General features: G+C 42.1%; 3 protein-coding genes, 1 long non-coding RNA gene and 1 other non-coding gene across 8 annotated transcripts; 1 reads left to right on the top strand and 4 right to left on the bottom strand.

The window, feature by feature from the left end:
- The first annotated feature begins 10,220 nt into the window (after positions 1 to 10,220).
- On the top strand, positions 10,221 to 103,462 carry LOC129050256 (putative GED domain-containing protein DNM1P46). The gene is made up of 3 exons (XM_054532056.1): positions 10,221 to 10,681; positions 102,275 to 102,479; positions 103,194 to 103,462. The coding sequence occupies exons 1-3, from the start codon at positions 10,592 to 10,594 to the stop codon at positions 103,292 to 103,294; spliced, it is 396 nt and encodes a 131-aa protein (XP_054388031.1). The 5' UTR covers positions 10,221 to 10,591; the 3' UTR covers positions 103,295 to 103,462.
- Positions 13,908 to 28,533, bottom strand: LOC129050254 (golgin subfamily A member 8M-like). Of its 2 annotated transcripts, none has more exons than XM_054532049.2 (19): positions 27,466 to 28,533; positions 25,702 to 25,821; positions 24,741 to 24,800; positions 24,477 to 24,557; positions 23,584 to 23,622; positions 23,271 to 23,318; positions 23,098 to 23,182; positions 22,893 to 23,002; positions 21,769 to 21,855; positions 21,555 to 21,662; positions 21,272 to 21,359; positions 20,619 to 20,884; positions 18,965 to 19,040; positions 18,442 to 18,533; positions 18,126 to 18,188; positions 17,775 to 17,875; positions 17,592 to 17,692; positions 17,336 to 17,491; positions 13,908 to 17,250 (listed from the first exon to the last, which is right to left on the bottom strand). In XM_054532049.2, exons 1-19 carry the CDS (start codon positions 27,511 to 27,513, stop codon positions 17,075 to 17,077), a joined length of 1,905 nt encoding a protein of 634 aa, XP_054388024.1. In that variant the 5' UTR covers positions 27,514 to 28,533; the 3' UTR covers positions 13,908 to 17,074. The 2 variants fall into 2 exon arrangements, with proteins under 2 accessions (XP_054388024.1, XP_054388027.1); XM_054532052.1 differs by lacking the exon at positions 18,126 to 18,188 and adding an exon at positions 20,295 to 20,363 and having other exon boundaries at positions 27,466 to 27,573.
- LOC129050610 (U8 small nucleolar RNA) lies at positions 92,247 to 92,378 on the bottom strand. Its single transcript, XR_008514289.1, has one exon. It is a non-coding gene; the product is annotated as a U8 small nucleolar RNA (small nucleolar RNA).
- A 5,603-nt stretch (positions 103,463 to 109,065) lies between the features above and the next one.
- On the bottom strand, positions 109,066 to 117,783 carry LOC129050255 (golgin subfamily A member 8B-like). 3 transcript variants are annotated; one of them, XM_054532054.1, is made up of 16 exons: positions 117,453 to 117,783; positions 115,649 to 115,768; positions 114,436 to 114,516; positions 113,552 to 113,590; positions 113,239 to 113,286; positions 113,070 to 113,154; positions 112,868 to 112,974; positions 111,780 to 111,866; positions 111,565 to 111,672; positions 111,272 to 111,359; positions 110,633 to 110,889; positions 110,182 to 110,376; positions 109,998 to 110,098; positions 109,815 to 109,915; positions 109,555 to 109,707; positions 109,066 to 109,465 (listed from the first exon to the last, which is right to left on the bottom strand). In XM_054532054.1, exons 1-16 carry the CDS (start codon positions 117,498 to 117,500, stop codon positions 109,263 to 109,265), a joined length of 1,821 nt encoding a protein of 606 aa, XP_054388029.1. In that variant the 5' UTR covers positions 117,501 to 117,783; the 3' UTR covers positions 109,066 to 109,262. The 3 variants fall into 3 exon arrangements, with proteins under 3 accessions (XP_054388029.1, XP_054388030.1, XP_054388028.1); XM_054532055.1 differs by having other exon boundaries at positions 110,182 to 110,373; positions 117,453 to 117,615; XM_054532053.2 differs by having other exon boundaries at positions 110,182 to 110,403; positions 117,453 to 117,615.
- A 9,443-nt stretch (positions 117,784 to 127,226) lies between these two features.
- On the bottom strand, positions 127,227 to 129,765 carry LOC134760240 (uncharacterized). Its single transcript, XR_010137304.1, has 3 exons — positions 129,682 to 129,765; positions 128,411 to 128,458; positions 127,227 to 127,692 (listed from the first exon to the last, which is right to left on the bottom strand). It is a non-coding gene; the product is annotated as an uncharacterized LOC134760240 (long non-coding RNA).
- Positions 129,766 to 144,179: the final 14,414 nt, after the last annotated feature.

Here is a 144,179-nt window from a genome sequence, read left to right on the forward strand (position 1 = left end):
CTAAAAATCCCCTGTGTGCTACCTAGTTATTCCTCCTTTCTTTCCTCCCCAGGAACCCCTGGAAATGACTGATCTTTTTACTGTCTCCACAGTTTTGCCTTTTTCAAAATGTCATATACTTGAAACCACATAGTGTGTAGGCTTTCATATTGGCTTCTTTCACTCAGTAATATGCATTTAAAGTTCTTCCATTCCTTTTTGTGGCTTGATAGCTCTTTTTTTTATATAGAACTGATTAATATTCCATTGTATGGCTACACCATAGAGTGTTAGTCTATTTGCCTATTGAAAGGTACTTTGGTTGTTTCTGTCTTGGTAATTATGAATAATACTGGTATAAACATTTGTGTGTATGTTTTGTGTGGGCATAAGTTTTCAACTCATTTGGCAAATACCAAGAAGCACAATTATGGAATCATAGGCTAAGAGTGTGCTTAGTGCCATAAAAAACTGCTAAACCATCTTCCAAAGTGGATGTACCATTTTGCATCCCAACTAGCAATGAATAAGAGTTATTTCTGCTCATTGTTCTTACCAGCACTCAGTAGTGTTACTATTTTGGATTTTGGCCATTATAAGAGCTATGTAGTAGCATCTCATTGTTTTGGTTTGCAATTTTCTAATGACATATGATACTGAGTATCTTTTCATTGCTTATTTACCATTAGTAATATGTTGCCATCAGTAACTTTCCTTTCCCTTTCCATTGCCAGTGAGATCCAGCATTTTTTTTTTTTTTTGAGACATAGTCTCACTCTGTCGCCCATGCTGGAGGGCAGTAGTGCAATCTTACTGCAACCTCCACCTCCCAGGTTCAAGGGATTCTCCCTGCCTCAGCCTCCCAGGCAGCTAGGATTACAGGCACCCACCACCACGCCTGGCTAATTTTTTTTTTTTTTTTTTTTTTTTTAGTAGAGGGGGTTTTCACCATGTTGATAGGGCTGGTCTTGAACTCCTGACCTCAGGTGATCTGCCCTCCTCAGCCTCCCAAAGTGCTGGGATTACAGGCATGAGCCACTGCGCCTGGCCAGATCCATTATTTCTTAATGAAAACGAAAAATTCACCAGTTACCGCATTTTTCCCCATATATTTGTAATACGTTCCCATGTCTGATAAGGCAAGTCCAACCCTCTGCATTTTTAAAAATTAATCATTATTTATTAAAAATTAATATTCTATGCACATTTTAAAATCAATGACCATATTAGATTTATTGAAAAAATAATGTAATTTAATATTAATTTATCACATCGATTGACATGATAATTCACCACTTATTTGGATTTCCTTTAAGATCAGTTCCTAAAATTTTCTATATAGATGGCTTTAGAATTTTTTTTTTGTAGCTTAACTACAAGATACTTTGTAGTGTCTCAATTTTTATTACAGTTTTACACCTTCAATTCAATTATTGCTGACATAGAAAAACTTTTCTTTCAACATCTATTTTAGATTTAGTGGGTACATATGCAGATTTTTTACATGGGATACTACTTGATACGCAGGTTTGGAGTACATATGTATCCATTAATCAGATGGTGAGCATAGTATGCAATAGTTACTTTTTCAACCCTTGTCCTTTTTCTTCCATCCCCCATATAATAGTCTGTTACTTTGTACTGTTTTCTATTATAAATTGGGGAGAAGCCATTATTATTATATATTAGCTTCAGAACAACTAGGTTCAAGTCATGGAAAACAATTTTGCACAAACAACTTTAGGAAACACTGCTTTGAAAACTGTAATCTGAATTATAGCCGAGGCCACAGAAACAAAATATTTACTGAAGGTTCTTTTAAGAAAAACAAGTTAGCCAGGAATGGTGGCTCATGCCTGTAATCCCAGCACTTTGGGAGGCCGAGGTGGGTGGATCACGAGGTCAGGAGATTGAGACCATCCTGGCAAACATGGTGAAACCCTGTTTCTACTAAAATAAGAAAAAATTAGCTGGGCATGGTGGCACATGCCTGTAGTCCCAGCTACTCAGGAGGGTGATACAGGGGAATCGCTTGAACCAGGGAGGCGGAGGTTGCAGTGAGCTGAGATTGTGCCACTGCACTCCAGCCTGGGACAGAGCAAGACTCTGTCTCAAAAAAAAAAAAAAAAGAAAGAAAAAAAAGAAAAGAAAAAAGAAAAAAGCAAGTTGTATTGAAAGAGGACATCATTAACAGTATATCTCTTCAATAATGGTTTATTTTACTATATTCTCATTCCTCTCTTACTGTGTCCCAAATCTCTTTACAGGCTAAAAGAAACTGTTCAGAATTAATCCTATTCATAAAGAACAGCACTTACTGAGTATTGCATTTTCTTCTTCAAATTCTTCAGCATACATTGGGACTACACCATACGGGACCATTTTTATGTTTTCAGTTTTGGGTTTTTTTTTTTTTTTTTTTTTGCTAAAGAAACTGCAACTAGATTTAGGACCTCATTCTATTAGGTCAGTATTTGTCTAATAAACTTCAGCTTAAGCAAAATAAAATATGTGTTGCTCTGAACTGAAACTCCTCAAAAACATATTTTTAAAATTACAGAAAAAATTAAATGAAATTATGTTTTTAAAAATCTTGTAGATGAAAAGATATGATATATAGTAGGTTTAAGTACCTATTTCAATGGTTCCCAAAGTGGGGCCCTCAGACATCCAGGTTCAAACTATTTTAACAGGAATACTAACATAGTGACATTTGCTGTAAAGGTGCAAATACAATAGTGGGTAAAAATGCTGGCACTTTAGCACAAATAAAGGCAGTAACACCAAACTACTAGTAGTCATGGTATTCTTCACTATGCACAGGAAAGGTTTGAAATGGAAGGGCAGGCCGGGCATGATGTCTCATGCCTGTAAGCCCAGCAATTTCAGAGGCCAAGGGGGGAGGATCACCAGAGGTCAGGAGTTTGAGACCAGCCTGGCCAACATGGTGAAACCCCATCTCCACAAAAAATACAAAATTTAGCTGGACATGGTGGTTGCATGCCTGTAGTCCCAGCTACTTGGAAGGCTGAGGCAGGAGGATTGAGCCCAGAAGGTTGAGGCTACAGTGAGCTGTGACCATGCTACTGCACTCCGGCCTGGGTGACAGAACAAGTCCCTGCCTCAAAAATAAAAAGAATGTCTGTGATGAAGCAGTGAAAATTTTACTATATCTTAATCCTTGAATATCTCTTTTTAATATTTCAAGTGATGAAGTTGGAAGCACACATAAGCATTCCTACAGACTGCCTGAGAAAAAACCCTTGTGTGACTAAGTCATGAAGTGAATTAACCACTTTAATGGAATATCATTTTTACTTGAAAAGAGTACTGACAAACAATGTTATTTCAACTGGGGTTTTTGGGAGACACTTTCTCAAAAAATGAGATTCTGTCATTTCAAGAAAAACAACAGACAGGCCATAATAAAATTCAATAATAAAACTGCTAATAATAAGATTCAAGCTTCTGAACAGAAAATTAGAATTTTAGAAAACTTATATCTACCATTGCTTTCCAAATGTATTCTAATGAGATTGTTGGTGATATTGATGAATGTATTTTGATACTGTATCATCAAACGTATCAACATGTAGAAGATCTCGGTGAACCATTATTTTCTAAATGACCAATGCATGATGTTATAATATCACGCAAGGGTAAAAGATCCAAAGTTCAAGAAAAACCAAGTTTTGATGGAGTATCAAAAAAGAAGCCTAGGCAACATGGCAAAACCCTGTCCCTACAAAAAAAAAAAATACAAAAAATTATCCAGGTGTGGTGATACACACCTGTAGTCCCAACTAATCTGGAGGCTGAGGTGGGAGGATCACCTAAGTCCCCAGAGACTGAGGCTGCAGTAAGCTGTGATCACACCACTGCATTCCAGTCTGGGTGACAGAGCAAGACCCCATCTCAAAAAAAAATTTATATATACATAAATATATAAATATATATATCCACAGTGATCTAAAATGGCTATCTGTATGAGATTGGACATTGTTCACATTTTTTCAAGCAAATATCACACAATAAATTAAATGCAGATGAAAATGACATGGCAGACATCAAGGAAATTTGCAAAAAATATAAGATTGTGCTACTTTGGGTTTAGAAATTTTTTCATAAGAACATTTATAACAATATGTGGTGAACTTTTAAAGAATAATTTTAATATTTCTGATTTAATTTCTAATGATAAATACCAATAGATATAACCTACATAAACCAAAGCTCCTTGGGCCCTCAATATATTTTTAAGAATGTAAAGGAGTCCTGATTCCAAAACTTTGAGAACTGCTGCCTTCCCCTCCACTTTCCTTCCTTCCCTAGAATTTCTTTCTTGGAAGAAACATCCCTTTGCCATTTTAACTTACAGAGTTCCATTCAGGCCAGTTTTGCTACTACCTCCCTCCCATCTTTCCACTTCCCTCTCTTGACACAAAATCTGACCAAAGGACTCTACCAGCCCACCCCATTTCCAGTGATTAGCTGTCAAGGTGGGCTAAGCCAAGAAAATCTGGGTTTTCTCTGAGACTAGACCTCTTTTTCTGGGAGATCTGCAATCACAGGGACAAGGTTGGCCACCTTGGCGTAGTCAGAATTCATCTTGCCTCAATGGGGAGAGGTTAGGCAAGTTTCTACAAAGCCAAACTGCTTCCTAGAAAGTCAAAGATAATTATACTTTGTGCCACAACTGTGAGAATGCCCATTTTATTGCACACTTTCTAACATTTTTACCAAACTGATAAATAAAAGCTGGTACCTAGAAGAAAAAAAGGCCAGGTGCGGTGGCTCATGCCTGTAATCCCAGCACTTTAGGAGGCCGAGGTGGGTGGATCACCTGAGGTCCGGAGTTTGAGATCAGCCTGGCCAACATGGTGAAATCCCGTCTCTACTAAAAATACAAAAATTAGCCAGGTGTGGTGGCAGGCACCTGTGATCCCAGCTACTTGGGAGGCTGAGGCAGGAGAATTGCTTGAACCCAGGAGGTGGAGGTTGCAGTGAGCCGAGATCATGCCATTGCACTCCAGCCTGAGCGACAAGAGCGAGACTTCATCTCAAAAAAAAAAAAAGTTTCCATAAAATATAATTTGTTCCATCTCTAGAAACCAATTCAGCAATGAGAACTGAAAGCCACCACTTGGAAGGTTTCAAGGATTTAGCTCTACCTAATGATGTCTAAAGCATTAGTTAAGGTAGAAAAAATACAACACACACACACACACACACACACACACCCCTACGTATTTAGTACCAGGAAACATGACTGACTAGATGGTATAGTCATCCAACAGAAAGCACACAATAACTGAAGCTACTGTAGAGGAATAAGTTATGACATGGATCTACAATATCGTTGAGTGAAAAAGCAGATTACAAAAAAAAAATCTGATTTTTCAAGGGAGAGGGAACATATACAAGCACAGGAGAAATAAGATGAGCAGATGACTGGAAAAATACAAAATTCTGATAATAGTACCTTCTGAGTGGGAGAATTCTCGGCAACATTTTCTAGTTTTGCCTAAAATTTTCTAAATGTCTTAAAATAAGAAGGTTTTGTTATCCATATTATAAAATATCCACCACCCCAGGAAACCTAACCTTCAGCACAAATGCTACAACATGTTCAAAGTTTGTTCAGTTTAAGAGACAATCAATTTTGAAAGACATCTAAAATGATGACCAATATGTAAACCTATGCATTAATGTTTTTCAATCATATGCTTTAAATTTTGTAATTTTGATAAGTTTAAGCTTTATATCCATCTTGAAAAAAGTTTTCTATTTGTCTTTAAAATATGACCTACAATATACCAGTTTTTAAACAACGAATGGTGCTCAAAAATTGCAATATAAATTCAGGCAGTCTTCCTTACATAGAATGTTTAAGTGCTTCTAACCCTGCTCTTTCTCACCGGTTATGAAAACACATTACAATTATCTAAGCATCTAATTATTCAGGTCCTTTGTTTCTCCTCTATTCTATTAATTTTATAGTAATTTTAAGGCCTGTGAGGATGAAGTTGTCTGGGACAGCTACCACAAAGGTTATTATAAGTGGACAAATTTCAAACAAGTTTATCACCACTACCATCCCCACCATAAAACTATCTTAATCAAGAGCAACACATTTCAAGGTTAACCAAGACAACCTCTTTACCTGTCACTGCTTAAGAAAAGGATTTTTTGGTCTTATTTAGAAATAACTTTCTCTATCTATTTTTCTCCATAAATCCACTGAGACCAATGTATGGCTCTATCTCAAGCACCAGTAAGCAAAACTGCCTGCCAGAATGTTCAGTTTTTGTATCTTTCCAAATGTAGGACACAGCTATCTTTTGACATCACAATTTTAAAAAAATTGATGCACAAACTTCTTCTTGAAAGTTCAGCCAGGCATGGTGGCTCACGCCTGTAATCCCAGCACTTTAGGAGGCTGAGGCAGGTGGATCACGAGGTCAGGAGTTCAAGACCAGCCTGGCCAAGATGGCTGTTTCTACTAAAACTGCAAAAATTAGCCGGGTGGGGTGGCAGGTGCCTGTAATCCCAGCTACTCAGGAAGCTGAGGCAGGAGAATCTCTTGAACCTGAGTGGCGGAGTTTGCAGTGTGATGAGATTGCATCACTGTACTCCAGCCTGGGTGACAGAGTGAGACTCCATCTCAAAAAACAAAAACAAAAGCAAAAACAAAACAAACAAAAAAAAAAGGAAAAGAAAATAAAGTTCAGACATACAGCAGTTGTAATTCTTCTGAAGGCTGGTTATGGGACACACTACTTTCATACTTTGCTGTTCAATAAATGTGGGCTGGAGAATAAAGTAAACTGACAGAATTACCATATAAAATAAAATTCTAAGTGTTCTGACAACAAAACAACCTTAAAATACACACACACACAAACACACACACACAGACACACACAGAGTTTTTCCTGCTGATCATTTTACAACTAAACAACCAAGTGACTAAAGCAGAGCCCACAAAATCAGCATAAAAATTCTAACACTTGGTAAAATAAAAACGCACATACACCCCTGTGATCTAAAAAAAAAATGCTTAAGTATTCAAAGACAGCAATTACAGGTACTGAGAACATCGCTGTAAGCAAACTGAGGCAGAGAAAACAAAGGTGCTGATGAGGATTTGAACCACCTAACATGCAGAAACCCACTGGGTGATTTCCTAGGTTCCAAGTTGGCATCATCTTTCAGAATGATCTTCTAGAAGAGGACACATAACACTGTTACAAAGGATCTGGAGAAACAGACCCTTGCTTTATCACTCCAGCTCTCCAGTCATGCTTCACATTTTCGCTTCTTCCACTCTTTCACATGAAGTCAATTTACATACTTCCATCAAGCCCTTAGAGACCTTTTTGTACTATCCCTGACAAGTTCTGGATGTTATCTCTGCACTTTTGACAACTTCTTAGCAGTTAACTTACAGGGCAGTTAAGATTTTGGTTCAAGCACAATATAGCTAGAATAGGGTCATATACTCAATAAAACAAATATTTACCAAGCATTTATTGAGTGGAAGATAAAAAGCACAAAGCATAATTACAAAATATTCTCCCCTGCCACCATAAAAGAATTTTTTTAAAGGCTTACAGAATATAGCATAACGTGACCAAAGCAAAAATTGGGGGGAGGAAGGGAAAATATCAGCATGAACTCAATACGACCCAGAAGAGCCTTGATGGTGAGACATGTAAAGACAAGTTGGGTAGGGTTAAGGGGTGGAGGTCAGGGGCACAGGTCACAGGCACATTCTACAAGGGAAAAACAGCTGATACAGAAGCCTGAAAGGAAAAGCGGGCAGAGCACCTGTACAGGACTCTTACCTGCGGCATCTACCATACAATGCGCCTTTCCAGAACACAGCAGTGCGCAGCCAGACCCGGGGGAGAGTGATCACTCAAACAGCACCAGAGGCTGCATTCCAACTTTTCTTCCATCAACGAGTCCGTTCTCATTGTTAGTTTCTCCTTCAACAGAAACTTAAAACCAATTGGCTGAACACGCGGGAGCAAGGAAAACCTGACTGAAGAATGAGGCCTTAAAACTTAAGGGCCTTGGGTCCTGGCACGGTGGCTCACGCCTGGAATCCCAGCACTTTGGGAGGCAGAGGTAGGTCATTTGAGGTCAGGAGTTTGACAGCAGCCTGGCCAACACGGGGAAACCCCGTCTCTACTAAAAACACGTTAGCCAGGCGTGGTGGCGGGCGCCTGTAATCCCAGCTACTAGGGAGGCTGAGGCAGCAGAATCGCTTTAACCAGTGGACTGTCAAGAGACATAGGCTGCAATGAGCCCAGATCGCGCCACTGCACTCCAGCCTGGGTGACAGAGTGAGACTCCCTCAAAAGAAAAAATAATTTTTTTTTTGAGAGAAGGTCTCCCTCTTATCCCCCAAGTTTGAGTGCAACGGCTGGATCTCGGCTCACTGCAACCTCCGCCTCTCGGGTTCAAACGATTCTCCTGCCTCTGCCTCTCAAGTAGCGGGGATTAAGTCGCCTGCCAACACGCCCGGATAATTTTTGTACATTTTAGTAGAGACGGGGTTTCACCATGTTGGCCAGGCTGGTCTCTTAACTCCTGACCTCAGGTGATCCGCGCGCCTCTGCCTCCCAAAGTGAGGGGATTACAGGCGTGAGCCACTGCGCCCAGCCAAAACACCGAAAATCTTAAAGGTCTTTCCCCTTCTCCGCCTGGGCTCAAAAAACGCCGGAGCCGCCCTGCACCGCCCTGTCGCGGTCTCCGGAGCAGGCAGGCCGACTGAGGGCGACCATGGGTCCCAAGAAGGCTCCGGCAGTCGCGGGCTCCCACCTCGGGGCGCGGCGACGGGGGCCTAGAGGGGCCAACAGCCCCCAAGCCTACCCCACACGAGGAGTCGGAGAGACGCGCCCTCCGTCTCCTCCCACCCAAGCCTCCCGCAGTCCCGGCCGGGGCCGGGCCAGTCGCGGAAGAAAGGGGCGGGGAAGTGGGGCCTCTCTGGGGACGGCTCCCCTTTGCCCTGGGACTCCCGGCGCCCCCTCTCTGCCCTCGCCCTGCCCCGCGAGGCCGCCGCCGGGCGCCTCACAGTCATGTTGCAGTGGAGCGTGAGCGGGGGCTGCGGCTCCTGGTTCTTGTGGAAGATAGACCCAGAAACTTCACTTTGGCCTTGAACCCTGACACGGACATCTTCCACTCATCTACGGCGGCAGGGGCGCGAAGGGGAGCCTGTCCGGAGCCGCTGTTACAGCGGCGAGTACCCTGCGGGGCCGCCCAGCCGAGCTTTCGCCACTCTGCCTCTGCCTGCCGCCTGGACCCTTGTGGGAGCGTGGCTGGAAAATGGCAAGGTGCCCGGAAGCCTTGGCGGGAGCTGTGTGGTGGCCTGCGGGGCTGCTCCTTTTGTAAGGGACTCCACCCACAGGAGGGGCGGCTCCTGTCAAGCCGAAGCTTCAAAGGGCAACATAACCACTGCCCCCACTACCGCCTGGGAAAGGGCTGCCCCTACCCCGCCCCCGTCACCCTCACCCCTCAGGCCTCAACCAGGCGGGCCCTGCGCGCACCAGTTTCGGCGGGTGCACGAGTCCAGAGCGTGCGCGCGCTCCCGGCTGCCGCCTCCTCCCTTGACCCAGCACCTTTCTGCCCGACCCATCTGGTCCCTTCCTCACACTCGCCAACTGGAGGCTCAGGGCGGCACAGCCACTCTGTGTGTGTGTGTGTGTGTGTGTGTGTGTGTGTGTGTGTGTGTGTGTGTGTGTGTGTGTGTGTGTGTCCCAAGGGAACAGAGCACTGCTGAGTTCAGGCAGATGATTAACTCGTGGACGGTCAGCAAAATACAGTCACAAGAAGGCTATGTGTTGATTTGTCTTTTGCAGTGACATCATGTTGCGCATGTTTTATGTTTTTCAGAGTGCATTAGTTTCTTTTTGTTCTCAGTTAATATCCAGCTTAATAGATTGTGTAAGTAGAATACCCCCAAACTGAAAGTCACCTACATAAAATATAGTGAAAAATATGTCACGCATTTAAACTATAGTTGAAAATGTGTACACTTTAGTTTTGCGTAGCCAACACTGGAGAGTGGGTAAGGACACAGGATCCCAGGGCTAGACTGCCTGGGTTCAAGTTCCAACTTAGGCACTTGCTGGCTGTGAAATACTTGACAACTTTAAGCCCCAGTTTCTTTTTTTGTTTTAACTTAATCCCAAATGTGATAGTAAGTCTCAGTTTCTTGATCTGAAAAAGAGAAATGATTCAATGAGAGTCTAGTGAAAACTTTAAAGTTGTAAAGCCACTACCTGGCTAAGGAAAGTCCTCAGCCTTAGCCGTTATTAGCTATGATTATTATTGTGTTGGCTACACGTGCATTAATGAGGCAGGAAAATGCTCAAGGATAACAACCACGTATCCAAATTATCTCATCAGACCGAGAGAGAGGCATATGTGTGCATGCTCATGTTTCAGCTCAGAGCCCTTTGTCTAGAAGGCTCTTGAACTCAGAGGTGCAAGCACTATCAACTTTGCAGTGGAGCCATCACTTTTGTTGATGAATGAAATTGACATAATGCTTTTTTTTTTTTAAGCACCAACCGTGTGCCTCAAGCTAACTGTCAAGAAAAGCATGCTTCAGTTGGCTGGAGTGAGCAATTCAACTTGTGGAGGAATGAGAAATGTTCGCGTTGAGACAAGAAACATAAAACCCCAGAGTAAGGTAGGAATCACTGAAAGTCAGGCAAAGGAACTGGCATCCAGTAATGAGTTAGGCTTTGCCGGGCTCTGGCCCTACAGATGGCTCTTTGGAGAGGAAAAAATTAAGCCAGGCCTGAGGGCACAGATCCTAAGCGAATGCTGGCAGCTCTAGGCTGTCTATGGGAGAGAAGCAGAGGGTGACGCCTGGTTGAAAGAGGGGGCTGGGGGACATAGCTTCAGCCCGTGTTTACAGATGGAGTCCCCTGATTCCTGCGACTGGGAAAAGAGATCATGCCCGGATCAGGGGACCTCAAATCAGAACTCTTCCCACCCACACCCCTTCTTTTCAGGGCGTCTGTCACTGCAACCAACAGGTAAACTAGTTGGAAAGCTCGGCAGATTCTCATGGTGGTGCCTAGCAGGCCAGGCCTAGCTGCCCTTTAACCTGTGACTGAGGATGATGCCACTGGCCTGTAAGCACACATTGGAAAATCTTTACATCCATGGACACGCCATGCCCCACAGAGACAGCTGTGCAGGGTTCTTTAGGTTCGGGGTGCTGTGCTGGCAGTTGCCTTATAAATACGTAGGATTAAAATGGGATGCCCTGGAGCTTAGCTAACCTTTATCCTCCCCCCACTCCCCACCCCAAAATGAAGGGGCTGCTAGTTTTGTTTGCTTTATGAAAGATGGATCTATGATTGTTTTTAGAATCTTTGGAGAAAGATTTCTTGGGAGGAAGCTATCCTGAACCCCCAGAGATTTTTGTCATTTACTGGCACAACAGCTTTAGAGTCCTAGGTCTTCATCTTGGCTCAGCCACCCTCCAACTGTGTGACCTTTGAGAAGTTGTTTGACTAAACTGAATCTCGTTGTCACCTATGAGAGGAGGTTGCTCCATTGTTACCATGTGGAGCACCTACACCCAGGCACTCTTATCGGGTGATGGTGAAGATTAAATGCAACAAAAAGGAAGAAGGAGGAGGCTGGCTTGAAGCCGGGAGTTCAAGACTAGCCTGGGCAACAAAGTCAAACCTCATTTATTTAAAATGTTTATTTAAAGATGTTTATTTAAAAATTAGCTGCACTTGGTGACTTATGCCTGTAGTCCCAGCTACTCGGGGGGCTGAGGTGAGACCAATTGAGCCCAGGAGTTTGAGGCTGCAGTGAGCCGTGATCACACCACTGCACTCCAGCCCAGGCAACAGAAAGGGACCCTATCTCAAATAAATGAATAAGTAAGTAAGTAAGTAAATAAATAAATAAATAAAATAATGCATGCAATTAGTACACTAGTACATGCTCAGGCACATGATAAATGCTGGATAAATGGTAGCCCAAATAAACTTTGTAATGTTTTGGGAGAGGATGTCCTTTGGACTCAGCCCAGTGACAAAAGCATTTGAAAAGACTGATGTATATGATGGCTATTCCCTACAGGTACAAGTCTGTACCTCCAGGGACCCAAGGCATTGGCTCCACCTGGTAACTTGTTCTGTTTATTCTTGTTTTGGGCGGCACCGATTGCCCTAGGGCTAAGCAGGACTGCCAACCCAGACTCGATTGCCAAGAGTATCCCCCTCCCCAAGCTAGCCATGGGAAAGCCACTTGCATCATAAGACTACAGGAAATCAAAGGGAAGAAAAAGCACAATTTAGTCAGCTACCCTCCAGTTGATGGGCAATAAATGTTTGCTATTTTGAACAGAGCTGCATGCCTTGTCCACATCCCCTGTTTTATATAGGCAAGAATTTGTCTTGGATGTAGAGTAGAGCTGCCGGGCTGGGAGGAGTGTGAATATTCAACCTTATGAGATGGAGCCAAACTGTTTTCTAAGCTGGTCATACCAGTGTATGCTCTCAGCAGCAGGAGGCAGCAGTTCCTTTTTTTTTTTTTTTGGACAGGGTCCGCCCAGGCTAGAGTGCAGTGGCACGATCTCGGCTCATTGCAGAAGAGGCCACCAGGTGCAGACTGGAGAGGGAGGCAAGGGGACAGAACGGAAGATGCCTGGGGTGGGTGGAAGTCAGTGCCCTTAGGTGCTGGTACCTGTCTTCCCGGCCACCGCTGCATCAGGCTTCTAGGCCTGTTGGCTGTCAGGGCTGGACTGCACCCCATAGGCTCCATGGCAGTCCCCATGGAATCCCCCAGGCGCCACCAGGCAGCATACAGGTAACACGCCTGGAAGGTCCCCAACAGCCTAGCTGGACATGTTCAAGACACTGGGGCTCCTTGTTTGGTGGCACAAACTCCAGGACCCAGTGAGGGAAACGGGAACACACCAGGCCGAGCAGTATGGCTAAATCCGTTTTGTCCAAAATAAAAAGCAAAATAAACAGGAGTCGCATGACCAGGGAGCCATGACCCCATCCCCGCCCCCTTCCTCTGTCCTATACTAGCAATAAATAAGTTTCCCAGCCACAAATAATTATTAGAACCTCCTCCCCATGTGCCAGCTCCAACCTCAGCTAGGTATGATACGGGGCGGCCCTACCCTCTGGAATATACAAAACCTTACACAGACACAATATGTACACTGGGGAAGGGGGGCCACCCCAGCAGCCCGTGCCCTCGCCTGGTCCACAGTTAGCCCCACTGTCCTGCCTCTCTGAATAAGAAGGGAGCCCCCCTGAGGGAAAAGTTGCTATGGTGAGAGTAAGGGGGCCATCAGGCCTCCTCCAAACAAACCAACTCCACCAGCCTCTGGCTCTTAAATAACAATCATCATCACCCAGAAATTTAGGGACTCAGCCTTGGTCAAGGTGGCAAAGGGTCTGTTTGTCTTTCCCCATTAGACAGAGGTCTTGTCCTGCTACCGTAATTGTAAAGGGGTGCCTGGGAAGGGATGGTAGGGACATGGTGGCGGGGGAGACTCCAGCCCCACTTCTCCAGGCTTTGCTAACAGGGGCCTGCTTATAATTTTTATTTTTTTTCCATGACGTTTAAAAAAAAATCCCATAACTTCTTTTTCATAACTTTTTTTGTAACTTTTCATAAAAATTTTTTCTACTTTTTTTCCACAACTTTTGTACATTTTTTATCCCATAACTTTTTAACCTCATAATTTTTTCTAATCCCATAACTTTTTTATTTTGTGTTCTTTCAATAAACACTTGCATAGTTATGTTACAATTTTGTGAAAAAATGAAACATATTATCTCATGTGAAGCATGCCCAGCAGTTGCACGTATCAATACCTTTAATACTATAGTTTTCAAGAAACGCAAAATAAAATTTTAAGGCAAAAACAATACTTTGAAACAATTTAATGATTTATTACATTACAGTAGCATCACACCAGCAGTCAATAATGCCTCTCTAGGGAAAAATCTTTCAGTATTTCCATGACACATTCTGTTCACAAGAATTCATAAATTGGTAAAATTCATTCTAAGAAAACTTGGCAAATAAAGCTTTGGACTGGAATTGCCATTTCATTCTCTGCTTTTCCTTCCCACCGTTTCTTTCTTTTACACTACAGTATTCATATTTTAAAATGTTTTAACTTATTTCAGAACATTAAGATAGCAGTTACATTTTTTAATAGTTATATTATTTTAAAATGACTCTTCAAGATAAAGTTTTACAGAAAATATATTATGGATAGGGCTGATTTACATTTTCAAATTTTCTAAAAATCAGCTTTGGTTTTAGAGCTGATATTTTTTCATTTCTGGAAAATCTATCAGGTTTAATCAAATACTTTTAAAATGATTATTATATACTGCAATCTTCAGGTGTTCTGGTTCTTCCTACAGAAACTCAAATGTATTCAGCGGGACTCACATTTTAAAATTCTATGTTTCTGATGAACTCTAACATTCCAATGTTGCCTTCTAAGCAAACTGAAAGCTGCCTTATACTGAATGAGGAAGAGCACAAATACTTGGCTGAATGGGGTATCGCAAAAGACGGCATGCACTTTGAAGAAAGACTTAAGTTATTGTCATACAGTTTCCATTCTTTTTAGCTTTTTCTTAAATATATGACAAATACCTACACAAAGAGTGGTATTTCAGTCAATATAGTAAATTTATTTTCCAGACTGACCTTCAGCTTAAATATGCCAGTGTGTGATTTAATCCATAGGCACCTGATGAACACATTATTGTCAGATTGGTTACAGATGCTAAACGCTATCTGAAGGTCATTCGTAGTCACTGATGTTTATCAGGGTAAAGTGAAGTGATTTCAATGATAAAAGTATCTTTGAAATAATTTATCAATGTATTAGATAAACCCAGTTTCAGAATGATAAAAGAAAAAATGTTAGACCAAATAATGTGGCTAATTAACAGTGGTCCGATTTCTAGCACGTGGGTTTAAAATGCTCTTAAAGAAACTGTCTTTAAACTGAACACAAAGAATGCAAAAGCAGCAAGTTCAGAAAATAAAAGGCAAGAACAGGACTTTAAGTGCATTTTAAACCCACGGGCTAGAAATCGTACCACTGTTAATTAGCCACATTATTTGGTCTAACATTTTTTCTTTATCATTCTGAAACTGGGTTTATCTAATACATTGATACATTCATAAAATTTGGAAGAGTCAGTTGAAGTCACAAGGACCGAATATTTGCCCTCTTTCAGTGAATGCTGGCAAATCTGTTATTCCATCGGTAAAATCGTATTGCTGCTCTCCTGTTAATGTCATAGAAGTATCATGAGGATGCCAAATGCTAAATATGGAGATGGTCTAGTAACTAGAAATCCCCACACCAGGGAGCACACATACATATCTCCCTACATCCTAATAATGTGATGTGTTCTGGAATACAGACATTAAAACTTCATGAAGTTTTCCCAAGCATCAAGTTATGATTTAGGCAATATATGACTGAAATGCATTCATTCATCATGCGTAGGCACAATCACATGAATATTGCACTAAATATGTCCCTGACTGAAACAGAGAGGTACAAAAACATATTTCACTCTTTGTAAAGAAGTCTGTGAGAAAATATAACTGTGTGACGGTATAGACACGTTTCCTGATAATACATTGACATTCACAAACAGTAGATTGCACTGCAGTTTGGAAACATTTTAAGTTTCATAAACTTCTCCTTGATTTTCAAACATAGTATAATACTGTGTACTAAAATTCCTTTTTGTTTCAACTAAGCACTCTCACATATATTAGTTTATAATAATGTTTCTATTATTTTTTAAAGTGTTTTCCATTCAAGGAAAAGAAGTAAATTCCTATGTCAGAGTAACCAAGGTGGTTGAAGAATAGGTATTAGCCAGAGATGTCTAGATGGTAAAATCAATCTTCAAGCCTCAAAGAAGCTCCATGAACAGAGAGGAATGCCAGGCACCACACAGCTTTCCTTCACTCTAATTCATTCTTGACTAGAGCCTGTATGCCTGTTCCAGGGACATTTGAACTCGTAAAGGATTTCTTATGATCTTTACTAAATACATTAAGAAGAATGCCCACCAGCACCCTTTTGTGAACTGGGACAGGAAGTCATGTGATTAAAACAGGTAACATGAACTCTGACTTTAAAATGTATTGTAGACACAAATGCTCTAAGCTAGGAAAGGTTTTCCACATCCACAGTCAACGATGGGAACCTTTCATTCCTCAGAAATAAGCCCTTTTTAGGTCATCAAAAAAGAGTACAACTGCTGCAGCTCCTGATGCAATATCTTCATGAGCCCAGAGCACATACAAATCCTAAGGGAACCACCATAATACAGCGCTAATTCTTGGCACTGGAACAGATGAAACACACTCTGTCCTGCACATACCTGCCAGAGGAGGCCACTTTCCTCTTCTGTGAGATTTAAAAAGCTCCCCCAAAAGGTTATTACTCCCATCACCAACACACAGAAAATGGAGGAAAGGCTGTTTCCAGTTCTCGGCCTTTAAACAACTCTAAATGTCAGTACTCATAGTGGCATATTACAAAGTAATAAACAGTGCACACTTGGGGGCAAACTACATATTGAGCTAATGAAGAGCTCACTGTGATTAAGATTAGATCAAACAACAGTAGAACATAGGCAAATTTTGTCTCAATTCTGTAGTGAATATACATGCTGCAATAACAGTAAAGAAGCATGGCAGCCTATTCCAAACCAACGAGAACAATTTTCTGCAAAGAGTGGGTCTTTGTGTGTTTGAACTCCCACCACATAAGGGCAAACTCGATATGCATGCTAATGACCTACAATTATGAAATTAAAAAAGAAAAATGCTAAAGGATGCCAGAGTGAACATCAGTGAGAGCCACAGAGACCCACTCTCTTTTAACTTTTTACAAATAAACTTAAACTATAAATTAGAAACACAAATAATCATGAGTGACTCTAACATTCAAATGAAGTAAATGAATTGTGTAGGAGATTAACCCCATAACTTGGTTTCTTATTTAAAAATTTCTTGAGCAGCTCTTTGATGACAGTGATGTTTATCTCCTTCTTCTCAGCAGCCAAGCCCAGCAAAAGAATGGCACACAGCAGTTGCTGCCCAAGCCTGGGTGCTCCTGGTGGTCCTGCACGATTGGCTGTGTGGTAGGGTTGTCATAGAGAGGACCCTCCCTGGCCTCTCCTTGAGCAGAGGAGGTGAGGCTCACTTCACAAAGATCTTTGGACAGAGGGAGGCGGAGATCTGAGCACAGTGGGAGAACCCCTCTTCCTGCCTGCCCACCCCGCCTGAGGGCTCTACTCACCACCCTGCTTGTCTGCAGCCCCAAGTTCCTGGGGGGCTGGGGCTCCTGGACCGGGCTCATCAGCAGGGTTCTGGGCAGCAGCCAGGAATTTTCTGTGACCATTGTTGTAGTTGCTATAAGCCGCAATACCATCTGCTGCAGCTCCAGCAGCTTCACCTGGAGGGAGGGGTGCTCAGCTGTCATGCCGCTGCCTGCACCCACCCTCACACCCACCCCACCCCCACCCCCACCCCCACAGAGATGTTGCACACCCTACCTTCATCTCCTCCCTGTCCTGGGCCAGCCTGATGATGTCCTCCTCCCAGTGCCGCATCTTTGGCACTGCCCCCTGGCTCTGTTAAAACGTGATGGATTTTCCTGCAAGAAGACAGGGCTCAGATGCTGGGGTCCCTCTGACGGCCCTGCAGCTCCCCCTGTGGTGCCCTGGCCTCCCACTCACTGATGGCATCTCTCTCGCCAGTAGTGGATGAAGCGAAGTTCTTGTTTGTTCACCAGCTCACTCAGGTCTGCCTTCTCCTCCAGGTGGTCCATAAAGCCGCTCTGGAGCCAAAATATTGCGGTCACATCTCGGCAGCGACCTGCCCTCAGGTGGCATTTTCAAGTCATGGAGAAGGTGGAGGTGAGTCCTGGCATGGGCCAGCTTCTCCATGACTTCCTGCAGGGCCCAGTGGGTCTCCCCACTCACAGACTTGCCCCCAGTCCCTGGGGCTGGGACCACTGCCTCTGGCTCCTTCAGGGCAGGGGCCACCGCGTGAGCCAGGCACTGGCAGCACACCCTCTGCTTTTTCACCTGCTCTTGTAACCCTGCTTGCTCCTCCTGGACACTGGCTCCAGCGGACTTGAAAATCGCCACCTGAGGGCAAGACATGAGCATTCTTGTAGGGGCATACACACAGCAAATGGGGCAGAGAGGTGGAGTGCAGCCCCTTCCCTTGGGGCCTCAGAGAGTACACATTTGTTACGGGTGAAATGGTGTCTGACCACTGGCTCCCAGAAGGGGTGAGGGTCCAGAGAAACCAGAATGCAGGGAAACTAAGAGCATAAAGGGGTCTTGGAGGGACCACAGAGGAAGGTGGCAAAATGGGTGCAGGGGGAGTCAGGCTCACCATGGCCTCCCTGCCCTCCAGGTCCTCTGAGATGCTTGGCATGGGCCGAGGTGCCTCCTCCTCCTCACTGTCCAGATGTCCTCCTCCATCTCCTGTGGGGGGTGGCCAGAGGGGTCTTCAGACAACCCAACAAGGGAGGTACTGTGGGCCCACCTCTGCCTCCACCCTCACTGTGTAACCCTGAGCCAGCCCCTTCCCAGAGAGGAATGAGCTGCTCTTCTTTATTTGTACTTTTAAGAATCAAAATCTTGCTATTCCACCCAGGCACACTCCCACTACTGGTCGATGTGGGAGTTCTGACCTGCTCTCTTTCTGACCTGGGCCAGTTCAGCCATCCTTAGGCAACTTGGTGGCCCCCTGCTCACAGGAGGTCAACACACTGATGCCGAACTTAGTGCAGGCACCCGGTCGGCATAATGACCAGCTGTTCTAAAGGTCTCTTCCAACTCCTCAATCCTATGCTGCTAACAGTCCCCCCTTCCTCCTGGGGCTCTCTCCTCTTCCTCTGAGCGGTCTCCCATACCTTCCCCAGGGAGAGCCATGAGGCTCAGCTGGGTTGTTAGCTGCTGGTTCTGCTGGCTGGTAGCTTCCAGGTGCTCCTAAGGGGACAGGAAAGAGTGAGAAGGGATGGAGTTTGCCAGGTCATCCCCTTCACGGCCCTGTCCTCCACAGCTCCCTCCCCTGGGTCTCCTGCAACTTTTGGCAGGCCATCTCAGCCACCGCTTTGCCCCAAGCTTCCTGCTGCTGCAGCTGGTTCATGAGCTGGGTCTGCTGCAGTCACTGCCTGGGCAGTGCCTCCTTCTCAGAGGTCAGCTGCTGATAGGCGGCCACCTGCTGCTGATAGGTGGCCACGTACTGCTGCAGGTGACCCAGGTAATGGTCTGGCTGCTGCTGCAGACTCTGAGCCTCTTGGCTCTTCAGCTCCACCTGCAGGAAGATCCTGGGCGTGAGAGCACGTGGTGGCTGGTTTCCAGATTCTGGGCCCATTAGTGGGGTAGCGAGGGCACTGTGGGGCTCTGTCACCTGCCCAGGCCCCTGGCCCCTTGCTCCAGGCCTAAGTGACTGCCTCCCTTTCCTAGAACCCCATGCCTCCTTCCCCAGCCTCAAATCTCATACCCTCTTCTCATTTAATCCTCAGCACCTCTGTAAGGAAAATGCTAACTTCCCTTTGAAGTTAAAGAAACAGACTTTGAGATGAAAAGTACTTGAATGGTGAACCATTCCAGTGGAACCAGGCTGGAATCCAGTTTTAATCTAAGGAGTCTTTTTGTTTTGTTTTGAGACAAGAGTGTCACTCTGTGGCCCAGGCTGGAGTGCAGTGGTGCAATCTCAGCTCACTGCAACCTCCACCCCCTGAGCTCAAGCGATTCTCATGCCTCAGCCTCCTGAGTAGGTGGAATTACAGGCATGCGCCACAATGCCCTGCTAATATTTATTTTATTTTTTTGTAATTTTAGTAGACATGAGGTTTTACCATGTTGGCCAGGCTGATCTCAAACTCCCGACCTCAAGTGATTCTCCTGCCTCAGTCTCCCAAAGTGCTGGGATTATAGGCATGAGCCACTGCACCTGGCATAAGGAGCCTGTTATACCACCGTCTCTTCCCCTGTGATTGGGGGCTCCATGCCTCTAGCTGGGATGATGATGTCCAGACCTGAGAGGAGCCCAGGGCTACCCACCTCTAAAAGTCAGAGGGCAGGAAGCAAGAAACAGTCACAGTACTGCTCTGGAGAGTGCTGGGGTCACCTGCCCCCAGGCTGGAGCTGCCCCTGGCTTGGCACCTCCCCTCCCCAGAGGCTGCTGCCCGCCTCACAGCCCTTCTTGGATGGGGTGGAGGTTTCTTTCTCCTTCACCTCACCAAGCTTCTCCTGTAGCTCCTTTACTTGCTGCTTCAACTGCAGTGCGCTCTTGTGCTCATTGTTCTGGACATAGAGAAGCAATCAGCAGCCACCCACTGCAGCTGGAAACCCCAGAACTTGGTGTCTGCCTCCCATGGCACCAGGAAGGGTGGAGGCAGGTTAGAAAAATCATCCCCTCTTTCCCACAGCCACCTGGCTCACAGGTGCCCTTAGAAGTAACATTTCACATGAGGGCTACACTGCCCCATTTTAGAGGTGGGGAAACAAAGGCCCGGAGGGCTAGGGAGGAGGGCAGGCTCCCCCGGTGGGGCAACGCACCAGCTCCTCAAAGATGCTCTGTGGCTTGGCCAGCTGCTGAAGCCTCTCCTGCTGCTCCTCAAGCCTCTCCTCCTGCTTCCAAAGCCTCTCTTCCTGCACCTGAATCCTCTCTTCTTGTCCCCGGTTCAGGAGGCTTATGCGGTGATTGTTTTTGACTTGGGCCTGGAGCTCTCCTGCCACTCTCTCTAGTTCCTTCCTCAGGTGCTGCAGCTCCACCTTGGAGGACATTGCTGGGGGCTCTGGGGGCTCTGGGGGCAGGGGTTCAGCTGAGAAAGGAAGCAGATAATAAGGGCCTCTGGATTCTCAAAAAAACAAAACAAAACAAAAACCCTCCTCTTGGTGCACAGCTCCTCTCAGACTCCCCAAACTTGGCCTCACTGCTTATGATTCCACGCACCGGGATGGTAGCCAGTCTTCCAAACCAGTTTCAAAAAAAGAGCACTGTGGGTGACTGACAGTGGGCCCTCCTTGCTGATGGGGACACTGAGACACTGAGACTTATTGAGATGACAAGACTTGCCATCTCCTGGCACAGACCTCTTTCCCTCTGCCTCAAAGCCCTTGCATCCACCTACCTCCCTGGGGCATTCTAAGCCACCCTCACAGCCCTCTGATGCCAATCCTGCTCCCAGGTCATGCCAGCCCCATCTTACCCATCTGGTTTTTCAGTTTGGACAAGCTCCTCTCCAGCTTCTCTATCCGACGCATATCATTCTTCTTTTCATTCTTTAATGTGCAAACCTGCCGAAAGCACAAGGGGAAAGGGCCCTGGAGAGAGGGGCTGGTGGCTGGACAGGCTGCCATCTCCCTCTCTGCCCCCACCTCCACAAAGCCCAGACCCATGACCACCTCTGGCTGTACTATTGCCATTTTAAAGATGCCCAGAAAGATCCAGTGACCTATGTAAGGTGGGGGTGCTGAAGGGTCAGATCTCACCTCCTGCGACATTTTTCTCATCCTCTGCTGCCACCGGGCCCTCTCTCCTTTTAGATGTTGCACACACTCGTCTCTTTCTAATTGGGCTTGTTTAAATGACTCCTTCAACTGCAAGAATGGGCACAGAAGTTAGGAAGGGCTGTCACTGGTCCTCTCCTGCTCCTGGCCACCTGGGGTCATCTTCCTTCCACATCCATCCCTCAGAAAACCTCACCTGTGTCACCTGCGCTTTCAGCAGTGCCTGCTCCTGGATGGAGTGCTCTAACTTCCACTCCATACGTGCTTTACTGTGGCTGGAAAACTGGATGGTGAAGAGTGACCAGTTTCAATCTGGTGAGCCCGGGCCATTCCACACAGTGCCCCTTAAAAGGGCTAGGGCTAGGCCCAATATACAACTTGCTCAGTAAAGATCAAGGCATTTCCAAGCCCGTGGTCTGGTTTTTAAAAGAACTCAGTAAAGTTGGAAGGGACAGGGAATGAGATTGAATTTATAGCTGGCTAACAGAGGCCCAGAGAGATCAGATAATATTGCTATTGTTATTACTGTTATTATTACCACTGTTTGAACCTTTGTGGAATGCTTCACCAGGTACAATGCTAACAATCCCGTTTAATCCTCACAACCACCATAGGAGACAGTTACTATGATTACCTCTTTTGTATAGATGAAAAAACATGGAGTATTTGAGGTTAAGTGCTTGCCTGAGTTCACTTAGGCAGAGCTGGGATATAAACACCCAGGTCTATCCAATTCTCTAAGCCCATTTTTCTTGCTGGGGATGGGGGCACAGATAGGAAGGGGAAAATTAATCTTTTGTTCACTTTTTGAAAGGATGATACATTCGCATAGTCCAAAACTCAGAAGGTACAGAAGGGAAGTATCTCCCAGCCAACTTGTTGCTCTCTCCTGAATTTTTTATGAATGCTTGCAGACATGTTTTATGTATATTATCATAGTATGTACACAAACACACACATGCACACATTTCCTCTTTCTATAGAAATGGTAAAATACTAGAAGTACTCTTCTGTACCTTCACAGTACAAGTACCCAATACCCCACCTAGGACTTGCCCAAGACCACAGCCAGGTAAGGGCGGGGCAGGCACTTGGCCTCCAAGCTCTGCGTCCAGTGCTCACTCCACACAGTGCCCCTCAACTCACACACAGCAGCTGACTCAGCCCCAAGCTGCCACTAAAAACCTTTTAAAAAAGCAGCAAGAAATGGCCATGCTGCCTTCTGGGCAGGACACTCCATCCTGCAGAAGGGACCTTTAGGCTCACTCCTCCATCTGTGAAGCCAGGCTCCCAGGGGATGGGGCAGGTGGTTGGACTCACCTGGTTTGCCTTCTTCTTCTGTTTGGTGGTGACAGCAGAGAGAGCCTGCTCTAACTCTCTTTTACGCTGCAATGAATGTTGCAGGTGGATAGCCAGATCCTTTGACTCTTCTGTAATGAGAGAGTTGAGATGGGTCCCAAAGGACTCCCCCTGAAGACCTGTCAAAGTGCCAGGTTGAAGGATGACAGGGTGCCCAGATTCTCACCTTCAAAGTATCTGAGAGAACGTTTCATGTGGTACAGGTGTGTATTTAGCTTCCCTTTCTGTATGTTCAATGTCTGGATTTGAACCTTTGGGAGAAAAGCCAAGCAAGTGCTGAAAGAGAAGGAAAGAAACATTCTCCGGAGGACAGGAGGAAACTTCACACCCTCCACTCACCTCTAGCTCCCTTTCGGCTTTCTGTTTCTTGTTGTTTGCTTTCTTTTCCTGTAGGAAGAGGAAGACAGAGCTCTCACCAGGGAGAGGCAGAGATGGCACAGCAAGAGACATGCACCCAGAATGCCACCAATGCCCCAGGACAGGCCCACCCATGGGACCAGGTTATCAGGGGCCCTGTGGGGATGGGGTGGAATCTGAGGAGTGAGCCTTCTTCCCCAGGCTGGGAGTAGGTGAGACGAGACTGGGGCCTCTATGTCTGAGTGCCCCCCAAACCCTGCAGTCATCTCGTGAGCAAACAAAGAAATCACGTTACTTCTTCCAGCTGATGTTCCACTTGTTTCTTCTGTTGTTTCTGTGGGGAAAGTCAAATTAAGGTGATGGAGGGTGGCCCCCTCAACTCTATTCCCCAGACCAGGAAGCGGTAGGCAGGGGCCAGGAATGGATTTTCAAGGCAAAGTTCTCAGACATAATGGGAACACGAACTGGTAAACTCTCCTCAAGCTCCCAAGGACAGAGGATTTGGGTCTTTGTTGGCTTTTGCCCACAGCCACAGAACTCAAAGTCTGAATCTGGAATCTCTTGAGAGGACAGCAACATAAACCTCTAGAGACGGAGTTTCAGAAAGGCCCCTCCTTCTGGCAGCTTGTGATTTAGAAAAGTGGGTTCATTCAATAAACATGTACTGAGCACGTACAGGCCAGGTATGGTTCTTCACAGCAGATATAGGATGGAAAAGGACAGACAGGAGCCCTTGGCCCTGAGGTTTCCTTTCTAGTGGGCCTTTAAATCTCAGACTCAAGAGCTAACAGAGACCTTTGATACTCACTACCTCCTCTGGAAACACGAGCCTAAAAAGGAGAGGTGGCTTGTTGAGAATCAAAGAGCAAATTAGGGACTGAGTCATGGCAGAAATACAGGGCCCCTGATAACCAGTCAGGCTACCAATTCCCCGAGAGGCAACAACCCCAGGGCTTGTGTAGCAAGGACTCGAGCACGGGTGTCTGGAGAGGAGAGAGTTGGCAAAGAGGGCAGCAAAAGAAGAGCCATGCTGCATGCTCTGGGGTCCCTCCAGGTGAGGCCTGGGCACCCCAGCTCCCTATTTGTCCTGGGCACCAGGGGCCCCCAGCCCCTTTCTTCAGGGCCCCAAGGGGAAACTGGAGCCCAGGATTGGCAGTGTGGAATCAGGGGACCCCAGTGGACTCTTACCAAAGCTTTGATGGTGTTCTTCAGTTGACTGATTTTTACGGACCTTGAATCCAGGACTACTGCTAGTTCTTGGCATGGGCTCTGAGGCACATGCAGAGAGGAAGAGGTGGAGGAGGAGTTGGGGGAGAGGTAGAGAGAATAATCATTAGGGCTGGGGTGTGTGTGGGCTGTCTCAGCTGGCAGAGGGGCACCCAGTCCCACCTGGAGGAGGAGGTTGGAGGGTTGACCTGAAGGGTCACAGCACCTGTGCCCAGAGCCTCTTACCTCCAGATCCTTCAGGGTAGCAGATGATGTAGGGCCTTCCCTGTGGAAATCTCTTGCTGACTACAAGAGATGAGAGCGCATATGGAGATGTTCTGTCCCCCACAGTGTCTGAGTCCTCTGACTTCCTTTCTTCCCCATCAACTGGCAACATTTTCTTTTCTGCCTGTCTTGGATCCTTTGTCCCATAACTCCTTTATGCTAACTTCTCTCATGGTTCTTATCTCCCCACCATCCCATCCTGGGGCCCTTTCAGTGATTCCTGATGGCAAGTGACTGTTCTCATTGTCCTGGCTTCCCCTTGAGACTGGGGATGAGGAAACTCAAACAGCAATGACCATATCCTGGGTGTCCTGAGTGTTTACAGCAGGCCATGTACTAGGGATTAACATAAAAACAACAATAACAAATCTCATTTAAACTTCACAAGTGGAAGTCAAACAGTATCACCTCTGTTATACAGATGTGAAAAGAGAGGCCCAATTAGGTCAAGCATCTTGCCCTAAATCATAGCCCTAGCAGAGCAGATGGAGAGGCAGGATTCAAACCCAGAATTCCTTTTTTTCTTTTTTTTGAGACAGAGTCTTGCTCTGTCACCAGGCTGGAGTGCAGTGGCACAATCTTGGCTACTGGAAGCTCCACCTCCCAGGTTCACACCATTCTCTTGCCTCAGCCTTCTGAGTAGCTGGGACTACAGGCACATGCCACCATGCTTGGCTAATTTTTTTGTATTTTTAGTAGAGACAGGGTTTCACCGTGTTAACCAGGATGGTCTGGATCTCCTGACCTCATGATCTGCCTGCCTTGGCCTCCCAAATTTCTAGGATTACAGGCATGGGCCACCACACCCAGCTAAAGCCAGAATTCTTAACCAGTACCCAGCAGTCCATCTACAATCTTAAAAATTACCCTCTATTGCCCCTTGGCCCCCCTGTCCCCAGAAGCCTGGCCAGCCAAGACTCACATCCCCAGGTGACTGGCAACCACCAGAAGTGGCTGTCTCAGGGATACTGCCATTTGTTTTCCTGTTCCTGTTCACTCCTGCTGGAACTCTAGGGCTGTTTTTCTGCCAATATTCTTTTAACTGTTGGAAAGAAGAGCAGTAATACTCATGAGAACTGTCAGCCCCTACAGCCACATCCTCCTTTACAGTTTTTACAAAATACACTTACACACCATCTGATTTAATGATGCCAACAACAGTACAAGGTGTTGTCACACTCACTTAGTGACTGAGAGGGATTGATATCATGGCTAGAAAAAAAAAAGAAAAAGGCAATACTGGAACTTTGAAACTCAGTCTTCTGACTCCAAGCTCTGAGGTTTTGCCAAGAATCAGCAGCTGGCAGGGACCAAACCCAGAGGCAGAGGTAGAAAAGTAAACATTAAGTAGGCAGGAACTGTATGCCATGTGGTTTAGAGTCATACATCCTCACACATCTGTTAGTGTGAAGAAGTGCACCAGTACCCCTCAAACTTTTATATCAATGTGTCCTCATGGCAGAAGGCAGCCTTTCTCTTAAATCAGAATTTATCAGAAAGAGGACAACCCAAGCCTCATTTCAGAGAGAAGTCTGGTATGCTCTTAGAAACCTAAGTGACTGTCATCCCTAAGTACATTCATGTTATTTCTCTTGATCTCAAGAGAATCAAGGGAAACTGATGCTTCAGAAAGATGTCCCACATTTATCCTGTGGCACTCAAAGTGCCCAAGGTTGAGATAATATGAGGAAGATTCAAGGTGTCAAGTTCAGTTTCCCAAGATCTATTCCACAGAAGATGAGCGAATCTCACTTCAGAGACCACTGACTGAAGGGCAGTCTGGTCCCAGAACCATGGAGAATGAGAATATGAGGTGGAGAACTCAGAAAAAAATGTTAAAATCTCTCTGGAAAGTAGAAGCCTGGGAGAAAACCAAACCAAACCCATTCTCTCATTGCCACCCAGAGATACTGTCAACGTTTTGAGTTCACGGGGGAAGTGTAGGATTTTCCCACCATCAACATCTGTAAGGGAGTGAGGCAGCCTGAAACCGCTTGCTCCTAGGTCCCAGTCTCCATTCCCCTTCCAGCTGGAAATTTGTGCTGTGACCAGAGGAACCAGAAATGGGGTGAGAATGCTTAGGGGACTGGGTCATAAGATCAAAGGCCAGTCTTGCAGTAATGACAGTTACAGGTGGACTGTGACATCACTACATTCCACTCCTCCTGGTGGGGGGAGGGACCATGTCAGCACCATGTCCAAGTCGCTGCTCCATGATGGGGGAGGGAAGTACAGGGTTGGGACTCAGCTCCTTGGAGATGCCAGCACAAAGAACCCAGGGAGGTCGACCTTGAGGCAACAGGAGGGGAGGGCAGAGTCTGCAGCAGGGAGTCCCAGCAGTCACCAGACCAAAGGGGGTGGGGCCTGGATCCTTGGAGATGAGAGTCCAAAGAGCCCAGGGAGATCAAGCTTGGGGCAGCAGGAGATGAAGGCCCAGTAATGGAGTGGGAAGCCCCAAGAGTCACCCACCCAATTCACCCTGGGGTGATTGGTGAGGGCAAGGACTGGGCTGTTTGCTGAAGGGGTGGGGCTGACTGACAAAACTTTGGTGGGGGTAGCCCAGAGGCACCGGGGTTGGGGGGCCCAGTCCAGTGTGCTTCAGGAGTTGTATGGACTCTGGCAGGGGTCTTGTCATCAGAGGGGATCTGTGGCTGGTTTGAGGGGCTATGACCTAGTGCGTTTTTACCTTTTTCTTGGCTGCCGCCAATTTGTTCTGTTGAGTTTCTTCTGCCATCGCAGGGTGGGTAGGGAGGCAGGGTTGGGGCCACGTCAGCGAAATCCCAGTGAGCACTAATCAACACCTCCAGTCACCTACCAGGCAGCTGTGTGACTGAGCCAGAGGAGGCGTAACCAGGGCCCCAGTAGAATGTGGAATAGGGGTGTGGCCTTAATGCTCCAAGCCCATTGGTCAATGAGAAAGATGAAAGGGAAAGGGGGTGTGGCCAGACAGCAGTGTGTCCAGAGGGAACTGTGGCTCACAAGGAAAGCTGCCCATGCAACCGCTGTCCCCACCCACTCTAAGAGAGGGGAGAGGCCTCCCACTCTGGAAGAGAAGAGGGGCCGGCTTTTGCTTTAAAAGCTTTCAAACTTTAAAAAATATATGTGTGTATACTTTATATATATGTGTGTCCGTGTGTGTGTATCTATGTTTTTCTCCATAGCTGTCTTCATTATCCAGCTTCTATGCAAGGTCTATGATTTTGGCCTACAGTTTTCATCTTTGATTACAGTACAAAAATTACCAGTATTACCTTAACTGAGATACAGATCCTATAAAAATGGAAAACCCATAGCATGCTTGATGATTAATGAGGCAGACTATATTATCCAACATTCTAATAAGATAAAATAATCACAATGATTTCTCTTTTTTGGAAAAATGTTTCTCTTATTCTCCTACGTTTTTGTTAAGATTTTTTTTCTTAAACATGTCTAATATCTGTAAAAACACAAAGCTTTTGGGCTGGGCGCAGTGGCTCATGCCTGTAATTCTGGGACTTTGAGAGCCCAAGGTGGGTGGATCATGAGGTCAGGAGATCGAGACCATCCTGGCTAACGCAGTGAAACCCCATCTGTACTAAAAATACAAAAATGTCCGGACATGGTGGCAGACACCTGTAGTCTCAGCTACTTGGGAGGCTAAGGCAGGAGAATGACATGAACCCCCGAGGTGGAGCTTGCAGTGAGCCAAGATCATGCCACTGCACTCCAGCCTGGGCTACAGAGCAAGACTCTATCTCAATAAATAAATAAATAAATTCATTAATTAATTAAAATAAAAAATTAATAGTAAGAGCAATGTGAACAAAAGATGCAATGAAATAATTTAGAAAGTACAAGCTATTAAAAAGTAGATTTTAAAACTTGTGCAATGAAGTCAAACAGCACCCAACGAAAACGTATACCCTTACATGTCTGTTTAAAAAGCAATTTAAATTACATTGATCCACTAAACTAGGAAAAGCAAAACAAACAAAAAGGGGGAAATAATTAAGACATAAGGAAAAAGTAAAAAAGAAAAACCACTAGATTTAAAAAATAAAACTAAAGGAGAATTCTTTCAAAAGACTGAGATTAAAACAGTCAAGCCTCTGATAAGTAATCAAGATAAAGAAAACTTTGAAGAGAAAAAGGCATATAGCCACATGTGAATATGATGCAAAAAGTGAAAACTTTGCACATCTTTACAACACCTTAGAAGTATGGATGACATGTTCATTTTTTTTTTTTTCTCAGACAGAGTCTCGCTCTGTCACCCACGCTGGAGTGCAGTGGCACGACAAACTCCACCTCCCGGGTTCACGCCATTCTCCTGCCTCAACCTCCCGAGTAGCTGGGGCTACAGGTGCCCGCCACCACGCCTGGCTAATTTTTTGTATTTTGGCTTAGTAGAGATGGGGCATCACCATGTTAGCCAGGATGGTCTCGATCTCCTGCCCTCGTGATCCACCAGCCTCGGCCTCCCAAAGTGCTGGGATTACAGGCATGAGCCATCGCACCCGGCCAAAGTGTTCATTTTTTTTTTTTTAAGAATCTACAGTTATGAAAACTAACTGAAGTAGTGGAAAATCTGGGGACCAATACGCAGAAGAAGGAAAAAGACAAAGACTCATCCTCCATATTGGATACTTATTTAAACCAGAATTTGTCAGCCTCAGCAATATTGATATATTGGGCCAGATAATTCTTTGTGGAGGGTTCTCCTGGTGTGTTGTCGGACATTTAGTAACATTCCCTCTACCCACAGAATGCCAATAAGACCTCCCGACCATGACCAGTTGTGACCACAAAAATGTCTCCAGATATTTCCAAACGTCCCATAGGAGGCAAAATACTCTTGCCATTGAAAATTACTGTGTAAACCAGATCTACATCCTAGATCTTAGAAAAAAGATGTAAAGCTTCCCAACTCAGCCCTGCATACCCTTGATACTGAAATGAAATAACAGCCTTAAAGGAAGCAAACAAAACTATAATCTTATTTAATACAGAAGTAAAAATGCAAAAATAAAATATTACCATAGCCATTCTAACAGTGTTTACTATAGGAATGCAAAGATAATTCAAAATTAGGAAAACTTCATCAGGCAATTCACAAATTATATTTCTACATATAATTGAAGGCACAATCATGACAAACAAAGTAGCTCTATATGCATTAGGTCCATGATCTATTCGGTGAAAAACACAAGTTGCAGATGTCTTACAGAAGGAAAACTTAACACTGAACACATATTTTCACCATTTACTCTTTGTCCTGAGGCTCCAATAGTAATACAGTGAAGAATAAACATTGTATGAGCACACAATTACAAAAAAGGAATGGGGTTACCAACAGAAGAGAATTCATCTTCATTAGACAATGACAGTAAATGGAAAATGGTTAATTAATGGAGCAAAGCAAATAAAGGTGGAGGTCAGGAGGATACTGAGAACAATGAGGCTAATTTGTCCCACAGCAACCTGGAAATGATCTAGACTCAGACACGAGGTACCCCCGAGAGTGGGACTGATAGGCAAGACTGAAAACAGAGATTAACCAAAAGCCCAGACAGAGAACACGTTTTCCAGGCCCTGAAACACACTGCTGGCCCCATCTCCTTAAACAGAACCCAAGCAAACATATCTACCTCAGGCAAGAGAATGTAGATTTTACATCCAGAGGAATGGAGTAGTTCCAGCCATCATTTATGATTGCACCAGGAGATAAGATAGAGGGATGAAGGATAACAATTAGGAATCAGCATACATTCCTCCTAAAAGCTATCAGTTGACAAGTCTTTGCCACAAAGAACTCCCAATCAATTTTTATTTATTTTTACTTTTATTTTTATTTATTTATTTTTTTGAGACAGGGTCTTGCTCTTTCACCCAGGCTGGAATGCAGGAATGCAGTGGCATGATCACAGCTCACTGCAGCCTCAATCTCCTGGGCTCAAGCAATCCTCCTGCCTCAGCCTCCCAAGTAGCTGAGACTGCAGATGGGTGTCACCACACTTAGCTATTTTTTTTTTTGGTAAAGATGGGGTCTCACTATGTTGCCCAAACTAGTATTGAGCTCCTGGGCTCAAGAGATCCTCCCACTTCGGTCTCCCAAAGCACTGAGATTATAGGTGTGAGTCACCACACCCCACCTCCCAGGCTTTTAGTACCTCTCTCAAATATGAATGAACAAATAAAGAATGAAAAAAAGACTACAGGTCAGGCACGGTGGCTCATGTCTGTAATCCCAGCACTTTGGGAGGCTGAGGTGGGTGGATCACCTGAGGTTGGGAGTTCCAGACCAGACTGACCAACATGGAGAAATCCCATCTCTACTAAAAATACACAAATTAGCTGGGCATGGTAGCACATGCCTGTAATCTCAGCTACTTGGGAGGCTGAGGCAGGAGAACTGCTTGAACCTGGGAGGCAGAGGTTGTGGTGAGCCGAGATCACATCATTGTACTCCAGCCTAGGCAACAAGAACAAAACTGGGTCTCAAAAAAAAAAAAAAAAGACTACAAATGATAAGCAACATAGAATAGATATTTAAGGAAAGGCTTTAAAAAGAAAAATAAGACCAGAATAAACTAAGAAAAAAATTATTAAAGAACAAAGAGATGCCAGGGAGAAGACAGAGTATCAAAATCACTTCATAAGGACACTTGTGAATATATTACATGTATAAAACAAAACAGAATATGAATAAGAAATAATCAGAGAAGAAAAAGTTCTTAGAACTCATGCTTCATCTTGGGAGTTGGTCGCCAATGAGCCATACCTCCTGTCATCATGTCCTTAGACAGGCCCATCCATAGTCAATCTGGGTTGGCCCCAACACTCACTTTAACCTATAGCATGTCGTAGAAATGACACTGGAGCTGTTCCAGGTCTAAGCCTTAAGAACCTCTGGCAGCTTCATTTCTGTGCTTCTGGAAGCCAAACATAAGAATTGACTACCCTCTTGGAGAAAGAAAAGCCACATGAAGAGACCCGAGACGATGAGATGTTATGCAGAGAGAAAGGCCACATCAAGAAACACCAAGGCAGCAGACCTGTGGGTGAAGAAGCCATCTCAGACATTCGACTACAGCTGAGCATCCAGATGACCAGTCCCTGACACTGTCTAACTGCACAGTGAGAGCTGCCAAATGAGACCAGAAGAAAAACTGTCCAGCTAGCCCCAGTTAATCCATACAGTAGTGACAGATAGACAGATGTGTAGTTTTATGCCATTAAGTTTTGAGAAAATTGGTTAAGCAACAATAAATAACCAAAACAAAACTTAAAGTTATTACAGTCCAAATAAAATTTCCTGAAAGTCAAAAGATAAGAAAATATTCCAGAACTTTAAATTTAAAAAAAAATTAGAAATAACTTGAAATACAAGACTCAAGACATGAGGTCCAAAATCCAATTAATAGACACTTCAAAATGAACAAATAAAATGGAAAAGAGAAAGTTAACACCAAAAATATGACAAGATTCAAGACTCCAACTTTGAAAGAGCCTATCCATAGGCCTGTTCATTTGGTGTACCCAGCACAATGAATGAAAAAAGACCCACACTAAGTACATTGTTGTGCTATTTCAGCTCACCAAGGAAAGGACAAATTCCTAAAAGCTTCCAGGGAGAAAGTCATGCATAAACAAGTGAAACTCAGGATGGCATGAGGTTTCACCACCACGACTGGTTAGAAGACAAAAGCACAGACTTTGAAATTCTAAGGTAAAATTATCCTCAACCTAGAAATACATAATCAAGCAAACTATCAATCAAGTGTGAGGATAGAATATGAGAGACGTGAATACTGATGGGGATGTGGTATGCAGCAGGCACTGTTCTAAATGGTTTACATGTACCAACCCAATTAAGAAACTTAAAGTACACACACCACACACACACACACACACACACACACACACACACACTGTTCTAAATGGTTTACATGTACCAACCCAATTAGGAAACTTAAAGTACACACACCACACACACACGCACACACACACACACACACACAGTTCTTCCTGCTAATCACTTTACAATGAAACAACCAAGTAGCTAACCCAGAGCCCACAAAGGCAGAGTAAAAATTCTAACACTTGGTAAAATAAAAATGCACATATACCCTGTGACCTAAAAAAAAAATGCTTAAGTATTCAAAGACAGACAGCAATTACAGCTACTGAGAACATCATTGTAAGCAAACTGAGGCAGAGAAAACAAAGGTGCTAATGAGGGTTTGAACCACCTAACCTGCGGAAACCAACTGGATGCTTTCCTAGGTTCCGAGCTGGCATTGTCTTTCAGAATGATCTAGAAGAGGTCACATGACACTGTTACAAAGGATCTGGAGAAAGGGACCCTTGCTTTATCACTCCGGTGCTCCAGTCATGCTTCATATTTTCACTTCTTACACTCTTTCACATGAAGTCAATTTGCAGACTTCCATCAAGCACTTAGATAGCTTTTTGTAATGTTCATGACAAGTTCTGGATGTTATCTCTGCACTTTTGACAAATTCTTAGCAGTTAACTTACAAGGCAGTTAACATTTTTGTTCAAACACAGTATAGCTAGAACAGGGTCATATACTCAATAAAACAAATATTTACCAAGCATTCATTGAGTGGAAGATAAAATGCACAAAGCATAATTATAAAATATTCTCCCCTGCCATGATACAACAAAATTTTTAAAGGCTTACGGAATATAGCATAACATGACCAAAGCAAAAACAGTAAGGACTAAAGAAGGGAGGAAGGGAAAATATCAGCATGAACTGAATATGACCCAGAAGAGGCTTGATGGTCAGACATGTAAAGATGTTTTGGGTAGGGTTAAGGGGTGGAAGTCAGGGGCACAGGTCAGAGGCACATTCTACAAGGGAAAAACAGCTGATACAGAAGCCTGAAAGGTAAAGTGGGCAGAGCACCTGTACAGGACTCTTACCTGCCGCAGAAAGGTTACAATGCACCTTACCAGAACACAGCAGCACACAGCCAGGCCTGGGGCAGAGGGATCACTCAAACAGCACCAGAGGCTGCATTCCTACTTTTCTTCTGTCAACAAGTCCATTTTCATTGTTAGTTTCTCCTTCAACACAAACATAAAAACAATTGGCTGAACACACGGGAACAAGGAAAATCTGACTGAAGAATGAGACATTAAAACTTAAGGGCCTTGGGTCCTGGTGCGGTGGCTCATGCCTGGAATCCCAGCACTTTGGGAGGCAGAGGTGGGTCATTTGAGGTCAGGAGTTCAAGACTAGTCTGGCCAACACGGTGAAACCCCGTCTCTACTAAAAACACAAAAGTTAGCCAGGTGTGGTGGTGGGCACCTGTAATTTCAGCTACTTGGGAGGCTGAGGCAGGAGAATTGCTTTAACCAGTGGACTGTCAAGAGAGGTAGGCTGCAGTGAACTGAGATCGCACCACTGCACTCCAGCCTGGGTTACACAGTGAGACTCTGTCTCAAAAAAAAAAAAAAAGTCATGGTCATGGTAAAAAACCTATGGCTTTGGAAGGCTTTCTCGGTAATGTCCTAGAATTAAGGTTAAGCCTACGTTTCATGGTAACTGAACAGGAAACCAGCCTGACCAACATCCTTCTGCCAAGTGGCTTGCTCTCAGCTCCTCTTGGTTGGGCCTTGGGCAGCCAGACTGTCTGGTTTTAATCCTTGCTCTGCCACCTGTGACCTTGGACAAGTTACCTACCTTCAGTTACCTCATCTACAAGATGCAGATATTAATAATACCCTCTTTTTAATTTACTCAGAGGATTAAAAGAGTTAATAAAAAGTAAAAAATAAAAAGACTTGGTAAGCATAGGCACAGAGGAAAAAAAAAGTAAAAATAAATAATTAAATAAAAAGACCAGTGCCTAGCACATAAAAGTTCATCAGGAATTAATTCTATAATATGAACTCAATTTTGCAAAACTTCAAAGTACATATAACTTTTAACTTACTAGGGTATACATACCAATAATAAATTTACAATGGTAGACATGTTTGCCTACTGGAAATACAACAAAGACTAAACAAGCAGATACTAAATCATTAAGCAGTTATGAGTTAGTATCTTTAATTTTCTTATACTTCTATATTTTCTATAGATCATCTTTGTAACAAGAAGAAAACAAACCAAATGAAAATGAAATGAATTCTCTCAGAAAGAATTAAGTCAAGACACGAAGAAGGCTGACAAAGTAATATAAAATATATCTTATGGTTTATGTAAAATTCTTAATAAAATACCTTCTTTCCTCCAAGCTGCACTCTGGCTTTGCCTTTGAGTCAGGTGGCTTTTCTTTGCATGATGACTGGTTCTGTCGAGTAGGCACTGCTTCAGCCCTACAGGAAGAACAAAACATCTCTGGAACACAGCAGCATTCCTGATTCCCACTTGAGAAGGCCTAACAAAATGGCATATGCCTCAACAGCAGCACATCAGTGTTAAAAAGTCTGGAGTCAAGGGGAAAAAGTAAAATTGGACCATTTCCAGAATCGCACAAAAAGCAACAAACTGACGTTCTAAGTGCCCAACGTGAGCAAATTAGAACCTTAAATAAAGGTCACTCTTAATGCCTATCCCAGCATAGATTCAGTACCAAGAACAGCGTCATTTTACTGGTTTACCTTTTTCATTCTTGAAAGTAGGAGCTATGAAAAAAAAAACACTAAAATTTCTCCAAGAGAACCTTCTACTTTCTATCTAACTTACATAATCAAAACACTCTATGGAGGTTGAAAATTGAGTATTATAAGAAAATAATCACCTGTTCTGTGAGAAGTTCAATACATAATGCTCCTCCACCCAATACATACCTTAAAAAGAAAAAAGGAAACATACAAAATTATCTCGAGAATTATTCCTGCTTAAACAATTTCTATGTGCCATTACTAAGAAAGTAGACACACAGTAAAGATGAGAAGAGAACATGCAAACATGAACATACTTGTTAGGGATATAGGACTATGGGTAATTTAAAAATTTTCATGGTATTACTCTCATGTAATTGCTCTGAAATTCTAGTCAGTTGTTTGAAATGGCTCTTAGAACAGAATACTTTGACATTTTTATGATGTCAAAAACTAAGAACTTAGCTCTAAATATTCCAAAGAATAGGGGCAGAAGAACCCCTTTCCTTAAATGGCATTTGAGTATTCTTTACAACTCAAACTTTCTCTCCCATCCTGTGATGGCCAAGAGTTTTTCCTCTGACAATGGCATTGACCTTACCCTATCCAAAATATGAACATTTGTATGGTTTCCTGGTTCAAATTGTTTTTATCCATTCTGTCGTGAGCATCAAATGGTTCAGACCAGGCAGCACCTCTCTGGGACTCCTCAAGTCCTTTCTAGATCTGAAAGACTATTCTCTGAACCAAAAACAACTTCTGGGGGTGTACCAAATCTCCCATTAGAAAATTATTTAGATCCATATGTTTTAACTTTTTAACTCTTTCTCAAACAAAATAATTTCATTTCTCCTTTACTGTTATTTTAAATTTCAAAATACACAGATAGTATGTCTAAAATAAAATCAAGGGAATGACAGTTGTAGAACACAAACTGTGGTAATTTTGAAAACACAAAAGCTAAGACCACTAATTAGGTCTATGTGGACACCAAGTCCACCACAACCTGTTCTGTCCTCCGGGGCTCTGCCCACACCTTTCCCTTGCCTGAGATTCCTTCTGCTTCCTACCCTTCCAAATGCTGTATTTCCCCTGGAAGACTTACCAAGACCACTCTAGCCTGCACATCTTCCATTCCAGCTAACCAAAGGCATCCTCGGGTTGACTAAACCAAATTATTTTGCAGAGAAGGCATCTAAAAACTTCTACTGTAGACTATTCACCTTAATAACTGTTATTGTGACATTATTCAATAATAAAATGAGGGAAAGAAGTCCTCTTCAATCCCTTATCCTGGAGAATCGAAGCAAGTGTCTTTCTCACTTGCTTTGCCCAAACCCTGGGACCTTTCAAAGTAGAAGTTTAATGGAAGGGAAAGAAAATCTAAAAGAAAAACTCTCCAAAAAATTAAACTTGGGCAAAGAATCATGGGATTAAAAATGTTTATTCTTTGTGTATTTGATTTCTGAAACATAGAAATCTATCACCCACTCCTTAAATCTGCCACCGGGCTAAGAGAGTGTTGTATGGAATATGCACTCACTGACTTAACAGAATTAGAACATCCAGGCACTCGGTGAGATTTTGCTTCCACAACCGCTCAAAATCTAGTCATTAGTTAATGAGTTAACACCACACCTGATCTTCAAATTTTGGAAATGCTGACGGTAGACAGGGACTTGTTTTGGGAAAGGAAGTACACAGTAGACATTGTTACCCATGATCCAACCACCACCACCTTTCCTTTAAAGTACCCCACTCTTCCTTTAAGGTTGCAGAGTCTCAGAAAGTGGGAAGAAAGGAAGTTTTTGCATTTTTGGGTCAAAACAAAGTACATTTGTGCAACCACATAATGCCCATGCAAAGGTTTGTTGAAATCTAAACCCAAGACAGAAGTAGTTCTAGCACCTCCACAAAAAGTAAGGTAGGTAAACTTTTCCTTAATGTACACTTTCAGCAGCATCAACACCTAAAAGTGGTTGACTTTACTACTGTACTAAATTAAATTACATTCATTTTGTCAACATGTGTTCCAAATTCATACTGATCTTTGTCTCCAAGGGGTTCCTGCTGAATATTGAGACAGTTGAAGATTACTAGGGGAAAAAATTCTTAATAATTGAAGTTAGGGTCATCTAAGGATAATATGCCACATATACAGACACAGCCATATTTTCAACTTTAAAAAAGTTCAGTTGTCCAAGTTGTACATCAAACACTCTCCTAAGCTTAGCATCTTCAGGCATTTGATTTATAATCTCTGTAAAGAAAAACCAGTCACAGAATGCCACATTTGGTATGATTCTATTTATATGAAATGCCCAGGATAGGCAAACCTACAGAGATAGAAATTAGATTAGAGGTTGCCAGGATCAACAGTGGGGAAGATGGGTACAGGGAGTGACGGCTAGTGGGTACAGGGTTTCTTTTTGGGGAGATGAAAATGTTCTGAAATTAGGGAGTGATAATGTCTGCAGAACTCTGAATATACTAAAAACCACTGAACTGTACACTTGTAGGGTGAGGCTTATTATATAAAAACTGTATCACAATAAAGCTCTTAGTTTAAAAAATGTTTGTCTATGTCAAGAAACAAAGAAATAGGGTCATAGCTAGAACATATGGGATATAAAATATGGGAACAAAACTGCTTAATAATCTATCTAGAATTACACAATGCTTAGTCTTTACCCTGACTAAAATCACGAGCTTTGTGTTTTATCGATATTTCACATTTTTTACTTCTTCTAAGTCAGCCAGTAATTCCTCCTTCTCACTTAATAGTTGACTACAAAGACCAAGCCATTTTGATTCTGCCGCCAATGAGCTTTCACATTTCTTTCCTCCTTCCATCCCCATGACTACCAAACCAATGTAGGTTCTCCTCACTTCACTCTAAGACGACAGTGTGGCCCTCAAACACTGTCACACTCTTCAAGGCTCTGTGAGGACAATGTGACTCATATTCTCTTCTGCTGTCACCAGATTTATTCTAAGACAGTTTCTTTACTGTTCCTCCCATTTCTCCACCAGTTACACAGAAAGATGACTATCCAGACATGGTGTCATGTGCCTGTGGTCCCAGCTACTCAGGAGGCTGAGGTGGCAGGAGCACTTGAGAATGTGAGATTCAGACTGCAGTGAGACATGATCATGCCACCGCACTCCAGCCTGGGCAACACAGTGAGATTGTCTCAATAAATAAATAAATAAATAAATAAATAAATAAATAAATAAATGTGGTCTATCCATGCAACAGAATATTATAAAATTATCAGCCTTAAAAAAGAAAGAAGCCCTGTCACATGCTACAATATAGATGAACCTTGAAAACATCATACTAATAGAAATCAGCCAGTCACACAAAGACAAATAGTGTATGATTTCTCTTACCTTAGGTTCGATATTAGTCAAACTCATAGAAACAGAAAATAGAACGGTTGTTTCCAGAAGCCAGGGGATAGAGAAATGGGGAGTTGTTGTATAGTGGCTATAGTTTCAGTTCTCCAAGAGAAGCAAGTTCTAGAAACTTGTTACTCAACAACATGTATATACTTAACACTACTGCACCGTATACATACACATGGTTAATATGGTAAATTTTATGTTGTGTGTTATTATCATAATGTTTTTAAAAGAAGGGGCTTGTGTTTCCCTTCGTTGTGATCACTCATTTTTCACTTCAGCATTTTGAACTTCAGATTTCCTGTAGCTGTTTTACTGAGCCCTGGAATTACCAGCTCAGAATGTCTCCACCACCTTGTAACCTTGTAGGCAGACACTTTTCAGCATCTTATTGGGCTCCGTGTGCTTGACGCTTAAAGTGACATGGGGACATGCCACTTGCTGAGAGGCAAAGAAAGGCAAAAGGTGATTGCTTTCCTGGCATCGATGAAGGCAGAGAGAAGGGATCTTGGAGGCACAGATGTTAAGCCATAAGCAATAACAAGAGTTGCCAAAAAGAGAACTAACCACTCTCCTGGTAACATTTGCAGGTGTTTTTCACAGGGCCAGTGGATTTCACAATGTGAGTGCTGTCCAGCACCAAAGGGAATGGCCAACAGGCATGGAGGAGCAGCCTGCAGCATCCAGCACCCAGGAGGATGGCCAGCACACATGGAGCAGCTTGCAGTGTCCAGCACCCAGTAGGATGGCCAGGAGGCATGGAGCAGCCTGCCTGTCCCAGGAAAGCAGGAGTCACCGGACACAACTGGACCCCAGTAGGCATGTACATTAGTTTCCTGTGGCTATTAGAGCAAATTACCAAAAAGTTGGTGAATCAAAACAGCAGAAATTTATCTTCTCACAGTTTTGGATATCAGAAGTCCAAAGTCAGTATCACTGGGCTGAAGTCTAGGTATCAGCAGAGCCAGTGCTCTCAGAGGCTGAGGGGAAAATCCATTCTCTGACTTTCCCAGCTTCTGGTGGCTGCTGGCATTCATTGGCTTGCAGCTGCACCACTCCTGGCTCTGCCTCCTTGGTCACAGGGCCTCCTTCTCTTCTGTCTGAAGTTAAATCTCCTTTATCTCCCTCTTATAAGGATATATGTGCCAGGATTTAATGCCCACAGAGACAATCCAGGATAATCTCTCCTCAAGATCCTTAACTTAATCATACCTGAAAATATGCTTTTTCCAAATGAGGTAACATTTACAGGTTCTAGGAATTAGGACTTAATTATTAGCTCCCACTTATAAGTGAGAACATGCAGTATTTGGTTTTCTGTCTCTGTGTTAGTTTCCTGAGGATTATGGCCTCCAACTGCATCCATGTTGCTGAAAAGGACATGGTTTTGTTCGTTTTTATAGCTTCATAGTATTCCATGTTGTATATGTCCCACATTTTCTTAAAAAGAGATTTATTATGGAAGCTGAAACACTCAGGAAAATTGGTGATTTAATTCTGTCCAAGTCAGAAGGCCTGAGAACCAGGAGAGCTGATGGTGTACATCCCAGTCCCAGGGCAGAAGATGAGATGTCCCAGCACAAGCAAAGAGGCAGAAAGAAAGGGGGCAAATTTCCCCTTCCTCCCTTTGTTCTACTCAAGCCCTCACCAGGTTGGACGATGTCCATCTCCATGGGGCCATCTATGTTACTGAATTCACTGACTCAAAAGCTAATGTCATCTGGAAACACTCACAAACACACCCAGAAACAATGTTTAATCTGAGCACCCTGTGGCCCAGTCAAGTTGGCACATAAAATTAACCCTCACAGTGTAATCCCAGGAGCGAGGCAGATCGCTTGAGCCTGGGAGTTCCAGACCCACCTGGGCAACATGGTGAAACCTGTTTTTTTGTTATTGTTTGTTTGTTTTTCAGATGGAGTTTCGCTCTTGTTGCCCAGGCTGGAGTAAATGACGGCTCACTACAACCTCCACCTCCCAGTTTTAAGTGATCTTCCCACCTCAGCCTCCCAAGTGGCTGGGATTGCAGGAGTGAGCCACCATGCCTGGCTGATTTTTTTTTTTTTTTGGTGGAGACAGGTTTCTCCATATTGGTCAGGCTGGTCTCAAACTCCCAACCTCAGGTTATCCACCCACCTCAGCCTCCCGGGGGTGCTGGGATTGCAGGCATGAGCCACCATGCCTGGCCCAATTTATTAATCAGAAAGGCATAGATCAGCCTGGCGTGGTGGCTCACCCTTGTGATCCTAGGACTTTGGACGGCCGAGCGCAGCAGATCACTTGAACCTAGGAGTTCCAGACCGGCCTGGGCAACATGGTGAACACGGTCTTTTTTTTTTTTTTGAGTGGAGTTTCACTCTTGTTTTCCAGGCTGCAGTGCAGTGGCACGGTCTCGACTCACTGCGGCCTCCACCTCCCAGGTTTAGGTGGTTCTCCTGCCTCAGCCTCCTGAGTGGCTGGGATTGCAGGCATGAGCCACCATGCCAGCTAATTTTGGTTTTTTTTTTGGTACAGATGGGGTTTCTCCGTGTTGGTCGGGCTGATCTCGAGCTCCTGACCTCGGGTGATCCACCTGCCTCCACCTCCCTGGGTGCTGGGATTGCATGCGTGAGCCACCATGCCCGGCTTTTTTTTTTTTTGGTAGAGACAGGGTTTCTCACTGTTGGTCAGGCTGGTCTCAAACTCCGGACCTCAGGTGATCCACCCGCCTCGCCTACCGGGGTGCTGGGGTTGCAGGCATGAGCCACCACGCCTGGTCCAATTTACTAATCAGAAAGGAATAGATCAACCTGGCGTGGTAGCTCACGCTTGTGATCCCAGTAATTTGGATGGCCGAGCGCGGCAGATCGATTGAGCCTAGGACTTCCAGACCGGCCTGGGCAACGTGGTGAAACATGGTCTTTTCTTTTTTTTTTTTTTGAGTGGAGTTTCGCTCTTGTTTTCCAGGCTGGAGGGCAGTGGCTCGGTCTCAGCTCACCGTGGCCTTCGCCTCCCAGGTTTAGGTGGTTCTCCTGCCTCAGCCTCCTGAGTGGCTGGGATTGCAGGCATGAGCCACCATGCCAGCTAATTTTGGTTTTATTTTTTTTGGTACAGACGGGGTTTCTCCGTGTTGGTCGGGCTGATCTCGAGCTCCTGATCTTGGGTGATCCACCTGCCTCGACCTCCCTGGGTGCTGGGATTGCAGGCGTGAGCCACCATGCCCGGCTTTTTTTTTTTTTTCTTTGGTAGAGACTGAGTTTCTCTCTGTTAGTCAGGCTGGTCTCGAACTCCGGACCTCAGGTGATCCGCCCGCCTCGCCTCCTGGGGTGCTGGGATTGCAGGCGTGAGCCACCACACCCGGTCCAATTTATTAATCACAAAGGAATAGATTGGCCTGGTGTAGTGCCTGCCCCTTGTGATCCCAGGACTTTGGACGGCTGAGAGTGGCAGATCGCTCCAGCCTAGGAGTTCCAGATCGCCTGGGCAACATGGTGAAACTGGTCTGTGTTTTGAGATGGAGTTTCACTCTTGTTGTCCAGGCTGGAGTGCAATGGTGTGATCTCGCTCACCGCAACCTCCGCCTCCTGGGTTTAGGTGATTCTCCTGCCTAGGCCTCCCTAGTAGCTGGGATTACAGGCATGAGCCACCATGTCCAGCTAATTTTTTTTTTTTTTTTTCAGTAGAGATGGTGTTTCTTCAGGTTGGTCAGGCTGGTCTCCCACCTCGGGTGATCCGCCCGCCTCTGCCTTCCAAAGTGCTGGGATTGCAGGGGTGAGCCACTGCGCCCGGCGGAAACCCAGAAGGGAAAAACAAAACAAAGCCCACAAAGATTAGCCGGGGGTGGTGGGCCGTGCAGGTAGTCCCAGCTACTCTGAAGGCTGATATGGGAGGATTGCTTCAACCCAGGCGTCTAGGTGGCAGTGAGCTATGATGGCGCTGCTGCCCTCCAGACTGGGTGACAGAGAGGGACTCTGTGGAAGGAAAAGGGAAAGGAAAAAAAAAAGAAAAAGAATGTAAATAAAATTGCTAACTCAAGGGACAGCTTGACAGTGTATTATTGAGATAAATAGAGGCAAAGGTTAGCAGACACCAGTGTTCACTTAGTGGGAACTGCAGGTGTTCCCCCCATAGGAGGCTGCTACTTTCCCACAAGAAATCCATTACTGACTACCGATAAAAGAATACATTGTAGGTTTCTTACAATATACAAATAGCTAAACTTTATATAGCCACGACCATATTCTAGCACTGCTCTAAGCCATTTCCTCCTCTGAAATACCTACTATTGTTACCTCCATTGTTGAGAAAACAGATGCCCAGGTTGCTGTGGAAGGGCCAGGGAAACTGACTATGGAATTGACTTGTTGCAAGTTTTGGACTTAAAGGTTCTTCCTGCTCTGCTCCTTACATTGCCACATTTTAGTTAAGGTACCTCGTACAATACTGGCCCTTTCTGTATTTGGAGGGACTTCTCTTGCAAATTGAAGTTTTTTCTTGTGCTAAGCATTTGGTCATAAGATTATCTGTGTTTTACATCAGTTTAAGTACCTCTTTAGACATTGTTCAGTTAGGAATGTAAATAGGAGCTAACGTGTGTAAAAGGAAAGAACATCTGCTTACAACCATTTTTGTTTCATATTACAAATATAAATCAATATGTTATTGGAAATGCAGGCTGGGAGGGGAGGGAAAATATGCAGAGAGAAAATCCCCATCTCTGCTTGGAGTTCAGCACTGGGTCTCTTTTTCCTTTCCACCTTCCTTGTCAAGGCTGCCCCACAGTGACAGAAGCACACAGGGCTGCCTTTTAGTGACACCTGCTGGGACCGACCTGGCAGAACGAATTGCAGATTTGCATGTTTCATGGCTGCCTCTGCTAGCCTGAGCCAGCAGCCCACTCCAATTCATGCTGAGCTTGGACAGCTCAGGTTTGAAAAATTACCCCTTCCCTTGGAGCAACCGCTTGCCAGCCTCCTCATCATTCCTAAAGGAGAATGACCTACATGCCAGCATGACAGATATCCAGAAATTTATAGAAGCTTCAGTGTGAGCCTAAATCCTTAACACAGGCTCAAACTGCCAACACCGAATGAACAGAGAGGTTTTGCAGTAAAGCAGGAAGTCATTAAAATAATGAATTACCCGGCTAGCTTTTGAGCTTCTTTCCCACCAATTTAAGGGAAAGTTTTATTGTCTTTACAATGTACACTTTCATAAATTTTGCATAAATTTATTATTCACATCTTAATATAGGTAACTCCTTTGTGTTTTATCACTGAGCAAATTATATGTAGCAAAACAATCCTATATTTTGGTGAACTCATAGCTTAGAAAATACTAAAGACTCATTGTAAACTGAGGACAGCATTAAGCAAATTATATTTACCTTTGTGACTGCAAAACTTAACGATTCAATGCTTTTCCCATGAAATTTATCTTTCAATACTGATAGCTTTTTAAACAAAAAATATGAATTAAATATCGATTAAAACTTTATCATTGTTTTTAGAAACTGTGACTTCACTAGTTATGAACAGACTTGAGACATATAGTTTTTAAATTTGGAAATTCTTTATAGTTTCATTTACTTTTCCAGGAAGGGAGTGAGATATTTTTTGCCACTTTTGCCTGGTTTTTGTTTGTTTTTTGATGATAAACAAAACTTAATGGAGCCCCAAATCTCCTAACTCGGTCCTCCTTTGGCAATATGCCTTTTTCTGATTTCTAGATATTACTTGATATTTGTAAGACACTAATTTTATTATTTAAAAATTTATAAAAGTACTAAAATGTAAGAAGCAAATTAAATTTGAAACCTTAGTATTAATACCATCATCCAAAGTCATCAATAATATTTTGGCATATATTATTTTAAAATGCATTTTAGCATAGTTTAGTTATATTTGTTATATCTGTGTCAATAAACTGTTTTCCTATGTCATTACTTTTATGGATATAATTTTTAACGTGTGACTAATACTAAATCTTATGTACTTGCTATACGGTTGACCTTGTGAGACATTTAGATTTTCAACTGTTTAGTACTTTAATAACCAGTTTTTATTCTAATATCTTATTATTAGAATATTACTATAGTATTGTTTTTATTGTAGCAATAACTTGTTTTTAGAATAAATATCCTATTTCTCATTTAACTTGATTGGATCTGTGCATGGACAATTATGTTGGGAACATAGAATGTAACTGGCCCTGTTTCAACCCCTTAGACGTGGCCTTCAGTTCAGGGAAGGAAGGAGTTCTCTACTGGGCTGATAAAGCAGAACTCAGAAACATTGTTTTCTTCCTTACCTGGTGTTTTACAACACCAGAAGATGTAGGTGTGACTCGTAAAGGCAAGAGCATGTATATTATGCAAAAGCAGCCTGAAATATTTTATTCACAGATAGTCGATGCTTGACTCCCTGCTAATCTGAAATACTTTGTGGGGAGGGGCCAGGGAAATCAAAACAAAATTTCAGAAGTAGAATGAGCTATTTGGTGTATGTCTCCAAGGCCAATAAATAATAACAAGAAGGAAAAATAAATTTCTTTGCTAACAACAAGAAGGAGAAATAAATTTTTTTGCTCTAAAACATTTTCTGATTATCTCCATGACACTGGAGGGAAGGACTAACAAAAAAAAAAAAAGAAAAAGAAAAAGAAAAGAAAAGAAAAAAAAAAAGCTGGGGCACGGTGGCTCATGCCTGTAATCCCAGCACTTTGGGAGGCCGAGGCGGATGGATCATGAGGTCAGGAGATCGAGACCATCCTGGCTAACATGGTGAAACCCCAGCTCTACTAAAAATACAAAAAATTAGCCACAGGTGCCTGTAGTCCCAGCTACTTGGGAGGCTGAGGCAGGAGAATGGCATGAACCCGGGAGGCAGAGCTTGCAGTGAGCTGAGATGGCACCACTGCACTCCAGCCTGGGCCACAGAGCAAGACTCCATGTAAAAAAAAAAAAAAAAAAAAAAAAAAAAAAAATTAACCATCACAGAGGGGCAGAGAAAAACCTTCTGAAGGAAAGAAGTCATTGATTTATTTCCATCATGGCACAAGCTCCTTAATTCTGTAACTTGTCCAGAATGGTTCCCTGTCACTGTAGATTCTGCATCAGAACATCCTCTTATGCAAAGCTAAAAGACTCCAAACCACCTCTGTTAACTATGCAATGCTCCATGGTTTCACACAGTCCAGAGCTGCTTGTGTTTATCAAAAATGAAGCTGAAAACAAAATTCTTCCTTCACACAACAACTACATTCCATTGCACATTTACCAAAGACATTTACCACATTGGCATTATTTGTGCATCCATCAAGAAGTGCTGAAAAGCATTCCCCTCGCATGCTGCATGTGTCCTGTGAGTGGATCTTCCATTTCACTTACCAGCTCTGGAAAACTTTGAATTTGTGTGTCGATGGAAAATTAAAATTTACTGGCATCTTTGCCCCACATTCACCCAACTTTTCTAAGGAAGTATTTCAACGCTATTTTTCACTAGTGTCACTTTTCAGTCTTAGCCTCCTGGAGTACAACTTTATTAGAAGCCAGTAAAGCACTAGTGTTAAAATGAGAAATAGTAAACATCTGATTCTGTTGTCTTTTAACTCCAGGCTTTTCTCTAATGTTTCATTGTTTTGAATTTAATTCTTTGTGCTTCCCACATGAATGCAACTTACATTTTGAATGTCTTCTTTCTTCACTAGCCGATGCACCTGTGCCAGTAACACACTGTGATTCTATCCTTCCACCTTTAGTTATGCCTGTAAAACCAAATTCAAGACAGATGATCCTCAACTCACAAAGGAGTTATAGCTCATCATCAGTTGAAAATCTAAGCCAAAAATGCACTTAAGGCCGGGTGCAGTGGCTCAGCCTGTAATCCCAACTCTTTGGGAGGCTGAGGCAGGTGGATTACCTCAGGTCAGGAGTTTGATACCAGCCTGGCCAACATGGTGAAATCCTGTCTCTACTAAAAACACAAAAATTAGCCAGGCATGTTGGTACGCACCTGTAATCCCAGCTACTGGGGAGGCTGAGGCAAGAAAATCGCTTGGACCCAAGAGGCAGAGGTTGCAGTGAGCTGAGATCACACCATTGCACTCCAGCCTGGGTGACAAGAGCAAAACACTGTCTCAAAAAATTAAATTAAATTAAATTAAATTAAAATGCATTTAATACACCTAAGCTAACATCATAGCTTAGCCTAGCTTACCTTAAACATTCTCAGAAAATTTACATTCACCTTCCGTTGGGCAAAAATTATCTCCCACAAACCCATTTTAAAGTGCTGAATATCTTGTGTAGTTTATTGAATACAGAAGTATGGTTTCTGCTGAATGCATATCACTTTCACACCATCATAAAGTCAAAAAATTGTAAGTCAAACCATTGTATGTCAGGGATCATCTGTTCATTAGAAATAGTACTTCTGAGTAAAACCAGGACAAACTCTTTTGGTCTTCATTTCCTCAGAATCACTTTCATAATCATCTCTTGGTTTACAAGGTGCATCTTTTATTGGTTAAAAAAATTAATACAATTTGTTTCACTCTCAAATTAGGTTTAATAATAAATAATACAACTTTCTTTTGTTTTCACTAATAATGCTAACACTGGCTTGATTTAAAATTAAAATTATTGCAAAAATAAGACTTTATAGAGTAGATGTTCCCATTTTTCAGATGTGTGAGATTATACTATAGTTGACAAACTATCCTTAAAGAACGCAGCTTGCAATGTGGTCCCTGTGCATGTGACTCGTTTGCAGCTCACAGACTCTGCATGTTTCCATCGAGTCTGACAAAACCTGAGTTGGTCTGTAACTGCTCATTGAGACAAGTCCCCTGATGTCACATACAGATGCTGGGAGAATGACAAGTTTCTATAGAAATTTCTAAACCTTTACCCTGAATTTCTATGTTTCTATCATTACATAGAGATGACAGAGTGTTGACAGATTTTGAGTGGTCTTTAGTAATGAATTGTTGAAAGTCTGGTTTAGCTAAACTAGTTCATAAATAACTCAGCAGGTGCCTTTGCTGCCAGAATTCTCAGAGTCTCTATAAACTAATGAGCATTGGAAATCTGCAGGGGGGAAACAGAGTATGCAGTATCCCCCATCATGATTCAACCCCCGATTTTATTTTTCACTGAGCATCTCACACTTATCAGTGTGTCTTTTCTATGCATTGGGCACTGGGAGATGATGTGTAGTCATCTCAACACAGACCTGGCCTTCAGACTCCACCACTCACTGCTGCTCTGTCCAGGTGAGCATCAACTTGCACTGTTTCAGAAGCAAAAGGAAAATGAACCACAGCCATTGAAGTCCCTCAGAACTGAGGAAAAGTTACTGACTTTCCTGATTTGTGTTCAATCTGGCTGGCCATGGGTACAGACACAGCTGGTTTCCCCATTTGTGAGTTGGACAGATTTCATTCCTGGGTGTTTGAATGATATATTCCCTCATCAGTGAAACAAACAGAGTAAATCAACTTAATTTTCTCTTCCTATGGCCATTTATACCCATTCAATTACGCCTGTGTCAATTAAACCAAACATTCTTACTGTCTCTATTTCTAATAAAAAGTGGTAAATACTCGAAAAACCTTTTCATAAATAGGCATGTATAAAAGCAATGACCCTAATAAAAATGTTGGACTTAATAAAAGTATTTTAAAAAACAGTGGGAACCCTAATATAATAAAGGCCTTGGCCAGGCGTGGTGGCTCACACCTGTAATCCTAGCACTTTGGGAGGTGGAGGCGGGTGGATCACGAGGTCAGGGGATCGAGACCATCCTGGCTAACACGGTGAAACCCTGTCTCTACTAAAAACACAAAAAGTTAGCCGGGCGTGGTGGTGGGTGCCTGTGGTCCCAGCTACTTGGGAGGCTGAGGCAGAAGAATGGTGTGAACCCAGGAGGCAGGGTTTGCAATGAGCAGAGATTGTGCCACGGCACTCCAGCCTGGGCGACAAAGCGAGACTCCGTCTCAAAAAAAAAATATATATATATATATTATATAATATACATAATATATATATATTATATAATACGTATTATATAATATACATAATATATATATATTATATAATACGTATATATAATATACATAATATATATATATTATATAATACGTATTATATAATATACATAATATATATATATTATATAATACGTATTATATAATATACATAATATATATATATTATATAATACGTATTATATAATATACATAATATATATATTATATAATACATATTATATAATATACATAATATATATAATATAATAAAATATTATATATTATATATATTATATATTATATAATATATATTATACATTATATAATATATATTATACATTATATTATATATATATATTATATATATAAAGGCCTCATTTTGCAGGTGAGGACACTGAGGAGTATAGAAGTAAGATGGGCTTCGTGCAAAACCGCATTCCTTATTGTTGGTGGAACTGAGCCCACAACCTGGAACTCAAGTTTCTCTGCTTTTAGTAGACGCTCAAAGAATTATAATAATTTACAACAACGTCATAATCATTTGACATTTCTGAGCTGTTCATGTTTTATTTCATGTGTACTTCTCCCCTCAACAATTACTGTGCCCTTGGCAATTTAATAAAGCATGATAATATTCAACTCAGTGACCTACAGCTTGACAAGCATCTCCTACTCCCAGAAAACAGAAGGTGTTGTTGTCAAACTAATACTAAATAATAATTTTCTGTAGTCCTAGAACCTCTGGACTTCCCAATTACACAGCCAATAAACCCCCTCATTGTTGAAGCCAGTCTGAGCTGGGCAGCCTGACTGGAAGTCTAGAACATCCTAACTCGCACAAAGGCCCTTAAAATGACCCCAATCCACCTGTCTGGCTTTCTCTATTGTCACTTCCTTCTACATCCTCTCTTCAACAACCAAATTAGATTACTCACCATTCCCCACACTGCCTTGCGATTTTCTTTCTTTCTTTCTTTCTTTCTTTCTTTCTTTCTTTCTTTCTTTCTTTCTTTCTTTGAGATGGAGTTTTACTCTTGTTGCCCAGGCTAGAGTGCAGTGGTGTGATCTCGGCTCACTGCAATCTCTGCCTCCTGGGTTCAAGTGATTCTCTTGCCTCAGCCTCCCCAGTAGCTGGAATTACAGGTGCCTACCACCACGCCCAGCTAATTTTTGTATTTTTAGGAGAGACAGCATTTCACCATGTTGGCTAGGGTAGTCTCAAACTCTTGACCTCAGGCGATCCACCTGCCTTGGTCTCCCAAAGTGGATTTTCTTTTTTTACCCATACATTTGCCAAAGCAGACTTTCCAGCTAAAACCTTTCCCCTGACCTTGCATCCTCTATATCCATCTGTCCAAACTTCCCTCACTCTCCAAAGTCTCATTTCAAATGTCGCTTTTCCCTGAAGCTTCTCCCGGAATGACCCATCTCTCCCTCTTCATTCTGATCATTTCCTCTTTGAATTCCCATAGCGTTTGGTGTGCCCTCCTCTTCCAGCACTGAATCCAGCCTTGCCTCAAATTAGAGTCACTTGTACACCTGACCTTAATCCCCCGAGGGCAGGGATAGTTTGTGTTTATCCCAAAGACCTGAAACAACTAGTACAGAACCTGAGACACAGGAAGGCCCCAGAATTGCCTACTGAATAGAACAGTGATAGTGTTGAATTTGGTTCCTCCTTTAACCTGTGTGACCCCAGACGTTTGTTTTCTATGAAGCCTCAAAACATGGTTATGTTTCCTAATTTACAACTAACACGTGGAAACCCATGTTTTGAAAATGGGGGTGGGGAGGATGAACTGAAGGCAGCCTCTTCACCCAAGTTCCAAAGGCCAGGTGGCCCACTGTGAACCTTGTTTAACCACACAGAACACACAAATAGCTAGAACAAGGGATCTAACAGTTACCAGAATATTTTCAGAAAGGTGACTTCAGAAGTGCCACACTTCAGGAAGACCTGGACTGAGAAGGGATCAGACAACTTTAGGAAAGTAGGTGCCAAACAGCCCTTTTACAGTTTACACACAGGCCTTGGTGTCAGAAAAATACTGGTTTGAGTACTGGTTATGCATCAGAGATGTCACTCTGGACAAGATCCTTACGCTCTCTGGGACTCAGCTTTCTCATCTAAAAAATGGGGATAATAGTCGGGCACGGTGGCTCATGCCTGTAATCCCAGCACTTTGGAAGGTGGAGAGGGGTTGATCACCTGAGGTCAGGAGTTTGAGACCAGCCTGGCCAACATGGCAAAACCCGTCCCTGCTAAAAATACAAAAATTAGATGGATGTGATGGCTCACACCTGTACTTGCAGCTACTTGGGAAGCAGAGGCAGGAGAATTGCTTGAACCTGGGAGGCAGAGGTTGCAGTGAGCTGAGATCGCACCACTGCACTCCACCCTGGGCAACAGAGTGAGACTCTGTCTCAAAAAAAAAAAAAAAAAAAAAGGGAGGGGTGGATAATAATAGTGCCTACCTCAAGAGGTTGCTGTGAACACCAGAAGAAGCAATACACACCAAGTGCCTATAGATAGTATGCACTTGGTAAAAATGTAACTGCCATTAACAATAAATATGATGCTCACAGGGTCAGTGGAAAAAGGAGTGGAAAGTAGGAGTGGTGGGAACAGAATAGGAGGGAACAAAGCACCTCTGAGTAGACATTTCTGTATAGCTCCAACTCTTTTTATGTTTCACCCTAATAATTCATTAAAACTAGGATAGGAAGGCTGAGGGTGTTTTTGGAATAGAAACACTAATGAACCAAACTGCATTATAAATAATGGCCACACTGAAAGGGATGAAGAAGAAAATAACTGATTTTGGAAAACAGCATTTTGACTGGATACTATAAGGCAAGCTTGTCCAACCTGCAGCCCAGGATGGCTTTGAATGTGGCCCAAAACAAATTAGTAAACTTTCTTACAACATTATGAAACTTTTTTGTGATTTTTTTTTAGCTCCTCAGATATTGTTAGTGTTAGTGTATTTTATGTGTGGCCCAAGACAATTCTTCTTTTTCCAGTGTGACCCAGGGAAGCCAAAAGTTTGGCCACCCCTGCTGTGAGGCTTAGGGTGAAAATATCTGTCCACAAACAATGGACTCCAGTTAGTCAATCTGTCACAGGCATACGGAACTACTTTATGATACTAGGGTCAACCAAATAAGTGAATAAAGTGTACATAACAAGAGCCACACTTCCCACTGTTGAAAAGGCTAAAAAGAAGGAAGAGGGGGAGGCTAGGATGAAATCTGTGCTTGGATTAAAGCAGAAACATTCGTTATCAACTCATGTTTATTTTAATATGTATACAGACAGATACAGAAACAGATGTAGATGTGTGTGTATGTGTGGTTAGTATGCATGTTTTATTTCCTAATCCTATTCACTGGGAGGACCTACAAAAAATTGACAAATTGTTTATATGACACTCCAATAGAAATGAGCATGCCTAGCACCAGATCCTGGTTTCTAACAGCATTCTCCAGTAACGGAAGCAGGGCTCCTTGAAGTAATGGCTGATTGTGGGTCAGGGTAGGGAAAACACAAGATGAGCGTGTAATGTCTTGTATGCCAGAAAATAGACACACTCAAGAAAGGGTAGTGGCATGGCAAGAGGACACAGGGGGCGATTGGAAGATGCGGGGCAAAAAGTTCCAGGCAGAGGAAAAAAGTTCCAAGTTTGGCAGAGGGAAAAAATTTCCAGCCACATGAAAAATATTCAAACCCTTGACATATGTTCAGAGCTCTGAGATATTGCCATAATTAAAGGAACAGAAAAAACTGTTGGGAAAGGAAGTTCTACTGAAAAGCTACCAAGTTTGAATGTCACTTAACTCATGAATCATGTTGAGGAAGTCCATTATGAAGTACATCTGTATTGTGTAAAGAGAAAACTTGAAATTTTCTTTATTTTTGTTTGTTTGTTTGTTTGTTTCTGAGAAGAGCCTTGCTCTGTTGCCCATGCTGGAGTGCAGTGGAACGATTTTGGCTCACTGCAACCTCCACCTCCTGAGTTCTAGAGATTCTCCTGCCTCAGCCTCCTAAGTAACTGGGATTACAGGCACCCGCCACCACACCTGGGTAATTTTGTATTTTTTTTAGTACACACGGGGATTCATTATTTTGGCCAGGCTGGTCTCCAACTCCTAACCTCAGGTGATCTGCCTGCCTCAGCCTCCCAAAGTGCTCGGATTATAGGCATAAGCCATCTCGCCCAGCTGATTTATTTCTATTATAGGTTGAATTACATACATTTCTGATGCTATGCCACTGCACTCCATTGCACTCCATAACCTAAAAAAAATGGCAATTTCATATGCATTAGCCTAACACATTATCTAGGGTCTCCAGTGCCATGTTCAGTAGAGACATCGATAGAAGGTACCATTGTCTATTGCCTAACTTTGATGAAAAGCACTTCTAAAATTTTACTATTAAGTATGATAATTGCTTTACACTAAGGAAGATAGGGCTGGGTGTGGTGGCACGCACCTGTAACCTCAGCACTTTGGAAGGCTGTGGGGAGGATTGCTTGAGCTGGGGAGATGGAGGTTGCAGTGAGCCAAGATGTTGACACTGCACCCCAGCCTGAGTGGCAGTCAGAACTTGTCTTAAAACAAAAGGAAGCTAGCTTGCTAATAGTGCAGTATCTGATGTTGACTCTGCCCTTGCATTATTGTAATAAAACCTAATTCACCATGATGCATTATTTGTGTGTGTACATTGTTGTATTCAACTTGGTATTATTTTACTTAAAATTTTGGAATTCATGTTCCTAAAAGTTAATAATAGCTAACATCTATTTGGTTTTCTATGTTCTGGGTATTGTTAAGTGACTTTCCTTGAATTATTTCATTTCATCCTAGAAGGCTTATTGTAAAGGTTATTTCCCCCTTTATCGATGAGGAAGTGAAGGTGCAGTGAAGGCGAGTCATTTTCCCGAAGGTCACAGGGAAGATAAGTAGTGGCAGCAGGAATACAAATCCGGATTGCCTGGCTCCAGAGGCCGAGCACTAAGCACTGCCCTGTGCCCTCTCCTGTGACAAAGACTCGCCATTCAGACTGTTCCATCGTGAACTTTCCTTGGACATCCTTGTTCCAGTTTTGTACCAAGATTATATTATTCTCCATAGATAATTAGATAGCTCTTCTTTTTCTTTTATTAAAAAAACTTATCAAACTTTTATAAAAACCTATTTAATCCTATCACATTTGCTAGCCTGACGTTGACAGTTTTGTAGTGTCCTCCAGGTTTTATGGCATTTGCAAGCTCCTGTCCTGGGGACACTGGAGAGGTATACATCCCATAAAGCCAGGGATACAGACCACAGATCAGTTTTGTTTTTTTTTAAGGCTAGTCAAGTGAAGCAGTGGGAGTGGAGAAGAAACAAATCTGTAACTAGTTACAATCAGTTGTAAACACCACCACACTATGATTAGCCAAGTATTCCTTTTTATCTCTTCTACTCACTATTCAGTAATTACTCTCGTTTTTCAGTTTGTTTTTTTTTTCTGGATAGTCTTCCAATTATAATAGTATGCATAAATTATCAGAAGTAACCTTTAATCAACATTATACTATTTCACATACGTGTAAGTACATATACAATATTAGCTGTATTATGGGCTATACAGGGCATGGTGGCTGGTGCCTATAATCCCAGCACTTTGGGAGGCTAAGGCAGATGAATCACCTGAGAACAGGAGTTCAGGACCAGCCTGGCCAACATGATGAAACCCCAACTCTACTAAAAAATAAAATTAAAAATTAGCCAGGCATGGTAGCACACACCTGTAATCCCAGTTATTCGGGAGGTTGAGGCACAAGAATCACTTGAATCCAGGAGACAGAGGTGCAGTGAGCCAAGATCATGCCACTGCACTCCAGCCTGGGTAACTGAGTGAGACTCTCTCAAAAAATAACAGAAAAAAAAAAGAAAAAAAAACCTCACACATACAATATATACATAAAACAATATACACATAAAATATAGAGATATGATAAAATTCACATTAAACACGTCACATATGTTCCTCCAACCCTTTATACAATTGCTGTCATATATTTTACTTCTACTTATGTTATAAAACACACAATCCATTTTTCTGGCCTTAAACAATAGATTTAACAAGTTATGAAAAATTGTTTATTGTCCAACATATTTATCACTATAGCACTCTTCAATTATTCTTGTAAACCCAGGTTTATATTTGCTCATTTAACTTTAACATGAAAAATTCATTTTAACATCTCCAGTCAAATTCTCTCAGTTTGGAGACTAATTTACCCATTTTATTCTTTATTTCCTTTTTATTTTTGAGAATACTTTGGCAAAATATAGAATTCTGGGATAGCAATTTTTTTCTTTGAATACTTTAAAAATATTGTTCCACTGCCTAATGGCATCTATGGTTTCAAATGAGAAGTCAGCACACATTCATACAACTGTTTCCCAACATGGACTATATAGGATTTCTCTAATTGCTTTTAGGATTTTTCTCTGTAGTTTTGATTTTAAGCAGTTTGACTATGATAAGCCTAGATGTAGTCCTCTTTGGTTTAACTTGGTCAGGGTTCAATGTGATTCTTGGGAATGTGAGCTGACATTATCATCAATTTGGAAACATTTTCAACAATTATTCCTTCAAATATTCCTTCTATCTCATTCTTTCATCTCCTTCTGAGAATCAAATCATGTGACTGTTAGATAATTTTATATCATATTATTCCACAAAGTCTCAGACACTGTGTTCTGTTTTCTTCATTCTTTTTGCTTTGTGTGTCAGTTTGAGTCATTTCTATTAAACAGACCTATAATTCACTGATTCTTTCTTTTATTATGTTCTGTGATGTCCATCCAATAAGTGTTTTTGAACTTTTATTGTGAAATAATTATAAACTCACAGGGAATAGAAAAAGCAGTACAAAGAAGTCCCATATGCCCTTCCTCCAGTTTCCCATAATGGTAACATCTTACATAATTATAGAACAATATCAAAGCCAAAAGTCTGCCATTGGTACAATGTGCATATATAATTCTACATCACTTTACCACATGTGTAGATTCACACAACCACCTCTGCAATCAAAGTACAGAACCAATCAATCATGATGAAGATCTCCCTCATGTAATCCTTATGCACTCAAACTCTCCCTCTTCCCCCAATATACCTAACCCCTGGCAACAACTGTGATATAGTTTGGCTCTATGTCCCCACCCAAAGCTCACCCTGAATCATAATAATCCCCACATGTCAAGGTTGGGACCAGGTGGAGATAACTGAATCATGGGGGTGGTTTCCCTCATGCTGTTTTCACAATAGTTAAGTTCTTACAAGAGCTGATGGTTTTATAAGGGGCTTCCCCCTCCACTCGGCACTCATTCTCTCCTCCCGCCATGTGAAGAAGTGCCATCTGCCATGATTGTAAGTTTCCTGAGGCCTCCCCAGCCACGTGGAACTGTGAGTCAATTAAATCTCTTTTCCCTATAAATTACCCAGTCTTGGGTATTTCTTCATAGCAGCATAAGAATGGACTAATACACACTGATCTGTTTTCTCACACTGTCATTTCAAGAATGGTATATTAATATGACATTTCACTCATCTAATGCCCTTGAAAGCCATCCAAGTTGTTGGGTATCAATAGTTCATTTCACTTTACTAAGCAGTATTCCATTCCAAGGATGTAACACAGTTTGTTTAATCATTCACAAACTGAGTGACATTCTAGTGTTTCCAGTTTCAGTTTATTACAAATAAAGCTAGGATGAATAGTCATATATAGATATTGGCATGAACATAAGATTTCATACCTCTGAAAGAAAGCTCAAAGTGAATATGTAATATGTATATTCATATGGATATGTAATATGGAGTTAAAATATGGTAAGTAAATGTTTAGTTTACCAAATGGCCAAAATGTTTCCAGAGTAGTTGTACGATTTTACACTCCCATCAGCAATGTACAGAGCTAGTTTTTCAGTATCCTTGACAGCACTTGGTACTGCCACTATTATACTGTTTTAATAGGCATATAGTTGCAGAATTAGTTTGCTTTTCTTTAACAGGTAACAATGACAAATATATTCTCATGTACTCATCTGCTATTCATATAGCCTCTTTGGTAAAATATTTCTCATGTCTTCTGCCCATTTTCTAATTGAATGTTTTTTGCATTGAGGTTTGAGACATACTCCAGATATGAGTCCTTTGTCAGATATGTAGCTTTTAAAGATTTTATCCATGTGTCTATCTTGTCTTTTCATCATTTTAACAGGTTCTATGGTGGAGCAAATGTTTTTAATTTTGATGAAGACAAATTTATTAACTTTTTTCTTATATAGATGATGCTCTTGGTGTTAAGTCTAAAATCTCTTTATCTAAGTCACAGTCACCAAGAGTTTCTCCTCTGAACCTTCAGGATAATATATACTAAAGACTCTCGATAACCTTATTTTCCTCCACAGAGCACTGAGTTGTGTTCTGGCAAGTAGCGTCTGGCCAGTCACCTCAATCCTGTGAAGGCTTCTTTTCGCTTTTGTTAGTACTAGTCTTTTCTTGTTTTTCCTTTAGCCCTAGGATGTAACCCTTAGTCCCATTACATGATTCTTAGTCCTAAAGTGTGGCATGGCCCTTCTCACATTTCAATGGAAAATTCAAGGTGTTTACCAAGCCCCTCTTAACTTGGTGAGACTTCACCTCCAAACTCTATCTCCCTAGCTCGAGCAACTGCTGGAATTTCTGCTCAAATCTTTAACCTCCCAGCTGCTGCTTTCTGCTGGCTTCCACAGGGTGTCATTCAGCACATGCACAATGTCAAAGTTAGCCAATGACTGTAGAGGAACTTGTACACATATTTTGTGACTCTGCTCTCACTATGATTTTTCCCTACTCATTCTCCACCACTCTTTCCCAGCAGGGACAAATTCCAACCTCAGCTCCTTGCCCCAGGAAGAAGTCACTTCCTGCCTAAACTCTATTCCCTTGGTGTGAACTTAGCGCATCTGCAGGATAAACCAGTTAAATGTACAGCTCAGCCAGGTCACTTCCCTTCCTTCAAGTAGTGTGTTGCCTCCAGTTTCCATCTACTTTTGTTTTTATATTCCATGCAGATCTTTTATTATTATTATTATTATTATTATTAGCAAGAGGGTAAGCCCAATACAGCTCCTCGACCATTACCAGAACCAGAAGCCCAGGTGTGGTTGTTATGTTAATTTCCCAGTTTGGGAGAAGTATAATTTCATACCCCAAAACATGACGAAAATTGAAAACAAAAAACTGCAGTTGAAAATTTATATGGAAGACTTTTTTTCCCTCTTTCTAGAGTTGAAGATAAAAATCAACAAACTGGCTGGGTGCCATGGCTCATGTCTGTAATCCCAGCACTTTGGGAGGCCAAGGCGAGTGGATCACAAGGTCAGGAGTTTAAGACCAGCCTGGCCAAGATGGTGAAACCCAGTATCTACTAAAAATACAAAAACTAGACGGGTGTGGTGGTAGGTGCCTGTAATCCCAGCTACTCGGGAGGCCGAAGCAGAGAATTGCTTGAATCCAGGAGGCAGAGGTAGCAGTGAGCCAAGACTGCACCACTGCACTCCAGCCTGGGTGACAGGGTGAGACTCAGTCTTAAATAAATAAATAAACAAACAAACTTCTTTGTTATCTCTCTGTGTAGGTAATAAGTGAGTTGCTTTTTTTTTTTTTTTCAAATTCCCCATTTTATTAAAAGAATAGCCTTCAAGGCTCTCAGCTCCACCTAACTGTTTCAGGCAAACCTCAGACCTCATCTTCTATTCTTAAATTGCATCAAACCTCAAAACTATTATACAACAGCAATAACTACCATCTCATCTTGTCCCAGGCAGCCTTAAAGTGTTACCATTTCAGGATTTTAGTTGCCCCCATTTCTGACTTTTGAAAATTTCCCTCACTTTCTTGTTCATTCCCATGTGTATTCCAAAGTCTTTTTGTTACATTTTACCTTGCATTTTTAGGTTTGTTTGATTTGTGTTTTTTTGTGTTTGAGATGCAGTTTCACTCTGTCACCCAGGCTGGAGTGAAGTGTTGTGATCTCGGCTCACTGCAACCTCTGCCTCCCAGGTTCAAGCAATTCTCCTGTCTCAGCCTCCTGAGTAGCTGGGACTACAGGCACATGCCACCAGGCCCAGTTAATTTTTGTATTTTCAGTAGAGACAGGGTTTCACCATATTGGTCAGGCTGGTCTCAAACTCCCGACCTCAGTTGATCTACTTGCCTTGGCCTCCCAAAGTGCTGGGATTACAGGTGTGAGCCACTGAGCCCACCCTCTATGTTTGTTTTTGTGGTTTTTTTTCTTTTGACGTGGGAGGATCACACATAATTTGCAAGATTATTTCAATAGCTAAATTGCCATAATTAGAAGACCACATGTTATTTTTATAATTAGAATATTTACAAAATCATAATAAATGCTACATGGAAAAACTATAGGGAAAAATAAGTCTGTATATATGTATATATAATTCATACATCTCAGAAAGTGCAACAAGTGCTGTTTGTTCTTAAAAAAGATTATAAATTGAAAATGAGGACTATAGAAAATAAGGAGAATGACAGAACTGACACTGTGTAGTTGTTCTAGAAATGAAAAGCAACACTAGTCAAGCTAGGAGACAGAGAACAGGAAGTAGTGCCATTGTGCATCTTAACATGGAGCAAGAGCCCAAAGTGGAGCCCACAGTCTCACAGCCTTTGAAACGGATTCGTCATATGCTATGTGTAGAGTTTCCAAAAGCACACACTTTTCAGAAAGAACTAAGTTAAATAATGCTTCCAATCACCATATATCCACTTTTAACATAAAATTCAATTCTATAACTAACTCAGTAGAAAGATAAAGAACACAGTACCAATATACTTAAGTCACTAATTCTTATGATATTTCACTCTTTTAAAGAACTGAATCATAAAGTGTGACCATCCCACAAAAAAAAATGACGACATAGAATGTAAAATAAATTTTTCAAATTAAATTGGAGGCCAGCATTATTCTAAGGAAGTAACTCAGGAATAGAAATCCAAATATCTTATGTTCCCAATTATAAGTGGGGGCTAAGCTATGGGTATGCAAAGGCATACGGAGTGTTATAATGGACACTGGAGACTCACAAGTGAGGGAGGGGAGAGGGAATTAAAAAATTACATATTGAGCACAATCTACACTAGTCGGGTGACCAGTGCACTAAAAACTCAGACTTCACTGTTATACAGCTTATCCATGTAATCAGAAACCACTTGTACTCCAAAAGAAAATGAAATAAAAAATATACATTAAAATATATTAATTAATTAATTAATTAGAGGTCAGGTGCAATGGATCATGCCTGTAATCCCAGCACTTTGGAAGGCTGAGGCAGGTGGATTGCTTGTCACCAGAAGTTATTTCCCAGCCTGGGATATAATACAAGACACCATCTCTACTAAAAGTAAAAATTAAAAGATTAGCCACGCATGGTGGCAGGGACCTGTAGTCCCAGCTGCTAGGGAGGCTGAGGTGGGAGGGTCAGTTGAGCCCAGGAGTGTGAAGTTGCAGTGAGCCATGATCATGCTACTGCACTCTGGGCAACAGAGCAACACTCTGCCTCAAAAAACAAAAATTAAGTTAGATTAATTTCAAAAACAATCATAGTGATAGTGAATTAATAATCTGTTGAGGCCAGGTGTGATGGCTCATGCCTGTAATCCCAATACTTTGGGAGGCTCAGATGGATGGATCACTTGAACCTGGGAGTTTAAGACCAGCCTGGCACCTGGTACACAGTAAGCATTCAATAAAGCTTGGCTAAAATGATATTTTTAAAACTAAGAAGACCAGCCTGGGCAACATAGGAAGACTACATCTCTACAAAAAAAAAGAACAAACAAAAACAGCTGGGCATGGTGGCAAACACCTGTAGTACTAGCTACTTAGGAGGCTGAGGTGGGAAGATGGCTTAAGCCCAAGTAGTGAGCTGTGATTGTGCCATTGTAGTCCAGCCTGAACAACGCAATGAAACTCCAGCTCAAAAATAAAAATAGTAATAATCTGTTGAAAATAAAGAGAAAATGCAATGGTGATTAATGATAATATAATGATTAACATTTCCTGAACTAAAATTGTATGTTTTATATTAGAAAAATGTTAAAACAGCAGTTATAATCTACATGATTTTTAATATTATGTTCTTATTGCATACATCACATGAATGGTAAAGTGGCACTGCAAAGGAAAAGATGTACCTTTACAATGGAGCTCTCTGGCAGCACCACTTTAATCAAATGGTCAAAGTAGGCACAACTAATAAAACCTGACACTGCATGCTTCCTGATGAGTTGAAATATGAAGTACACAATATTACCTATGGTATGTTCTTATCAAAAAAAAAAAAAAGGTTTAACATGAATCTAATGAAGCTTCCAGACCTAACTTACACTTTATATGGAATGTGTGGACTAGAGGAATAAGTTGGCAATACCAAGAAAAAGCAAGCAGACAAATCTGGAATGTGGAACATTCTACAGGACAAACAGCCTGGACTCTCCAAGAGTCAATGTAATGTGGCAAGAAAAAATAGAGGAATCATTCTAGAAAAAAACATTAGGAAAGAGACTCCAAAAGTGAATTATAGAGAGCACCAAGTTGTTTCTTCTGAAGATGCAAAGGAGATTTATTTTTAAGAATTCCATTAATATAATCCACCTATTAATAGAGATAGGAAGAAAAATTCTATACTCGTATCTTCAGATGTCATACCAAACTCAATAACCATTAATGTTGAAAACAAAGAGGAAACTGGTAAATACTTATTTAACATGATTTTATGCCAACACCAAGCATTAATGAGAATATAGAGCACTGAGCATTCTTTCATTAGTCAAAGCATTTTAACTTCTACAACCTTTTTGGAAAAGAGTTTAGATTACCCCCTAAAGTTGAACACACACATGTCCTATAATCTACCAATTTTATTCCTACACATACCCAACAGAGAGCTTGCGCGAATGCATGAAAATGTGTATGCAAGGTTTATAATAGCCAAATACAGAAAACAATCCAAATGCCCATTGCCAGTGATGTAGTATACTCATGCACTAAAAATGAACTACAGATACCTGCAACAAGGATGATTCCATAAACATAATATGAAATAAGAGAAGCCAGATACCAAAGTATACATATCATATGACTCAATTTAAATAAAATTCAAAAGCAGGCAAAATCATCATAGAGTTGGAAGTTATGGTAACTTCCTTTGGCACAAACGGAGAGAACAGCGATTGGGAGAGGGCACAAGAGGGTCCCCGGGTATGCTGGCAACGTCGTACTCAATGTTCTGTTTCTTGACCCAGTGGCAGTTTCTTAGGTTTTCACACTTGCCAATAATTCATTAAGCAGTACATTTACCTCTTGTACATATTTCTGTATATTTCTAACACTTCAATAAAAAAGAATTATAAATTTTAAACCAGAAAGAAAGTACAAAGTCATCTCTAAATATCTAAAAAAAAAGAAAAGAAACATATATAACTATATATCATATTGGTGACAGAAGTAGGAAGTGAAGAATTATTTAAATTGATTTCAAAACTCAGTGTTTTGACTGTATGTATCATCCAGTGGGATATATCACCAGGGAAAAAAAGTACTTACAATGTACTTTGTAGTTTTGTTGTTAGTAACAATACATGTACTACTGTTTTTAAACTATTCTAAACTTTAAGCTAAAAAAAATAGATCATTATGTTAATGTTATTAATGGTCAAGATTTTTCTTTTTTTTTTTTTGAGACAGAGTCTCACTCTGTTACCAAGGCTCAAATACAGTGGTGTGATCCCAGTAGCCACTGCCTCCTGGGTTCAAGCAATTCCCATGCCCCAGCCTCCCGAGTTGCCAGGATTACAGGTGTGCACCACCATGCTCAGCTAATTTTTATATTTTTAGTAAAGATGGTATTTTGCCATGTTGACCAGCTGATCTCGAACTTCTGAACTCAAGTAATCCACCTGCCTCGGCTCCCAAAGTGCTGGAATTACAGGTATGAGCCTCTGTGCCCAGCCAGGATTTTTAGCTTATGAAAAGAAAAATAAAAATTGTAAATCAAGAGGTACAAACAAATTTTAAATCTGAATTGGAGCCAGGTGCAGTGGCTCACACCTGTAATCCTAGCACCTTGGGAGGCCAAGGCGGGCAGATCACCTGAGCTCAGGAGTTTGAGACCAGCCTGGCCAACATGGTGAAACCCTGTCCCTACTAAAAATACAAAATTAGTCAGGCATGATGGTGCATGCCTGTAATCCCAGACACTCGGGAGGCTGAGGCAGGAGAGTCACTTGAATCAGGGAGGCAGAGATTGCGGTGAGCCGAGATCGTGCCATTGCACTCCATCCTGGGCAACAAGAGTGAAACTCCATCTCAATAAAAAAATCTGAATTGGAAAGGTATCAATAAACTCAGAATTTCTCTCTTTTTAAGAAACAACAGTACCCAGACCTGACTTCTGAAAATCTCTACAAGAAGAAAAAAAAAATCCTAGAGAACCCAGACTGCATTCTCTAACTACATCTTCTAAAAAAAAGTAAATGAGATTCCTTATGGAAGTGGTTTCAAAACTAGGAGCTGACTATTCCCAAAACAAGCCTGTGATAGCTCACTGCCAAGAAGCCCGCAAGCTATCAGAGACAGGAGTAGGCTCATGTCAAAGGGAAAAAGGAGCAAACTTGAATGGCTCCCACTGGATGGAGAGGAAACAATTTAAGCATCAAAAAGACTAATGACTGCAAAGGACTAGATGACATACATATACATATATACATCTATAAGTTCTTAAGACTATAAAATCAATTTCACTGGACATTTATGGAGATTTCTAAGGTACCAACTCACTGGACATTTACGGAGATTTCTATGGTACCAACTCTTTATTCTGAAAACTGACCTACCAAGAGAAACAATCAAGCATTTATCCTGCCTTGAGAAACAAATTCTATTTTAGGATAACCAAATAGTTGATCAGGGAAAGCTCTTCTGTAAGAAAACTTCCAACTACAAATAGAAAGGAAATTACAGAATAAGAAAATTATCATTTTGCATCTCTAAAGGATTATTACATGTAGACAATAATCGATTGATGTTAAAACTATAAAAGAGTGATGAGTTCCTGGCTCACAGATGAAGATATGAAGAAAGAAAAGAGTGATGGGAATATTTATAATAAGGCCGACAACATCTGACTCCAGTGATCAACTTTAACCCCTCTAATAGGGGCATATAATGTTTAGTTGTCTCACTTTCTATGAAGTAATAGGAAAAATACAGCACCAACTATGAAAAATTCCTATTTCCCTAAGCCATCCCCCCAAAAGAGCACTGAACCAAGGGTCCACGTATAAGCAGCCACGTGCAAGAAAGGAGAGGCAGGTGATAAAGGACTCTGTTAAATAACACCAAAAGGGTGCAATAAAGCTTCTGATGTTCCCATTTGGGCCAAGACAAGGGATAATTTGTAACAAATAAATGACACTAAAAAAAGAGACCAGGAATTAAGAGACTTAGGGATCACATTACCTAAACACAATCCTGGCTCAAAGAAAAATTACAAAATGACATGTATGAAACCATCAAGAAAATCTGAACACTAACTGGGTATTAGATGATATTCAGGGACTACCGTTGAACGTATTGGGAGTGATAATGAAATTGTGGTTATATATTTTTCTAATCTTTTTCTGTTACAAAAATATATTTGCTAATGAAATGATATCATTTTATTTAAAATACTCCAGTCAGAGAGAGAGGGGGAGAAAAAGGGAGAGGGAGAATGAAAGCAGGAGACATAGATGAAACAAGATTAGCCAGTATTGATGATTGCTGGAAGTGAATGATGCTACCTCATTATTCTAGTCTCTCTACTTCTATATATGTTGAAATTTTCCATAATAATAAAAAAAGATTTTGAGACAGGCTCTTGCTCTGTTACCCAGCTGGAGTGCAGTAGCATGATAATAGCCCACTGCAGCCTCAACCTCCCAGGGTCATGTCTCAGCCTCCTGAGTAGCTGGGACCACAGATCCGCACCACCACGCTAGACTGTTTCTATTTTTTCTAGAGACAGGGTCTCTAGACACAGTCTCTACCATGTTGCCCAGGCTGGTGTCAAACTCCTAGGTTCAAGTTATCCTGCCACCTCAGCCTCCCAAAGTACTGGGATTACACCCATGAGTCACCATGCCCAACCAATAATAAAGAAATTTAGTGAATGGGTTAACCTAAAATGTCTGTTAATATTCCTTTTGGCCGGGCATGGTGGCTCACGCCTGTAATCCCAGCACTTTGGGAGGCTGAGATGGGTGGATTATTTGAGGTCAAGAGTTCCAGACCAGCCTGGCCAACATGGTGAAACCCTGTCTCTACTAAAAATACTAAAAAAATTAGCTGGGTATGGCAGTGCATGCCTGTAATCCCGGCTACTCGGGAGGCTGAGGCAGGAGAATGTCATGAACCTGGGTGATGAAGATTGCAGTGAGCCAAGATCGCGCCACTGCACTCCAGCCTGGCTGACAGAATGAGACTTGGTCACCAAAAAAGGAAAAAAAAAAATTCCTTTCAGTTATTGCATTTGATGAGTCTGTATTAAATTTCCTATAATATATCCACTGCATGCTTCACACTAAATATATTGGCTTAATAAGAGAAATATTTATTTAAATTATTACATATAGAAACCACAATGATTACACACTGGTAAATGTGTTATCTAGGAAAATAAGCTTCAGATAGTTATATTTTCCTGTGAAAAAGATACAGATGCCAATAAAGGCTTCTAAATGCATAAAGGAGATCACGGCTAGTTATTTTCTGTAGCTGCTGATGAGAGAATAAGATGAAAGAGACTTAAATTATATTACAAGGACAGTAAAATAGATTTTTGCTTCATTTTTTCTTTCTCTTTGTAACAAATTACACCATCATACTCTTCTAACATTCTTTTAATCATTCATTAAACCCTTCAGCTTTGACTGAGTGCCTGAAATACACATTACTTTGCTGGCTCGGCACTGTGGGGTACAAAGGTGAGTAACAAAATGAGGTTCTACGCCTTTAAAATGCTTATAGGGGCCAGGTGCAGTGGCTCACACCTGTAATCCCAGCACTTTGGGAGGCCGAGGCAAGTGGATCACTTGAGGCCAGGGGTTCAAGACCAGCCTGGCCAACATGGTGAAAACCTATCTCTAGTAAAAATACAAAAATTAGTGGGACATGGTGGCATAAGCCTGCAGTCCCAGCTACTCATGAGGCTGAGGCTGAGAATCTCTTGAACCCGGGAAGCAGAGGTTGCAGCGAACTGACATTACACCACTGCACTACAGCCTGGGCAACACAGAGAGACTCTGTCTCAAAAAATAAATGAGTAAATAAGTAAAATAAAAACTAAAATAAAGTGCTTATGAGATCTTCAACCACAATTTTTCTTGTTCACTGATAGTAAACCTAATAGAGAATTCAGGATTTATCTTACACTTGAAATTTTGTTACTGATTACTGAAGAATTATCTACAAGCACCCAACTCTGAGTTTTACAGAAACCTGGCCTCAGGAGTTCTGAACCAAAGATTCACCAGTGGACTCCACAGGGTTTTCAGATCCCCTGAAATCATGTGCTAGGTGCTGACTGAATTTTTCTGGAGAGGCTATAATGGTTTTCATTCATCTGATTCCTCTCAAATAGTAAAAATCACCAATGGAATGGAGCCACACATCCTGTAGCAGAAACTTCTAAAAAAACAGGAAAAAGATAAAACATGGTACCATGTAACTGCTCAGCCTCCACAGATCCTGCTTCTGGAAGTTGAAACATAAATTCTTAAAACTTGCACAACCTTTTTTCTAGTGCTTGAATGACCTCTAGTGGCTATTTAAATTATCACAGCCAGTTGCTCACAGCAAGAATTAGGTTGGTGCAAAAGTTATTACGGTTTTTGCCATTAAAAGTAGTGAACTAAAGAACTAAAAGGTGTTGAGAAATAACAAAATTAAGACGGCATCACGGATTGAGGAGCCAAGATGGCCGAATAGGAACAGCTCCGGTCTACAGCTCCCAGCGCGAGCGACGCAGAAGACGGGTGATTTCTGCATTTCCATCTGAGGTACCGTGTTCATCTCACTAGGGAGTGCCAGACAGTGGGCGCAGGTCAGTGGGTGAGCGCACCGTGCGCCAGCCGAAGCAGGGGCGAGGCATTGACTCACTCGGGAAGCGCAAGGGGTCAGGGAGATCCCCTTCCAGAGGTGACAGACGGCACCTGGGAAATCGGGCCACTCCCACCCGAATACTGTGCTTTTCCGACGGGCTTAGGAAACGGTGCCCCAGGAGAGTATAGCCCGCACCTGGCTCAGAGGGTCCTACGACCACGGAGTCTCGCTGATTGCTAGCACAGCAGTCTGAGATCAAGCAGCAAGTCGGCAGCGAGGCTGGGGGAGGGGCGCCCGCCATTGCCCAGGCTCGCTTAGGTAAACAAAGCAGCCTGGAAGCTTGAACTGGGTGGAGCCCACCACAGCTCAAGGAGGCCTGCCTGCCTCTGTAGGCTCCACCTCTGGGGGCAGGGTACAGACAAACAAAAAGACAGCAGTAACCTCTGCAGACTTAAATGTCCCTGTCTGACAGCTGTGAGGAGAGCAGTGGTTCTCCCAGCACGCAGCTGGAGATCTGAGAACGGGCTGACTGCCTCCTCAAGTGGGTCCCTGACCCCTGACCCCTGAGCAGCCTAACTGGGAGGCACCCCCCAGCAGGGGCAGACTGACACCTCACACGGCCGGCCAGGTACTCCAACAGACCTGCAGCTGAGGGTCCTGTCTGTTAGAAGGAAAACTAACAGAAAGGACATCCACACCAAAAACCCATCTGTACATCACCATCATCAAAGACCAAAAGTAGATAAAACCACAAAGATGGGGAAAAAACAGAGCAGAAAAACTGGAAACTCTAAAAACCAGAGTACCTCTCCTCCTCCAAAGGAACGCAGTTCCTCACCAGCAACGGAACAAAGCTGGACGGAGAATGACTTTGACGAGCTGAGAGAAGAAGGCTTCAGACGATCAAATTACTCCGAGCTACGGGAGGATATTCAATCCAAAGGCAAAGAAGTTGAAAACTTTGAAAAAAATTTAGAAGAATGTATAACTAGAATAACCAATACAGAGAAGTGCTTAAAGGAGCTGATGGAGCTGAAAACCAAGGCTCGAGAACTACGTGAAGAATGCAGAAGCCTCAGGAGCCGATGCGATCAAATGGAAGAAAGGGTATCAGCCCTGGAAGATGAAATGAATGAAATGAAGCGAGAAGGGAAGTTTAGAGAAAAAAGAATAAAAAGAAACGAGCAAAGCCTCCAAGAAATGTGGGACCATGTGAAAAGACCAAATCTACGTCTGATTGGTGTACCTGAAAGTGATGGGGAGAATGGAAACAAGTTGGAAAACACTCTGCAGGATATTATCCAGGAGAACTTCCCCAATCTAGCAAGGCAGGCCAACATTCAGATTCAGGAAATACAGAGAACGCCACAAAGATACTCTTCGAGAAGAGCAACTCCAAGACACATAATTGTCAGATTCACCAAAGTTGAAATGAAGGAAAAAATGTTAAGGGCAGCCAGAGAGAAAGGACGGGTTATCATCAAAGGGAAGCCCATCAGACTAACAGCGGATCTCTCGGCAGAAACCCTACAAGCCAGAAGAGAGTGGGGGCCAATATTCAACATTCTTAAAGAAAAGAATTTTCAACCCAGAATTTCATATCCTGCCAAACTAAGCTTCATAAGTGAAGGAGAAATAAAATACTTTACAGACAAGCAAATGCTGAGAGATTTTGTCACCACCAGGCCTGCCCTAAAAGAGCTCTTGAAGGAAGCACTAAACATGGAAAGGCACAACCGGTACCAGCCACTGCAAAATTATACCGAAATGTAAAGACCATTGAGACTAGGAAGAGACTGCATCAACTAACGAGCAAAACATCGAGCTAACATCATAATGACAGGATCAAATTCACACATAACAATATTAACTTTAAATGTAAATGGACTAAATGGTCCAATTAAAAGACACAGACTGGCAAATTGGATAAAGACTCAAGACCCATCAGTGTGCTGTATTCAGGAAACCCATCTCACGTGCAGAGACACACATAGGCTCAAAATAAAAGGATGGAGGAAGATCTACCAAGCAAATGGAAAACAAAAAAAGGCAGGGGTTGCAATCCTAGTCTCTGATAAAACAGACTTTAAACCAACAAAGATCAAAAGAGACAAAGAAGGCCATTACATAATGGTAAAGGGATTAATTCAACAAGAAGAGCTAACTATCCTAAATATATATGCACCCAATACAGGAGCACCCAGATTCATAAAGCAAGTCCTGAGTGACCTACAAAGAGACTTAGACTCCCACACATTAATAATGGGAGACTTTAACACCCCACTGTCAACATTAGACAGATCAACGAGACAGAAAGTCAACAAGGATACCCAGGAATTGAACTCAGCTCTGCACCAAGCAGACCTAATAGACATCTACAGAACTCTCCACCCCAAATCAACAGAATATACATTTTTTTCAGCACCACACCACACCTATTCCAAAATTGACCATATCCTTGGAAGTAAAGCTCTCCTCAATAAATGTAAAAGAACAGAAATTGTAACAAACTGTCTCTCAGATCACAGTGCAATCAAGCTAGAACTCAGGATTAAGAATCTCACTCAAAACCGCTCAACTACATGGAAACTGAACAACCTGCTCCTGAATGACTACTGGGTACATAACGAAATGAAGGCAGAAATAAAGATGTTCTTTGAAACCAACGAGAACCAAGACACAACATACCAGAATCTCTGGGATGCATTCAAAGCAGTGTGTAGAGGGAAATTTATAGCACTAAATGCCCACAAGAGAAAGCAGGAAAGATCCAAAATTGACACCCTAACATCACAATTAAAAGAACTAGAAAAGCAAGAGCAAACACATTCAAAAGCTAGCAGAAGGCAAGAAATAACTAAAATCAGAGCAGAACTGAAGGAAATAGAGACACAAAAAACCCTTCAAAAAATAAATGAATCCAGGAGCTGGTTTTTTGAAAGGATAAACAAAATTGATAGACCGCTAGCAAGATTAATAAAGAAAAAAAGAGAGAAGAATCAAATAGATGCAATAAAAAATGATAAAGGGGATATCACCACCGATCCCACAGAAATACAAACTACCATCAGAGAATATTACAAACACCTCTATGCAAATAAACTAGAAAATCTAGAAGAAATGGATAAATTCCTCAACACATACACCCTCCCAAGACTAAACCAAGAAGAAGTTCAATCTCTGAATAGACCAATAACAGGAGCTGAAATTATGGCAATAATCAATAGCTTACCAACCAAAAAAAGTCCAGGACCAGATGGGTTCACAGCTGAATTCTACCAGAGGTACAAAGAGGAGCTGGTACCATTCCTTCTGAAACTATTCCAATCAATAGAAAAAGAGGGAATCCTCCCTAACTCATTTTATGAGGCCAGCATCATCCTGATACCAAAGCCTGGCAGAGACACAACAAAAAAAGAGAATTTTAGACCAATATCCTTGATGAACATTGATGCAAAAATCCTCAATAAAATACTGGCAAACAGAATCCAGCAGCACATCAAAAAGCTTATCCACCATGATCAAGTGGGCTTCATCCCTGGGATGCAAGGCTGGTTCAATATACGCAAATCAATAAATGTAATCCAGCATATAAACAGAACCAAAGACAAAAACCACATGATTATCTCAATAGATGCAGAAAAGGCCTTTGACAAAACTCAACAACCCTTCATGCTAAAAACTCTCAATAAATTAGGAATTGATGGGACGTATCTCAAAATAATAAGAGCTATTTATGACAAACCCACAGCCAATATCATACTGAATGGGCAAAAACTGAAAGCATTCCCTTTGAAAACTGGCACAAGACAGGGATGCCCTCTCTCGCCACTTCTATTCAACATAGTGTTGGAAGTTCTGGCCAGGGCAATTAGGCAGGAGAAGGAAATCAAGGGTATTCAATTAGGAAAAGAGGAAGTCAAATTGTCCCTGTTTGCAGATGACATGATAGTATATCTAGAAAACCCCATTGTCTCAGCCCAAAATCTCCTTAAGCTGATAAGCAACTTCAGCAAAGTCTCAGGATACAAAATCAATGTGCAAAAATCACAAGCATTCTTATACATCAATAACAGACAAACAGAGAGCCAAATCATGAGTGAACTCCCATTCACAATTGCTTCAAAGAGAATAAAATACCTAGGAATCCAACTTACAAGGGATGTCAAAGACCTCTTCAAGGAGAACTACAAACCACTGCTCAAGGAAATAAAAGAGGATACAAACAAATGGAAGAACATTCCATGCTCATGGGTAGGAAGAATCAATATCATGAAAATGGCCATCCTTCCCAAGGTAATTTACAGATTCAATGCCATCCCCATCAAGCTACCAATGACTTTCTTCACAGAATTGGAAAAAACTACTTTAAAGTTCATATGGAACCAAAAAAGAGCCCGCATCGCCAAGTCAATCCTAAGCCAAAAGAACAAAGCTGGAGGCATCACGCTACCTGACTTCAAACTATACTACAAGGCTACAGTAACCAAAACAGCATGGTACTGGTACCAAAACAGAGATATAGATCAATGGAACAGAACAGAGCCGTCAGAAATAATGCCACATATCTACAACCATCTGATCTTTGACAAACCTGAGAAAAACAAGAAATGGGGAAAGGATTCCCTATTTAATAAATGGTGCTGGGAAAACTGGCTAGCCATATGTAGAAAGCTGAAACTGGATCCCTTCCTTACACCTTATACAAAAATCAATTCAAGATGGATTAAAGACTTAAATGTTAGACCTAAAACCATAAAAACCCTAGAAGAAAACCTAGGCAATACCATTCAGGACATAGGCATGGGCAAGGACTTCATGTCTAAAACACCAAAAGCAATGGCAACAAAAGCCAAAATTGACAAATGGGATCTAATTAAACTAAAGAGCTTCTGCACAGCAAAGGAAACTACCATCAGAGTGAACAGGCAACCTACAAAATGGGAGAAAATTTTCGCAACCTACTCATCTGACAAAGGGCTAATATCCAGAATCTACAATGAACTCCAACAAATTTACAAGAAAAAAACAAACAACCCCATCAAAAAGTGGGCGAAGGACATGAACAGACACTTCTCAAAAGAAGACATTTATGCAGCCAAAAGACACATGAAAAAATGCTCACCATCACTGGCCATCAGAGAAATGCAAATCAAAACCACAATGAGATACCATCTCACACCAGTTAGAATGGCGATCATTAAAAAGTCAGGAAACAACAGGTGCTGGAGAGGATGTGGAGAAATAGGAACACTTTTACACTGTTGGTGGGACTGTAAACTAGTTCAACCCTTGTGGAAGTCAGTGTGGCGATTCCTCAGGGATCTAGAACTAGAAATTCCATTCGACCCAGCCATCCCATTACTGGGTATATACCCAAAGGACTACAAATCATGCTGCTATAAAGACACATGCACACGTATGTTTATTGCCGCATTATTCACAATAGCAAAGACTTGGAACCAACCCAAATGTCCAACAATGATAGACTGGATTAAGAAAATGTGGCACATCTACACCATGGAATACTATGCAGCCATAAGAAATGATGAGTTCATGTCCTTTGTAGGGACATGGATGAAATTGGAAATCATCATTCTCAGTAAACTATCGCAAGAACAAAAAACCAAACACCGCATATTCTCACTCATAGGTGGGAATTGAACAATGAGAACACATGGACACAGGAAGGGGAACATCACACTTCAGGGACTGTTGTGGGTTGGGGGGAGGGGGGAGGGATAACATTGGGAGATATACCTAATGCTAGATGACGAGTTGGTGGGTGCAGTGCACCAGCATGGCACATGTATACATATGTAACTTACGGCACATTGGGCACATGTACCATAAAACCTAAAGTATAATAATAATAATAATAATAATTACAATAAAAGAAAAAAAAAATTAAAAAAAAAAAAAAAAAAAGACGGCATCACAAGGGAGCACCTGGCTCAATTTCAAGTTATTATATAAGCTCCCTACTATCCAACCAAATGTAGTTCACAATACAATGTGTGTGATACAAAACAGTCCACCAGATAGTTCAGTACACACCATTTTTTTAAATGAAATAAGTATGATTTTCCCTAAGTTCTTGCATTTCAAATTAATAAAGCATCAGCAAACACGCATGAAGAGAACAGTACCGGAATAAAAGATATAACAAGAACCTCGGGAATTAACACCCACACTTTCCTTTCAGTTGAGGCAGGACCAGAAATAATACAACGTCGACAAAGTACAACAACTGGAGTAGGAGAAACACTTTGAGAATACACACTGGCCACAGAACTCAACCTGAGTGAGCACAGGTAACAAATATGGTTCAGGAACTGCTGGGCCAAACTCTCCAAGTGGGAGTGCAGCAGCCGCAACAGCAAGTACCAGTAGAATGAGGGCAGCACATCACCCAGGGTGACCAGCAGGTCCCAGGTTACTTCACGTGCCCTCTGCCCAGTCCCTTGAGAATTCATGCAGCAGCAAAACATACCATCTTCCAGGCCCTGCTACAGGGAGTCCCAAGAATACTGATACACTTTCATTCACTTATTCTGAAATATTTGTCAGTATCTAGATATACACAAGACACTGTCTAGGCACTGGGGTGGAGTGTGGAATGAGACAGTTCACAATCCCTGTTCCAATGGAGCTTGTAGTCTAGTGTGGAAAGAGAAATAAATACATAAAATGCCAGGTGGTGATATATGCTGTGAAAAAGATCAAGTAGAACAATGGGGTTTGGAAATTACAGGGTGCCCATAGTATTCTTTTCTATAAGTTGGTCATCTCAATTCAAACTAGCTGTTCTTGAAGTGCTCAATACCTACAGTGGCTGGTGGCTACTATAGTAGATAGCACAACAAATCTGAAACTACCATTCATGCCTTTTTAGTTCATAATCTTTATCCTCTTTCTTTCTGAATGCTCAGAGAATTCATCCAACTGATCTTCAAATTCACTAACTCAGCTTCCTGAAGTATCCATACTCTACTGCAACTACTGAATCATTTAATTCAACAGTCATATTTTACACATTCGGAGACTCTTTCTTCACAGCTCCTGAGCAACACATGCCTGCTCTGACAATGCAGGAATATCCTCTAAAATCTTGAGACTTTCTCTTGGATTTTATGTTCTCTCCCATCTCCTACAGCTACTCCATCTCACTGGAGACCTTTTGCTCTGAGCCATCAGAAGGAACCATTTTTGAGATGCTAAGCCTTCTTACCTTCCTGGTAATACTGCCGTACATGCTCTTATCTTTTAGATAAAAATCTACTCGACACATCTCTGGGAACAAAGTTGGGTACCATTGGTAATCATATAGGTCACAATTCATTTATTTTAAGCCCCCACCAAAAAGGAAAAAATTAGACTTAGTGGCATTTTACTAGTAGCTCAGATATCCAACAATTTGCAGGAAATAGAGATGGAATTGTAAGCAAGGGAAATACAATGAAATTAAATTAATCTCCACCCAGACACTGTAAGGACAGCTGGGATACTATCCCAGCAATTGGCTACTGCAGTGAACGGCACAGAGAGAAAAGTTTCCAATTTCCTTTAAGGCTCCAAATACCAGCTGGCTACTATAGTGGACAACATGTTGCGGGAAGTCAGGGACCCCAAACAGAGGAACCGGCTGAAGCCATGACAGAAGAACATGGATTATGAAGATTTTATGGACATTTATTAGTTCCCCAAATTAATACTTTTGTAATTTCTTATGCCTGTTTTTACTGCAATCTCTCAACATAAATTGTAAAGATTTCATGGACACTTACCACTTCCCCAATCAATACCCTTGTGATTTCCTATGCCTGTCTTTACTTTAATCTCTTAATCCTGTCAGTTGAGGAGGATGTATATTGTTCCAGGACCCTGTAATAATTGCGTTAACTACAAAAATTGTCCAGCATGTGTGTTTGAGCAATATGAAATGTGGGCACCCTGAAAAAAGAACAGGATAACAGCAATTGTTCAGGGAATAAGAGAGATAACCTTAAACTCTGACTGCCAGTGAGCCGGGCAGAACAGAGCCAATTTCTCTTCTTTCAAAAGCAAATGGGAGAAATATCGCTGAATTCTTTTTCTCAGCATGGGATATCCCTGAGAAACAGAATGCACAGCTAGGGGTAGGTCTCTGAATGGGCCCCCTGGGGCGTACCTGTATCTTACGGTTGAGACTGCAGGGGTGAAATAAACTCCAGTCTCCCATAGCGCTCCCAGGCTTATTAGGAAGAGGAAATTCCCACCTAATAAATTTTGGTCAGACTGGTTGATCTCAAAACCCTGTCTCTTGATAAGATGTTATCAATGACAATGGTGCCCAAAACTTCATTAGCAATTTTAATGTCGCCTCGGTCCTGTGGTCCTGTGATCTCACCCTGCCTCCACTTGCCTTGTGATATTCTATTTCCCTGTTAAGTACTTGATGTCTGTGACCCACACCTATTCGTTACTCCCTCCCCTTTTGAAACTCCCTAATAAAAATTGCTGGTTTTTGTGGCTTGTGGGGCATCACGGATCCCACCAATGTGTGATGTCTCCCCCAGACACCCATCTTTAAAATTTCTCTCTTTTGTACTCTGTCCTTTTATTTCTCAAGCCAGCTGACGCTTAGGAAAATAGAAAAGAACCTACGTGATTATCGGGGCAGGTCCCCCAATAACAACACAGACACAGAAAGTTTTCCAATTCCTCTTAAAGCCCCAAATACCACACAACCAGCTTCAGCTCTACAAAATACCCTCTCCTTACCCCTTTTTAACCTCCTTCAGGACCTCTTGCTATGTCCCATAAAAAGTCTTGGTTCTTTTCACCTACACTGACTCTTGAGCCTCTCCCAGTTCAAGGGATAAAACTCTATTACCAATTAAGTGTAATATACATTAACAGAATAGGTAGAAAGTAATCTTTTATACTAAAACACTAAATTCAAGGTGAAAAGCCAGAAGAATTTGAATTTTGAATTATAAGCTATGATTTAACTAGCAAATACATTAGCTGTAACAAAATGTTGGACAGACTATAAGAAAACTGGAAATGAAAAGTCTTATTGAAAAACAAATGAAATAATGATGAGTAGAGTTCACAAGCGTTGTTAACTCTGCTGTGCCATTTTCATGATGGACTACATTGTAAATGAGCTGCTGTGTTTAAGCCTAAAGGTCCGTTGAGGTGATAGTTCTAGAACAATTTCCACAATCCCACAAAGAAAAATCAAGTGAAGGTCAAGGAAAGCTGCATGTTCTAAATTACAGAATCAACAACAATATTTCTTGTCATTCATCACATTTCAGTCATAAAAGACATTACCTCAACAACAGGTGTATTTTCCTGGAGCTCAGTTGTGTGAGAAGCCAGTAAACCAATCACCCAAGCAACGTTGGCCCGTCTGTAAATGGAGAGAAAACAGGCTCTGAAGAGTAGGTACTGAGGAAACTAACCCCAGCTAGTTACATTATGCAACGATGAGCATTAGATATAAGACGGTGAAACAAAAGTTGAATGTGACAGGTCAGGCCCACATTCCCCATTCACTGGGCATCTACACAGCCCAGAGAATCTCTCCCTCGTATACACAGGGAGACATGAACTGTAATGTCTGCTGCAATTCTGCAATAGCAACAAAATTTAAACAAGTTGTGGTGTAATAGTAAAAGGAAAAATAAAATTTTTTAAAAGCCTTAACAAGAGAAAAGAGCAAAACAGTAATTAATCATTTTATTGCTGAATACAGAGACATTTGGCTAAAGGTCTCTTTTCTAATTATTAGTAGATCAGTGAGTTTCTATGTAAGTGCTAAATATCTGAACAATAACATATCTGTATGCATTAAGTTTAAAAGAAATTTTTACAATCCAAACTTTTTACAGTATTGTACTATTTGCATAAACACTAGTCTTAATGAGGTGTTCCTTTAGTATCCAGCAGAAAACTGAATTTGATAAATCACTATTAATAAATCACATTCAGTGTGATTTGAAAAGGTATTTCATACAGAAAAATTAGTTTTGATGACTTTTTTTCTAATTGAAATGAATGGTGAGTTGATGAGAACTGCACTCATTTAGTGATGTCTGCATGTTGTCTGGGATAATCAGTATGTACTTTAGTCAGCTTTTATTTTTTACCTTCTTAAAGTAAACCTATGTGTGGCCAGGCGTGGCGGCTCATGCCTGTAATCCCAGCACTTTGGGAAGCCGAGGTGGGCGATCACAATGTCAGGAGATCGAGACCATCCTGGCTAACACAGTGAAATCCCGTCTCTACTAAAAATACAAAAAACTTAGCTGGGTGTGGTGGCAAGCACCTGTAGTCCCAGCTACTTGGGAGGCTGAGGCAGGAGAATGGCATGAACCTGGGAGGCGGAGCTTGCAATGAGCCGAGATCGCGGCACTGCACTCCAGCCTGGGCAACAAAGCGAGATTCTGTCTCAAAATAAATAAATAAATAAATAAATAAATAAATAAATAAATAAACCTATGTGGCACCCATGGAGGAAAACAAATCAGACTCAGAGAAGCACTACAGGGAAAAGGTCTGGGTTATCACAACTCTAACATACAGAGATAATTCTTAGAAATTTCAACACTTATTAAATTGCCCATTAAAATTTCTTAACGTACACAAATTAAAGAAGTTCTAGGCAATTGTAGAGTTAGCATCCCACCTCCGAATAAAAAGATTATAGTTTAAAAGTAATCATTTTGAAAAATATCTGTAGGATAATTGGAAAAGCCATCCTCCCACCTCAACCCCCCAAGTAGCTGGGACTACAGGCGTGCACCACCATGCTCAGCTAATTTTTTCAGCTTTTGTAGAGATTGGGGTCTTATTATGATGCCCAGGCTGGCCTTGAACTCCTGACAAACAATCCTCCCATCTCAGCCTCCCAAACTGCTGGGATTACAGGACTGAGCCATTGCACCTGCCTATCTCTTTTCAAAGACAAGCTCAAAATATTTTGAAACACTGAACCATTTTTTAATCTATGAAAGTAAAACGGCTACCAGATTTAATCAACTAAAATAAAAATGTATCAACATGCCAGTTATTTTTCCTAATATGACCAAAACAATTCCTATTACAACAAAAGAAAATGCACTACCTAAAAATCCTATATTTTTAAAATAGAAACTTTAAATAGCTTATGAATAGTCACTTTTTACCAAAATCCTAAATACAAGTACCACATGCCCTGTAGGCAACACCCTCACAGTACAGATACCTTCTCAAAATTCAGGTTTTCTCAGGTCACCACTCCAGGTGCCCCCAGTGACTTGACACTGTACCTCAGAAACAACCCATCTCCATGACAGCGTCTAAGGCACCACTGTTTACCAAACCTTCATGCACTGACAAATGTCCCACATCTGCACTGTTCAATCCAGTATCCACTAGACACATGACTATCAAGCCCATAAAATATGACAGATGCAAGTGAGGAACAAAATATTTATTTAAATTAATTTTTTTTTTTTTTTTTGGAGACAGGATCATCCAAGCTAGAGAGCAGTGGCTCAGTCTCCACTAACTGCAATGCCTCCTGGGCTCAAGTAATCCTCCAAACTCAGCCTCCCAAGTAGCCGGGACTATAGGTGTGTGTCACACACCTGGCTAATTTTTGTATTTTTAGTAAAAACGGGGTTTTGCCATGTTGTCCAGGCTGGTTTTGAGCTCCTGAGCTCAACTGATCTGCCCACCTTGGCCTCCCAAAGTGCTGGGATTACAGGCATTAGCCACTGCATCTGGCCTTAACTTTTATTTTAAAAATTACCCCCACAGTTGAGGGTGAGGGAGACAGTACCCTGGGGCCTGGTAGGCACAACAAATAGGACGAATAACAATACATACCTCATGTTGTTAAAAGAAACAAAGGATACAATACATGTGCAGAAAGTACCATTGTGTCTGACAATACGTGCTGAATGAGTAAGCTATTAATTTTTAATTTAATTAGCCCCCATGAAGTGAATGGCTACCACATTAGAGCAGAACTAAAATTTTGTTGTTACTTTTTCATTCGTTGACTTGTTTATTATCTCTCTCCCCAGCAGCCCAGAAGATCCATGAAGGCAGGGCTGTATCCCGATCACCACTGTGACACCTAGACAGTGCTTGGAGCACACTCGGGCATCTGAAAATGTATGTTGAACAAACGTATCAACATCAAAAGCAAAATAAACATATTAGTAGGAAAGGAGTGCATAAAAGTATGGCTGTACAAGGCAAACAAAATGCAAACAGGATTGCCAATGTAAATCTCAGTAGAATTCAAGGCTAAACTCTTCAGAAAAAGATTCCCTTTAAACTAAAAACTGTATGACCTACAGAAGATCTAAGGTGCGAATCTTTATACACCAAATAACAAAGCATGCAATGTAAACCCATAGCAGTGGTAAACTTCAATTTTCTTCTCCTCCAAGCACAGAGAGAAGGCAATAATGAATATATTAATCAATACATTCACACATTCAGGTATCCTAAATAAAAACTAATGAAGTCAAAGTAACAGACGTATCAAACTCTACACCCTACAAACAGTGACCACCCTTATTCAGTGGGAGGCTGCATAGGATGGTGTCTAACACTCTAGAATTCAAAGTCTTGGACCTAGCTCTGGCCCACCATTGGAGGTGAGGGAGACAGTACCCTGGGATAATTACTCATCTTTCATGGGCCTGGTAGGCACAACAAGTAGGACCAATAATAATATGTACCTCATGTTGTTCTAAGAATCAGGAGATAATCCACATGCAGAAATTACCATTGGGTCATGACAACTGGTGCTGACTGAGCAAGCTACTATTACTACATTATTATAGATAGTTGACTACATTCATGGCATACATTAAAAATGATTTTATATTAGACCACAAAGATAAATTTTTAGAATTCCCTAGGGCAGAAATTATAAAGGACTCATTTTGATGTAGTAAAAGGAGAAAAGTAAAAATAGCAAATATAACCCAAAAAGCCTAAACACTTGTGGAATTAAAAGCACTTCTGCCGGGCATGGTGGCTCATGCCTGTAATCCCAGCACTTTGGGAGACTGAGGCGGGTGGATCACTTGAGGTCAGAAGTCCAAAACCAGCCTGGCCAACATGGTGAAACGCCATCTCTACTAAAAACTACAAAAATTAGCTGGGTGTAATGGTGGGTGCCTGTAATCCCAGCTACTCGGGAGGCTGAGGCAGGAGAATTGTTGAACCCAGGAGGCGGAGGTTGCAGTGAGCTGAGATCATGCCACTGCACTCCAGCCTGGGCAACAGAGCAAGACTCCCTCTCATAAATAAATAAATAAATAAATAAATAAGTAAATAAAGCACTTCTATATACCTTATACCTCATATTAAAAAGTGAAAACTTTGGCCAGGTACAGTGGCTCACACCTGTAATCCCCAGCACTTTAGGAGGACAAGATGGAATGATCACTAAGGCCAGGAGTTCAAGACCAGCCTGGCCAACAAAGTGAGACTCTGTCTCTCCAAAAAAAAAAAAAAAAAAAAAAAAAAAAAAAATTGTAATTTAGCCAGGCATGATGGCATGTACCTGTAGTCCCATTCCAGCCTGGGGCACACAGTGAGACCCTATTTTTTTTAGAGTAAGTCTCTAAAAATAATAACAATAAAATAAATAAATGAAAGAAAAGAAAAAATAAAAGGGAAAGGGAAAGAAAGCAAGCATCTGTAAATCACAATCATGTAAGTAACACAGATCCAAACTTATGAGACATTCTCTCTCTTTAATGGTTGCAGACTAAACACTCGACACTCACTTTTCCGAACCCTCTAGAGTCTCTAAAATACAAGCTCTTTTTATTAAAGGAAAATTGGAAACAAAAAGGAGGGCTAAAAGTGGACTAGAAAGTTTGAGAAAATCTCAGATGCAGACATGCAAAAATAAAATTAAGACTGACAGAGAATCAACAAAGGAATCCCCTGTCTAAGAACCACAGGTAGACAGACGTTCCCAAGGAAGCCTCAGGGACTTGGAATAAACTAAGACAAAAAGAAAGAATGAGCCACAAGACAATCATCAGATTAAACAACTGCACAAGGAAAAATTGTGTCCTTGTACAAGGAACAGTTGAGCCAATCAGACCGTGTCTCTTTTCCATCTCCCTTCCCTGGTACATGGAATAAACCCTGCAGCCCTGGCCTCCTGGGTAAATGCGGAAAATTGTTCCTACAGTGAGCAATCCACCTTGCTCACTGGATGGATGGATGCAGGAAGCAGCGACTGTGGTCCTCCACATACTGAAGCGGGGAAGGGGTTAAATGAGGAAAGCCAGCTCCACTGCAAAGAAAAACCCACCCTGGCAATTGCAGAGGCCTCCAGCCTGCCTATCTGATCTTCAGCCAGCTGGAACCCCAAATTAAACTCTACCAGTCAACAGGCCTCACCTACCCACATACCGGCCCTTTCTTTACAGGAGAGGCTATTGGAGAAAGAGACTTAGGCAAGAATAAAGCAAACTCGTATTGCCAACTTCTATACCAATCAATTTCATCATTTATTCATAATATAAACGAAGAACCAGAGATCACCAGGCATTTGAGAAATAAACAGCGTTAAAAAGCAGGACCATGATGAAAAAGAAGTGACCTATAAGTTCAAGAGAGAAGAATACAATGTTTATAATCCAAATTTTGTTCCCTTTTTATCAAAGTCCAGGTTCCAGGCTTATATTATATAATCCTAACGTTTAGCCTTAAATGTTAATAACAATATTTAATTCTAAATTCTGCTCCAAGAAGAGAATTTTTATAATCCTAATATTTATCCTCAAATTCAAAAGTACACGCCAAATATAGGCAGCTAGGAAAAAGGACCAATCAGAGAAAAAGAACATGAACAAAAACTTTCAAATATGATTGTTCAAATTAAAAAATTAACTGGAAATCCTAAATAATAAAATGAGTGGGGATAAATACCAAGCTTGAGAGCTCAAAGATAAAGTCAAGGGAGAGCAATAAAAGAAGAAAGTTTGCATGGATACAAACAGGGAACAATCGACACTGGGGCCTATTTAGGGTGGACGGTGGGAGGAAGGAGAGCATCAGAAAAAATAACGATTGCTCCTTACTAAGCTTAGTGCCTGGGTGATCAAATAATCCGTACAACAAACCCCCATAACATGAGTTTACCTATATAGCAAACCTGCATATGTACCCCTGAACCTAAAATAAAAGTTTAACAAAGAGAGTTTGGCAGTTCTTCAAACAGCTGAACACAGAGTTACCATTTTATCTAGCAATCTCACTACTGCAGGAGAAATAAAATTGTATATGTTCACACAAAATCTTGTGGACAAATGTTCAGAGCGCCATTATTCATAATAGCCAAATGTGGAAACAACCCCAAATGTCCATCAAGACCACATAAGCAAAATGTGGAACAGCCATACAAAGATTATTCAGGTAGAAAAAGAATGAAGTACTCACACATTCCACAATATGGAGGAACCTTGAAAACATTATGCTAAGTGACAGAAGCTAGACACAAAAGGCCACATACTGTATGATTCCATTTATATGAAATATGAAGAATAGGCAAATCAGCCAACAGGAAGCAGATTAGTTGTTGCCAGGGGTTGGAGAAGAATGGGTACTGGGTTTCACTGGGTGAGAAAACTGTTCTGAATTTAGATAGTGGCAATGGTTGAACAACTTTCAGTATACTGACACCTACTGAACTGCACACATTAAAATGGTGAATTTTATGGTATGTGAATTATATCTCAATAAACAAGAGAAAGTGAGAAAGCAAAAGAAAATTTGAAAAAAGAGTCAAGAGACACAAACCCGCACACCCATCCTGTAGGGGTTTCAGGAACAGAAAAAGGATGAAATAAGAGAGGAAGAAATCTAAGAAGTAATATAAAAGCTAAAGGAGGAGTGAAGAGGATAGGCATTGTGGCTTACACCTATAATCTCAGCACTTTGGGAGGCCAAGGCAAGTGGATCACTTGAGGTCAGGGGTTCGAGACCAGCCTGGCCAACATGGTGAAAACCAATCTCTACTGAAAACACAAAAATTAACTGGGCATGGTGGCACAAACCTGTAATCCCAGCTACTCAGGAGGCTGAGGCAGGAGAATCACTTGAACCTGGGAGGTGGAGGTTGCAGTGAGCCAAGATTACCTCACTGCACTCCAGCCTGGGTGACAGAGCAATACTCTATCTCAATATAAATGGAAAGAAAAGAAGGGAAGGAAGGGATGGGAGAGGGGAAGGAAGGCATGGGAGAAGGGAAGGAAGGGGAAGAAGGGGAGAGAGGAAGGGAGAGAGGGAGGGAGGGAGGGAGGGAGGGAGGCAGGAAGGCAGGCAGGCAGAAGCAAATTAGTAAAAAGAGATGGCAGGAAGGCAGGCTGAAGCAAATTAGTAAAAGAGATTCCTAGAGACAATCTAGTAAAATCTACAGGTCTGGAATAAAAAGAAATGCTAACTCAAACAAGACACACAAAAGCGGGGGAAAAAAAGGTAAGGTTGACCCCCAAGTCCTACAGAGCTACAGTTAGTACAGGGAAGAGAGCTCAAACACCAAAGCATGGCAAAGAGGTAAGCCACTGAGAGGTCTTCTTCAAAAGAAAGCAAAACAAAAAATCTACCAGCCGGGCATGGTGGCTCAGGCCTATAATCCCAGCACTTTGGGAGGCCGAAGTGGGTGGATCACCTGAGGTCAGGAGTTCAAGACCATCTGGTCAACACGGTGAAACCCCGTCTCTACAAAAATACAAAAATTGCCAGGCATGATGGCAGGTGCCTGTAATCCCAGCTACTCGGCAGGCAGACACAGAAGAATCGCTTGAACCTAGGAAGCAGAGATTGCCGTGAGCTGAGATTGCGCCACTGCACTCCAGCCTTGGCGACAGAGCGAGACTCCGTCTCAAACAACAAAAAAACCCTATCCAATGATAAAATATAATCAACGAAGAGGAGAACTACAGCAAAGAAACAGGAAAACTGTGTTTTTATTAAAAAATTAATGATGGATGAGCATTTACTTTACCTTATTCAAGTATAAAACTCTTATTTAAAAAATAGAAAAATTCTTCCTAAATTCATATCTCAAAAAGGCACTTGCCACAGTAAAAAGCAACCAGTGTAATGAGAGAATATATTTGCAATCACTTATCTGACACGGGGTTAATATCTAGAATATATAAAAAATACCTACAACTCAACAACATAAAACTCAATATAAAAATTGGCAAATGACTTGATTAGACCTTTCTCCAAATAGCCAACAATCAAACAAAAAGATGTTCAACATCACTAGTCACAAAATACAAATCAAAACCATGAGATACTACTTCACACCCATAGGGATAGCTGTCAGCAAAAAACAAAAACAGAAAACACTAATGTTCATAGCAGCATTGTTCACAATAGCCAAAAGATATAAACAAGCCAATGCCCAACAACAGATGAAAAAATAAACAAACTGTGGTATATACATACAAAGGGATATGATTCAGCCTTAAAAAGGAATGAAATGCTGACACGTTAGTTGCAACATGGATGAAACTTGTAAATGAATGCAGCCCAATTGTCCTATAGAACTGATGCTTACAGTCTTTTAAAATAAAGATAGAAATTGAGCCTCCCAGTCTTAAAACTTGAGAAAGTTACATTTGTCTTATCTGAATTCCTTTGTTGGGAAACCAACCATCAGGCCTCCCAGATAGTTATCAAGGAACTGAAACTTACCAGATCACCACATCTGGACCATAAGACACCAGACCACCTCACTCATCACAATTGCCTAACCAACTACCTGCTTCCTGTCGACCAACTTCTCTTCCCCACCCTTCCCTAACTCCTGTTTTCCCATACATGGTTACATTTCTTCCCTGCTAAATAAACCTCTGGTTTTAGTCAGTTGAGGTGACAAATTTGAGATTGATCTCCCATCTCCTTAGCTGCAGCACCCAGTTGAAGCCTTCTTCCCTAGCAACACTCATCGTCTCCGTGATTGGTTTTCTGTGCTGTGAGCAACAGGACCTAGACCAAACTCCTTGATGTTTTGGTAGCAATATGAGGTACTCACCATAAGCAAATTCACCAAGATAGAATAAGTAGAGTACAGGTCACCAGGACTGGGGAAGGGAAAGGGAAAGTTACCGTTTAATGGGTAAAGAGCTTCTGTTTAAGATGGTGAAAAAGTTCTGGAAATGAATAGTGGTGATGGTTATACAACAATGGGAATGAACTAAATGCCACTGTACACATAAAAATGGCTAAAATGGAACATTTTAAATTATGCATAATTTACAATTAACACATTTTAAAAATTACAGTATTACACTATTACTATATATGAATTATACCTCACAAAGTTGATTGGCAAGGATAGAAGGATATACAATTTGATAAATACTCAATGTTGGAAGTTCTAACAAAAGGCATTTTAAACACATTGACTGGGATTATATATTGACACAATTTATTTGAGCACTTCAGCAATTTTTCAGAAGTCACAATGATATTTACTGCCTTCTACCCATTTGTTCTAATTTGTTCTAATTCTATGAATCTTCCCTAAAGGGAAAAAGAAAAAGCGGGCACAAAGATTTAATCTCAAAAATGTTCATCGCAATGTTGTTTCCAACATTATAATACTATCCAAAATTAGTAAGCAAAATGATCAGATATTCACAACATATAAAAAGTTTACCTTAATTATTATGTATTTTATTTTTAAATGTTAATAACATTAAAAATACATAATATATGTGTTATGGGGGAAAACAAACATAAAATTATATCATGTGATTCTAATTTTTATAGGAAAAACAAAACTAAGAAATAAATATACCTACTTCAATAATAATTATCTCCCAGACTAAGTTAAGGACCCTTTATCATATGCTATGAAGGTAATATAACCTGAGATCAGAGAAAACCTCACTAGAAGTGGCTTTGAATGAAGGAGAATAAAAGAAGATTCCTACCAGAGAAATTGTCTACCTCAGTATCATTTTATTCAAATTAAAACAGTTTTACAATCAAACTTCATTAAAAGCAGAGGAAAAATAGTATGTGTGAATTTTGGTATCCAAGGGGATACTAGAACCAGTCTCCGGGCTGATACAGAGGGATAACTGTACTTGGAAATGATTTGGGATATCTGTTTGAAAATGTTAGCAGGGGGCACCCCATTCAAAGATATAACACGTTTTAAATAAAAGTGTTTAAATAAATATTTCATTGATTCATTTTTAATGAGCATACCATCAGCCTTCTCAAAGTATTAAATGCTCAAAGTATTAAATCCTACTTTCTATTACCAGATTTTACTTTGGGACAGTAACATTACAAGATGTATAATAAGAATTACCCTTATTATTAAGCATTTTCTAAACTCCTATTGTTTCACCCATATTTTACCAGCATAGAAGAATAATTATTATACTACTGCCACAATTCACAAAATCCTTTCACCTCCGATTTTTCATGTGCTTGTCCTAACAATCATGAGATAAGCAAGCTTCATGATAATAACTGCAACTTCTACAACCCCAACCCCACTGTAAATGAAATACCCACTAAGAATCAGGCACTATATAAAGTATCTCATATATTTACCTCATTCAAAGTGGAATAATTACCAAAAATCTATGAAGTGGTTATCTCATCCCCATCCCAATTTTATAGATGAGGAAACTGCGGCTCAGCAATTAAAGTAATTGGCCCAGAAAGCAGATCTTTGATCCACACCCAGGTCTGTCTGAATCCTAAACCTATGCCATTTCCTTGTTCCACCCACCCTCCCCAGGAAACAGAGAATGAGAAAAAGATAATCATTTGTCCGAGTCTTATAGGCAACCGGAACCCAGAGCCTTCTAACACTTGATCTATGGTGCTTTCTACCTGGTATGTCACTTCTATAAAAAGCAAGGACACTTCCTTCCATTGGGAGTTTATAAATCATAATCTCATTAGATTATAAATAACATCATAGGGAAGCTACATGCTACATGAGGGACAGATAAGCATGGCCAAGGGAAATTTTGAGGAAGTATAACTAAATTAATACACAGGGATCAGGGTTGAAGTATTTTATAACCAATACTCAAAACAGTTAACAGCCTGGCGCAGTGGCTCACACCTGTAATCCTAACACTTTGGGAGTCAGAGATGGGAGAATCACTTGAGCCCAGGAGTTCAAAACCAACTTGGGCAACATAGTGAGAGACCTTGTCTCTATGAAAATAAAAAAACAAGAACACTTAATAAAGTTTCCAGGAGTAGCTTAGATAATCCCAGCATTGTATATTAGGAGAAGGGCTATTTTTAAATATTCTAGAATTTATAATTGGAATGCCCATAAAAATTGCCTATGAGTAGAGTCATCATTATGTCAGAAAAATTTATGATAATTATTTGGGACTCTGCTTTTGATAAGTATGTATGCTGTAACTACTTAATAAAGTCATGAAAAAAAATTTTAAAATATAAATGTTACTTACATATCGCAGTTTAGAGCTATCTGCGAATGCTGGATTAGCAATTGGAACTAGAATAAAAAATGTAAGTGTAAAAAAAGAAAAAATTAAAATATTTAAGTCACGAAACACAGAAAGTGACAACAAAGTTAACAGCTCAGATCTTCATAAAAAGGAAATTTATACTGTACACCAAAAGTGATATTTACGAAATTACAAAGGCACTTGTATATGAATAAGATTAAAATAAAAACGAAGAACAGTACTTTTAGTTTCTCCTAACACTTTATATTCTCTAAATGACTGCCCTTACCTGATAGACACACACCAACTATAGAAAAAAGTAAACTTAATAATATCCTGGAAGCAAATGAACTTAAATTCTTTCAAGCCAATTCCCAAATGAGGGCCCACTACAGAAAACACCTCTGAACCACCATAATTCCTTTCTGAGGATGACTCCAAACACTCTGCCAACCGATGCTAAACATGAGCCAAAAGAAACAAAAAACAAAAAAAAACTCTGACAAATTCCCATGAGCTTACCAATGGACCAAGATAGTCCAAAAAGTAATATTCCCAGAGGATAGGAAAAAAATTTCTTAGAGGATTGATGTCTTCCTTCAAGGTCACAGCAGAAACCTTGCAGGTTACCAGATGACCCAGTAAAGGAACCAACACCCACAACCCATTCCACATGGGCAGTTCATTCCAGTCACTGATGAGAAGGGAAAAGGTCTTATGATATCACGTGTTTTTTTTTTTTTTTTTGAGATGGAGCTTTGCTCTTTTTGCCCAGGCTGGAGTGCAATGGCACGATCTCAGCTCACTGCAACCTCTGGCTCCCAGGTTCAAGTGTTTCTCCTGCCTCAGCCTCCCCAGTAGCTGGGATTAGAGGAGTGCACCACCATGCCAGGCTAATTTTGTATTTTTCGTAGAGACGGGGTTTCACCATGTTGGCCAGGCTGGTTTCAAACTGCTGACCTCAGGTGATCCACCCACCTCAGCCTCCCAAAGTGCTGGGATTACAGGCATGAGCCACTGCACCTGGCCCAATTTCATATATATATATATATATATTTTTTTTTTTTTTTAAGACGGAGTCTCGCTGTCGCCCAGGCTGGAGTGCAGTGGCACAATCTTGGCTCACTGCAGGCTCAGCCCCCCACCGGGGTTCACGCCATTTTCCTGCCTCAGCCTATATATTTTTTTAAAATCTTACAAGTTAACATAAAATGGAAATCTGAGTATTACAAGCAACAACAACAACAACAACAGAAAGTTCAAAATCACCATCTACTCTCATCTACTGTAAGACCTAAGGATTAAGCAGAGGATAATTTCCATAAACCTAAAATCATGATAAATCAGTTTTTTCATGGTAGTTAAATCAAATTGCTATTTTAGCACTTGTTTGAGCCTCTAAAAAACATAAATTTAAATGCATAAGTCACATCACAGAGGCCTACCAGTGGGGAATGGAGAAGCCTGGTGGCCACCTCCTGGTGACCAGCCACCACGCACAAACAGCAAAGGAGATTAAGCTTGGCTCAGGAGGTCCTCGAGCTCTTCGCAATGGAGTCGATCTGTGAGCACACTTGTTGCAAAAAAGTCATTCCAATCTTGGTCTTTCAGAAATTATAACTTATCCACCGCCAAGGAAAGAAAATAACAGAAGTATGAATGATGAGAAAGACAACTACTGGAAACACTACATGAGAAATAAACACAGAATTATGACAGCTAAGATGAGGACAAAGAAAACACGACACTGTCAACACCAAAAATACTCCAAAGATGACACTACTTCTATTTGTCCTTCTATATTTCCCATCTCTTTATCTATCCATGGAAACTTTTTAACCACTTCAATGGAAAACTATGCTTTCAAACCAAGCAGATGTCTAAAGCAGAATTGTCCCACAACCTAGACTATAACAAAATGTAAAGTTGAATACAACTGGAGTAAAAGACAAAAGAGCCTTTGTATAAATAAATCAACCCGCAAATATTGCAAAAAGCACAAATCCCACAGTTATTAAAAAGTTCCAATAAAATTACTGTAAAAAATGATGAGGAAAACATGATAGCTAAAATCACCTGAAATGCCTACCTCCAAATCCATATACAAAAAAAGGGCAAAATCTAGGAAATGTGATACCCCCTAAAATTAACATATTTTTGGCTGATCTCAATCTTTAGACAAAACATATTATAAATATAATTTCCCAAATAACTCAAAGAAGAAAAAGGAAATAGTATTTCCCGGTAATAATTCTCTAGGTTTGCATAAATAGACCTACTTGGCAATGAAAGCACTATTATTAATATTTGGCTTCACTTTGGTCTTTAAACGTCCTTCTCCACAGGTTTTTCTGGTTGTTTTTATCGGTAATTAAGTTGACTGATATAAACCCTTAGCTGGTTTATTGAAACCTAAATATATTTTAAATTTACTTCAAATCATAGATTCTACTCTAGCCACAATGAATAATTTTCCCCAAATTGAGTTCAACAGCTTAAAATATAATTTGTTAAACAAACAAACAAAAAAAAAGTTTAAGGTATGTAAAAATTTCTGACTTTCACCCTAAATAAGATTTTCATTAGCTCAACAGAAATGTAATAATTATCCCTTAAGTATCTCCACTACCACACCATCTCCACAGTCATGAAACACCTAGTCCCATTCTCAAATGTTCTGGTCCCACCAATAGAATCCCAATCCTTCCTTGTTGTCCCCAACCCTGTGCACCTACACCTGCCATAAATGGTGGAAATTCAACCAGCTCTATGAAGGGAAGGGAGGAGACCCTCCCCCAACCCACTCTACAGGAAAACTTGCCCAGATCTATAGGAACCTCCCCACACACAAGAGGACAGGACAGCCCAGACTCAGCTGAGAAATGTCCACAGCTGGCACAAATGAATTACAGATTATTTACAATTCACATTAACACTGCTCCAAGAATATAACCAACTGTCAAGACAAAAAAAATTTAGTTATTCACATACAAATATTCCATTTCTGAATAAATTTCACATTTGTATCTGTATACAAAGAGTCTACATGTTCGATAACTCCTTTATGATCTTACCTGAAAATGCTGGTAGATGCAATATTTTTGGATCAAATTTAACTGATGGCGGTTTTTTCATTACCTGTGGTTAAAAAAAAAAAACTTTTGAGACAATTTTTAAGATGGATATCTGTCTCCTTATATGTCCCTTATATCAAATAATAAATCAATGAGGACAAAAAAAGAATGTGTAAAATTTGTTACCAAAAAGAATAAGAACGATGCCTTTTCAGATTAAAACATACATATATAGATAATAATTTATTTTCTAAAATAATTTCAATTGATATCTGTAATAAAATACAGCCTCAAAGAAAAAATTCACCCCTATCTTGGCTTACTCTTTAGATAATTTACCTCTAATTAGAAATTCAGTCATTCAACAAATATCTATTGGGTACCTGCCAAGGTAAGGCTCTATGTCAAGGGTTAAGGGGGATACAAAAATATAAAACACACAATCCTATTTTCAGAGAGCTGACATTCTGGTTGGGAAGATGAGACAAACATTTGATAAACAACAAAATATTTCACAATTGAAAAGAGGTAGGACATAACTACAGACAAAACCCTGGACAGAAAGAATTTTTTTGTAAATAGTAGTTTAGAGAATACAGCAAGCACTTTACTTGATATAGTTGAGACCGGGTTTACAGAAGAGGTAGGGGGTGGGTTGAGGTCTTGAAGAATGGTTAGAACTTTATGGTTATATCAGAGAAGACACCATTCAAGGAAGCCATAATAGCATGAACTGGAAAGTGCACAATTTATTTGAGAAATGTGAAGAAACCATGTAGTTGGATCCATGAGCTTAGGATGGCCAGATACTGCATCTTGAGACTTTTAGTTAAAAATTCAACCATCATTTCTATACCTAACTCCTGCAAAATTTCTATATGTAGTATTTTTAAAACCTTTACCAATTAAGTAACCAGCATTACCGTATTTACGGTAGTATTCTTACTAAAATGCATATTCTCATTCTAATCTCATAATCCAAATTAATAATCTCATTCTAATCATGAGAAACCCTTAGATAAGCCTAAATTAAGGGACATTCTTCAAAACACTGAACCAGTTACTCTTCAAAGTGTCAAGGACTTGAGTCATACGTTTTATAACCTGTATTACAAAAACATACAAAGGCCAGGTGCGGTGGCTCACATCTGTAATCCCAGAACTTTGGGAGGCCTAGGCAGGTGAATCATGAGGTCAGGAGTTCAAGACCAGCATGGCCAACATGGTAAAATCCCATCTCTACTAAAACTACAAAACTTAGCCATGCGCAGTGGCAGGCACCTGTAATCCTAGCTACTCAGGAGGCTGAGGCAGGAGAATAGCTTGAACCCGGTCGGCAGAGGTTGCAGGGAGCTGAGATCACACCACGACACTCCAGCCTGGGTGACAGAGTGAGACTTCATCTCAAAAAAAAAAAAAAAAAAAAAGACAAACTGTCAAGGTCATGAAAGGCAAGAAAAGTCTGAGAAATTCTGACAAAACCATGAAAGACTACGGCAGACTATACGAGACTAGGGAGGCATAACAACTAACTGTAATGTGGGATCCTGAACAACAAAAAAAAAAGGACATTAGAGGCAACTGGTAGAATTCAAATAAATTTGGTAGTTTAGTTAACAGCACTATACTCATGTTTTATTTTTCCTTTTTCAGAAAGAATTCAAAAGGAGCAATCAGGGTATTGCATGACATCATTATACAGAGATATGAATCAAGTATGATGCAACTCCAACTACCACATTCTACTGCCCTCCAAAAGGAGGAACAGGTAAGGATTATCCTGCCTGACTAGCACTATACCAATGCTAATTCCCAGGTGTTGTTAACTATACTATAGACCTATAAGATGTGAACATTAAGAGCAGCTGGGCAAAACGTATACAGGAACTCTCAACTATTTTTTAACCTTCTCTCTAAGACTAAAAGTAGTTTAAAATTAAAAGTTAAACACAAAAATGTCCACTGACTAAGGCTTCCCATAAACTATCAAATATGGTTATAAGAGGAAAAAAAGAAACAAAGAATATCGTCTAAGGCAAGCTTGTGCAACCCACAGCCCATGGGCTTCATGCGGCCCAAGGCGGCTTTGAATGTGGCCCAACACAAATTCCTAAACTTTCTTAAAACATTGTAAGATGTTTTTTGCAATTTTGTTTGTTTGTGTTTTAGTTTATCAGCTATCGTTAGTGTATTTTATGTGTGACCCAAGACAATTCTTCTTCCAGTGCCGCCCAGGAAAGCCAAAAGACTGGACACCCCTGGGAAAGATATCACAAATTGTTCTAGAAAACCCACTTTGAAAATGCACCAATGCACATCAAACTTAGCATAATAAAGTTACTCTGCCACACATATGAACTCACAAAAAGGATTAGCTCCATTATGAAAAATAGCTAAATAATCTATATAAAATGCTGTCTGTCTAGAAAATAAACATGAATCCAAGAACCCTTTGGTATAAACCACAGTATTGTTCCCAATGAGATACGAAAAGACAGTCATGAATTAATACAGAAAAAGAGATTTAAAAAAGAAAAAGAAGGCTGGGCGTGGTGGCTTACACCTGTGATCCCAGCACTTTGGGAGGTGGAGGCGGGCAGATCACGAGGTCAGGAGATCAAGACCATCCTGGCTAACATGGTGAAACCCTGTCTCTACTAAAAATACAAAAAATTAGCTGGGTGTGGTGGTGGGCGCCTGTAGTCCCAGCTACTTTGGAGGCTGAGGCAGGAGAATGGTGTGAACCCAGGAGGCGGAGCTTGCAGTGAGCCAAAATCACACCACTGCATTCCAGCCTGGGTGACAGAGGGAGACTCTATCTCAAAAAAAAAAAGTAACAGAAGCAGGAAAATTAAAATAGAGAGTAAGTAGTGGAATGTATGTTGTGGAGTTGGAAGTCAAGACAAAACACAGGGACTTAGAAATGCATCTGTTTTTTAAAGTAAATACTCATTTTCCCCTAGCAATAAAGTATTATATTCCAAAAGGCAAGAAGCAAAAAAACTCACAGTGGTTTAGAAGTACATTGTGAACCGTGACTCCTCCAGCTCCCATAGTGTCTCCTCACCATCTCCCATGCAGTCTTAACAACCTGTGAGAGGGCAGGGCTTCCGTGTGATCTGCCTGCCCAGCCCAGCCTGGTGAGCAGTGCCCTCTGACTGCTTCTGCCTTCAAAATACGTCAGAGACTAGAATACTTAGAGTGATTCACATTAGTGCAGATGGAGAAACGATGGGACTGAGAGCTAAGGTCTGAGGTCAAGAGGCTGGCAACCCCTCCGTGGCATGTGGAAGAAAGCAGTAGTGAGAGGCAGAGCTGACTCATTCAAAACAGAGGGGAGAAAACTTAGAACTCCAGTGAAGTGGAAGTGAAGGCAGAGGAAAGCGTTGCAGACAGAGCGGGACCTGGAAATGCAGACATGCAGCACAAATGAAACAGAAGCAGACAAGAGAAAAGGAAAGATTAGACAGTAAATAATATTCTGAATGAAAATCTCATGCAGATTTCAGATCTCAGTAAAGTCTACAACTCAGTTGTTAGAGTGCTTTCTGTACCCTTGGATTGTCATTAATGGGGGTGACAACAAGATCTGAGTCCATGTAGATAAGCTCTCTCTCATCTGGGATTCCAGGTCCTGCTGACTCAGGTGTCCACTTGTAATCTGAAATGAGAACAAAAGAACAAAAATTAGACTTTGTTTCTGTGACTAATATAGAGCTTTAAAACACTGAACTAACAAGATGCTGAGGAAGACACCACTGTAAAATGTCACCTATATCAATGTACTTCAACTGCTATTCAAGACAGTTGCAGTCTCACTTAATTTTCACAAAAATCCTAAACTGTACATACCATCATTTCCATTTTACAGATAGAAATATAGAACTCTGAGAAAGTAACTGAATTGCTCATGTTACCATTAAGCCTGGCCAGGACTAGAAAAAAGATCTTTACAATTCAATGTTCTAAACTGTGATGAGGCAAACTGGTTTTTCGATTATCAGCATGGGTTTTTTTTGTTTTGTTTTGTTTTGTTTTTTTAGGGATGGAGTCTCACTCTGTCACATAGGCTGGAAGGCAGTGGTGCAACCCTGGCTCACTGCAACCTCTGTCTCCCGGGTTCAAGTGATTCTCCTGCCTCAGCCTCCTAAGTAGTGGAATTATGGGTGCACGCCACCATGCCCAGCTAATTTTTTTTTTTTTGGAGACAGAGTCTTGCTCTGTCACCAGGCTAGAGTGCAGTGGCACGATCTTGGCTCACCAGAACCACCGTCTCCTGGGTTCAAGTCATTCTCCTGGCTCTGCCTCTTGAGTAGCTGGGACAAGGTTTCACCACGTTGGCCAGGCTGGTCTCAAACTCCTGGCCTTAGGTGATCCGACTGCCTCGGCCTCCCAAAGTGCTGGGATTATAGGTGTGAGCCACTGCACCCGACCCATGGCTTTATTTTTCATTCATAGAATGCTAATCAATTTATTTCTGCTTTACAGAATATTCAATGTGAAGTTGAAACTGTAACATAAAAAAATTTTCAGACTTAAATACAGAACGGTTACCTAAGTGTTAAACCTCAATTATTTATTAAGCCTCGTAAGAGTTGATACATAATAAAATGAATCACCATTCACCATCAGTTATTCCTTTGAGATGGTACTTTGTGCTCTATTTAAACATAATTTGTATTCCTAGGGCTATGCCCCAGTATTTCCCATCAGAAAAAAAAAAAAAAGAGGATTTATGCTTAAGAACCTTAAAAGATAAAGGAACAGAGTTAGCTAAGAAAATTCCTGGAAACCCAATGTGCCCCTTGCAACTCAGATGAAAGATATAAGAAAACATACAAACAGGCTGGGCACGGTGGCTCAAGCTTGTAATCCCAGCACTTTGGGAGGCTGAGGTGGGCAGATCACAATGTCAGGAGTTCAAGACCAGCCTGACCAACATGGTGAAACACTATCTCTACTAAAAATACAAAAATTAGCTGGGGGTGGTGGCATGCACCTGTAATCCCAGCTATTCAGGAGGCTGAGACAGGAGAATCACTTGAACCCAGGAAGCGGAGGTTGCAGTGAGTTGAGATTGTGCCACTGCACCAATTAAAAAAATTATATGCAAAAATTAATTTCCTATAGGTAAATTGAATGTAGGCACAAATGCCAAGTTATAAGAAATAGCCCACTCACAACAGCAAAAATATATATAACAAAATGTTCAGGAATAAACTAAACGATCAATAATTGCAATGAGATCATGATCATTAAACGAAAATAATCATTATAAAATTATAATCTCTTCTTTCAAAGTGAACACATTATGTATAAAAACAGAAGTAATGATATCAAAATGTATGAGATGTATGAGGTTACAGTGAACTATGATCATGCCACTGCACTCCAGCCTGAGCAACAGGCTTTTAAAAAAAAAAATGTAATCGCTGTTTAACTGGGAATTTCATCGTAAACAATTTTTCTATTGTCTTTTTCCTCTTTTATATTTTACAAGTTTTTTACAATTATATATGTTTTGTAATAGAATAAAAAGTATCATTTAAAAATTATAAAACATAAGGCCAACACAGTGGCTCACACCTGTAATCCCAGCTCTTTGGGAGGCCAAGGCGGGCAGATCACATGAGTCCAGGAGTCTGAGACTAGCCTGGGCAACATGGGGAAACCTCTACGAAAAATACAAAAAATTAGCCATGCATGGTGGCGCACACCTGTAGTCGCAGCTACTCAGGAGGCTGAGATGAGAGACTCACCTAAGCCCAAGAAGTTCAGGCTGCAATGAGCCATGATCCTGCCACTCCACTCCACCCTGGGTGACAGGAGTGACGCTCTGTCTCAAAAATAAATAAATACTGAGATATATATGTAAAATAAACTACCTTAGGTATTCACATTATTGATTATATTTTCTCAATAGAAAGATTATATATTCCTCTTTATAACCATCTGCCAGAAGAGCTTCAACATCTATGGCATTTCAGAATGAATTTTTTTTTTTTTTTTTGAGATGGAGTCTAACTCTGTCGCCCAGGCTGGAGTGCAGTGGCGCGATCTCGCCTCACCGCAACCTCCACCTCCCAGGTTCACACCATTCTCCTGCCTCAGCCTCTTGTGTAGCTGGGACTACAGGCGCCCACCACCACACCCAGCTAATTTTTTGTATCTTTAGTAGAGATGGGGTTTCACTGTGTTAGCCAGGATGGTCTCCATCTCCTGACCTTGTGATTTGCCCTCCTCAGTCTCCCTCAGTGCTTGGATTACAGGTGTGAGCCACCGTGCCCGGCCCAGAATAAATTTTTAAATTTACATTGATTTTCTATTTCACATAACCAAAAAATTAGCACAGTGAGATTTTATTATAACCTATTTATACTAAAGTTCAAAGCAGAAATAAGCTTCACATGGTCCAAATACACTTCACATTACATCAAAACTAGTTAAAAACTAAAAGCAATTATATTTGTCAAGCAATAAGTAGCATAAAAATAACTTAGAATTAATTCAAAGTAGGTCTGCATTCAACACAACTATGATTGAAAGAAATTAAAGTAAGACCTAAATAAGTACAAATACATCCTGTGTTCATGGAGGAAAACTTAATATTGTTAAAATGGCAGTACTTCCTAAGTTCATCTACATAGTCAATGCAACTCTGATTAAAATCCCAGCTGGCTCCTTTGCAGAAACTGACAAGCTGATCTTAAAATTCATATGGAAATGCAAGTGACCCAGAACAGCCAAACCCACCTTAAAAAACTTTCTGGAGGATTCATACTTTCTGATTTCAAAGCTTACTAAACAGCTACAGTAATCAAGAGTGTGCTACTGGTATAAGGACAGATGAAGAGATGAAAGAATAGAATCCAGAAATAAACTTTCACATATACAGTCAATTGATCTTCAGTAAGGGTTCCAAGACAATTCAATGGGGAAAGAATAAGCTTTTCAACAGATAGTTCTGAGATAACTGGATGTCTAGGTGCAAACAATGAAGCTATACCCCCTACTTCATGCCACATGCAAAAATTAACTCAAATGGATAAAAGAGCTCAATATAAGAGATATTGACAAAACTATAAAACTCATAGAAAAAAACATAGACAGAAACCTTTGTGACCTTGGTGTAGCAATGTTTTTTTAGATATTACACCAAAAGCACAAGGAGCAAAAAAACACAAATGAAGAAAGATAAATTGGACTATATCAAAATTTAAAATCTTTGTGCTTCAAAGGACACCATCAAGAAAGAAAAAAAGACAATCCAGAAAAAGGGAGAAAATTGTTATAACTCCTATCTAGAATATGTAAAAAAATTCTTACAACGAAATAATAAAGAGATACATAACCCACTTAAAAATAGGTTAAATTTTGGAATAAATATTTCCCCAAAGAAAATAGACAAATGGCCAATAAACACATAAAAAGATACTCAACAACATTAGCCATCACGTAAATGCAAATCAAAACCACTAAGACATAGAAATTCACACCTACTAGCTGGGCGCAGTGACTCACACCTGTAATCCAAATACTTTGGGAGGCGGAGACAAGTGGATCATTTGAGGTCAGGAGTTCGAGACCAGCATGGCCAACATGGTGAAACCCCGTCTCTACTAAAAATACAAAAATTAGCCAGCTGGTAGTGGTGCATGCCTATAATCCCAGCTACTCGGAAGGCTGAGGCTGAGGCAGAAGAATTGCTTGAGCCTGGGAGATGGAGGTTGCAGTGAGCCAAGATCATGCCACTGCACTCCAGACTGGGCAACAGTCAGACCCTGTCTCAATCAATCAATCAATCAATGGAATCTCACACCTGCTAGATGTGAAATAGGATGGCGATCATGAGAAAGACAGGCAATGCAAAACTATTCACAATAGCCAACAGGTGGATGCAACCCAAGCATTCATCAACAGATGAAAAGATAACAAGGCGTATTAAATACATACAAGGGAATATTATTCAGCCTTAAAAACAAATGAAATTCTGGCACATGCTACAACATGGATGAACGTTAAAGACATTATGCTAAGTGAAATAAGCCAGGCACAAAAGGACAAATACTATATGAGACCACTTATGCCAGCAGTCCCCAAACTTTTTGGCATCAGGAACCAGTTTTGCAGAAGACAATTTTTCCACAGACAAGGTTGTGGGAGATGATTTTGGGATGATTCAAGGACATTGCATTTATTGTGCATTTTATTTCTATTATTATTACATTGTAACATATAAGGAAATAATTGTACAACTCACTATAATATAGAATCAGGGCTGGGCACAGTGGCTGACGCCTGTAATCCCAGCATTTTGGGAGGCCAAGGTGGGCAGATCATGAGGTCAGGAGATCGAGACCATCCTGGCTAACACGGTGAAACCCCGTCTCTACAAAAAAATACAAAAAATTGTCGGGGCGTGGTGGCTGGCCCCTGTAGTCCCAGCTACTCACGAGGCTGAGGCAGGAGAATGCCGTGAACCTGGGAGGCGGAGCTTGCAGTGAGCCCAGATTGCGCCACTGCACTCCAGCCTGGGTGACAGAGCAAGACTCCCTCTCAAAAAAAAAAAAAAAAAAAAGACTACAAATGATAAGCAACATAGAATAGATATTTAAGGAAAGGCTTTGAAGAGGAAAATAAGATCAAAATAAACTAAAAAAATTATTACAGAACAAAGAGATTCTAGGGAGAAGACAAAAGAGTATCAAAATCACTTTGTAAAGATACTTGTGAATACATTACATGTATAAAACAAAACAGAGGCCGGGCGCGGTGGCTCACGCCTGTAATCCCAGCACTTTGGGAGGCTAAGGCGGGCGGATCATGAGGTCAGAAGATCAAGACCATTCTGACTAACATGGTGAAACCGCGTCTCTACTAAAAAAATCCGTCTCTACTAAAAACACAAAAGTTAGCTAGGCGTGGTGGCGGGCGCCTGTAATCTCAGCTACTCTGGAGGCTGAGGCAGGAGAATCGCTTTAACCAGTGGACTGTCAAGAGAGGTAGGCTGCAGCAAGCCGAGATCGCGCCACTGCACTCCAGCCTGGGCGACAGAGTGAGTGAGACTCTGTCTCAACAAAAAGAAAAAAAGAAAGAAAACTTTTTCTTGAGAGAGAGAGAGAAGTCTCGCTCTTCTCCCCCGGGTTTGAGTGCAACGGCTCCATCTCAGCTCACTGCAACCTCCGCCTCCTGGGTTCAAACCATTCTCCTGCCTCTGCCTCCCAAATAGCTGGGATTAAGTCGCCTGCCAACACGACCGGCTAATTTTTCTATTTTTTAGTAGAGACGGGTTTCAGCATGTTGGCCAGGCTGGTCTCCAGCTCCTGACCTCAAGTGATCAACCCGGTTGGCCTCCCAAAGTGCTGGGATTACAGGCGTGAGCCACTACGCCCCGCCAAAAAACCGAAAATCTTAAAGGTCTTTCCCCTTCCCCGCCTGGGCTCCAACAACTCGGGAGTCGCCCTGCCCCGCCCTGTCGCGGTCCCCAGAGCAGGTGGGCTCACTGACGGCGACCATGGGTCCCAAGAGGGCTCCGGCAGCCGCGGGCTCCCACCTCGAAGCGCAGCGACAGGGGCCGAGAGGGGCCAGCAGCCCCCAAGCCAGCCCCGCGCTAGGAGTTGGAGAGACGCGCCCTCCGCCTTCTCCCACCCAAGCCTGGAGCAGTGCCCGGCGGGCTAGTTGCGGGAGAAAGGGGCGGGGAACTGGGGCCTCCCTGGGGCAGGTTCCCCTTTGTCCTGGGACTCTGGGCACCCCCTTTCCGCCCTCGCCCTGCCCCGCGAGGCCGCCACCCGGCGACTCACCTTGATGTTGCGGTGGAGCGTGAGCCGCGGCTGTGGCTCCTGGTTCTCGTGGAAGATAGAGGCCGGCAACTTCAGTTTGGCCTTGAACGCTGACGGGGACATCTTTCCCTCATCTCAGGCGGGAGGGGCGCGGAAAAGGAGCCTGTCCCGAGCCGCTGTCATGGCCGCGACCACCCGGCGGGGCCCCCGGCCGAGCTCTCGCGGCTCCACCTCTCCCCGCGGCGGTGACCCTCGTGGGAGCGCTGCTGGAAAATGGCAAGGGACACCGAGGACTTGGCGGGAGCTGTGTGGCGGCCTGGGGGGCTGCTCCCTTTATAACCGACTCCACCGACAGGAGGCGCGGCTCCGTCAAGCCGCAGCTTAAAAGGGCAACAGCACCAGCGCCCCCGCTACCGCCTGGGAAAGGGCTGCCCCTACCCCGCCCTGGTCCTCGTGGCCCCTCACCTCTTACCCCTCACCCCTCACCCCTCAACCCGGCGCACCCTGCGTGTGCGCGCTCCCGGCTGCCCCCTCCTCTCTTGACCCAGCACCTTTCTGCCCGACCCATCTGGTCCCTTCTTCACACTCGCGACTGGGCGCCACAACCACTAAATCTGTGTGTGTGTGTGTGTGTGTGTGTGTGTGTGTGTGTCCCTGTCCCAAGGGGGCGTGGCTCACGCCTGTAATCCCACCACTTTGGGAGGCTAAGGCCGGCGGATCAGGAGGTCAGGAGAGAAGACCATCCTGGCTAACACGGTAAAACCCCGTCTCTACCAAAAAAAATACAAAAAAATTAGCCGGGTGTGCTGGCAGATGCCTGTAGTCCCAGCTACTTGGGAGGCTGAGGCAGGAGAATGGCATGAACCCGGGAGGTGGAGCTTGCAGTGAGCTGAGATCGCGCCACTGCACTCCGGCCTGGGCGACAGAGCAAGACATAGCAAAAAAAAAAAAAAAAAAAAAAAAAAAAGAAAACTAAACCTCAAAGGATCACTAGTGGTCAGCAATTATATGCAAATAAATAGGAAAACGTACTAAAAATGGATAAATTTCCAGACACATCTAACCTACCAAGATTGAACCATGATGAAACCCAAAACCTGAACAAACTGATAACAAATAATGGGATCAAAGTGGTAATAAAAAGTCTCCCAGCAAAGAAAAGCCTGGGACCTGATGATTCACTGCTGAATTCTAGCAAACATTTAAACAAGAACTAATACCAACCTTACCCAAATGATTCCAAAAATAGAGAAGGAGGGAATACTTGCAAACTCATTCTACAAGGCTAACATTATCCTGATACCAAAATCAAAGATACAAACAAAAAAAGAAAACTACAGGCCAATATCACTGATGAATACTGATGCAAAACTCCTCAATAAAATATTAGCTAACAGAATTCCACAACACATTAAAGTTGGGCTGCAGTGTCCCAGGTTCACTCAACCCTTCCCGTTTTCGTCTCTGTGTGTGTCTACTTTGCCGTGTTCCCAGGTGGCAGCGGTGGTGGCAGTGTTGGTGCATGGGCCTCCCAGGACAAGGGGAAAGTGAGTATGCCCTTTTCTTGCCCCTTGCCAGGCGTCTGCAGCCTGGCACAAGCTCTGGCCAGGTCTCCAGGCAGGGGACCTGGAGATGTTCTTTTCCAATTTCTGGATTTGTAACTTGAGGCAAATTCTGGGCACTAGAGTCAGAACTAAGATGAGACTGAATCAGGGGAGTCTGGGGTCCTGAGAGGCAGAGACCTGAAACTGTCTAGAGCGTGTGGGGAGCTGGGTGCATGTTCAGGCCAGTTGCTTCTCTCTGTGCCTCAATGTTCCAGGTACCCTTGGAGGGGCTGAGATCCTAGGGATTCCTGGAGCCTGGCTGCATGGCCTGGCCACTTTGATGCCCTTGTGTTCTCCATGACAGGACAACAAGGCCGAGGAGAATGGCTCCGACAGCTTCATGCGCTCCATGGACCCACAGCTGGAGCGGCAAATGGAAACCACCCAGAACCTGGTGGACTCCTACATGGCCATTGTCTACAAGACCATGTGGGACCTCATGGTTGGTGTCACGCCCAAGACCATCATGCACGTCATGATCAACAACGTGCATGCACCGCCTCATAGGGGCAGGCGGCTCCTGTGGCACTGGAGATGCAGGTGGCCATGTTGGCCTGGGGGAGATGCTGACCAGCCCTATGGGACCAGGTCCAGGGAGGGAGGCACGGTCCACAGCAGAGCTGTCTCATAGAAATATAACGTGGGACTGGGGACAGTGGCCCATGCCTGTAATCCCAGCACTTTGGGAGGCCAAGGCAGGAGGATAGCTTGAGCCCAGAAGTTTGAGACCAGCCTTGGCAAAATAGTGAGACCTGGTCTCTACACAAATATTTTAAAAATAGCTGGGCTTGGTGGTGGCACGTGCCTATAGTCCTAGCTACTTGACAGGCTGACATTGGAGGGTCACTTTGAGCCCAAGAGTTTGAGACTGCAGTGAGTGGTGATCTCACCCACTGTACTCCAGCCTAGCGACACAGCGAGATCCTATCTCCAAAAACTTTTTTTTAAAAACACTGAGTAGGCAGGTGTCCTGGTGGCATGATAGGTCCTGGGTCCCCTCCCAGATCTGTGACCTTGGACAGGTGACTTTTCCTCTGGACCTCAGTGTCCATATCTGAGTGAGAAAAGGGCGGTGGGGAGGCATATCTTGGAGTCTAAGCGGTGTAGAAGCAGCATGTGAAAAGCCATACTCAGGGCTCCAAGTCCAGCACAGTGTCCAGCACAGGCATCAGGGCAGCACAGGCATCAGGTCCCAACCTCCTTCCCTCTTTGCCCTCTCTCAGACCAAGGAGTTCATGTGATCAGAGTTGCTGTCCAACCTGTACCTGCATGGGAACCAGAACACTCTGATGGAGGAGTTGGCAGAGCAGGCACAGTGGCGTGATGAGATGCTGCACATGCACCACGTGCTGAAGGAGGTGCTCAGCATCATCGGTGACATCAGCACAACCACCATCAGCATGCACACGGGGACCCGTGGACAACTCCTGGCTGCAGGTGCAGAGCGTCCTTGCCAGACGCAGGTAGCAGGGCTGGCCCCCATGGCCTCAAAGCTCCCCAGCCCCCATGGCTGAGCCTGGGGCCTCTTGGAACAGGCTCCGTGCCCAAGCTGGCAGTTGTGGGTGCTCTCAGGAGCCGTCAGGGAGCTCGTGGTTTATGGTGTAAGGGCTGAGAGCTTGGAGGGGGTTGTGTGTGGGGCTGTACTCTGAGGTGGCCAGAGGCCCAGGAATGTCATCCTGGGCATGCCGTACCTGTTGTGCTGTCTGAGCCATGCTGCCAGGGTGGGGCATCCAGCTCCCAGCCTGGATGCCTTGGAGTGCTGAGAGCCAAATCCACTGCAGAGCAGGGGTGATAGGGTCCCACCTCCTCTATCTGTCAGCAAAACAGTGGTGATCTAGGAGAAAACCTCGAGAGCCCCATACACATGGTCAACCCAAAACACACCTCACAGGTCACATAGGGGCACACAGCCCCCTTCCCTCCCTCCCACGTACCATCATAGCTGCTAGCATGGCACTGAAGGCAGGGTCCCTGGGCCCCACTGAAGCACGACCACCAGCCAGCAGGCTCACGCACCTTGGCTTGTTGCTCCTAGAGGTCGGCCCTGCTCTTCAGCCAAGGGGACCACAGTGCCTGCTGGCCCAGCTGAGCTCTGCCCAGCAAGCCCACCCACCTCCCTTGCCATGGTCTCCCTCTTCTTTTCCTAGGAGGAAGGACCCAGCCTCACCTTTGGGACCTGCAAGCCCCAAGAAGCTGAGGCTCCCCTCTTAGACTTATAAGTCTATAGCCAGTGGCACCCGGCTGCCTGACCACCCTGCCTCCCCCAGGGTCCCTTCAGAGGGTCCTGAGCTTTCTGACCACCCAGAGGGGGCTCTGGTGATCACTCCAACCATCCATCCCATTTAGCTTCATCATCCTTGTTCGAGCAATGTTCCTTCTGTCAGGCCTGGTGGCTGTTGCGTTGGGCTCCCCAAGGTGAGAGGTGGCCCTGGACCAGTTGGTTGGAAGACAACTTGGAAGACAAGTTGGTTGGTGGCCAGAGAAGAGGGAAGCCCAAGGGGGCTGAGCATTGGTCTGACCTGTGGGTACACTGCCTGGGTGCAATGGAAGAGGACAGCATGTGTGGGGTGGGGAGGGCCGCCACAGTCCCCAGGCACTACCTGTGAAGCTCTGGCTCCTCCCTCCATCTTCCTCCCCTTTCCCTTCCAGCCCCTCTTTTCCAGGAACCTTGCCACACCTGCACCTGCGCCCTCCCCTCCCTGGCCCTCCCACAGCTGCTGTGGCACACCTGTGCTCTGCACTTGCCTCACCAGCTCTCTGCTCGCTTTTCTCTCTCCTGTTTTCTCTCTGCTTTCTCTCCAACTGCCAGCCGATCAGGTCAGGCAAGTCCATCCCGTCCTGAGAGCCCCAGGCCCCCCTTTGACCTCTAAACAGATCCCTCCTCTTCTCAGAGGCCTCCCTTTCCAAGCCTGCCTGGGTGGCTGTTCTGTGACTTGGCAGTGGCTCCCCCAGCCCCAAAGCCAGCCCCCTTCATCTGTGACTTAGTCTGTTGTAGTGGTGAGCTGACACATCCAGGTGTGACCGTTGTGAAAACTTGTGCCCCCCTCTGTGGTATGCCCCTGCATTGTTCTATAAATATCTGTAAATACCCATACACACACACGCACACACACACACACCCCTCTACACCTACACGTGGCCAACCGCCTCACCTCTAGTGCTGGGAATCCATCACCGTGTTGTCCTCTTGGAGTTTTGTGGCCCAACAAGAGAAAGCTGTCCCCTGACATTGCCCCTCTGAAGTGCACCACCTCCAGTGAGCCTCCCTGTCATGCCCGGCCTATGGAGAGTCAGCCCCCGCCATCCCTCCCATCCCCCCACCAAGCATGGGAGTGCTGTGAAGGCAGCTGTGTGTCCTGACAGTCTCTACCCGTCCTACTGTCCCTTGGCTGAGAATCAAACCCATTTCTGGATGATGGGGAAGTGTGTCCTCTGCTGGCTGTGTTCTCTGTGGAGCTCAGGGGAGGGGAAAGGCCAAGCCATTTTTAGGGTGCTGTTTGGAGGGGTGAAAAGGCCATAGCCTTTCCAAGGGACACTTCCTGGAAAGCCCCTGGAACTTAGCTGGCTCTTGTCCTGTGAAGCCGGCTCTGGCCACCAGGGGGCAGGGCCACGAACTCAGCCTGAAGGGAGCCTGCGGGGCAGCCCAGCACTCTGGAGGGACAGACAGAACAGGCCATCAGGTGCAGACAGGGGAGGGAGGCAAGGGGACGGAAGGGAAGACGCCTTGGATGGGTGGAAGTCAGTGCCCTTAGGTGCTGGTACCTGTCTTCCCAGCCACCGCTACATCAGGCTTCTGAGCCTGTTGGCTGTCAGGGCTGGACTGTGCCCCATAGGTGACATGGCAGTCCCCATGGAATCCCCCAGGTGCCACTAGGCAGCATACAGGTAACACACCTGGAAGGTCCCTAACAGCCTAGCTGGACATACTCAAGACACTCTAGGGCTCCTCATTTGGTGGCACAAACTCCAGGACCCAGTGAGGGAAATGGGAACACACCAGGCCGGGCAGTATGGCTAAATCTGTTTATTCCAAAATAAAAAGCAAAATAAACAGGAGTCGCATGACCAGGGAGCCACGACCCCATCCCCGCCTCCTTCCTCTGTCCTTTGCTAGCAATAAATAAGTTTCCCAGCCACAAATATTTATTAGAACCTCCTCCCCATGTGCCAGCTCCAACCTCCACTAGGTATGATACAGGGGTGGCCCTACCCTCTGGAATATACAAAACCTTACACAGACACAATATGTACACCGGGGAAGGGGGGCCACCCCAGCAGCCGGTGCCCTCGCCTGGTCCACAGCCCCACTGTCCTGCCTCTCTGAATAAGAAGGGAGCCCTCCGAGGGAAAAGTTGCTATGGTGAGAGTAAGGGGGCCATCAGGCCTCCTCCAAACAAACCACCTCCACCAGCCTCTGGCTCTTAAATAACAATCATCACCATCCAGAAATTTAAGGACTCAGCCCTGATCAAGGTGGCAAAGGGTCTGTTTGTCTTTCCCCATTAGACAGAGGTCTTGTCTTGCTACCCTAATTGTAAAGGGGTGACTCGGAAGGGGTGGTAGGGACATGGTGGCAGTGAGACTCCAGCCCCACTTCTCCAGGCTTTGCTGACAGTGGTCTGCTTTTTCCCATGACTTTTTTTTTTTTAATTCCATAACTTCTTTTTCATAACTTTTTTTTGGTAACTTTTCAGAAAGCTTTTTTCTACTTTTTTGCCACATTTTTACAATTTTTATCTGATAACTTTTTCACCCCATAACTTTTAAATCCCATACCTTTTTTATTTTGTGTTCTTTTAATAAACACTTGCATAGTTATACTACAATTTCATGAAAATGAAACAGATTATCTCATGCCAAGCATGCCCAGTATTTGCACAGTATCAATACCTTTAATACTATAGTTTTCAAGACACACAAAATAAAATTTTAAGGCAAAAACAGCACTTTGCAACAATTTAATAATTTATTACATTACAGTAGCATCATGCCAGCAGTCAATAATGCCACTTTAGGCAAAAGTTTTCAGTATTTCCGTTACACATTCTGTTAACAAGAACTCATACATTGGTAAAATTCCTTCTAAGAAAACTTGGCAAATAAAGCTTTGGACTGGAATTGGCATTTCTTTCTCTACTTTTCCTTCCCACCATTTCTTTCTTTTAAACTACAGTATTCATATTTTAAAATATTTTAACTTATTTCATAACATAAAGATAGCAGTTACATTTTTAAATATTTATATTATTTTAAAATGACTCTTTAAGATACAGTTTTAAACCCACGGGCTAGAAATCATACCACTGTTAATTAGCCACATTATTTGGTCTAATATTTTTTCTTTATCATTCTGAAACTGGGTTTATCTAATATATTGATAAATTCATACAATTTGGAAGAGTCAGTTGAAGTCACAAGGACCCAATATGTGCCCTCTTTCATTGAATGCCAGCAAATCTGTTATTCCATTGGCAAAATCATATTGCTGCTCTCCTGTTCATCTCATATTTATAAAAGGATCATGAGGATGCCAAGTGCTAAAAATGGAGATGGTCTAGTGAGTAGAAAATCCCCACCCCAGGGAGCACACATACATCTCTCCCTACAACCTAATAATGTGATGTGTTTTGGAACACAGACATTAGAACTTCATGAAGTTTTAACTGTTGATTCTTTCCCAAGCATCATCAAGTTATGATTTAGGCAATGTATGACTGAAATGCGTTCATTCATCACTCATAGGCACAATCACATAAATATTGCACAAAATATGTCCCTGACTGAAAGTGAGAGGTACAAAAACATATTTCACTCTTCATAAAGAAGTTTGTGAGGAACTACAACTCTGCGATTGTATAAACACGTTTCCTGATAATACACTGACATTCACAAATGGTAGATTGCACCACAGTGTGTAAACATTTTAAGTTGCATAAACTTCTCCTTGATTTTCAAAGATAACATAACACTGTCTACTAAAATTCCTTTTTGTTTCAACTAAGTACTCTCACATTTATTAGTTTATAATAATGTTTGTTATTAAAGTGTTTTCCACTCAAGGAAAAGAAGTAAATTCCTATGTCAGAGTAACCAAGGTGGTTGAAGAATAGGTATTAGCCAGAGACGTCTAGATGGTAACATCAATCTTCAAGCCTCAAAGAAGCTCCATGAACAGAGAGGAATGCCAGGTGTCACACAGCTTTCCTTCACTCTAATTCATTCTTGACCAGAGCCTGTATGCCTGTTCCAGGGACATTTAAACTCTTAAAGGATTTCTTATGATCTTTACTAAATACATTAAGAAGAATGCCAACCAGCGCCCTTTTGTGAACTGGGACAGGAAGTCATGTGATTAAAACAGGTAACATGAACTCTGACTTTAAAATATATTATAGATACAAATGCTCTAAGCTAGGAAAGGTTTTCCACATCCACAGCCAATGATGGGAGCCTTTCATTCCTCAGAAATAAGCCCTTCTTAGGTCATTGGAAAAGAGTACAACTGCTGCAGCTCACGATGCAATATCTTCACGAGCCCAGAGCATATACAAATCCTAAGGGAACTGCCACAGTACAGTGCTCATTCTTGGCACCGGAACAAATGAAACACACTTTATCCTGCACATACCTGCCAGAGCAGGCCACTTTCCTCTTCTGTGAGATTTAAAAAGCTCCCCCAAAAGGTTATTACTCCCATCACCAATACACAGAAAATGAAGGAAAGGCTGTTTGCAGTTCTCAGCCTTTAAACAGCTCTAAATGTCAGTACTCATAGTGGCATATTACAAAGTAATAAACAGTGCACACTTGAGGGCAAAGCACATATTGAGCTCTTGAAGAGCTCACTGTGATTAAGATGAGATCAAACATAATAGCAGAACATAAGCAAATTTTATCTGAATTCTATAATGAATATGCACACTGCAATAACATTAAAAAAGCATGGGAGCCTATTTCAAACCAGCGAGAAGAGTTTTGTGCGACGACTGGGTCTTTGTGTGTTTGAACTCCCACCATGTAAGGGCAAACTCAATATGCATGCTAATGCCCTACAATTATGAAATTAAAAAAGAAAAATGCTAAAGGATGCCAGAGTGAACATCAGTGAGAGCCACAGAGACCCACTCTCCTTTAATTTTCTACAAATAAACTTAAACTATAAATTAGAAACACAAATAATCATGAGTGGCTGTAACATTCAAATGAAGTACATGAATTGTGTAGGAGATTAACCCCGTAACTTTGTTTCATTTTTAACAATGTCTTGAGCAGCTCTTTGATGATGGTGGTATTTATCTCCTTCCTCTGGGCAGCCAAGCCCAGCAAAAGCATGGCACACAGGGGTTTCTGCCCAAGCCTGGGTGCTCTTGGTGGTCCTGCATCTCACCAAGGAGCTGCACGATTGGCTGTGCAGTAGGGTTGTCCTGGGAAGAACCCTCCCTGGCTTCTCCTTGTGCAGGCTCCACGCTGTTGGTGAGGCTCACCTCACAAAGATCTTTGGAGAGAGGGAGGCGGGGATCTGAGTGGAGTGATAGCCCCCCATGCTCCTGCCTGCTCACCCCACCTGGGGGCTCTACTCCCCACCATGCATGTCGGCAGCCCCAAGCTCCTGGGGGGCTGGGGCTCCTGGACCGGGTTCAGCAGCAGGGTTCCGGGCAGCGGCCAGGAATTTGCCGTGCCCCTCGTTATAGTTGGCACAAGCCGCAACACCATCTCCTGCAGCTCCAGCAGCTTCACCTGAAGGGAGGGGTGCTCAGCTGTCAGGCCGCTGCTGGCACTCACCCTCATGCCCACCCCCACCCGCACCCCCACCCCTACCCCCACAGGGATGTTGCACACCCTACCTTCCCCTCCTCCTTGTCCTGGGCCAGCCTGATGATGTCCTCCTCCAGGTGCTGCGTCTTTGGCACTGCCCCCTGGCTCTGTTAGAAGGCGATGTACTTTCCTGCGGGAGGAAAGGGCTCAGACGCTGGGGCCCCTCCCACAGCCCTGCAGCTCCCCCTGCCGTGCCCTGGTCTCCCACTCACTGATGGCATCTCTCTCTCCAGTACTGGATGAATCGAACTTCCAGTTTCTCCACATGTTCCCTCAGGTCCGCCTTCTCCTCCAGGAGGTCCATAAGGCCGCTCTGGAGCCAAAATTATGGGGTCACATCTCAGCAGCGACCTGCCTCACCCCTGCCCTTCTTGGCCCATGCTAGGACTCACTCACCTCCAGCTTCTCCATGACTTCCCGCAGGGCCCGGAGGGTCTCCCCACTCACAGACTCGCCCCCAGCCCCCGAGGCTGGGGCTGCTGCCTCTGGCTCCTTCTGGGCTGAGGTGACCGTCTCCGTCACCTGGCCCAGCTTCTCCTGCAGCTCCTTTACTTGCTGCTCCCACTGCAGGGCGCTCTTGTCCTCGTTCTTCTGGACAGAGAGAAGCAAGTTCTGCAGCTGGAGACCCCAGAACTTGGTGTCTGCCTCCCATGGCACCGGGAAGGGTGGAGGCAGGTTAGAAAAATACTCTCCTCTCTCCCACAGCCACCAGAGCAAAGCTCTGGCTCACGGGTGCCTTTGAAGGTAATATTTCATGTGAGGGCTGCACTGCCCCATTTTGCAGGTGGGGAAACAAAGGCCTGGAGGGCTAGGGAGGAGGGCAGGCTCCCCAGGTGAGGCAACCCACCAGCTCCTTGTAGTCACTCTGTGGCTCGGCCAGCTGCTGAAGCCTCTTCTCCTGTTCCTGAAGCCTCTCCTGCTGCTCCTGAAGCCTCTCCTCCTGCTCGCGAAGCCTCTCCTTTTGCCCACGGTTCAGGAGATTGATGCGCCGATTGTTTTCCACCTGAGCCTGGAGCTCTCCTGCCACTCTCTCCAGCTCCTTCCTCAGGTCTTGCAGCTCCACCTCAGAGGGCACTGCTGGGGGATCCGGGAGCAGTGGTTCAGCTGAGAAAGGAAGCAGACCATAAGGGCCTCTGGATTCTCAAAACAAAAAAACAAAAAACAACAAAACACCCTCCTCTTGGCGCACAGCTCCTCTCAGGCCCCCCAAACTTGGCCTCACTGCTAATGATTCCTCGCACCCGGATGGTAGCCAATCTTCCAAACCACTTTCAGATAGAGAGCACTGTGGGTGGCTGACAATGGGCCCTCTTTGCTCATTAGGACACTGAGGCTCATGGAGATGACAAGACTTGTCTCCTGGCACAGACCTCTTTCCCTCTGCCTCAAAGCCCTGCCATCCACCCACCTTCCTGGGGCATTCTAAGCCACCCCCACAGCCCTCTGATGCCAGTCCTGCTGCCAGGTCATGCCAGTCACATCTTACCCGTCTGGTTTTTGAGTTTGGACAAACTCCTCTCCAGCTCTTCTACCCGATGCGTATCATGCTTCTTCGCCTCCTTCAATGTGCAAACCTGCCCAAAGCACAGGGGGAAAGGGCCCTGGAGAGAGGGGCTGGTGGCTGGACAGGCTCCCATCTCCCTCTCTGCCCCCACCTCCACAAAGCCCAGACCCAGGACCACCTCTGGCTGCACTATTCCCATTTTAAAGATGCCCAGAAAGATCCAGTGACCTATCTAAGTTGTTGGGGGGGCGGGAGGCTGAAGGGTCAGATCTCACCTCCTGCGACATTTTCCTCATCCTCTGCTGCCACTGGGCCCTCTCTCCTTTTATTTGTAGTGCATATTGATCTCTCTCCAGCTGGACTTCTTTAAGTGACTCCTTCAACTGCAAGAATGGGCACAGAAGTTAGGAAAGGCTGTCACTGGTCCTCACCTGCTCCTGGCCACTTGGGATCATCTTCCTTCCACATCCCTCCCTCTGCAAAACCTCACCTGTGTCACGTGTCGTTTCAGCAGTATCTGCTCCCTTATGGACTGCTCTAACTGCATCTTCATAAGTGCTTTACTGCGGCTCGAGAACTGGATGGTGAAGAGTGAGAAGTTTCGATCTGGGGAGCCTGGGCCATTCCACACAGTGCCCCTTAAAAGGGCTAGGGCTAAACCCAATATACAGCTTGGCCAGTAAAGACCAAGGCATTTCCAAGCCCATGGTCTGGTTTTGAAAAAAACTCAGTGAAGTTGGAAGGGACGAGGAGAGAGGTCAGATAATATTGCTATTGTTATGACTATCACTGTTGGAACCTTTATGGAGAGCTTCAGCAGGTACCTCGCTAGCAATCCCATTGAATCCTCGCAACCACCATGGGAGACAGTTACTATGATTACCTCTCTTGGGTAGATGAAAAAACATGGAGTATTTGAGGTTAAGTGCTTGCCTAAGATCACTTAGGCAGAGCTAGGATTTGAACACCCAGGTCTATCAGATTCTCTAAGCCCATTTTTCTTGCTTGGGGTGGGGGCAGAGTCAGGAAGGGAAAAATTAATCTTTTATTCACTTTTTGAAAGGATGATACATTCACATAGTCCAAAACTCAGAAGGTATAAAAGGGAAGTATCTCCTAGCCACCCCGTTGCTCTCTTCTGAGTTGTTTATGGACACTTGCAGACATGTTTTATGTATATTATCATAGTGTGTACACACACACACACACACACACACGTTTCCTCTCTCTACAGAAATGGTAACATACTAAAGGTACCCTTCTGTACCTTCACAGTATAAGTACCCAATACCCCACACCCCACCTAGGACTTGGCCAAGACCACGGCCAGGTAAGGGCAGGACAGCCACTTGGCCTCCAAGCTCTGCATCCAGTGCTCGCTCCCCACCGTGCCCCCCAACTCACCCACAGCAGCTGACTCAGCCTCAGGCTGCCTCTAACAACCATACACAAAAGCAGTGAGAAATGGCCATGCTGCCTTCTGGGCAGGACACTCCATCCTGCAGAAGGGACCTTTAGGCTCACTCCTCCATCTGCGAAGCCGGGCTCCCAGGGGACAGCGCAGGTGGTTGGACTCACCCCATCTGGCTTCTTCTGCATGGCGGCGACAGCACAGAGAGCCCGCTCTAACTCTCCTGTACGCTGTGATGAACGTTGCAGGCGGCCGGCCAGATCCCTGGACTCTTCTGTAATGACAGAGTTGAGATGGTGCTCAAAGGACTCCCCCTACAGACCTGTCAAAGTGCCAGGTTGAAGGATGACAGGGTGCCCAGATTCCCACCTTCAAAGTATCTGAGAGAACGTTTCGTGCGATACAGGTCCGTATTTAGTTTCTTGTTCTCTATGTTCAATCTCTGGATTTGAACCTTTGGGAGAAAAGCCAAGCAAGTGCTGAAATGGAAAGAAACACTCTCCGGAGGACAGGAGGAAACTTCACACCCTCCACTCACCTCTAGCTCCGTTTGGGCTTTCTGTTTCTCACTGTTTGCTTCCTTTTCCTATAAGACGAGGAAGACAGAGCTCTTACCAGGGAGAGGCAGAGATGGCACAGCAAGAGACACGCCCCCAGAATGCCACCAATGCCCCAGGACAGACCCACCCATGGGACCAGGTTATCAGGGGCCCTGTGGGGATGGGGTGGAATCTGAGGAGTGAGCCTTCTTCCCCAGGCTGGGAGTAGGCGAGACGAGACTGGGGCCTCTACATCTGAGTGTCCCCCAAACCCAGCAGTCATGTCATGAGCACACAAAGAAATCACGTTACTTCTTCCAGCTGATGTTCCACTTGTTTCTTCTGTTGTTTCTGTGGGGAGAGTCAAATTAAGGTGATGGAGGGTGGCCCCCTCAACTCTATTCCCCAGACAGGAAGCGGTAGGCAGGGGCCAGGAATGGATTTTAAAGGCAAAGTTCTCAGACCCAATGGGAACAGGAACTGTTCCTAAGCTCCCAAGGACAGAGGATTTGGGTCTTTGTTGGTTTTCAGCCACAGCCACAGAACTCAAAGTATGAATCAGGAATCTCTAGAGAAGACAGTAACATAAACCTCTAGAGATGGAGTTTGAGAAAGGCTCCCCCTGCTGCCAGCTTGTGATTTAGAAAAGTGCGTTCATTCAGTAAACATTTACTGAGCACATACGGGCCAGGTACGGTTCTTCACAGCAGATATAGGATGAAAAGGACAGACAGGAGCCCTTGGCCCTGAGGTTTCCATTCTAGGGGGCCTTTAAATCTCAGACTCTCAGAGCTAACAGAGACCTTTGATACTCACTACCTCCTCTGGAAACATGAGCCCAAAAAGGAGAGGTGGCTTGTCCAGAATCAAAGATCAAATTAGGGACTGAGTCGTGGCAGAAATACAGGGCCCCTGACAACCAGTCAGGCCAGCACTTCCCCAAGAGGCAACAATGCCAGGGCATGTATAGTAAGGACTCGAGTAGGGACGTCTGGAGAGGAGAGAGTCGGCAAAGAGGACAGCAAAAGAAGAGCCATGCTGCATGCCCTGGGGTCCCTCCAGGTGAGTCCTGGGTGCCCCAGCTCCCTATCTGCCCTTGGTGCCAGGGGCCCCCAGCCCCCTTCTTCAGGGCCCCAAGGGGAAACTGGAGCCTAGGATTGGCAGCGTGGAAACAGGGGACCCCACTGGACTCTTACCAAAGATTTGATGGTGTTATTCAGTCGACTGATTTTTATGGACCTCGAGTCCAGGACTGCTGCTTGTTCTTGGCGTGGGCTCTGAGGTGCATGCAGAGAGGAGGAGGTGGAGGAGGAGTTGGGGGAGAGGTAGAGAGAACAATCATTAGGGCTGGGGTGTGTGTGCGCTGTCTCAGCTGGCAGAGGGGCACTCAGTCCCCGCGGTGGGAGGAGGTTGGAGGGCTGGCCTGCGGGGTCACTGCACCTCCACCCAGAGCCTCCTACCTCCAGATCCTTCAGGGTAGCAGATGATGTAGGGCCCTCCCCGTGGATACCTGTTGCTGACTACAAGACATGAGAGTGCACACGGAGATGTTCTGTCCCAATCATTGTCTGAGCCCTCCGACTTTCTTTCTTCCCCATCAACTGGCAACATTTTCTTTTCTGCCTGTCTTGGACCCTTTGTCCCATAACTCCTTTATGCTAACTTCTCTCATGGTTCTTATCTCCCCACCATCCCATCCTGGGGCCCTTTCAGTGACTCCTGATGGCAAGTGACTGTTCTCATTGTCCTGGCTTCCCCTTGAGACTGGGGATGAGGAAACTCAAACAGCAAAGACCATATCCTGGGTGTCCTGGGTGTTGACAGCAGGCCATGTACTAGGGATTAACATAAAATCAACAATTATAAATCTCATTTAAACTGCACAAATACAAGTCCAACAATACCACCTCTATTATACAGATGTGAAAAGAGAGGCCCAAAGAGCTCAAGCAACTTGCCATAAATCATATCCCTAGCAGACGGAGAGGCAGGATTCAAACCCAGAATTCTTTTCTTTTTTGAAACGGAGTCTCTGTCTTCCAGGCTGGAGTGCAGTGGCGTGATCTCGGCTCACTGCAAGCTCCGCCTCCTAGGTTCACGCCATTCTCCTCCCTCAGACTCCGCAGAAGCTGGGACTACAGGCGCCCGCCACCACGCCTGGCTTATTTTTTGGTATTTTTTAGTAGAGACGGGCTTTCACCGTGTTAGTCTGGATGGTCTCGATCTCCTGACCTTGGGATCCACCTGCCTTGGTCTCCCAAAGTGTTGGGATTACAGGCGTGAGCCACCGTGCCCGGCCAAATCCAGAATCCTTAAGCACTACCCAACAGTCCATCCACAGTCTTAACAACTGCCCTCTACTGCCCCTTGGGCCCCCTGTCCCCAGGAGCCTGTCCAGGCGAGACTCACAGCCTCAGATGAGTGGCAACCACCAGAAGTGGCTGTCTCAGGGCTACTGCCATTTGCTTTCCTGTTCCTCTTCGCTGCTGCTGGAACACCAGGGCTGTTTCTCTGCCAATATTCTTTTAACTGTGGGAAAGAAGAGCAGTAATACTCATGAGAAACATCAGCCCCTACAGCCACATCCTCCTTTATAGTTTTTATAAAAGACTCTTATATACCATCTGATTTAATGACACCAACAACTCTATAAGGTGTCACAATCATTTAGGGACTGAGAGGGATTGATATCATGGCTAGAAAAAAGAAAAAAGAAAAAGAAAAAGGTGATACTGGAACTTGGAAACTCAGTCTTCTGACTCTAAGCTCTGGGGTTTTGCCAAGAATCAGCAGCTGCCAGGGACTAAACCCAGAGGCAGAGGTAGAAAAGTATACATTAAGTAGGCAGGAGCTGTATGTCATGTGGTTTAGAGTTGTACATCCTCACACGTCTGTTAGTGGGAAGAAGTGCCCCAGTACCTCCCAAACTTTTATATCAATGTGTCCTCATGGCAGAAGGCAGCCTTTTAGTGAAATCTGGGAATTTATCAGAAAGAGGACAAACCAAGCCTCATTTCAGAGAGAGGTCTGGTATACTCTTAGAAACCTATGGGACTGCCATCCCTAAGTACATTCATGTTTTTTCTCTTGATCTCAAGAGAATCAGAGGAAACTGATGCTTCAGAAAGGTGTCCCACATTTATCCTGTGGTACTCAAAGTACCCAAGGTTGAGATAATATGAGGAAGATTCAAGCTGTCAAGTTCAGTTTCCCAAGATCTATTCCACAGAAGATGAGCAAATCTCACTTCAGAGACCACTGACTGAAGGGCAGTCTGGTCCCAGAACCATGGAGAATTAGAATATGAGGTGGAGAACTCAGAAAAAAATGTTAAAATCTCTCTGGAAAGTAGAAGCCTGGGAGAAAACCAAACCAAAGCCATTCTCCCATCGCCACCCAGAGATACTGTCAACGTTTTGAGCTCACGGGGGAAGGTAGGCTTTTCCCACTGTCAATGTCTTTTAAGGGAGTCAGGCAGCCTGAAACCTCTTGCTCCTGGGTCCCATAGTCTCCATTCCCCTTCCAGCTGGAAATTTCTGCTGTGACCAGAAGAACCAGAAACGGTGTGACAACGTTTAGGGGACTGGGTCATAAGACCAAGGCCAGTCTTGCAGTAATGACAGTTAGTAGGCAGACTGTGACATCACTACATTCCACTCCTCCTAGTGCGGGGGAGGGACCACATCAGCGTGATGTCTGAGTCGCCGCTCCATGATGCGGGAGGGAAACACAGGGTTGTGACCCAGGTCCTTGGAGATGCCAGCACAAAGAGCCCAGGGAGGTCGACCTTGAGGCAGCAGGAGGGGAGGGCAGAGTCTGCAGCAGGGAGCCCCAGGAGTCACCAGCCCAAAGTCACCCAGGGACAAGCGGTGAGGGCGGGGCCTGGGGGGCCCAGGTCCTTGGAGACGTGAGCCCAAAGAGCCCAGGGAGGTCCAACTTGGGGTGGCAAGAGGTGAGGGCCCAGTAATGGAGTGGGGAGCCCCAGGAGTCACCCGTCCAAAGTCACCCTGGGGTGATTGGCGAGGGCAGGGACTGAGCTGTTTGCTGAAGGGGCAGGGCTGACTGACAAGACTTTTGTAGGGGAGCCCAGAAGGGCTGGGGTTGGGGGGCAAAGTCCAGTGTGCCTCAGGAGTAGTATGGACTCTGGCAGCGGTCTTGTCGTCAGAGGGGATCTGTGGCTGAGTTGGGGAGTCATGACCTGGTACGTCTTTACCTTTTTCTTGGCTGCAGCTAATTTGCTCTGTCGAGTTTCTTCTGCCATTGTGGGGTGGGGAGGGAGGCGGGGTTGGGGCCACGTCAGCGAAATCCCAGCGAGCACCGATCAACACCTCCAGTCACCTAGCAGGCAGCTGCGTAACTGAGCCAGAGGAGGCGTAACCAGGGCCACAGTAGAATGCGGAATAGGGGTGTGGCCTTAATGCTCCAAGCCCATTGGTCAATGAGAAAGACGAAGTGGAAAGGGGGCGTGGCCAGGCAGCAGTGTGTCCAGAGGGACCTGTGGCTCATTAGGAAAGCTGCCCATGCAACCACTGTCCCCACCCACTCTGAGAGAGGGGAGGGCCTGGCTTTTGCTTTAAAACCTTTAAGACTTTAAAAAACATATGTGTGTACACTTTATATATATGTCTGTGTCTCTCTGTGTGTATCTATGTGTTCCTCCAGAGCTGTCTTCATCAACCAGCTTCTATGCAAGGTCTATGATTTTGGCCTATACCTTTCATCTTCAAATACTGTACAAAAATTACCAGTATTACCTGAACTGAGATACAGATCCTACAAAAGTGGGAAATCCATAGCATGCTTGATGATTAATGAAGCAGACTATATTATCCAACATTCCAATAAGATAAAATAATCAAAATGATTCCTTTTTTGGAAAAATGTTTCTCTTATTCTCCTACATTATTATTAAGCTTTTTTTTTTAAAACAGGAAAGATGGTTAATATCTGTAAAAACACAAAGCTTTTGGGCTGGGTGCGGTGACTCACACCTGTAATCCCAGCACTTTGGGAGCCCGAGGTGGGTGGATCACCTGAGGTCAGGCAGTAGAAGTGTGAGCCATCACACCCGGCCAGCTTCATTTTAGAACTCTTTCCCCAGCACTCCATATGTTATGAATAATTCCTTTCTTCTTGTTTGGATAGCATTTTAGTCATATCTCTATTACCCCACTTGTCACATGATAATCAGTGGCTCACCCATCCATCTCCCTTGATTGCTCATGGGCTCCTTGAGAAGAGTCTGATTTTCAGCACCTTGAACAGTGTGCGACACATACATGCTTCATATGCAGAGAAGGAAATGATTTCACTACAGCGTAATTATTCCCAGAATTCAATGTCTGTATTTCTAAATTGTTCCAGATACTCTGCCAACAACCTGAGAATGTTATGTTTTTTCCCCAAAACTTCCATCCATTACTGTATGTCTATGGTCATAGTTAACTTGATTGTGACGTCACCTTTGGCCAAACCCATTAATAGATTTTTTTTAGGTGATTTTTAATTTTAATTTTTGATTTTGATCATTTCTTTTCTGTTTTTTAAAGCTAGCAGTGTTTGATAAACTTCAACATCTCTATATCCCTGTGTCTTTGACCCTGCTGGTCTCTGCTTGGAATAGTGTCTCAAGGTTTTAGTCACTTGGAAAAAATTTCTACTCACCCTTAAAGAATCAGCATAAATAGGCTGGGCATGGTGGCTCATGCCTATAATCCCAGCACTTTGGGAGGTGAAAGTGGGCAGATCACCTGAGGTCAGTAGTTCCAAGACTAGCCTGCTCAACATGGTGAAACCCCGTCTCTACTAAAAATACAAAAAATAGCTGGGCATGGTGGCAGAGGCCTGTCATCTCAGCTACTCGGGAGGCTGAGGTAGGATAATTGCTTGAACCTGGGAGGCAGAGGTTGCAGTGAGCTGAGATCGTGCCATTGCACTCCATCTTGGGTGACAGACTGAGACATCATCTCAAAAATAAAAGCTTAAATAATACCTTCTCTGAGAAGCCTTTATATTTTCCTATTCTTTCAGGAAGTGTTGAAAATTCCTCAACTTTTGAAACATTTATGCCTCTATTACTATGTATCAGGCAGTCAACTGAGTGCCTAGGATAGAAAGATGAAACCGTAGATCCTGCCCTTATGGAGCTCATGGTCTAGTATGGAAAACAGCCATATGAACAAATAACCACACTATAGGTCTTCAGAGCTCAAGTCCTATGCTAAATACTGTGAAATTAATGTTCTGTGAGGTTTTGAAAGTACTAGGGCCAGAGACAATATGGCTGCTTGGATGACTTTCCATCCAAGTTAACATTCGGCCCTCATCACAAAGGGAATACATGTGTGCCTCTTCCTTGCAACCCACCAGTGCCTAACACATCATATCACCACTTTTGAAATTAGGAAACAGGCTCAGAAGTCCAAGAGCTTGACCAAAGTAACTCAGCTGGTAGGTAGCAGAGCCAGGTCAGTATGATTCTTCTTCAATATCCTGCCAGCTACATGGGCAAGTGGCCTCAAAATCAACAAAAGTAAAGGTGGACATGCATCAGTGGAGAGAGGCTCAAAAGGAGGATTTTATACACAAGAATAGAACAGAAATATTCTGGAAGTATATCTGTGCATGTGAAGCAGGAGGGGGCACACCAGGTTTCACCCTGGCCAAGTGAATCTATAATTCCAACCTAGGCCTCGCCCCCTGAGCTCCAGACTTAGCTATCTGTCTTTCTTACTCTAATATAAAATCCACAGGGCAGGACCTTAATCTCTAGCTTGTTCACACAGATTAAAGCAGAGTCTCGCTTATAGTAAGTACTTAATAAATACATGAATGAATAAGTAAATGATCAAAGAAGCTAAAGAAACATTCCACACTCTTGGGGGAAGGGATTATCATGAAACAGACCCTAGCAGTCACTTACAAATACAGTTGACCCTCATTATTTGTGTATCCCATATTTGCAAATTAGCTTACTTGCTAAAATGTCTTTGTACTCCCCAAATTAATACTTGTGGCACTTTCAAGGTGGCTCCTGGATAGACACACAGTAGTGAAAACTCTGTCACTCTTTGCACATGTCCCAAGCTAAGGTCAAATAAAGTGACCTTGGTCTGCTTGTTTCAACTCTCATACAAAGATGACCTGAGCACAGCGACAGTAGAGGACACTGCAGGATAGTGCAAGAAGCTGTGGCTCTGGGGCCAGTTGGACGGGGTCTGAATCATAACACTGGCACCTGTTAGTGGAGCAGCCTCATACAAATCGCTTGCAATTCTGTACTTCCTTTATTCTTTTAGAAATAAAGAAAATTCAATCTACCAGTATGAGTTGTTTTTAGGAATTAAGATGATAACCTACATGACATATGTATTTATGTACATATTTACCCTGGAAACGAGGGTTTGCTATTTGGTTAACTCAGTGTTCCAGGCAACTTTATAGAATATTACTACTGCAAATAATAAGAATTGGCTGTAATTATTTATAAAGAAATAACAGAGATGTAGACAAAACAATTATTTGGATGAGCTAGAGGCAGGCTTCAAGAAGCTTCTGAAGAAACAGAACTTCCGCAGGCACTTAAGGTGTAGAAAAGGTTTACAAGGAGATAGAACGGCACCTACAGAGGGAGGTCCAGGTAGGGTCAGGAAATGGCATTTCAGGAAGTCTAGAGCAGTAGAAGATGAGGCCAGAACATGGTGCCACAGTGCTTCTCTGCACCCTGTATACACCCTGTACTGCAGAACCTCACTCTCCGCATTTAATTCTTGGTTTCCAGTTCTCTCTTGCATTAAACTGTGAGCCCCTCAAGGTCGAGGTCTCTAAGAAGAAGCCATAGCTACAGTCCTCTAAATTTGAAAACAAGTTATTAAACACAGATACACCCAAGAAGACCGTACAAAAATAATGTTGGATTTCAATTGCAGTCATAGAAATTCACAACTGGTATACATTTGCAATCTGCCCAGGATTTTTCTCTGATGACTGCTGTAACTCTGTCATGAACCCTTTTCATTGTTTTAGACACCGAGACATTTGTTAGAATGTTTGGGAAAGACATTCTAAAAGAGCAAGAAAGATCTTGATCTTTTTTGTGTAACTGATTGATTGGTTGACTGACTGAGATGGGATCTCATTATGTAGCCCAGGCTGGTCTAAAACTCCTAGATTCAAGCGATCCTCCTGTCTCAGCCTCCCAAGTGGCTGAGACTACAGGCACATGCCACCATGCTGGGCTCTAGCGTGATGTATTTATAAGGCTTAAACATATGGTTCATTATACAAGGCTGCCACCTCAGAGTAAAGATTTTTTTAAATTCACCCTAATAGACTTATTTCTCTATATGCAAGATACAATTTTACCGTAGTAAAACACAAGGAAACATACTGATATACATATATGTTACAAAGAGGATAAAAAAAGCAATATAATTTTCTCCACAAAAGCTTGCAAAATCCTGGCCAAAACACAGTAAACAGGATGTTAAACTCACAGCTTACATTTCTCCAATGAGACCTATGAAAAACAATGCCAGTTTTTGTACAGTCACAAAGCTAAGCACTGTGAGAATTTACAAGATTTGGTTAACTTGTATATTCTCCCCACCCCGACAGACAAGTCCCAAAGGAGCCTAGCCGTTTTACCCCAACATTTCAATCTCCTCCAACCTCCAAAATAAAACCCTCACAGTCCAATATCTGAATTTATATTTTCAAACGTCCAAAATCTTAATCAAAACAAAGAGCAGTGCATTAGCTTTGCCGCCATAGAATTCTTGGTATAATTTTACTTAGGCACATCACAGATGGTACTATTACCTAAAAACATATGGGTAGAACCAACATTACTAGAAACCAAATCGAATATATTATGCAGGTGAAAGGGAATAGGGAGTGTTGTTTTTAAACAGATTCAACGCTGTGATTCTCCACTCACAGGTTAGGTGCGATCAAATCACATAGTGCTGTCCAGCTAAGTATGTCCTATATTGTATGACAAAGTAGGGTAACCAATTATTTATTGAGGATGCGTTGGGTACACAGAGGCATGCCAGAAGCTGTAAAAGACTTCATTCTTTCCCTCAAGAAACTTCCAAGTTTGTAGACAGCCTGATAGAAGGTAGTCGAAAGCAAATACTTCAAGCAGTATCCATCACAATTGCCTTAGATATTTACTCTACCCTTCTACAAGCCTGAATATTTCGAGACCCCCTTTCCTATCTCCCATGGACTCTATGGCTCAACATTCTTTACAGCCACAGGCTTTCCTGGACTTCACGTTATTATTGAATCAACATTTCTCACTATCTGCCTCCTTCACCAATTAAAATTCCACTTTACATCCAACCACCACTTTGGCTTTGAAGCCACTGCCTGATACTGACACTTTGTCGATGTAGAATGACGATTCTTATACGTCTCTGTCTACTGATTAGGATCCTACTTTTAGTAGAAACAGTGCCATTGACTTCCAATCAACTAGTTTCAATAATATCCGAAATACTGGATAATATTTGACAATACTCCCAAAACAAATAATGAGTGATGTTCTCTCAAACACACATATAATCAAATGTGAAATTGAGAAGATGGGGGCACCTTAGACTCAGAGATTGTATTCAGTCCTTTGTAGATGATGCATTTATTTGACATAATTATGCATTTAAAACATAAGTTAAATTGTCATCAGCCTGAAATTTATAGAGGCTTTTGTTGGTGAGAAACCTATTTTATATATAATCGTTTACCCATAGAAAAGTTTTTGATTAATGTTATCTGTTAAAGACTTCAGTTCACAATATTTCCCCGTTAATAGTATATATGTTTTTGGAGCTGATCTGGAGAATTCGAGAACCACGTTCTAATTGCTATCTGATGCTATTCTGGGAGGACAATTCATTGGCTTTGGGTTGCTGGGGGTTGGAACTTGAAGGCACGTCTGAGTCTAGAGATCTTGCCACTGACTTTTGGAAAGTCTGTTGATTCTACCTTTGGAAGTGCCTTTACATGCCTTATGGAAGGCCGGGCATGGTGGCTCACACCTGTAATCCCAGCATCTTGGGGTTATTGATGAATAAATCAATTTGGGAAATGCTTGGTAAATTCAACGGGACCTCTCAGAACAATGAATTTATATGGCCACGATGTTTTTTGTTTTTTTTTCCAAAGACCATTCGGAAGACTTTCTAGTACACCAGTTTGGGAACTGTTGGTGGAGGAATCAGGGTAATTAGGATTTGGACTATTCCAGGTACAGGTTGTCACCATATTCAAGGAATTGTTCTTAGTCTTTGTATATATCCGAATTAACTATAGCAAATTAACAAGCAGAAATATAAGAATTGGGCCTTGGAGGGAGGGAGAGGGCGAGAGAGGGGTAGATAGAAGTTTCCTATTTTAACTATGGTTCAATTCTAAGCATTCTACAATTTCATTGGATTTTTTAAACTAGGAATTACAAGGGTGTTTAACTTCCAAATTCATGTAGCTTTTGGTTAATCTCTTCATTATTAACTTCTAACCTTAATTGCTTCATATTTAAATTATAAGTTTTATGGTGTGGATGGTATGAATTATTTTTCAATCTTCTGACTTGCTTAATGGATTAATATATAATTAATGTTTCTCCCACAGTCCACATATGCTTGAGAAGAATATAGAATATCTGATTATTGGGTACAGAGGTCTATATTTGTCCATTATATCACGTCCATTCAGGGGTTATTCAAATCTATATATGGGCATTCTGTGTAACTTACTTATGGTAAGCAGGGTATGTTGAAATCTCCAAATAAAATGGCAGACCTGTCAGTTTCTCCCTGTGGTTATATCAGTTTTTCCTCCGTATTTTGAGTCTATTTTGATAGGTAAATAAAATATGAAAATTGCTACATCCTAATTAACAGTCATTTAGCATCAAGTTGTTACTAACGCTTTGTGTTCCAAAATCCTATCTTGTTTGAAACTGAAGCTCCATCACTTGTTTTTGGTTAATGTATACTGGCATATCTTTATCACTCTCTCTCCTTTATACAAACTTTCAATCTTTTCACATCCTCATATTTTCAATAAGATGGATTAAAACAGCTGGATATTGTTTTATTAGTTCCATCTGTCTAACTGGTAACATTAGTCCATTTACATTTGTTGTGACTGATTAATGTGGACTTCCTTCTGTCACCTTTAGAACTTCCATTTCTCTCACTTTCCAATATCTCCCCCGGGATTCCACTAAGACATATTTTAGACCTCATTCTGATCTCCCTCTCCCCACCAACCCCACCAACTTCTGCCCTATCATTTATCCTCATGTCTGTCTGTGTAACATACGGACTTACTTTTTGGAGATAATGGTCTAACCAATTAATCCTTTCTTCTGGTGTCTAATCCACCCACTCAGTTTCTTATTTCAACAATTCCATTGTATATTTCCTTATTCCATTTTATTCTGAGACAGAGTCTCACTCTGTCACCCAGGCTGGACTGCAGTGGCACGCACCTGCAGCCTTGGCCTCCTGGGCTCAAGTGATCCTCCCACCTCAGCCTCCTGAGTAGCTGGGACTATAGGCAGGTAGGTGCCCCACACACAGCTAACTTTTTTCTTTTTATTTATTTATTTTTGTTTTGGTGGTGGTGGGGTATTTTTTGGAGAAATGAGTTCTCACCATGCTGCCCAGGCTTGTCTGCTACTCTTGGGCTCATGCCATCCTCCCGCCTCAGCCTTGCAAAAAGTGCTGGGATTACAGGTGTGAGCCACCATACCCAGCTATATATTTTATTTCTGTAAGTTCTATTTCATCCATTTTCCTTTCAGGTCTTCCTCATCATTCCTGGTGGTCTTACTGCTCGCTCAATTTTATGAGTCCATCTTTTTTTATATAATAGATTTATTTCACATGTAACTATTTTTTCACAATTCTAATATTTGAAGTCTGTATTCTGTATCTGATAATTCCAAAACCTACAGTCTTTGGGAAACATATTATTCATTGTTTCTGATACTTGAATGCTATGATTTCACTGAATTCATAGTTGCCTGCCTTTAGTCTTTGGGAATCCTACAGGCTTAAGTTAGAGATGCTTTCCTGCAAAAAGTAACTGTGTCTGCTTCTGATGAGAGCTGTGGAGACAACTAACATGAGGCCACTTTACCACCGTACGTAATCCTGACATTCTCTTGGATTCTCTTGGAGAATGTCAGGATTACACAAGGTTCTCAAATTTGGCTCCTCAACCTTGCTCATTTATACACACAAGACTAGACTGCTTAGTATAGGTGGTGACTCACTTCCTCCTACCCTGGAAAAAACAAAACAGATCTCTCATCTGAATGTGATCACAGACTAGGGAATTCTGAAGGTGAATAACTGGAGGCTGTAGGCAGCAGGGAAAGACAGGTGTCTTTCCTGACCATAGAAATAGGTCAGAAGCTGCCCTAAAGGCTGTGTGCTCCAGGATTTCACTATTTAGCTCAACTACCAGTCCCTCCGTAAGAGTGAACGGAAGCTTCTTAGAGCACCATGTTGCCTTTAAACCACAAATTCTTGCTAAAAGTCACGGTCATGGTAAAAAACCTACGGCTTTGGAAGGCTTTCTTGGTAATGTCCTAGAATTAAGGTTAAGCCTGCGTTTCATGGTAACTGAACAGGAAACCAGCCCGACCAACATCCTTCTCCCCCATGGCTGGCTCTCAGCTCCTCTTGTTCAGGCCTTGGGCAGCCAGACGGTCTGGTTTTAATCCTTGCTCTGCCACCTGTGACCCTGGACAAGTTACCTACCTTCAGTTACCTCATCCACAAGATGCAGATATTAGTAATACCCTCTTTTTAAGTTATTAAGAGGGTTGAAAGAGTTAATAAAAAGCAAAAAATAAAAAGACTTCGTAAGCATAGGCACAGAGGGGAGAAAAAAGCAATAATAAAGAAATGATACTTCTATATTTTCTATAGATCATCTGTATAACAAGAAGAAAACAAACCAAATGAAAATGAAACAAATTCTCTCAAAAAGAATTAAGTCAAGACAGGCGGAAGGCTCACAAAGTAATATAAAATATATCTTATGGTTTATGTAAAATTCTTAATAAAATACCTTCTTTGCTCCAAGCTGCACTCTGGCTTTGCCTTTGAGTCAGGTGGCATTTCTTTGTACGATGACTGGTTCTGTCGAGTAGGCACTGCTTCAGCCCTACAGAAAGAAGAAAACATCTCTAGAAAACAGCAGCATTCCTGATTCCCACTTGGGAAGGCCTAACAAAATGGCATATGCCTCAACAGCAGCACATCAGTGTTAAAAAGTCTGGAGTCAAGGGGAAAAAGTAAAATTGGACCATTTTCAGAATCTCACCAAAAACAACAAACTGATGTTCCAAGTGGCCTACATGAGCAAATTAGAACCTTAAATAAAGGTCACTCTTAATGCCTATTCTAACATAGATTCAGCACCAAGTACAGTCTCATTTTACTGGTTTACCTTTTTCATTCTTGAAAGTAGGAGCTATGAAAAAAAAATACTACAATTTCTTTAAGAGAACCTTCTACTTACAACCTAACTTACATAATCAAAACACTCTATTGAAGGTGAAAATTGAGTATTATAAGAAAATAATCACCTGTTTCATCAGAAGTTCAATACATAATGCTCCTCCACCCAATACATACCTTAAAAAGAAAAAAGGAAACACACAAAATTATCTCGAGAATTATTCCTGCTTAAACAATTTCTACATGCCATTACTAAGAAAGTAAGCACACAGTAAACATGAGAAGAGAACATGCAAGTGCAAGCATGAACATACTTTTTAGGGATATAGGACTATGTGTAACTTAAAAACTCTATTGGTATTACTCTCATGTAATTCCTCTGAAATTCTAGTCAATTGTTTGAAATGGCTCTTAGAACAGAATACTTTGAATTTTTATGATATCAAAAACTAAGAACTTAGCCAAGTATTCCAAAGAATAGGAATAGTAAGTATACTTAGTAAGTATTCCAAAGAATAGGGGCAGAAGAACGCATTTCCTTAAAGTACTACCTCAGAATTCAATTCAGTAATTCCGATGTTGCCTGTAACATCAGAAAACAACTTCCTTAAAAGCATAGCAAGTTGGATTTCCCAAGTTGCTGACCAGGTCGCATTCCCTCCTGCCCTCAATCCCATCTTTGTGTTATACTTTATCTCCAGTTCCATTTTGCTTAGTATTCATGGTGCTCAAGTTGTCACTGTGGACATCAGAGCCTATAAATATATATTGTTCCGGCTCCTTCCTGTACATCTTTCCAAGTCATACCTGCTATTCTCCAAAGTCTGTGAATCCCAATATTAATAACTTGCAAATTCAGTTTAAGGTCCTCTTCAGAAGGTCAGTTAGCTCAAGGCAATCACAATTTTCTCAGGACTCTTAAGAAATACTCCAACCCCAGAAAAAGGCCCTTCTTTCTGGTATCAGGAGCTGTGGGCCACAAACACAAATCCGACAGAACTTCAGCCATTTACCTCCCACATCGTCCCTTCCCTAACGTTCTAGCTAAAGCAGGAAAAAACCATGAAAACACTACCTGCAGTCACGAATCCTCCAGTTGCCTGGCCAAGATTTCATATTCCCTTCAAGATACCTCTCAAAGAGGATGTGACAAGGGAGGGGCACACAGGGTGCTACAGGTACTGATAAGGTTTTATTTCTTTTATGTATATATATTTTTTGAGACGGAGTTTCTCTCGTCACCAAGGCTGGAGTGCAATGGCACAATCTCGGCCCACCGCAACCCCTGCCTCCTGGGTTCAAGTGATTCTCCCACCTCAGCCTCCCATGAAGCGGGGGTTACATTACAGGCGCCTGCCACCATGCCCGGCTAATATTTTTGTATTTTTAGTAGAGACGGGGTTTCACCATGTTGGCCAGGCTGCTCTCAAGCTCCTGACCTCAGGTGATCTGCCTGCCTTGGCCTCCCAAAGTTCTGGGATTACAGGCGTGAGCCACCACACCCAGCCAAAGGTTCTATTTCTTAAGTTTGGTGTGGGGCATATGGATGTATGATTTAATGTTTTAAAAGAGAAAGATACCTTCCTAGTTTTTTTGTGTTTTTTTTGTTTTAGGCCTGCGTGCTTTATTCGTTAACCCATATGAATCCATAAAGAAGTAGCCATTAGCAAATTCAGGCAATACATACCAGATTCATACTTCAGGAAGACAACCCAGTTGACAACCACAACAGTTTCTATGATAACAAAAGTGAGAGAAAATACTGACATTCGGGTCATATCAAGAAAGTTCAATCATAAGATATATCCACAAGCAAAAACATACACACAAAAAGCTAAGTATGAAGCTTTTAGAAAACTACTACCATCCTTAGAGTAAGCACAAGAAAGTATTCTTTTATGTCTGTTTTTTTCATCAAAATACCGCATATAGCCATAGATTTTAAACCATTACATCTTATCTAGATTCCGTTAACATTTCTTCTAGATCATTAACATTTCTTCTAGATTCCATCGTTATTCTTTTGTAACCTTTATTGTTAGTATCTTAAAAATACTTTATTAAATATAACACATACATTCAGAAAGTTACATAAAATATACCTTAAGGTATACCTTAACAAGTTATTGTAAATTATTTGCCCATGTAACCACCAACCTGTTCCTGAAATATATTCCAGCCAGTATCCAAGAAGCCCCACAGATGTCCCTTTCAGGTCACACATCCCTACCTCCCACCTGGATGGACTCCTTACCCTAACCTCTATGTGATCACCTCTTTGTTCTTAATAGTTTTACTGCCCAAGTATGAATCCAGAAATAAGTGTTTCTCCGTTTTCTTTTCATTTTTGTCCCCCTAAGAAGCCTTTTTAGAAATTTTATTCCTAATTCTACCCCCATGCCCCATGGAATTTTAATACCACAGATATATTTTATGTCGGTTTATGTTATACGGCCCTTTGGAGGGCAGCAGACCATTATAATAGGTAAGATTTTCTTTCACTCTAAGGACCAATTTTCACTCCACTGCAGGCGATATTGCCTCCACTAAGAATGTATGCCCTAACCAACATTAGTTTTCCCTGTTGCTGAACTCTATATAGAGAAAATTGTACAAAATAGGTTTTGGGGGTCTGGTCTCTTTTGCTTAACACAGTGTTCAAGGTTCGCCCGTCTTTCCCACATAGCTGTAAGCCATTTTATGAATACCACAATTCTTCATTTTCTTGGAATGAACACTTCGGTTATTTTCTGTTTGGGGCTATGATAAACGATGCTGCTCTGAACATTCCGGTATCTCCTGGTGCCTATGTACTCATTTCTTGTGGAGTATATATCCACAAGATTCCTGAACCATAGTGTATGAGTATCTTTCACTTTATTAAATTGTTTTCCAAAACACTTGTACAAATATACACCCCCATTACAAAAACAGAGAGTCCTGTAACAATTTTCTTACCTTAAAAGATAAGTTAAGCAAAATATCTCCATGTCTTCTTTTTCTTTTAGGATCTGAAGATCACTGTGCAAAGGACTATCAGGGTCAACTCTAAGAATCACAAAACAAAAAACAGTTCAAACAAAAAGATAATTTTTTTTCAACTAACTCAAAAATGAACCAATCTGAAAGCTAAAATAGAGCACCTACGGTAAGTTCAAGAAAGAGAATATCTGAAGCTGCTCTATATCCTCAGGAAAAATAGAGGTCACTATAGCTTCCAGCTCCTTTAGAATGAATGTCCAAAAGAGATCATAATAGCCTAAGTCTAATCTAATAAGGGGGTTCAGAGTTTGCAGTCATTCTAAAGGAAAACAGTCACATGTATATATAATTTTCTCAAGAATTCAAAAGAAGTTTAATATGCTTTCCTAAACTTGTATTATTAGTCAAGTGGTTCAAGGAGAACAACTTGCCATGGACGGAACTATGAAAAGTTAAATCACTAAAAAATCGGTATTTTTCCACAATTGTCCTATATATAGATTTCTAATATGACTCCCACCCCCCACTCCCCCTTTTTTGTTTTTTGTTTAAGAGACAGGGTGTCTCGCTCTCTCACCCAGGGTGGAATATAATGGTGCAATCACAGCTCATGTGCAGCCTTGACCTCTCCAAGCTCAAAAGATCTTCCTGCCTCAGCCTCCCACCATCTATAGTAGCTCATACTACAGGTGTACTACACCAACATATTTTAAAAGTAATAACATAACTACAGCTACAATAAGTGTTAATTCTATTGCTTTCAAAACTGGGGGAAAAGTCATAAAAATCAACTTGGCAATCATTCTCTGTATAATGAAATATATTACTCTTATTTACTTTCCAACCAATATTATTCAAGCTTGAACTTTTTCCTAGAAGATAAAAATCATGCAAGAGTTCACCCTATCAAGAAAATGACAAAAAAATTTCGATGGACTTATAAAAACATTTTCAACACTCAACATTTCAAGAAGTAAAAAAAAAAAAAAGTCCAATTAAATGAAGCATTATGAAGTTTCAAGAGAATATAAAACTAGACACAAGTCTGGTTCATTTCCTATTTCTTATCATCTGAAAAACTCTAGCCAACATGTTCAGACCACCATGGACTCCATGATAGCACAGAATTCAGTATGAGTCTATTCCAAACCCCAGCAATTTTTGAAAATACTAGAAGACACTCAAGGTGACACATTACTAACTAAAAGAGACTTCCATTCATAAGACTACAAGCAAGAATATTACACAGATGGTCTAGTTCACACATTGACACACTGAGAAACACGTGTACCTACATGCAACTGGTTTCAGTTTTTCAGTGTGGGGACTTCTCTAAAGATGAAAACACATCGATATCTTATCCTAAGACTAAGTAGAAATGGAACTACTTTTTAGTCATGTGAAACTAAAGGTTTTAAAGACTGCACTATACTTTGAAAAAGAAAAAAAATCAAGTTTACGAAGATCTTACTTCCTAGATATGTAACCATGACCTCATTTCCTATCTATAAAATATGAGAAGTTTCTCCTATCTCTAAAATATGAAGAGCACCTATTTCACACAGTGGCTATGAAGACTAAATGAGAGGATACATAAAGTATAAAGTACTTAGCATAGTATCGGTCATGCAAAAGTGTTCAATAATTTATACTTGTTTTGAAGATAACTCAAACTGGAATCGATCACAAGACATGGAAAGTACAGTAACATTACTTCAAATGCTACCAATTCAGTTTTTTAAATAATCAAGATATGAGAAATTGACTAAATTTCTTTCCTCTAGGAAAAATTACTAACTAAATTAATATATAACTAAGATTGAAGGAGGGAGAGTAATCTATCTGGTTTCAACACTTGGCATCTACTTGCCTAACAATTCATTCCCTGTTTTGGAGAACCTGTGCCCAAGACAAAGTAACTGGTCCTCAGCTTTTGTGGAGTTGGTAAATAGCTCTAATACAAGGCATGAAGTAGTAAGTGTTCAGACAATCATCTGACGTTTCCCTCCTCTGTCTGAGCATTTCATGTATATACACACATCATTCTCATTGATTTTTCACAGCAGTCATCCAAAAGGTATGTACTGTCTATCCATATTTGAGAGTTGAGCAAAATGAAACCAAAAAAGGTGTGTTTGTCACCAAACTCAGTGTTCCTTTCACATCCTGCCGCTTCACATAAAAGAGATGTTAAGTCAAAAGAGAAGAATTAGTTTTGATTTGGTCAGAGCAAGATGGACCAAAGTCAGCTTCATGAAGGAGAAATAATTTGAGTTGTGTTTTGTAGGAGAGAATGAACGTGAATATACAGATGCCACAGAAGGAAGGTAAGCAGAGAAAACAGCATCAACAGGCTGGAAAGGGGCATATACAGGGATCAGCAGGTGGTTCCAGGATGTGAAGAGCAGATGAACAGGGTAAAAAGTGGCTATTCATAGATGGGAAAGATAACCTTGGGCAAGAGAACATATGACCGTGGCTAGGGACCGTGGCTCATGCCTGTCATCCCAGCACTTTGGCAGGCTGAGGTAGGAGGATCGCATGAACTCAGGTGTTCAAGACCAGCATGGTCAACATAGTGAGACCCCATCTCTACTAAAAATCTAAAAAATTAGCCTGGTGTGGTGGCTCATGCCCATAGTCCAAGACACTTGGGAGGCTGAGGCAGGAGGATCGCTGGAGCCTGGGAGATCAAGGCTTCAGTGAACTATGATTGTGCCACCACACTCTAGCCCAGGCAACAGAGCAAGACCCTGTAGCAAAACCAATAAACATGTGACTGATTCTACCACTAAGGCAGGAATGGAGGAGGAGAGCAGCTGAGATTGGCATGTTCATGAATTGCCTGGTATTAACTATAATTACTTAAACAAAAATCCAGGCTCTAGCTATTTATACACACTTACACATTTAAATGGTCTTGCCTTTCAGTCTTCCTAATTTCTCTAATATTGCCAAATTTTCTTTTTCCATTCCTTCATCCTCCAACTTTTTCCCACTAATGGGCTCCGCTTTCATCTCGTAGTGATCTAAGTCTTCTATATCCTGCAAAAAGAAGAAAAATGTTAGCTTATTCAACCTATTTTTCTTCAGCAGTTTCTTATGCCAAAAGTTAAATTATTCTTGACTCAATGGGGGACAAGAAACAGAATATATCTATCCTACAGGGAGAGAGAAAAAGCCCCCACATTCCATTCAAGAGGCTCCCGCCTTTTATATCCTAGATTTTATTTAAAAGCTAGACTCTGGGTAAAGCAGATTTAAAAGCTTTACAAAGTCATAACTATTATGAAATAAGCCATCATTTATTTATTTACTTCTTTAATTTTTATTTCCTTTTTTAAAACAGAGTCTCACTCTGTCACCCAGGTGGGCGTACAAACTCTGCCTCCCAGGTTCAAGTGATTCTCGTGCCTCAGTCTCCGGAGTAGCTGGGATTTCAGACATACATCACCACGCCCAGCTAATTTGTTTATATTTTTAGTAGAGAGAGGGTTTCACCATGTTGGCCAGGCTGGTCTCAAACTTCTGATCTCAAGTGATCCACCCACCTCGGTCTCCTGAAGTGTTGGGATTACTGGCATGAGCCACCACGCCCAGCCAAGCCATCTTTTAAATCTCCTCTTAAGAGGAACCTTTGAGACAGTTTAGCAGCAGGTGTCAAGAACCTTAACTGTTCATAGTTTGTTCCAGAAACTTGACTTCTAGAATTGTATTCCAAGAAACTAGTCTAAGATGTAAACACAAATTTAGGCATAAGGATACCTATCTCAACCTTGCAACCAAAAAAACAAACACAAAATCTGCATGTGCAAAAATAGCAAAACAGTTAACTCAATTCCACGAAATATTAACAGGCCACTGAAATACCAACACAGCATAATTTCTCCTGTATCAAAAAACTTTGAAATGAAAAATGGAATACACAAAGGAATAGAAAGAATTTCAATTATGCTGAAATATGCATAGGAAAAGACCAGAAGAACGTATATTGAAATGTTAATTTCAATTAATTTTAGTTGTTATCTCTGGAGACATTTGGTGCTTTTCCCTAATTTCAGTTTATGGTTTTATGTAGTAAGCATCTATTGACGTTAATAACTAAAAAATGAGTTAGAAAAAGAATTTGATTTCAGGTGCTCGGGAGGCAGAAATAGAAGGCTCGTTTGGGCCCAGGAATTTGAGGCTGCAGTAAGCTATGATCATGCCACTGCACTCCAGCCTGGGTGACAGAGACCCTATCTCAAAAAATAATAATAATTTAAAAAGAATTTGAATACTATCCCCCAGAACAACATCTTTATTCACATCATTCTGCTCCCTCCCTTCCCATACTATCTGTTCTTACACACATACAAATATAAGCAGATTTTTAAAAATCCTAACTTTTTTCAATTACCTTGTTTTTCTACTTTAAATGCCAAAATCTCTAAAAGAATAGTTTATATTCATCTCGATTTTTTTTTTCCAAGCCAGCTAATTCAGTGATTTCTAGACCTGGTTACTGACTACCTTCACTCAAACTCTGCCCATGACTCCATACTTCATGGAGCTCCCTTCTCCCTGTGTGCACCTTTCAGCCCTGATATTCCATCCTACGCTTGTTTTCCTCACAATGCTTACAAATGCCTTTGGCCTGTATTTCCTCCTATATGTTCAACCTCAGTCATGTTCCCATCCACAAAACTTCTCCACCTAAGTATTAATCAGCACATCACAAACAGAATTCAACACAAATTTCTAAAGCAATATCCTGAGCACACTATTCCCTGCTTAAGGCCTTCCTATCAATAATCACACCAAATAGAAACACACACCTGTCTTGAATTCAAGACTTCTAACCATCTGCCTTTTCTGGCCAATCTTGCTTTCCATGACTTCAACACATCAACTTTCCTTCTCAAAACAAAAGCATCCAATGCACCCCAACACACCATGTCCAAGGTTGCTCTGGGCCTGTTCCCAACTTATTTTAGGAGCCTAGAAATCTGCTTTTCACCTGTCCTAATCTGACATCTCCAAAGTCCAGTCTCTTACCTTTCTAGATTTCCCTCACTGGGGAGCTTGCGTCTCTAGCCTACACTCTCCTATGCCAACAACCATATTCTCTCATTTTTCTTCCAAATGTTAGAAAAGAACAGTGGTTCCTCTGACTATATAATTCAAGTAGTGTCCAACAGACAAGAGGAGAGACAGCAATCTCACATAATTACAGGTATCAGGCAGGCAGCAAAGTAGGTGGAGCAGAGGGAGAGACCCCAGCCTCAAACCACATGGCACCAGTTGCTTTTCACCATATGGTAATGTGGGACTCTGTATTGCCAAAGCTATTTTTCAAGAGAATCCAGGATTCCTAAAAGTTTGCATCAGTTCACACAATTTAAACATTTTTTAAATGTTACCAATTTTAAAATAATGCAGTTTAGTCTAAACTACACAAATCCACAAAGCAACAGACATCAGCTGAGAATTGGAACTGTAGAGGAGGGGGCCACTAGGAAAAAGCAGTAGTTATGGAAGAATTAACAATTACCCCAAAGACAAAGCACCAAAGGAGCAGATAAGAAGAAAAGAAATACATGGACCTTTCTTTCCTCCCTTGTCCTATCTTCAGCCAGTACTTTTTATTGCCTAAATCTAAGAAGACTATCTGGCAGGACTCTCTAGCAAGAATACAATCTTTGAGATAATCTGGCAGGTTTGGCCTCTTATTGCATGGAGGATAGCAGGAAAAGCATAAATAATGGATATGCAAAGGGCATACAGAGAGTTTTAGGAAGGGGTAAACAGAACATTTTAGTAGAATGTACAGCATTACTTCCAGGTCAGGGCATCTTTTTGTGGATGGATGGATGGATGAATGGATGGAGGGATGGATGGATGGATGGATGGGTGGATGGACAGATGGATGGACAGATGGACAGATGGATGGATGGATGAATTGATGGAATAACAGTAGCATGAGCTGATTAATAACTTGGACATTGCATGCAGCTTACATTGTAGCTACACCACTTTCTAATTTGTCTTGGATTTTTCCTCAATCTCAGTTTATTTATCTGTAAAAATGTAATAATAATAATAGCATCTACATTATAGGATGGTTTTAAATATTAAATTGCATAACATATATAAAATTCTTGGACCCAAGCTTGACAGATAATAAGTATTTGAATTACTTGCTCTATTTCACTTTGCCAAATGCTTCTATTGGGCTGGATTATTGGCTCAACACAGAATCAGATTTTCAGAGGAATACAATAGAATTAGAGGTACTAACAAGGTGAACCTTCTGGGTGTGAGACAAAAAAGAGTAGTCATAAGAGACACTTTCTTTGTAATACTCATCTTCAGTGTTGTCAGAATGTTATGACACATGGAAAAAGCAATATATGTGATTATTTTCTTATAATTAAAACTCTCAATTACAAGATGCCTTGGAGAGTAATTTGGAAACTGCTGTGTAGTTAATTGGTTGAATAGAAATATATTTTTAAAGAATTATTAAAATCTGTGTTAAGGTTAGACTAGTTACAGAAGGTACAGCTACTTAAAACCAAGAAGGCCAGACACAAGATACAGACATTAAGGTCAAGACCCTTGCAACTAGAATTGGCTAAAATAAAATGAGGTATTGTGAAGCATGGAGTCTGTTTTTGTGGGCACAGGAGGCTAAAAAGAAAATGTAGCAAATGATGCCCATCTTAATACTAGATCCTCTACAGATTATTATTATGTACTTAGGGTACAGAAAAAGTAAGAGATTTCCACTTAATAGTGTTATCCAAGGCATAGATGTGCAAATATAATGACATAGTAATAAATGAAAAAGAAAAGAAAGGCATTAGCACAACTGATAGAAGGCAAGAGTAGCAAACAATTGTATTTCTACTGTTTGAAAAAAGTACATAATTTATTCGCAGTATTAATCTGAGTCCTCTTAATTCCTCTGTGCATGAAATCTCTTTTTAAAGAATTCCACTCTGGTGAATTAAAATAGAAAAAGCAAACTGGCAAGAATATTCTGTCCCAAGAATCTTAGACCTTCACTTACACAGATGGAAATCGTAGAACCTGAGTCTAAAGAAGTTTTTTTTATAAATAACTATGGACACGTAAAATTAGTCTTATATTTGATTTCTGTCAGATGATCTAATTTAGTATTTCTCTCAATGCTGACTGTACATTAAAATTGCCTGGGGAGTTTAAAAAAAAACACCAAAGTAATGATACCAGAGTTCCACTGCTGATCAATTACACAAAAAAATGCATCTCTGGTGGTAGAATTCAGGAATCAGTATTTTAATAATGTTCCCAGATTTATTACAATGTGTACTGGTGGAATATTCCTCTAGACTTCTGAGTCACACCCAATTTTTTAAGGTGTCTAGTTCTAGACCCTGCACCCAACAGTACATTTAAGATACAATATGAGAGACAAAACTTTGCCTTGAGGTATATAACTCAAGATAGATTGAGTTATTTATACAGCATTTAATAGAACAGATTTTTTTAACATTTAGATTCAGGAGTACACATGCAGATTTGTTATACAGGTACATTGCATGTCATGGGGATTTTTTGTATAGATTATTTCATCACCCATTACCACCAGGTAATAAACATAGTATCTAGCTCCATCCATTTTGCTGCAAAGAACATGATCTCATTCTTTTTTATGGCTGTGTAGTATTCTATGCTGAATATGTACCACTTTTTTTAATCCTGTCTTCCATTGACGGAATGTGGGTTGATTCCATGTCTCTGCTGTTGTGAATAGTGGCGCAATGAACATACATGTGCATGTGCCTTTGTGATAGAACAAATTATATTCTTTTGGGTATATACCCAGTAATGAGATTGCTGGGTCAAATGGTAGTTTGGCTTTAAATTCTTTGAGGCCCCTCCAAACTGCTTTCCACAGTGACTAAACTAATTTACATTACCACACGCAGTATGTAAGTGTTCCCTTTTCTCCACAATCTTGCCAGCATGTGTTATTTTCTTAGTTTTTATTATAGCCATTCTGACTGCTGTGAGATGATATCTCATTGTGGTTTTGATTTGCATTTCTCTAGCGATTAGTGATATGGGCGTTTTTTCATATGCTTGTATGTTTTCTTTTGGTAAGTGTTTGTTCATATCCATTGCTCACTTTTTAATGGGGTGGCTTGTTAACTTGCTTAAGTTCCCTATAGATTCTGGATATTAGAACTTTGTTGGATGTATAGTTTGCAAATGTTACTCCCATTCTGTAGGCTGTTTGTCCCATCCCATCTCTATTTACTCTGTTGATTGTTTCTTTTGCTGTGCAGAAGTTCTTTAGATTAATAAGGTTCCACTTGTCAATTTTTGTTTTTGCTGCAGTTTCTTTTGGTATCTTTGTCATGAAATCTTTACCAGTTCCTATGTCCAGAATGCTATTTCCTAGGTTATTTTCTAGGGTTTTTACAGTTTTACATTTTGCATTTAAGTCTTTAATCCAGGGGTCCCAGCCCCCAGGCATGGACTGGTTCTGGTCTGTGACCTGTTAGGAACCAGGCTACACAGCAAAAGATGAATAGAGGACAAGTAAGCATTACCGCCTAAGTTCTGCCTCCTGTCAGATCAGCTGAGGCACTGGGTTCTTACAGAAGCATGAACCCTATTATAAACTGCACATGTGAGAGATCTAGATTGCATGCTCCTTATTAGACTCTAATGCCTGATAATCTGAGGTGGAACTCTTTCTTCCCAAAACCATCCCCTCTCGCTGTCCATGGAAAAATTCTCTTCCACAAAACTGGGCCCTGGTGACAAAAAGGTTGAGGACCGCAGCTTTAATCCATCTTGAGTTTATTTTTGTGTATGGTATAAGGAAGGAGTCTAGCTTTGATCTTCTGCATATGGTTAGCCAGTTATCCCAGAACCATTTATTGAATAGGGTGTCCTTTCTCCATGGCTTGTTTTTGTCAACTTTGTTGAAGATCAAATGGTTTTAGGTGTGCAGTTTTGTTTCTGGACTCTCTATTTTGTTCCACTGATCTATGTGTCTGTTTTATATTTATTTATTTATTTCACCAGTACCATGCTATTTTGTTTACTGTAGCCTTGTAGTATAGTTTGAAGTCAGGTAATGTAATGCCTCCAGACTTTTTCTTTTTGCTTAGTATTGCTTTGGCTATTTGGCCTCTTTTTTGGTTCCATATGAATTTTAAAACAGTTTTTTTCTAATTCTATGAAGAATGTCATTGGTTGTTTGATAGGAATAGCATTGAATCTATGAATTGCTTTGGGCAGTATGGCCATTTGAATGATATGGATTCTTCCTATCCATGACCATGAAATGTTTTTCCATTTGTTTGTGTCATCTCTGATTTTTTTCAGTAGTGTTTTGCAATTCTCATTATAGGGATCTTTCACCTCCCTGGTTAGCTGTATTCCTAGGTAAATTTCATTATTTTTGTGGCTATTTTGAATAGGATTCCATTTTTTTTTTTTTTGAGCCTTGCTCTGTCACCAGGCTGGAGTGCAGTGGCAAAATCTTGGCTCACTGCAACCTCTACCTCCCAGGTTCAAATGATTCTCCCACCTCAGCCTCCCAAGTAGCTGGGACCACAGGCACCAGCCACAAAGCCCAGTTAATTTTTGTATTTTTAGTAGAGATGGAGTTTCACCATGTTGGCCAGGATGGTCTCGATCTCTTGACCTCGTGATCCACCCACCTCGGCCTTCCAAAGTGCTGGGATTACAGGTGCGAGCCACCGCACCCGGCTGGATTGCATTCTTGATTTGGCTCTCAAATTTGGATATTTTTGGTGTATAGAAATGCTACTGATTTTTGGACATTGATTTTGTATTCTGAAACTTTGCTGACATTGTTATCAGATGTAGGAGTTTTGGGGCAGAGACTATGGGGTTCTCTAGGAATAGAATCATATAGTCTGCAAACAGAGTTAGGTTGACTTTCTGTCTTCTTATTTGGATGCTTTTTATTTTTCTCTTGCCTGAGTGCAATAGAACAGATCTTAATGGAAAGCAAGTAATTTAAAAATAAAGAGAGCTTTATTAGATATGCATTGCCTTTTTGAACCATAGAATTTTAGAGCTAAAAGAAATGACAAACAATATCTAGTCAGAAATAATAAAGCATCTTGGATATAAGCTATTTTAAAGCTCCTCAGTTCCCCATACTTTTACCCACTACCAGCTATTACAAAAATGAGAAAACCAAGGCCCAGTAAAGAAAAGTAAGGAAATTAAACGGATAAAGTTAGTTAGGAATGAGACACAATTCTAGTCCAAGTCTCCTGACCCTGAAGTTGGTGTTGTTAAATCTACTTTACATTTTAAGTCAAAAGTTTTGTGATAAACAGGATGACTTCATATTTAATTGGGGAGGAGGTGATATTAAATTATTCTATTGTGATTTTGGTTATATGGAAAAATGTGTTTCCAAGAATCTCTTTCCCTGTGTAGTTCTGGGTTTGAGTTGGTCAAAAGGGAAGTTGTGGGGAGGATACAGTGAGGCGGCAGATGATTCTCTGATGATATTTGGGTCAGATGTGGTTGACAGACAGGTGATAAATGCTGGCAGATTCCATCTTGTTCTACCTCTCCTTATTTCATATCCAGCTTTCTCTCTAACTTTTGGACACTTTTGATCAACGGCAACCACAGACACTGGGCCATGAACTCACAGAAGCAGTAGGTTCTTGGAGCTACCAGTCCTCTGTGGGATTTCCCATCAGCTCCCCTTGGTGGTCTCATTCTGGCTGCAAGCTTTACCTATTTACCCATACCAGGGCACCCAGGAGTGCTGGTTAAGAGATGTTTCTGTGATCTTCCAACTTATCTTTGTGGACAATCGCTTCTGTAGTGCCATTCAAAAAAGTGTAAGATTGTGTAATAAGCTCTGTATTCTCTAATTCTTATATTATTTCTACTTTCATAAGTGAACCCTGACAGATATGAGTGGATGGGGTAATAAAGTAACACTTTAAACTTCTATGGTGTGGTAACTCAAGAGTAAACTCAAGGTGATGATAAAAATATTTATCCTCAAAATGTCCAAATTTACAAAGTAGCTCTTTATAGGTTCTAATTAATTCCTGTCTCATGAAGAACAAAAGGCATGTTCAATTCAGAAATAAAGCAGCCTCAATTCAGAGAAACAAAGGTGACTCTGCCAAGTCACTTCTGCCTACCACTGCCACCCCGGGCTCATCTGACTCCCCTACAGACAGTCCTCAGATGAATGTTGACACTGTTGTGAAATTCTGCTAATTATACAAGTCACTTTTGAAATATTCATTTGGATTACTTTACAGAGATGGATGTTAATGGCTTGCTAGCTTTGAAAAAAAAAAGAAAATATTTTCTTTGCTCTTAGAAAGTTGGGTCCTATGCTTTGGTAAAGGAAAATGGATTGGAGAGAAAGAAGTCTGAGCATTTCCTATTCATCCAAGTAATTATGATAAAGTGAATTTTCTTTGATTTTGGTGGTTAGATTTAAAGATACAGAGTGAACAGTTGTAATCATCCTTTCAGGTTTCATTCTGAAAATCACATTAGGCCACAAATGTCTCAATCTGACCAACTCAATATGGTTCCACTATCAAAAGTTATATCAAGAAATGCATATCATTACAACAAACAAAATTCAAGAAGTCCTTAGGCACTGTAACAGAACGTATTGAATAAAAACTGACACTAGTCACATGTTAAAGAATCAGGGATATTTAGTAGTGACTTACTGAAGAATGGAGAAGTCGATTGTTATTTGGAGCTTAAAAGCATGATTCTCCGATTTCAATATGCAAAGATGCCATCACCTTTGGAGTGTCCGCTAACAGTGAAGATTCCTGGGCTCTACTTTCTGGATATTCTCATTCAGTAGATATAGAATGAGACCTATATTAATTATCTATTGCTGCATAACAAACAATCCCAAAACTTCATAGTATAAAGCAACAGACATTTATTGTCTCACACAGTTTCTGAGGTCAAATCTAGATTTGACTTGGGAGGGTGCTTCAGGTTTAGTATCTCTTAGATGGTTACAAGTAAGCTGTCAGTTTGAGCTTTATCATTTGAAAAATTGAATGGAGCTGGAGGAGATGTTTAAACATAAGATATCTTACATATTTGGTTGTTGGCAGATGGCCTCAGACCTCATTCATTATTGCCAGAAGACCTTAGTGCCTGGCCACATGGACTTTTTTGTAGGGTTTCTGTGTAGGACAACTTGGTCACTTAGCTTCTCTATCTCTTAGATGACACACCAAAGTGAGTCAGGATCTTCCTCTGTCACTTGCCTCTCATCTTGGTTGCTTAGCCTCTCTGTCTCTTAGATGACTCACCAAAGTGACTCATTCTACCAGTGTTAGTCTGTATGACCAATGAGTCGTCCAAGAGACAGAGAGGCTAAGAGACCAAGATGGAAGTTATTGTGTCCTTTACATTCTATTCTCAAAAGTGACCTACCATCACTTCTGCCATATTCCATTAGTCATATAGACAAACTCTGGCAGACTGGGAGGCAGAATTTCACAAGAATGAGAATACCATCTCTGAGACTAATTTCTACAGGTTCCAAGTGTGGCAAGCCAGGTCTCACTAATACAGATCTCCATAACAACTGTTTCAGCACTGACTAAATGGTTAAGATAAACATTAAAAGCTGAAAGAGCCAGTGCTCTTATACAAAGCCTTGGAGGTAACAAAAGCCCAGCAAGAGTTTTTCCTAGGCCTTTCCTGGGCATTGAAGCATGAGAAGATAACAAAGGAAATCTTAGCAGGACCCGTTTAGGATTAAACAAGTTTTATTGGGGGTCTGAAGAAACTCCCCAGGCCTCCACAAACAAGTTTATTGGTGGTCTGAAAGAACTCCCCAAATCTCCATGATTTAGCAGGAGAAAAGATAAGGGTAGTCACCCCAGGACGTGGACCCATTTAGATTAAGTAAATTTACAAAGGCTCCAGAGGAAGGTGTTCAGGACTCAGATCTTAGTTATAGATTAAAAGAAGTTAACTACTTATATCTTTAGTTGAATGCACACTGGCATGTAGACATATAGCTTAGAAGGCAGATAAATAATCTCTGGAAAACTTTGTACTTTTGAGTTGTTCTGGTGATAATTTCCAGGTCTTCTCCCTGTAACCAGCTACAGAAATAAACTCCCTTCTCTTCCAGTTCATCTGCATTTTGTTATTGGGCCATGAAAATGAGCAGCCTGACCCTCAGTTTTGTCTTGGAACACAAGCACACTTTGATAAGAAAGTACCTCTGAGAATTCATTTGCATGTGACCTGTAGACCATAGTTTGAGGCAGGGAAAAAAGGTCTACGGGCATACTAGTTTAGTAAAAAGTGTATAATTCATTCATCTATCCATAAATCAACAAATATACATGATTTTCTGAAATTATTCATAGGAATTGTTGTTTATCATTGGGATATAGAGTCTTTCAACTCCAGCTGAACACGCTCCTGAGAGTCTGTCGAAGGGATGACGCTGAGGCTGATATAAACTCCTACCTGGAAACGTTGAATCATCCTTAACAAGGAAAGCAATGACTTGATAACTGCCTGAAAGAATGATAACTTTTAAGCAAGAATTTGTGAGTGTTGCCAATAAGAGGGCTGCTAGTCATCAGAAAGTGTAGCCACTCATACAGAAGGCCTCCTAGAGAAGATAAACTAGAAAAGAAACCAATGAGCTTTGCTGAAGTAATGGCTGCCAGATAAGGCACAGCTCCCCAGCATTTTCCAACTAATGAAACCCATTCCAGTTAAAGAGAAGGAATAAATTCCCCAGTTGGCAAGAAAGGGGTTTCCAGAGCAATTGCAAAAACACCCACTATGTCTGTGTAATGTATAGAGGGGGGAATTTAGCCCATCCAATAAAAGCTGGCTTGTCAGAGACAGGGAGCTGGCAGCCTCCCCAAGTCTCTAGAGCAGAATTTAAGTTCAAGATTTTGTATTTCACTTAGTTTAAACCTGTATGCTGGCAGTTGGTGATCCCTTCAAACCTTTCATGTAAAGCATTGATAACAGGGATTAGAAGCTCTAGTCAATGGACAGATGCAGGGAATGAGTCTTTATCTTCTGCCAAAAAGACACCTGCTCAAAAGTATATAACTTTTCAATGTAAACAGGCTGGTAAGTATGTTCCGGTAGTACATACTTCAACTGATAAAAACCCCCTCAACTACATGCATATCAGCACGAAATTAATGACAACAAGAAAACAATCATCAATAGTTTTAGAATTTTTATTTCAGCTTCAGCCTTACTACAGAATATGCAAGCAACCAGGATGCTGGAGATTTTTTCCAACACCCCCAAACTCAGGCCCTGAAAGACACAGGTCCCTGGTAACATAGTACAGAAAAATGGGGGCAATCCCCAGAAGACCATGCCTGCAGTAGTTTCAGATAACTCTTCACATCACCTTAGGGTGGTTGTTGAGGACTTAACTGAAACAACAATGG

Source organism: Pongo abelii, chromosome 16 (genome assembly GCF_028885655.2).
Source record: "Pongo abelii isolate AG06213 chromosome 16, NHGRI_mPonAbe1-v2.0_pri, whole genome shotgun sequence".
Lineage (NCBI taxonomy): Eukaryota > Metazoa > Chordata > Mammalia > Primates > Hominidae > Pongo > Pongo abelii.

Bases quoted from the DNA above. Each gene is read 5' to 3' on its own strand.
- LOC129050256 (XM_054532056.1), top strand. From the start codon at position 10,592: ATGCTTCAGTTGGCTGGAGTGAGCAATTCAACTTGTGGAGGAATGAGA. The intron at 10,682-102,274 runs GTAGGAATCACT...TCTCCATGACAG, and splicing joins ACATAAAACCCCAGAGTAAG to GACAACAAGGCCGAGGAGAA. The intron at 102,480-103,193 runs GCAGGCGGCTCC...GCCCTCTCTCAG, and splicing joins GCATGCACCGCCTCATAGGG to ACCAAGGAGTTCATGTGATC.
- LOC129050254 (XM_054532052.1), bottom strand. From the start codon at position 27,513: ATGGCAGAAGAAACTCAACAGAACAAATTGGCGGCAGCCAAGAAAAAG. The intron at 23,319-23,583 runs GTAACGTGATTT...CTCTTCCTACAG, and splicing joins TGGAACATCAGCTGGAAGAA to GAAAAGAAAGCAAACAACAA. The intron at 21,360-21,554 runs GTGAGATCTGAC...TGCTTTCGGCAG, and splicing joins TGAGAAAAATGTCGCAGGAG to GTTTGCACATTAAAGAATGA.
- LOC129050255 (XM_054532053.2), bottom strand. From the start codon at position 117,500: ATGGCAGAAGAAACTCGACAGAGCAAATTAGCTGCAGCCAAGAAAAAG. The intron at 110,890-111,271 runs GTAAGATGTGAC...TTCCTTTCTCAG, and splicing joins CAAACTCAAAAACCAGACGG to CTGAACCACTGCTCCCGGAT. The intron at 110,099-110,181 runs GTGAGTGAGTCC...TTTTGGCTCCAG, and splicing joins AAGTCATGGAGAAGCTGGAG to AGCGGCCTTATGGACCTCCT.